This window comes from Hakea prostrata, chromosome 5 (genome assembly GCF_041222555.1).
Source record: "Hakea prostrata isolate BN-2017 chromosome 5, UWA_Hpros_2, whole genome shotgun sequence".
NCBI classification, from domain to species: domain Eukaryota; kingdom Viridiplantae; phylum Streptophyta; class Magnoliopsida; order Proteales; family Proteaceae; genus Hakea; species Hakea prostrata.
The window spans coordinates 39,816,309-39,941,618 of NC_142604.1; the positions used below are offsets into that span (position 1 = coordinate 39,816,309).

General features: G+C 39.6%; 1 protein-coding gene across 5 annotated transcripts; it reads left to right on the forward strand.

The window, feature by feature from the left end:
- Positions 1 to 60,956: 60,956 nt before the first annotated feature.
- LOC149015963 (tRNA(His) guanylyltransferase 1-like) lies at positions 60,957 to 102,979 on the forward strand. 5 transcript variants are annotated; one of them, XR_016173609.1, is made up of 15 exons: positions 60,957 to 61,207; positions 61,460 to 61,711; positions 61,898 to 62,029; positions 62,169 to 62,213; positions 64,622 to 64,791; positions 64,973 to 65,058; positions 69,043 to 69,150; positions 72,906 to 73,171; positions 74,862 to 74,993; positions 75,348 to 75,392; positions 89,664 to 89,833; positions 89,993 to 90,078; positions 101,506 to 101,613; positions 102,062 to 102,240; positions 102,325 to 102,978. XR_016173609.1 is itself a non-coding variant. In XM_089156949.1 (14 exons), exons 2-14 carry the CDS (start codon positions 61,608 to 61,610, stop codon positions 102,188 to 102,190), a joined length of 1,563 nt encoding a protein of 520 aa, XP_089013075.1. In that variant the 5' UTR covers positions 60,957 to 61,207; positions 61,460 to 61,607; the 3' UTR covers positions 102,191 to 102,979. The 5 variants fall into 5 exon arrangements, 4 of the variants coding, with proteins under 4 accessions (XP_089013075.1, XP_089013073.1, XP_089013072.1 ...); XM_089156949.1 differs by having other exon boundaries at positions 102,080 to 102,979; XM_089156947.1 differs by having other exon boundaries at positions 61,428 to 61,711; positions 102,062 to 102,978.
- The last annotated feature ends 22,331 nt before the right edge of the window (positions 102,980 to 125,310 follow it).

The window sequence follows — 125,310 nt, forward strand, 5'->3', positions numbered from 1 at the left end:
CCTATTCCTAGTTGGAAGTGGGAGGATATCTCCATGGACTTTGTGACTAGTTTGCCTCGGACAAGTAAAGGCAATGACACTGTGTGGGTGATTGTTGATAGGTTGACCAAATCAGCCCATTTCATTCCTATGAAGATCACTCATACTGGATAAGCTAGCAAGGCTTTATGTGGATAATGTGGTTCTGTCTGCATGGTGTGCCATTGAGTATTGTTTCGGATCGTGATCCCGGGTTCACCTCAAGGTTTTGGAATAGTTTGCGAAGTCCTTGGGAACCCAATTGAACTTGAGTACAGCTCATCATCCACGGTCGATGGACAATCCGAGCGGACAATTCGGACATTGGAAGACATGCTCGGATCTTGTGTGGTGGATATGGGTGGTAATTGGGATGAACACCTAGCTTTGGTTGAGTTTGCCTATAACAACAGGTTATCAAGCAACAATAGGCATGGCTCCATTCAAGGCTTTGTATGGCAGTACTTGTAGGACACCTTTGTCTTGGACTGAGACAGGTGAAAGAAAAGTCTTAGGTCTGAGATAATTGAAGCTACGAGTGCTATGGTAGATATGATAAGAGAAAGGATTAAGTCTGCCCAGTCCAAGACAGAAATCTTATCTTGATAAGAGAAGGACCGATTTGGAATTTCAAGTTGGAGAGAAAGTCTTTCGAAGGTTTCACCAATGAAGGGTGTGATGAGATTCAATGTTAAGGGAAAGCTTAGCCCTCGTTACATTAGACCTTTCGAGATTTTGGAAAAGGTTGGACCTGTTGCGTATCGATTAGCATTACCTCCGCCTCTTGCTGGTGTGTTCACAATGTGTTTCATATTTCGTTGCTCCGAAAATACATAGAGAATCCGGAACACATTTTGCTGCAAGCACCTGAAGGACTTAGTGCTGATTTGACCTATGATGAAGAACCGGCCGAGATCTTGGATAGGAAGGACAAGCAGCTGCGGAATCGCACCATCCCTTTGGTGAAGATTCGGTGGAAGAACCATACCCCTGAAGAAGCTTCTTGGGAGAAGGAAGAAGACATGAAGGAGAAGTTTCCTTACCTCTTTGGAAGCACGAGTACGCTTTCCAATTTCGAGGACGAAATTTCTTTAAGGGGGGAGAATGTAAAACCCAGCCCTAACCTTGACCCGGAAACCTTGTTATTTGTAGGTCCGATGACCCGAAGTAAAGTAAGAAGTCAGCTTTGGGCCATCCCGGTGGAGGACTTGGTGTCGGCTTTGAATCCATGAAAGTTGATGATGAAGTTCTATTTATGGAAACCGAATCTCGATGAAGATCTGATTAGTTGATGGACTTGGAGTGCTCTCTATCTTGGTTTGAAGGCATTTCTACCTATTAGGTAAGTCACTTGACTTGTGTGCAAAACCCCTTTAGGATTGGATTTGATCTGGGCCTTCAATTCCCTGTTTTGGTCTTCTGTCAGCATTGGTCGACTGATTGGTCGACTGGGCCAGTCGACCAATCCACTCGACCAATGAGTGCTGTCTTTGGCAATTAGGTTGTTCTTGCTCTATTTAAGTCCAATCTCGAGTCCACTTCGTATTTGCTGCCTCCAAACTCTCTGGAACAAACCAAAGACCTCTGCAAGTCATCTCCCTTGCATCCTTGGTGTTTTCTTGACGGATCTTCGTCGAAACTCTTCTTTTTGCATCAAAAGGTATGTCTACTCTCTCTTCTTCTCCTCCATCTTTGTTTTTCTTTCCTTTTTGAGTTGAGACAGTAGAAGAGATGCTGCATTCTCTGTTGCAAACATCTCTGAACATGTTCTCATGATCATCCTAAGGATTTGAGGCTAGAATAATGATCTTAACCATGATCATTGCAAGCTTTTGAAGGAATCATGATCAAACCATGATCTAATCTTGTTAAACATCTGATTTGAATTCTGATCTCTTTGGATCTTCTATGTTGATCATGTTAGTAGTTAGTTACTGTGTTTTCTTTCCATGATCCATAATCTATAAATTTCTAGTTGTTCTCTTCTACCATACTATGTGTTCTTCATGATGCATGGTAGTTACATATATGGTAGGTTTTATTTCCTTATTTAGATTTATGCTTCTAAGCCTTGTTCCTTGAAGATCTAAGTATGTTTTCATGATACCTTTACCTGAAGCAATGATCCATCCTCCTATTGTTCTTGTCTTTGTTTTCTATTTCAAATTCATCAAGATCCATGGTTGATCTAATTATGGTAACTTTTTGTTTCCTAATTTGGATCTTGATATCTTGATTTGATTGGTGTTTTGAGGTCCCCTATATGTTAGAATACTACTGATGTAGTTTACCTCTTGATTAGTACCCTTTTGAACCACCAAATTCGGATTTCATATCTTAAAACTCTGTTTTTTTTAGGCTACTGTCTGCATTGGTCGACTGATTGGTCGACTGGACCAGTCGACCAATCCACTCGACCAATGAGTACAGCAACTCCAGAATTGGTCTGTGTTGGATGTTTTGGTGTCTTTTCTGTTAGGGATCTTTCTTAATATGTTGTATATACTTGTTTAGGACCTTCTTCTCAAGTTTGCCAAGATCTTACTTGATTTCTTAGGATTCCTTTGCGAGTTATAAAAGGTAAGGATGGTTATTTCCTTAATTACATAGATAGCATGAATCTAGTTTCTATATTTGAATATCATTGACATGTTTCCTAAATTAGATTCTTACAATGATATACTACTGTTGCATAACTTTGATTACAGTAGCATTACTTATTCATATTGAATTGATTCATGTATGATTTACTTACCAATGTTATACAAGTGATTGTAATTATTGATTTCTTTCCATATATGAAGTTACCATATATGTGATGATATGAATTGATGCATGTGTATGCTTAAGTATGGTTTGGGAAGGGGAGGTGTCCTTTTGACACTTCTGTCCTTGGACTACTACGGGAATATTATGGGATGTTTCCGGAGATGCCCTCTGGACACCTTCCTAAGCTGTTGGATGACATATCTAGGATTGTCTAGTAGTGTTTGGCTAGGATGTCCTGTTATGTCAGACCCTATTCGGAGGGGTATTGAGACCCGAACGACCCGTGGTAGCAATGGGGATTCATGGGCGCTCAAGACCGGTAACCAACCCGTGAGAGGACAGGAATCACATTGTGGGGGCCATTTATTGGTAGGGTTGCATATGGTTAGACTTGGGCTCACGGGCGCTTAAGACCGGTAACCAACCCGTGAGAGGACGTGAGAGCTTCCCGTTTACCATATGTGGATAACCAATAGGGTTGATGAGTCCGTAGTCAGGGACTATAAGGACTCTAGTGTGAAGGATACCGGAAAGGATCGTCAGGGACGAGGAATGGAAGTATCTGGATCCGACTTGATGTAACTAAGTAGAAGACTTGCATTTGGCTAGGTTTTACCCCGACATGCGCCAAGTACTTATACCAAATGGTTGTGAGAGAGTGTGTTGACTTAACCCCCTGCCATGGTTTGTCCTGAGGGATGAAGGACCCATTACCAATCGGCTGCTCAAGACCGGTGAAATGATCCGTGAGAGAATCCAAGATATCTTAAATGGTTGAGGATGTGAGTGGACTTTCCTAAAGAAGTACGGTGCTATGACTTAAAGCATGTCTGCCAATAGAGACCAGCATACATAGAGTTAGATTCATTCATTCATTGCTTGTCTCATATCATATTGCATTTATGTTTGTTCTGGAATCCTGCCATTTATGTTATTATGGATTTTAACTGCCTTACTCAGTTTCTTTGAAACTCATTCCTTTATTGTACCATGTTTGTTAGACTATCCTGCAGGTACTGAGTACTATGACGGTCCCTATGAAGAAGCGCAAGTCGAAGAGGCATATCTCCAGGAAGGTGATTGCGGTTACCACAATTACACTGAAGATCCCGCGAGTGGTTATGCTCCGTACGATGCTTAGTCCGACCATTGAGTGGAAGCGTCCTTGTGCCATTTATGAGATTTACACTTATAAGGTGGAGAACAATTTAGTTACCCAATGTACTTGCTACTGGGATTAGATTCTGTCTAGTTTATTCTTTTAGAGCTACTTTTCCGCTGGTTGTAAAGTGGGATTTTTGCCTCACTTTACTTATCTGTTTGACACTCTGATTATATCTATTATTCTGATTCATTTATGATTCATTCTTTCTTTATTGGATCTATGGTTTATCTTCCGCACTTTTATTATGATTGTTCATGATTATGTTATTGTTTATGTGGGAGGTTGATCACTCGATACCTGATCTTCGGGCTGTGGATCTCACTCTTGGGTATGCCAGATAGGGTACCGGCTGGGAGGGCGTGAATAGTAGCTTCTTTGGGGAAGCTTCCAACTAACAAATCCAGTTGTACCGATCCTTCGGCTATTGTTGACAACCTGGCAAAGCCATAAAGATGCGTAGATGACGGCTCCATTAGATCTTCCTCGACTTTGAGCTTTTGATAAGCCTCATAAGATAAAAGGTCTGCAACGGACCCTGTGTCAACCAATACTCTTTGCACCTCTCTGTGTGCAATTTCTAACTTGATGACTATGGTGTCATCATGAGGTATACATACACCTCTCTCGTCTTCTTCACCAAAGGTGATCGAATCCTCACCATTCGGTCTTTTCCGCTTCTGCGTTTCTCCAGTTCCAACAAATTTGGTTTGGCCTTCAACTTTCGGAGCGACTCAGGTTCGGGTCCTCCGAATATTGTCAAAATGGGTGATCGGGTAGCATCGATCACTTCTTTGCCCTTATAAGATTGAGGAGCTTCGGTTGGCCACTTCCGACTTACCGAACTCCCTTTTGTCACCGGTTCCTCGTGGTTCAGTCAATCTCCCCTTGACAAAGCCGGATAGGTGACCTTGCGATATCAATCTCTCGATATGGGCCTTTAAATGCCTACAGTCATTGGTATAGTGTCTGTAATCCTTATGACGGCAATACTTCTCCATATTTCACTCCCCAGGCTTTGTTGGAAGCTTCGGTGGCCATTTTAGGATATGTGCCCCTTGATGATATTTAAGATGTCTGCCCAAGGAGTATTCAAGGGTGTATACTCACTTTGATCGGGAGACCTCTGTTGCCACGCCATCCGGGGCCTTCCAACTCAATCCCGAACATGCTGCTTGGGCTTTTGCTTCTTCTCGAGAGCTTTTTGCTCTTTTGCGGGGACCTTCGTGTCTCCCTGACGCGCGTCCAAGATCTCTGTTACTTCTGCCTGTTTTTGACACCTTTGTACCAGTTTAGCATAGGTGGTAAGCATATCCTGAAGTAACAACTCCAAGAGTTTGCGATTGGTGTGTCCAGTGAACAAAGCAGTTTTAGCTACCTATTCATCTGGATTCTCAATCTCCATCGTTACCCTGTTGAATCTTTTCAGGTATTCCTGAATCGATTCACTTTTCCATTGTCTAACAGTAAACAAGGTTCGATCTTCTTGATCTGAATTCCGCTTTGGAATTGACTGATGAACTTATATGCTAGCTCCTCAAAGTCCACAATCCTTCCCGAAGGAAGGTTCGAGAACCACTTCTACGCTGCTCCAGTCAGAGATGAACCGAATACCCTGCAAAGAATTTCATCTGAATTACCAGCCAATGCCATAGTCTTCTGGTAATAACTGATATGAGCGATAAGATCTCCCGAACCGTCGAACGAAGAAAAAGTTGGTAACTGGAAATTGTGAGGAAATTGATATTCGGCTATCGCTTCGGCGAATGGGGTTTTTCTGATGACCGAATATATGTCGTCAATTATTCTTCCTCTAGTCAGTTGTCCGAGCCTCTGATTAATATTGGCTAGTTCTTGGCCAATATGCATTGAACGGTCACCGGTGACGCGAGTGTTGTCCTGAACCGCACGCCTGGGGGTTGGTGAGTCAGTTCGTACTCCCGCTTCCAACCTTGTCGTTGAATGTGTAGTGCTTCCTTGCGGTCGTTCGAATCGCTCATCTCTTCTAGGGAGTTCCCCAGTTCTTCTTGGTTCTCTGCCTTGTCTCTGAGCATCTTCTCGGAAATTTTGACCAACATTATGGTCCTCCAAAAAGCTTCTTTCCCTTCGTGGGGAATGCCCTTGTGGAAGGGAGGTAAATATCTCCTCGCCTTCTCTTACACGCCTTCCCGCTTCGCACTGATTAGGAGCCTGCGGCGCCACCACTTGCCTGACCAACGTCCGAAGCGTTTGATTCATCTCCAAGAATTGGAGCTTGAGTTGATCCAACTGCTGCTAGAGTAGATTAGGAGGATTCAATTGGTCACTGCCCCCTAGTCCACCATCTTCTCGTACTTCACAAGGTCGACTTCCTTCAGGAATATCATCTGGATTGTTCCCTCCTGGAAGTTGAGTGTTAGCCTCTCGCTGAGCTGCCGCAGCCGCTGCTACTGCTGCCGATGATCTGGTAACCATGGCTTTCTGAAGCGTTTCCCACAGACGGCACCAAATGATGCGTCCAAAATCCACTCAGCCCTTTGATCACGGATAAATGACCTTCAAAAACAATCGTTAGATGTGCCCCGACCGCGAGGGTCGGGAGTCCACCTCCGAAGGCTAAGTCAATTGATGAACTAATCATAAAAGGCTCTGCTTGAGCACAGAGCAAAAGTATGAATACGAATATTAGGAATACGATTCAGATACCTCTCTATTGGGAAATGCCATGTCAGCATTTGCCACATCGGCCTCCAATCAGTTTTGATGATGACAAACACTCTACTAATGATTCCATGTAGATGTGTTTTGTTCAGCTTACCACTACAGTGAATCTCGTTGAAAAATAACCAAATCAAAGAATTACCGGAGAGTCTAGCTCAACTCAAATCATTTTAGACAAAGAACCAAAGTCAAGATGAGTATCAAGACCGTTGCTCAAGATCAAGCCGAGATCAAGTCAAAGATCAAGTCGACGGTCAAGACTTAGGCTAAATTAGGGCTTAGGACACTCTCGCATACACATTAATGTAAATGCATCAATCATATGTAATTCATGTTACTAGAGTGACCTAGGACATTTTAGTGAGGTGTACAATGCTTAGGGTTGACCAAAAAGTCCAAAAACCCAAGCCATGTCCCAGCCCCAAAGTTGTTCAAGAGAACAGAGCTCAGACGATCGACCGTCTAATATGTATTTTCTGAGTTTTCTTAGAAACAGAAGGCCAGACGGAATTTCCGTCTGGCAAATGGAATTCCGTCTGGGCTAGTCCAAGCCAGACGGACGACCGTCTGGGCAGACGGCTGATCGTGTGGCCCTGACTTAAGTATAACGGCTAGTTTTAAACGGATATTCTCAACAGCTGTGTTTCAATGGATAGTTTTGAGACGGCTGACCGTTTGGAGAAAAATCTTGCTGAGATTTTATATCCGTTGGGGAAATGGGGAGGGCATTAAATTGAGGTCTATAAAATCCCAACCACCCCCATTTGAGAATGGGATGGAATTGACAAGATAAAATCCCAAGCAAACCACAAGGCTAAAATGTTCCTACAATTCCTTGAGTGAGAAGGTATACAATAGGTGTGGTACTTGCAAGGATGCAAAAGAAGTTTATGATAAATTAATAGTTACATATGAAGGAACAAACCAAATAAAAAAGATAAATTTGGATGTTTATATGCTTCAATATAAAAACTTCAAAATGTTAAATAATGAGGATATAACTTCTTTGTTTACTAGGTTTTCTTACATTATAAATAAGTTGCATAGCCTTGGCAAGGAATTTGCAAATGAAGATGTGACAAGAAGAATCCTACGAGCTCTTCCACCATCTTGGAGACCCAAGAAAACAACAATTCAAGAAGTAGGAAATCTAGAACACATCACACTTGATGAGCTCATGGGATCTCTACTTGCACATGTGGCAGAACTTGAGGAAGACAAGAAATATGAAGAAAGTCATTCAAAAGAACAAAAGAAGAAATCCATCGCTCTTAAAAGCTCCATCAAAGATGATGAAAGTGATGAAGAAGAAAGTGACTCCGACAGTGATATTGCCCTTATCACAAGAAAGTTCAGAAATTTTCTAAAAGGAAGGAAAGGAAGATTTCCATCCAAAGGACAATGGTCAAAAAAATTCAAAGGTAAAAACTCATCAAAAGGTAAAACTCCATCTACTAACAGTTAAGATGTTATTTTCTTTGAGTGTAGAAAACCAGGACACTTCAAGAACGAATGTCCTACCAAAGGAAAAAAGAAGGCATACAAAGCCAAAGTTGTAAAATCCAGCTTTTACCTAACCTTGACCCGACCCGGTCATTGTTGTGTTTGTAGGTCCGAAGACCCGAAATGGTGGTAGGAGGGACTTGTGGGCCCTGCTGGTTGAGGACGTGGTGTCGGAACTCCAGTACATGGACATTAATGATGCTGCTCCTTCCTTGAGCACATTATCGGTGTTAAGTTAGAATCTGCGCACTGATGAAGAGTGAGACAGTTGAGATATCAAACAGACTCCTGTGCATAATCCGAAGGTACTCCCTAAAACTAGACCTCTTGAGTGAACTGTAGGAGAAAACCCCATGCAATTTGACCTTGTATAGCCCTCCAAGTCCACACCTAAAGTTGCTGAACTATTCTGTAAAATTCTGCAGAAACATGTTTTGGTCGATACTATCAACTAAATGTATCGACCAACAGGTTTACTGAACCCAGCTTTAAAGATTCTCTGGAATATTCATTTCTATTTATTTATTCCTCGAGACTGGAGCCCTATTCTAGCGTTTTCAACATCTGGGAACGTGGGAGAGCCTCTCAAAAGCTTTTCCTTGGTAATGGTGAAGCCTCTTCTCCATTAATCATTGCCAACCACTCATTTCCACTTTCTTGTTCCACTCTCAAGGTATGACTCTCTCTCCTAATCACTTTCTCACTCATCTTTTCTCTATTTTACTGTTGGGACCATGTCCAAGGTACTGCAACCTTGCAAACACCTTGCCATGAACCTTCTAAACCCCATACAATGATGTTTTCACCGATATGACTATGATTGATTCACCTCATGATCATTAACTACACATTTCCATGATTTATTGCTCACCAACTTGCTTTATTTACCAAAACTGAGATGAAGCTTATGATTAACCTAATCTATATCTTGCATATGAGTTCAATGTTACTTCTAAATAATTCCCTACCTAATCCCCCATGTTTTCCCCCAATTTGCATTAAGGTGTAGCCAATGCCATGATCTACAACTCTTAACCTTGATATGTCAATTTGGGGATTTCCAAATGGACCATTGGATTATGATAATTTCTTGATAATTAGTGCCCCTATGTTGTGCTTAGACTATCCTCCAAGTTTCGTGTCGATCCGAGACCCGGAAGACCAAATCTGGGCAAGAATCCAAAAAGCCAGCTTGCTCTCCGAAAATTGATTTGGTCGATACTATCGACCAAATGTATCGACCAATAGAGTTGTTGTCAGCAACTTTTGCCTAGTTCTGATTCGTTTGATCTCCAATTGTTCTGATTTCTTCTCTAACCTTTCATATATGCTTGTTTAGGACTTTAAGACTATTTGGGCCACTTGCTTGTGATCTTGGACCATTCTCTTCTCCAATTCAAGGTAAGGATAGTTATCAGTATAATTACCTAGGACATGAAATTTTGACTTGGTATTCCTAACCTGGTGAACATGGTTTCTATTTCATATTCTTATCATGTTAGACTTGCTACATATGTCTTTCAACAGTAGCTTTGTGTTTACATTATGTTATTTCAATGTCTTATCATGTTTATCAATTTCAATATATGATGAGTTATGTCAATGTCATGAATTGAATGTTTATTATGATGTTGTATCTTGTGAACTGATATGATGAACTTGGGCATGTGAATGCTTAAGTATAACTTGGGATTGAGGGGTACCCTACTGGTGCTTCTGTCCTTGGACATCGGAGGGAATAGTATGGGATGTTTTCCGAAGGTGTCCATCGACACTTTCCCGGGTTATTGGATGACATACATAGGACTTGTCTAGATGTATGGCTAGGATATCCCTATCATATCAAACCTGATTCGGAAGGGCATTGAGATCGAACAACCCGTGGTGGTAGTGTGAATTTCTGGGCGCTCAAGACCGGTATCCACTCCGTGAGAGGACATAAATTGTATTACGGTTACCCGAAAGGGGCCATTTAATTGGTAGGGTTGCAAATGGCTAGGCTTGGGCTCACGAGCACTCAAGACCGGTGAAATGATCCGTGAGAGGGACGTGAGAGCTTCCCGTTTATCATTTGTGGATGATCAATAGGGTTGATGAGTCCGGTAAGTAATTTTGAGAATCAAGAACCGAATTCGATGGTTCAAAAGGGTACAAATCAGAGGGGAATTATCATGGTAGTATTCTAGGGTATAGAGGATATCAATTCATAAATCAAATCAAGTTCCCAAGTTGTTACCTAGGAACAAAAAGGTTAACCTACTAGGTTAAACATAGATTATGAGGGAAAAATATTATAATCAAAGATAAAAGAACTAGGATATGAAGATTACAGATATAGTAAGGAAAACACATTGATTGGGTTACCATGATCAAACTAGGGGTTCTTGGTTTGATCCTAGAAAATTAGGGTTTCACCCTTTTTGGTTCCCTCGGAAATTAATTGAGAGCTCTGGATGAAGGGAGATAAATTGTTAGCCAAAAATAACAAGAAGGGTCATTCAATGATGAAGTTTAGGTTAACACAATATTACCCAAGAGAATTTTCCTTCACAAGGGAGGTTACCAAAAGCTCTCCAGAGGATCTCACAGGTTAGGGTTTCAAAGGATTAGGTTAGGGTTTCGAAGATTCCACTGGTTGAGGTTAAGATCATGATGATGATCATGGATCTTAAAGAACATGATGAGATCATGGAATAGATGGTTGCAAGAGTGCATCATCTTCTTCCTGATCTCAACGAAGAACATAATTAAAGAAAGAAAATCAGAGATAGAAGAAAGAGTGAGTGAAATCATACCTTTGCTGTAGGAGGATGAAGAATTCTTCAAGTCTTTGCGAGAGATCACCAAAGAATGCAAGGGAATGGGTTAGATTAGGGTTCTAACTCGTTCCAGAGGCTTAGGAGGCAGAGGAGGCGGAGTATTCCCGAGATTAGACTTAAATAGAAGAAACAGGATTCAAATTTCAAAAACAAAATCAATTGGTCGATTGGTCCAATCGACCAATGAGTCAACCAATCAAGACAGCAACTTCAAAACAGGGAATTGAAGGCTCAGATCAAGTCCAAACATCAAGGGGTTTTGCACACACCTAGAGTGACATACCTAGGAGTTAGAAATGCCTTTAAATCAATACAGAGACCACTCCAAGACCATCGACTAATCCAATCTTCATCCGAGTGCAGTTTCCACCATTGGGACACTGGCATCAACACTCATGGATTCCAATCCAGCCATCAAATCTTCAACAGAAATGGCTCAAAGATGACTTCTTGCATTACTTCGGGTCACTAGACCTACAAATAACAAAGTTTCCGGATTAGGGTCAGGGCTGGGTTTCACATTCTCCCCCCCTTAAAGAAATTTCGTCCTCGAAATTGAAAGCGTACCTGGGCTTCCAAAGAGGTGAGGAAACTTCTCCTTCATATCTTCTTCCTTCTCCCAAGAAGCTTCTTCCGGGGTATGGTCCTTCCAACGAATCTTTACCAAAGGGATGGTGCGATTCCGCAATTGCTTGTCTTTCTTGTCCAAAATTTCAGCTGGCTCTTCATCATAGGTAAGATCAGCACTAAGTCCTTCAGGTGCTTGCTGTAAGACATGTTCCGGATTTTCAACATATTTCCGGAGCATTGAAACGTGGAACACATTATGCACAGCAGCAATAGCCGGAGGTAATGCTAATCGATAAGCAACGGGTCCAACCTTTTCCAAAATCTCAAAATGTCCAATGAAACGAGGGCTAAGCTTTTCTTTAACATTAAATCTCATCACACCCTTCATTGGTGAAACCTTCAAGAAAACTTTCTCTCCAACTTGAAATTCCAAATCAGTCCTTCTCTTGTCAGCATAGGATTTCTATCTTGACTGAGCAGACTTAATCCTTTCTCTTATCATATCCCCCAATGCGCTTGTAGCTTCAATCATTTCAGGACCTAAGACTTTTCTTTCACCCGTCTCAGTCCAATACAATGGTGTTCTACAAGTGCAACCATACAAAGCCTTAAACGGAGCCATGCCTATCGTTGCTTGATAACTGTTATTATAGGCAAACTCAACCAAAGCTAAGTGTTCATCCCAATTTCCACCCATATCCAGCACGCAAGATCTGAGCATGTCTTCCAAAGTTTGAATTGTCTGCTCAGATTGTCCATCTGACTGTGGATGATGAGCTATACTCAAGTTCAATTGGGTTCCCAAGGCCTTCTGTAAACTGTTCCAAAACCTTGAGGTGAACCTAGGATCACGATCGGACACAATACTCATTGGTACACCATGTAGACGAACCACATTATCCACATAAAGTCTAGCTAGCTTATCCAAGGTATGAGTGATCTTCATAGGAATGAAATGGGCTGATTTGGTCAACCTATCAACAATCACCCACACAGTGTCATTGCCATTACTTGTCCGAGGCAAGCTAGTCACGAAGTTCATAGAGATATCTTCCCACTTCAAATTAGGAACTGGAAGGGGCTGAAGCAATCCAGATGGAGGTTAATGAAAGGCTTTCACACGCTGGCAAGTCTCACATTTGGCAACAAAGTCATCAACATCGGCCTTCAAACCAATCCACCAAAAATGTTCCTTCAAGTCCTTGTACATCTTGGTGCTTCCAGGGTGTACTGTAAAGATTGATTGGTGTGCTTCCTTCAATATTTCCTTCTTAAGATTTTCATTTGCTGGCACACACAATCTACCTCTAAACAATAAAGCACCATCCAAAGATATACCAAAGTCGGGATCCGACTCAGGATTCGAAGAAATCTTCTCAACTTTGTCCTTAAGTTCTAGATCAGAACCCTGCAAAGCAACAATCTTATCTCTAAGACCAGACCTTGCCGTCATAGCAGAAAGAACAACATCAGAATTCTAAGGAACAACTTCCAAATCGAAACTCTCAATAGAAGACAACAAGGGTAGACTCAAAGCATTCAAACCCAAAGCCTTCTTCTGAATCTTCCTACTAAGAGCATCAGCAACAACGTTTGCCTTACCAGGTGATACTGAATATCACAATCATAATCAGAGACTAGTTCCAACCACCTTCTTTGCCTCATGTTTAACTCTTTCTGGGTAAAGAAGTATTTCAAACTCTTATGATCCGTGAATATGGCAATTTTCTCTCCATAGAGGTAATGTCTCCAAATCTTCAAAGCAAAAACAACAGCGGCAAGCTCTAAATCATGAGTGGGGTAATTCCGCTCATAATCCTTCAATTGCCGAGAGGCATAGGCTACAACCTTACCATGCTGCATCAGTACACAACCCAAACCAATCTTCGACGCATCAGTATAGACTCGTCATACCGCCATAACTATCGGGTATAGTCAAAACCGGGCACACTTGTCGGTCTATCCTTCAATTCTTGGAAATTCTTCTCACAAGCGTCGACCAAACAAACTTCTCTTCTTTCCGGGTTAACTTAGTCATAGGAGCAGCTAACCGAGAAAAGTTCTCAATAAACCTTCCGTAGTAACCTGCCAGACCAAGGAAACTTCTTATCTCCGTTACAGTCTTCGGTCTTTCCCAGTCAGCAACTGCTTGGACTTTTTCAGGATCAACACGAATACCTTCAGCAGAAACCACATGGCCAAGGAATACTACACTCTTGAGCCAGAATTCACACTTGCTAAACTTAGCATAAAGTTTCTTTTCTCGTAGTCTTTGCAAAGTGAAATCTAGATGCCTTTCATGCTCTTCTTCATTTTTCGAATAAATCAGAATATCATCAATGAAGACAATCACAAACTTATCGAGCACATCATGAAAGACTCGGTTCATGAGGTCCATGAATACAGCAGGAGCATTAGTCAATCCAAAGGGCATGACTCGGAATTCATAATGGCTGTACCTTGTTCGGAAAGCTGTCTTGAAGATATCACTTGACTTCACTTTCAACTGGTGATATCCAGACCTTAAGTCAATCTTTGAGAACACAGCTGCACCCTTCAATTGATCAAAGAGATCGTCAATCCGGGGCAGCGGGTATCTATTCTTGATAGTCAACTTATTCAACTCACGTTTTAATGCACAGACGCATACTACCATCCTTCTTCTTGACGAACAAGACCGGAGCTCCCCAAGGTGACACACTAGGTTGTATGAAACCTCTTTCAATGAGTTCATTTAACTGGTTTTGCAACTCTTTTAACTCAGTAGGAGCCATCCTATACGGAGCCTTAGATATCGGAGCGGCACCAGGGACGAGATCAATAGAAAACTCAACATCCCTATCTGGAGGCACTCCCGATAGATCATCAGGGAAGACATCAACAAAGTCACAGACAACCTTGACTTCGTCAACTCTTTTTAAACCACTTTTCTCTTGCCTTCAGAAGAAGCATCATCTATTATGGTATAGATTTGCATCAGTGCGGACAATATCTTTTTACAAACCCTTCTTTTCTCACCTTGAAATTCAAAAACTGAACCTACGCAAGTATGGAACTGAATCTTTCTCGAGGAGCAAAGAAATATAGCTTTGTGGGCTGTTAACCAGTCAATTCCCAAAATAACATCGAAGTCTTTCATATCAAGAAGTACCAAATTAGCTTCCAAATTCATCTTACCAACCAACACAGGACATTTAACTAATCCTTTATCTAGTTTCACAGTAGGACCAGTAGGTGTACTAATCAATAAACAACTAGACAATTTCTCAGGGATTAGGTCAGTCTTCTTAATTAATGCAGATGATATGAACGAATGAGATGCACCCGTATCAAATAAAACAAATGCGGGAAAAGAAGCGACCGACAATGTACCCGTGATCACATCATGGCTTCCATCTTGCTCGGTACTAGAGATATCGAACACTCTACCAGAGGGAGGAGCAGGAGCACTCTTCACCACTGGAATAGGCTGCTGGACAGGCTTCTTCGGACAATCGCGAGCAAAATGACCAGACTGCTTACAGTAGAAGCAAACATGATTGCTCGGTCCTACCGGAGCAGCTGCAACAAAAGGCTTCTGAACAAAAGGCTTAGGATTCAAATTCACTGGCCTAGCACTTGCATTCACTGGTGGTCAATTCCCGCCATACTGAAACTGACCAGGCTGTCGAAAACCAGGGCTTTGACCTATACTCCTAGGCTGAAAAGTAGGAGTGGGATAGGGTGTAGGTCTCACAAAGCGCCGATCATTACGATCCACCAAACCAGGGTTTCTAGACTGCCAAGGCCTTTGCACTTGAGCATTCTCCTTTTCATTTTCTTCCAACTTCTTCGAGTTCTGTACCACTTGGGCATAGCTCACTATAGGTTGGACAGTGAGATAGCCTTTAATGGCAGGGCGCAATCCCTTAAAGAACTTCTTCGCCTTAGCAATATCAGGCTTCAGAGAATCAGGAGCAAAGAAATGAAGTTCCTCAAACTTCTGTTGGTACTTTAACACAGACAAGGATCCTTGTGCGAGAACCATGAATTCAGCTTCCTTTGCATCCTTCACCGCCTCAGGGAAATAATTCATGCAAAAAGCCTCTTTGAACAAATCCCAAGTTACAACACCTGCATGCAAACCTTCCAAAACAGGCCAAGTGGAAGCCCACCAAGCATCGGCTTCATGCTGCAACTTCTTTCAAGCAAACAAAATCTTTTGAGCTTCGGAGCATTCCAGATGATGAAAAGTCTTCTCCAACTCATGAATCCACTTGTTAGGGAACAAGAGATCCTTGGTAACACCAGTAAAGCTGGGCACTTGCATCTTTAGAAAACTCTCCATCAGACGAGTATGAGGAGTTCCAGCAAGGCCACCCGCATTCGGAACTGCAGCATGAGGATTCACATTAACACCAGCACGAGTCTCATTATGCAGTGTCATGAATCCCGTCAACATCTGATTAAACTGGGCTGCTTGCTGTTGCATCATATTGCCCATGATGTTGGCAATATCATGAAAGCTTCCGACATTCGGGGGACCTGGTATGTCATGGGTACCTTGGTCACCAGTCTGCTGACCACCTTCAAGTATCTCACCACGACCACTTCCATGACCACTGGATTCGCCACGCCCACTTCTCAGAGTAACCATTCTGCAAGAACCGGAAACGTCAAAATACCAAATTTCGAAGTTTCAATATAATCAACATGTTCTAATGATTTGAAAATTTTAAATCATGCTCAAATACATCCATTTAGTCATCCAACAACAATTCATAGGACAAAAATCACATTTTCCAACATTTCAACCAAAATTGGAGTTACTGGGTCCATTGGTCGGTTGATTGGTCGATTGACCCAATGGACCAATGAGTCGACCAATGCTCACAGAATACGAAAATTCGCATTATAAGCCTCATTTTCACATCCAAACTTCATTTTAACATCTTCCACAAGTGAGTGAGCTCTGGGGAAACATCTTCTAAGGTTCTTCCAAGCATCCTTGGGTGATTCAAGTGCTTCAACAACAACACCACAACTCACATTCATCCAACACAAGGTAAAACTAACATTTTCTCTTTTACTTTCATCTTCTCATGCTTGCATTTCAATCAAATCAATGTTTTACTTGTATCCATTGTTAGAAATCATGTTTAGGAATACTTAGAAACATATTCCCTAGGTTTTAAACACAATGCCATGCATAGACAACAAGTTCTAACACCTTCTTGCACTTCTCGCAAGGTTTTCGTACCGAAATCGTTAACTTTAGAAAAATTTCAATTTCTCACAAACCACTTGGAGTTTTCGCATGAAATCAATTGCTACATGCTCAAAATGATACTGTAGATATGTCCATATAGTTTGATTTAACCAATTTCAATTTTTCAAAAATTCAATTTTGACCTAGAATGCAAAATCCCCAAATTCCTTCTTGCTGAATTTTTCGCTTTAGATCAAGTTTTCGATTGAATTTCATCAAATAAATTTCATAGACATGCAATTCCAAGTATTATGCACATGCTAGTATCTTCAGATCGAATTTCCCCCAAATTGAAATTTTCCGAAAAATTACGAAAATACCCTTTTGGCTTAAATCTTGAAATAGTACTTAACCAACAATGTCATTGTCTCTTCCACAGATATTCACTATGCCGAGAGGAGTACACAGACGAGGTAGAGGTCGCATAGTAGGGGCACTCAGAGGTAGAGGTCAGGTTCCTTCAGAGCCTAGACAGTATGTCCGGAGACCAGAGCGCTTCGACACTCCACAGGCCGAGTTCCTGTATGAGGCCTACTTCAGCTACTGCGAGATCGAGGTAGGACGTCTATTACACCTTTTCCAGCTCCGAGTCTTTAGGATACAGCAGAGGTTCGACACCTTGCAGTGGACTCATCTTTTCACAGATAATCTGCCTGTATATCTTAAGCTAGTGAGGTTGTTCTTCAGCAACCTTACTTACATCGAGGAGGCTAGAGGTCCAGGGCATCCACTTAGACTTGTCCTCAGGAGCAGGGTCTTCCAGACTCAGATTCGCTTTTCCACTAGATCACTAGCTGAGATCTTGCGGGTCCCTCACTACCCAGATCAGTGCGTATGGATACCTGCAGGAGCAGATATAGATAGCTACTTGATGCCATACGAGTTGCGCGAGATATGCAACACACTGTGGGATAGCCGCCGGTGTTTCACTCCTAGGAACAGCGGACAGATGACAGATTCTGCACGAGTTATTGTTTGCATCGTCGGTCGAAACATCAAGTCGAAGGCTGGACATCACCATAGGGTCACAGTGATGGAGGCCATAGTCATCTACCGGATCTACATGGGCTTCGAGATCGACCTTTCCTACATCATACAGCAGGTCATGCTGGATCTGGTTCTGCGGCCTAGCATGCCGAATCTTTGCTATGGGAGGTTATTGACTTTGATCTTCAGGCATTTCGGGGTCAGTTTCGAGGATACACCAGTGGACACTGGTCCACGAGGGTATGTCATGGGGACTAGGATGGTACGTCAGATGGGACTGACACAGACATTGAGATATCTTGGTCCAGAGGGTGAGGAGGATGATGAAACAGAGGATGAGCAGGAGTCAGAGGATGGTGGAGAGGATATCGGTCCTGACAGTGATGATGATCAGGCCGGAGATGATACTGAGATGCACGAGACCGTGCCAGAGCATCACGCTTTCCCTTCCTCGCACTTCGAGACAGGTGGTCCTTCTCATGCTGTTCCAGAGACTTCGGATCTCAGTGCACAGATGAGATCGATGACTTCCATGCTGGAGAGGATGGAGATCAGACAGGAGCAGCTATATGAGAGGATGGAGTCACGACAGGATAGGATAGAGTATCAGGTGACTCAGCTTTCAGAGGAGTTCCGAACTTACAGAGATTAGAGGAGATCACCTAGATATATTGTACTAGGATTTTCTTTTATGCTTTTTAGATGTAGTCGTTGTAAAACTTTTCTTAAAGTTAATGAAGTTCTCTTTGTTTCACTTTATTATTGTGTATTATGCACTTTTCTTTTATTGCATTAAGTGACAATTGTTTAAGTATAATTATTGTGCATTATTCAGAAGTATTCAGTTATGCTTCATTAATAGTTTCTAGTCCAAGTGTTCTATTATTCACTTCTAAGAGTAGATGAGTCACTTCTGGGTCTATGACTCAGGAATGTTCTGTTACTATTTTCTGTGGTTAGGATTTCCTTGAACTTTGGGCTCTGATACCAATCTATCACATCCTCCCAGCCGGTACCCTAACTGGCATACCCGAGAGTGTGATCCACAGCCCCGAAGATCAAGTATCGAGGAAATCATCCTCCCACATATACAATAACATAATCATAAACAGGAAATAATCAAGGTTTAATATTATAAACAAAGGTTCAAAACAATAATGGATAATCAATATAATCTGAGTGCGGAAAAGATACCAGATATCCAATGATATCAAAAAGAGTAAAGTGAGGCCGAAACTCACTCCACCAATATAGCGGAACGTAGTATGAAAGTCAAAAGGAATTACAACTGAAACAAATGTACTAAGAAATAAACTAAGATCAAGCATCTTCTAGTTTATAGATAACGTCTTCATAAGTATGGACTTCGTCAATCCATGAATCCGTTCTAACTCTATGCTGTTTTCAAAAGTAGTACGCAGCTTGATCCGCCGGGGGATCATCAAAGTAATCTTGATCGTCGCCAGCACCTTGCGTGTAATACGCTTCATCGGCTTGCGCTTCACTGTACTGCTCGTCATAATAATCTGTACCTGTAGGATAATCTAAACAAAGAATATACAAAAAGGAATGAGTTTCGAAGAAACTCAGTAAGGTAAGTTAATCCATAACATCATAGATAACATGTGGCAAGACATAGCATGATGCAATGCAGTATGAAATAGATAAAGTATGAATGCATCTAACTCTATGTATGCTGGTCTCTATGGCAGACATGCTTTAAGTCATAGCACCGTACTTCTTTGGATAGGTCACGCATACGGCTCCTGTTGGTAGTGGGTTCGGGCATCCCTCTCGGACAAACCATGGTAGGGGGGTTAAGTCAACACACTCTCTCACCACCATTTGGCATAAGTACCGGCGCATGTCAGGGAAAAGCCTAGCCCGATGCAAGTCATCTAGTCAGTTACATCAAGTCAGTTCCAGATACTTCCATTCCTCCCTTCTCGGGATCCTTTCCGGTATCCTTCACACTAGAGTCACGGATATTACTCAGTGGACTCATCAACCCTATTGGTTATCCACATATGGTAAACGGGAAGCTCTCATGTCCTCTTACGGATATAACTCTCCGGTCTCGAGTGCCCATGAGCCCAAGTCTAGCCATATGCAACCCTCCAATAAATGGTCCCCACAATGTGATTCCCGTCCTCTCACGGATATAACTCACCGGTCTTGAGCGCCCGTGAATCCCCATTGCTACCACGGGTCGTTCGGTCTCAATACCCTTCCGAATCGGGTCTGATATAACAGGGATATATCCTAGCCAAACCCTGCTAAACATCCCTAGGTATGACAACCATTGATTCGGGAAAGCGTCGATGGGCATCTTCGGAGAACATCCCATACTATTCCCTCCGATGTCCAAGGATAGAAGCATCAAAAGGATACTCCCCGATCCCAAACCAAACTTAAGCAAACACATTCTCAGAACAGTCATGACATACACAACCAGCAATTCATCATATACAAGAGAATGTAAAAGCAAAAATCAGATTAGGCAATAATCAGTAACTCATATATCATGAATAATAAAAAGACAATATAAACAAGTGCTACTGTTCCCACAGTAGGAGATCAGAATTAAAATACAATAACAGTAGGTAATCTCATAGTTTCATAAAGTAGAAACCAGAGAACAAGCAATCTATGCAGTTAAGGAATGAACTGTCCTTACCTTCTAACTTGGATAGGATCTTAAAGAATCAAGTATGATCTTGACTAAACCTGAGAAGACAGTCCTAAACAAATGCACACAACATGTTAGGAAAGATGCATAAAGGAAAAGATCATAAATCAATCGAAACAGACCAAGAATGAGGTTGATGTACTCATTGGTCGATTGATTGGTCTGCTGGACCAGTCGACCAATGAGTCGACCAATGCAGACAGTGGCCTGCAAGAATCCGAATTTTGAGAATCAAGAACCGAATTCGATGGTTCAAAAGGGTACAAATCAGAGGGGAATTATCATGGTAGTATTCTAGGGTATAGAGGATATCAATTCATAAATCAAATCAAGTTCCCAAGTTGTAACCTAGGAACAAAAAGGTTAACCTACTAGGTTAAACATCGATTATGAGGGAAAAATATTATAATCAAAGATAAAAGAACTAGGATATGAAGATTACAGATATAGTAAGGAAAACACATTGATTGGGTTACCATGATCAAACTAGGGGTTCTTGGTTTGATCCTAGAAAATTAGGGTTTCACCCTTTTTGGTTCCCTCGGAAATTAATTGAGAGCTCTGGATGAAGGGAGATAAATTGTTAGCCAAAAATAACAAGAAGGGTCATTCAATGATGAAGTTTAGGTTAACACAATATTACCCAAGAGAATTTTCCTTCACAAGGGAGGTTACCAAAAGCTCTCTAGACGATCTCACAGGTTAGGGTTTCAAAGGATTAGGGTTAGGGTTTCGAAGATTCCACTGGTTGAGGTTAAGATCATGATGATGATCATGGATCTTAAAGAACATGATGAGATCATGGAATAGATGGTTGCAAGAGTGCATCATCTTCTTCCTGATCTCAACGAAGAACATAATTAAAGAAAGAAAATCAGAGATAGAAGAAAGAGTGAGTGAAATCATACCTTTGCTGTAGGAGGATGAAGAATTCTTCAAGTCTTTGCGAGAGATCACCAAAGAATGCAAGGGAATGGGTTAGATTAGGTTCTAACTCGTTCTAGTGGCTTAGGAGGCAGAGGAGGCGGAGTATTCCCGAGATTAGACTTAAATAGAAGAGACAGGATTCAAATTTCAAAAACAGAATCAATTGGTCGATTGATTGGTCGATTGATTGGTCGATTGGTCCAATCGACCAATGAGTCGACCAATCAAGACAGCAACTTCAAAACAGGGAATTGAAGGCTCAGATCAAGTCCAAACATCAAGGGGTTTTGCACACACCTAGAGTGACATACCTAGGAGTTAGAAATGCCTTTGAATCAATACAGAGACCACTCCAAGACCATCAACTAATCCAATCTTCATCCGGGTGCAGTTTCCACCATTGGGACACTAGCATCAACACTCATGGATTCCAATCCAGCCATCAAATCTTCAACAGAAATGGCTCAAAGATGACTTCTTGCCTTACGTCGGGTCACTGGACCTACAAATAACAAAGTTTCCGGATTAGGGTCAGGGCTGGGTTTCACAGCAGTCATGTTGGGTCTCCATGGTCTTCACCTTTGAAGAGGACATATTTAATTTGGAGGAGACTTATGAGTAGTTACCCACCCCCTTTTTGTGACAATTAAACTTGGAAGAATTGTAATAACTTTGACTTATCTTCATAACTCGAGACTTGTACTTACTTAAATTTTGGCCTCACTTCCGCTTATCTGAAGGAGTGGATTCCGCCCATTGCCTTCTTAAATTATCTGATATGATATTTACCTCCGTACTCTGATTATCCTTGGTATCTCATTTTCTTTGAATTTTATTGTTATCAATTGTTAGTTTAAATATTGATTATTCATAATTGTGTTATCGTCGATGTGGATGATGTGGTCCTTGAACTATGGATCTTCAGGGCTGTGGATCACATCCCGGGTATGCCAGATAGGGTACCGGCTGGGTGGATGTGACAAAAGTAATCTACACTACAAGTGATGATGAAGAAGAAAGTGAAGAGTCCGATGAATAAAATATCAACTTAGCCTTGATGGCTAGATCACATGAAGAACAAGATCATGAGGCAAATTCCATATATGATAGTCTTGATTTTATGCATGATGAAAATGATATAGATAACATTGATGAAGAAGACTTAGCTAGTGGTTTTGAAACTCTATACAATTTCAGCAAGAAAATTGAAAAGAAAAACAAAATCTTAGAAGAAGTACTATCTCTAAATGACATAGTAAGTAACTTACGAGAGTACATTAAGAGAATAGAAAAAGAAAATAATGACCTAAACAAAAACAGTGTGAAATCCACAAGTGAGCAAGAGGACCTAGATGGTCTTCTAGGAGAAGTACATTATCTCAATAACACCGTAATTGAATTACAGGAACATATTGAGAAAATAGAACGAGAAATGTGGACTTAAACAATTCCCTTGTGAAATTCACAAATGGTCAAAAGAACTTAGATAGTCTTTTAGGAACCCCCAAAAAGAATCCACAAGACAAAGAAGGACTAGGATTCAATAGTGAAACTTCAACTCCTAGAAAGGGGAAAGAAGTTCGATTTGAAAAAGGGACATCCAGTAAGAACTCCTTACCAACACCTAAAAATGTTCAAGGAAACATTCAAGGTGGAAACAAGATTCAACCTCAAACAATCAAAGGAAAGATTGAAAAGAGAAATTACTACTCCCAAAGAAAAATGGAAAATGGAAATCGAAAGAATGGACCAAAGAATAACCAAGGAACAAAAGGACAAAATCATCATAATCAAGATTATTCAAGAAGAAATGGTAGAAATCAAAACAACTATGATCATAGGCAGCAAAAGTCCCAAAATTACCAAAATGTCCAAAAACAACAACTTCATCAATTTTGGCCAAACCAAAATCAAATGATGTTCAATTATAATTGGCCATATCCCTATTTTGCACCCTATGAGCATATCCCTCAACCTCCATTTATGCCACATATGCCAAGCCATCAAAAACCTAGAAGAAGTGAAAACTTCTTTAAAAATACAAACAAGATAAATGGGCAAAGAAGTCAAAACTTCAATGGACCAAGGAGACAAAAACCTCAAGTCCAAGAGCCATTTGACATTTGTGATCCAAGATTCCAAAGACCAAAAGGATATTAACCTATTGGTTCAACATGGAACCAATAAGAACTAACCAATTTGGACCCATGTAGACGTGGGGACCAATGCACATCTATCCCTTCTTATGTAGGTTTGCTTGATGAACACCCAAAGAAGTGAATGGTACATTGATAGTGGTTGTTCCAAGTATATGACGTCAAATCCAAAGCTCTTCACAAAGCTTAGATCATATGATGGAGGATGCGTCACATGGAGATAATAGCAAAGGAAAGATGGTTGGCATTGGTCAAGTTAATATTGGAGGTACATATATCTCAAATGTATATCTAGTTGATAAACTATCATATAATTTTCTTAGTGTAAGTCAATTATGTAGCATAGGTTATAAAGTCACATTTGATGTTTCTTCTTGCTATGTGAAAGATGTGAATGAAAAGTTAATCATTAAAGGTATTAGGAGAAACAACATTTATACGTGTGTGTTTAATGAATCGTCTCTTAATATGACTTGTCTCATGTGTCTTGAAGAAACTCTAATTTGGCATAGAAAACTAGGTAACATAAATAAGAAGCAAATTGAAATCATTGCATCAAAGAATCTAGTTAGAAATCTTCCAAAAATGAAGTTTGACAAAAACTATTTTTGTGATGCATGCCAAAAGGGAAAACAAACTAGAGTGTCTCATAAGTCCAAGAACATAGTCTCTACTAGTAAACCACTAGAACTGTTGCATATGGACTTATTTGGACCTATTTCCATAGCTAGCCTTGATGGCAAATACTATACTTTTGTCATTATTGATGATTACTCAAGGTATACGTGGACTTTATTTCTAAAGCAAAAAAAAAATGCCTTTGAGGAATTCATTATTCTTGTTAGAAAAATTCAAAATCATAAAGGATACCTCATAACCACTATCCAAAGTGACCATGGAAGGGAATTTGACAACAACAACTACTTTGGAGAATTTTGTGACAAAGAAGGCATAACTCATAACTTCTCTGCTCCTAGAACTCCCCAATCAAATGGAGTAGTAGAGAGAAAGAATAGATCACTTCAAGAAATGGCTATAACCATGCTTAGTGAATTCTCAATGCCTAAGTATCTTTGGGCAGAGGCCACAAGCACCGCTTGTTATATCTTAAACCATGTGCTAATTAGAAAATTCCTAAACAAGACAACATATAAACTCTATCACAACAAAGTTTCTAGGGTTGATCACTTCCAAATCTTTGGATGTAAGTGCACTATATTGAACACTAGAGATCCTAAAGGAAAATTTGAAGAAAAAGTTGATGAGGGAATTTTCTTAGGATATTCTCAAAACAGAAGAGCATATAGAGTGCTAAATAGAAGAACCCTTGTTGTGGAAGAATCAATGAATGTCACATGTGATGTATCTCCACCTAAGGATAAATATAAACCTCTAATTGATGAGGAAGATGATGGAAGGACTGAACAAGTCATTAGGGAAAAAGTGGATAACCAATCCCTAGAAGAACCTTGAAATGTTCCCGAAGATAGTAGGACCCCCTCTCTAGAATTACCTAAGGAGGTAGTTCCTTGGAAAGACCATCCTCTTGACCAAGTCATAGGTGACTTAGGTCAAGGAATCCAAACTAGATCCAGGGCTCAAAATTTTTGCAATTATGTTGCATTCTTGTCAACTATAGAACCGAAGAATGCCAAAGAGGCCCTAACTGACAGTTATTGGATCATGGCCATGCAAGAAGAGTTAAATCAATTCGAAAGAAATGATGTTTGGGAACTCATCCAAAGACCTCGAGACCATACCATCATAGGTACTAAATGGGTATTTAGAAATAAGCTTGATGAAAATGGCCAAGTTGTTAGAAATAAAGCACGGTTGGTTGCCCAAGGATATAACCAACAAGAAGGCATTGATTTTGATGAGACCTATGCACCCGTAGCCCGATTAGAATCCATAAGAATGTTATTAGCATTTGGATTACACAAAAATTTCAAACTGTATCAAATGGATGTAAAAAGTGCATTCTTGAATGGAGTCATTATGGAGGAAGTTTATGTTGCCCAAGCCCCGGGTTTTGAAGACTCCACCTTCCCCAATCATGTCTTCAAACTCAAAAGGGCACTCTATGGACTTAAACAAGCTCCACGAGCTTGGTATGAAAGACTAAGTAAATTTCTAGTCCAAAAGGAATTCTCAATGGTAAGGTTGATACCACACTGTTTATCAAGTATAAGAAAAATGATATTATTATCGTACAAATATATGTTGATGATATCATATTTGGTGCTACAAATGAACCCTATGTCATGAGTTTAGTACCTGCATGAGAAATGAGTTTGAAATGAGTATGATGGGTGAATTATCTTTTTTTCTTGGTCTACAAATTAAACAAAATGAAAATGGCATCTTCATTAGTCAAACCAAGTACATAAAAGAACTCATCAAGAAATTTGATGTAACATCTCAAAAGGCTAATAGAACACCCATGAGCACATCTTTGAAATTATCAAAAGATGAGGATGAGAAGCTTTTTGATGCCACCAAGTATAGAGGTATGATTGGAAGCCTTCTATACTTAACGGCTAGTAGACTAGACATCATGTTTAGTGTTTGTGCTTGTGCACGATATCAAGCCAATCCTAAACAGTCTCATGCTTGTGCCGTCAAGAGAATATTCAAATATTTAAAAGGCACATCAAACTTAGGACTATGGTACCCTAAAGGTCAAGAATTTGACTTGTTAAGCTTTTCGGATGCCGACTTTGCCGGTTGTCATGTTGACCGGAAGAGCACAAGTGGCACATGTCACTTGCTTGGACCATGTCTAGTGTTATGGTTCAGCAAGAAACAAAACTGTGTTGCTCTTTCGACAACCGAGGCCGAATACATTGCAGCCGGTGAGTGTTGTGCTCAAATTCTTTGGATGAAACAAACCTTACTAGATTACAAGGTTCAACTTGAAAATGTCCCATTAAGTGTGACAGCACTAGTGCCCTCAATCTTAGCAAGAACCTTGTGCTTCACTCTAGAGCTAAGCACATTGACATTAGACATCATTTTCTTAGGGATTGTATTCAGAAGAATGAAGTTGTACTTGAATTCATTGATACAAACCATCAATTGGCGGATATTTTCACAAAACCCCTAAGTGAAGACCGTTTTGTTGAACTAAGAAGAGAATTGGGGTTGATTGATCTCTTAGAATAGAGAAAATCATCAAAAAGGCACTCAAAATCCCACTTCCCACAGTACTGAGTAGTTGTGTTTTTGAACACAGTGGGCCAGACGGAATTCCGTCTGGCCCACTGTGTTCAAAAACACAAAAGAATGTAACCAGACGGTCGACCGTTTGGTTCAAACAATCGTCCGTCTGGCTCTCTTCAAAAACACATGAGTGCATTTTTGAAACCATTCATATCCTCTTCCACTCCCTATGATCTCCAATCGTTTCAAATCCCTAAATTCACTCCTCCACTCTCCCCATATCTCTCTCTCTTTCTCCTTAAAACCTCAACCGATTGCACACGGTGCAAATTGCAGCAGCCCTCACTTCTCCTCCCTGCATGTCTGAAGAATCACCTGCAGCAGCTCAAGCTCTCTCTCTCTCTCTCTCTCTCTCTCTCTCTCTCTCTCTCTCTCTCTCTCTCTCTCTCTCTCTCTCTCTCTCTCTCTCTCTCTTGGTCTCTCTCTCTCTCTCTCTCTCTTGGTCTCTCTCTCTCTCTCTCTCTCATGCGTGCCTCTTGGTAAGTCCTCAAAACCATTTTGTCTCCTTAATGATACCATCTTGGCATAATCCTCAGATTGTCTTAGAGAGTCCTCTAAGTTGCTATAAGCCAACCGTACCAAAATTTTTGGGCTTCATACCCTATGTTACTGCATTATTTTACTAGCAGATTTATTCCTTGAAGTACATGAGTCATTGTGTTGCTGCCTTTCTTTAACACCAACAGATTTCTTCTCCTAAATAGGCTACAATCAAAAATTGGATTTAATCATATGAGTTGCTGTTCCAGTTCATGTTGTCTATAGAATTCCTTGGGTCATTATATTGTTGTCATACTTGATCCCAGTAGTATGACTGCAGCCTGTCCTTTGACCCTCTTATCATGGAGACTTGGTTTCCCCTGTTTTTGAAACCATACTCTGAGTCACTTGTTAAGACCATATTCTATTGAATACTGTTGGTTAAAACAAGACTCTAGATGAGTAACAACAAATAATCTTCTTCAAGCCATGAAGATTACATGCCCTTAGGGCACCTAAATTTTTTTCTGGGCTTATCTCAGTTTCTGAAATCTTCTCTAGTTTTCTTTTATATCATAATCAGCCATTGAATTTTGCACTCTGCCCTACACATATGAGTCCCTCATGCATCTCTTATAGAAATTTTCAAAATTTCTGTGAAGTGTGTTTTTCTTTTACTTGATATTATCTTGAGTGGCAGTTCATCATGCCTCGCCTCAAGCATCCGTCAGTTCGCGGTGGAGCCTCCGCCTCAAGAAACCCCCCTTTTCCTCACACTACCCAAACCCCGCCACCTGAAAATCCACCTAGACTAGACAAATGGTTTAGAGATGCCAAGGCTCAACGGATGTTCCCTAAGGTTTCTGCCCGAAGCATCGAGCAAGGTTCCACTGTCGACCTTGATGCCTTCTCCAAATTTCCCATCCAGGAAATGTTCGAAGCTATGGGCTGGGAATCCATGCTTCATGCGGAGGAAGTCACCTACACCCGCTTGGTGAATCATTTCTATGCAAATCTACGCCATGAGGGAACCAAGGAAAATCTAACAGTCATTTCCTATGTGAAAGGAGTCGACATCATTCTCACCATTCCCTCTTTTTATCCTATCTGTAACATCTCCACTATGGGTGATCTTCGTTTTTGGACCTACAAAGATACCCCACTTGAGGATGTTCCTCTAGATGATGTCTATCAAAGTGTCCTCCCACCTGGTACCCCTCTTCGCTACCACGTGGACATTAAAGAAACAATGTTCCCTGAACAGGCCAAGGTTGTCAACAAAATTACTCAGCGGAACCTCATTCCTAAAAAGGGGCATCGGTCTGATCTTACCTCTTTTCAAACCTATGTCACTTAATGCATTATTCATCATCAACCTCTTTGTCTCCCGTATGCCATTCTCAACTACATGATTCAGTCTGTTGTGACTGGAAACAAATGTCTACCATATGGCAGTCTCCTCACCAAGGTCTTCAAGCACTTTAAAGTCAATCTGAAGAATGAAGACTCTACTCAACCCCCACCAAGAATAGACGCCAAAGGCCTTGTTCTCTCCCGAAAGCGAATAGCAGCACAAGCCCGTCAAAGAGGTGCCCCTCAACCCATGGATGCAGAAGGCACCTCAGCTGGGCCACCACAGCCATCTGCGTACTCATCCTCTACTGCCTCGAAATTTCAAGCTCTTGATTCTCATTTCACCAACATGCAACAGCATTTTGATGCCCGTATTGATTCAATGGGACATCGAGTGGATACTGTTGAAGGGATGATCGCTCATCAAACCATCATGATGCAACATATGATGACTCGTCTCAAGATTCCTCCTCTACTGGCACCGGGAGTCGCCGAAGCGGAAGGCGATGAAGAAGACGATGAGGAAAGAGATGAGGACGGAGATGAGGAAGAAGACATTGAGGCTAGTGGCAGTGACAGTGGGGATGACGATGGAAGTGGCGATGATGAAGAGGTCAGTGCCAAGGAAGACAAGTTCAGTTGTTTTCTTTTATTGAACTATGATCATTTTTTTGTTTTGTTGAACAGTTTCTTTTATGGCTATGATATTCTGTTGTTGCATTTCTTTTTATTCCCATCTGTATTTACATCTGTTTTATTTAAACTCTAATTGATGTAAATGCCATATGATGAAATGCAAGTTTCTGTTTCTATCTCATCTACTGGTTCTCTTGTTTCGATACAAGGGGAAGCTCATATTTAGGGGGAGCTTTATATGTAGGGGGAGCCTGCCATGCTTTTTCTCCTTTTTGTTTATGACAAAGGGGGAGAAAATAAGGAGTCAGTTACAATTCTCCTTAAACTATAAATCTAAATAGCATAAAGGTTGGAAATATATATATGATGGTTTATATGATGATTACTAGGGGTAATAAGCACACTTCATAGCTATATGATCATCCAAGTGTGTAAATGGTAATGTTTACAGTTTTCTATCATTTTATCACTTGCATGTTTGTCATCATCAAAAAGGGGGAGATTGTTGGGAAATGTCATGTCAGCATTTGCCACATCGGCCTCCAATCAGTTTTGATGATGACAAACACTCTACTAATGATTCCATGTAGATGTGTTTTGTCCAGCTCACCACTACAGTGAATCTCGTTGAAAAATAACCGGATCAAAGAATTACCTGAGAGTCCAGCTCAACTCAAATCATTTTAGACAAAGAACCAAAGTCAAGATGAGTATCAAGACCGTTGCTCAAGATCAAGCCGAAGATCAAGCCGAAGATCAAGTCAAAGATCAAGTCGACGATCAAGACTTAGGCTGAATTAGGGCTTAGGACACTCTCGCATACACATTAATGTAAATGCATCAATCATATGTAATTCATGTTACTAGAGTGACCTAGGACATGTTAGTGAGGTGTACAATGCTTAGGGTTGACCAAAAAGTCCAAAAACCCAAGCCATGTCCCAGCCCCGAAGTTGTTCAGTAGAATAGAGCTCAGACGGTCGACTGTCTGATATGATTTTCTGAGTTTTCTCAGAAACAGAAGGCCAGACAGAATTTCCGTCTGGGCTAGTCCAAGCCAGACGGACGACTGTCTGGGACTCTGGCCAGACGGCTGACCGTCTGGCCCTGACTTAAGTATAACGGCTAGTTTTAAATGGATATTCTCAACAGCTGTGTTTCAATGAATAGTTTTGAGACAGCTGACCGTCTGGAGAAAAATCTCACTGAGATTTTATATCCGTTGGGGAAATGGGGAGGGCATTGAATTAAGGTCTATAAAAGCCCAACCACCCCCATTTGAGAATCATTCCTCCCCCCCACCCCCACCCCCATCAAGCATATACTCACTCACAAGTGAAAGAGCCAACTCTTGGTGTTTTAGCACCATTACTGTCTTCACAACTCCATTTAACTTCGAGGGATATTCCAAAGTTAATAAGCAAGTTCACTGAAGCAAAGCTTGGAGTTATTGAAGGCCATTGGAGTCTTTATTGATGTATTGTTGTTCTTGATTCATTCATTCATTGCATCACTCACACACAAGGGGTAAAGTGTCACTCTCCTTATTAGGTAATATCTAACATTTCTTGTATTTAAATTGGTTATTTAATTCTAGTCTAGGTTGATTAGAGTTTGTTACTTGGGTGCTCTTGTCCGTGAACGAAGATTACTTGGGTACTCTTGCTCGTGAACAAAGATTGTAAAGGGTACTCTTGCCCCGTAACAAAGATTGTAAGGGTTTGACTCTCTACCCATTATAGAGAAAGAGATTTATTAGTGGAATACTCTCTTGAGGCTAATAGAGGAGTGGACGTAGACTCGTAGAGTCGAACCACTATAAGTTTTGTGTTGTGATTACTTGTCTTATTAGTTTTCATTCAAATTGTCAATTTATCTTGAAATTGCAATCAAATCGAGAATTTAGTATAATCCACGAGGTACAACCTAATCACCCCCCCTCTAGGTTGCACCAACACTCTCTTGTACGTAGGTCATGTCTTATATAGTGTTTACCTTCGAATCTCCTTCGTTGGATTTACTTGAACCTTCTTTGGGTGGCCCTCCGATCTTAACGATTAGATCCGTTGATAATAGATCCGTTCGTTGGTGGGATAATGAATAATTGCACGATCGTTACAGTTAAGGTTGCAGATGGGTCGACTGATAATCAATTGAGTTCATTATTTTCTGTTACACATTTAAAGTGGACTGACAACTTGGCAAGTAAGTTATCTGAATGTCACAGACACCAAATAATGGCTCCAAGCAAGCCACTGTGCACTACTATCTTTCTCAAATTCTTTACTTTTTCCTTTCTCCACAATAGGACCAGAGAGAGAGAAAGGAGGAGAACAACTTTGGTCAAGCCAAGTTTGTGATGAGGAACGTGACATCATTGAATAGTCAAAGAAACAAAAAATGAGCGAAGCACATATCAGCAATATGACCCAATGACAATCATCAATCTCTCTCTTCCAACAAATGAGTAACCAAGACAGTAAGAAGTTCTCACTTTTTTGTATCCCCCGGAGACCAGACTTACCCAACACAAAGTATTGTACGTGTACGAATGGGTCATAAATAATTTTCTCATGGGAATATAAAAGCTTCTATTAAAGTAAGTTGAGAGAGAAACGAAGAGAACATCAGAATTCTGAAGCTTAAAGAACAAGCAATTAGAGTAAAATTTTTAACAAGTCATGTAATAGTGTCCTCTGAAACTGATAGATCATCCAAAGATGTCAAAATTTGAAGAATCTCTTTCTCATTGATAGGTCACTTAATTACATTAATATTATATCAAATCCTTTGTATTTTAAAGAAACTAATTGGTTGTTTTATTTGAATATGGACAGATTATAGCATTTGGATATCAAATCCATAAAAAGAATGGTTACAACCATATTGCCACATTTAAATCAAATCAAAGAATCTACCCAAATTAAGATGGATGATTTAATTATGTCCAAAGCTAGAGATTTGATTTTTTCCAAATCGAAGGATTTTCGGTGAAATGTCTTAATTCAACAAACAAATATTTCATCTCTCTTGCGATCAGACATCTAAGGAAAAAGCTGAATTGGAAAGTGACTAAATTAGAAACCATTGCATTGGCAAAGAGGAGGATGAAAAGAATCAAATGGGCAAGGAGAAAGAAAGAAAACAACTGAATTGGGAAGAATTGCATTGCTAAAGCAAACAATGGAAATGACAAAATTGGAAAGGATGCAGAATTGGCAGAAATCTCCTATAAGAAGGAACGCATTTTCAGAGATTGAGGCACACAAGCTATAGCAAGAGGAAGCCACAGGTTCGAGGAACAACAACACAATGTTTTCTATTTTCATTTATTTATTTTTCTTTTCCATGTCTAGCTAATTTCATCTTTCGATCAAGATTAATGGAAGTTTGATTTTTGCCAATTGTGAGACTTCGGATTATTAGTTTTATTTAATTCTCAGATATTTATGCATTTTCCATGTTTATTATGTTATTGTATTAATCCTTAGACAAGAGATATATTGTTTGATGGTTAATACAATACCTAGTCAATTAAAATAATTTTTATTATTTTCATATAAGTGACAAATAGCATGCTCGAATGGGTAATCAATGCCCTAGAGAGTTTGCTATGAGAATGCATGTCCTAATTTAAATAAACAAGACTTTTCCGGGTTTACTAACTAGGGATTGAGTCTTTCATTTTTTATGCGATTAATGACATAAGTCAAAGGACAGATCCGAAAGTTATGTTTATTAATTAGGGAATAACTCAAAGGACATATCCGAAGGTTGTTGATAAAGTAGGGAAAGATTGGTTATTAGAAGACTGATCCTCAATGACTATAACCAATCTACCTAAAATTAAAGTTTTTGTTTTTAAGTCAATGATCAATTGAGAGAATCAATACTGAAATTAAATCTTGATTGAAAGCTTTTATTATTCTGATTTTCTTGTTAATTACTGCATCCATTTATTTTCATTTAGTTTGTTGATTCAAAACCCCCCATTTTTATCAAGGAATAAATCTTCACCAATCTTGTGGATTCGACCTTACTCACTGTTATTACAAATTCAGTTGAGAAAAGGATTATCTTTGGTAGATTTGACACCTATCACTCATTGCCCATTGTTAGTACGAGTAGTAATTTGCTACAATCCCGTCTCATTTTGAACCTAGTCACAAAATCAAACAAGGCTATCAATATAAGATATCGTCAACCCTAGGACTCCAACCCAAACAATCCACAAGCAATGCTGCCAATCTACAGTTCAAAACACCCATACGATCTTCCACTCCTCTTGACTCAACCTACTTCTAACCTTGATAAGATAATCAAAGAACTCCAAAAAGCAAATTTATACAATAAAATCGAAATTACAAATACAGAGCCAATGCCCCGTATCTTCTACCATTGGAAGAAAAGTACCACCATTCTTTTTATATAACAAATTTTGGAAACTTTCCACAACATAATGCAGAATTTAAAGTGTAGATTACTATGATGATTTAAGCGAAAAAGTGCGATGAGATGTTGTTGTAATTTTCATAGCTTTATTTGAAAATTCAAAAAATCTATTTTTCTAAAGGTTGAGTTTTTTCCTAAAAGACACCTAAATGGCCAATACGTGTCTCTTTTGGAAGGCTACTTTGGTGGCTAACAAACATGCCTTAAGGGAAAAGATATATCCTTTGGAGACAACCTTCGGTGGTGTCTCTTGCTCTCCTATATAAAGGTGGGAGGGGGTTTGTTATTCTTGCACGAATGTTTTTGAAAATCATTGGTTTACTTTAAATTGTGTCATAGAAAACAAATGGTGAATGTAGCTTTACAGATCTTTTAGTCCATCAATTACGGAGTGCACCGTCTGAGATGGAGGGGTTGACTAATCTTGGAGGTGAAAACGCATTCTTAACCCGTGTGCACAATACGGGGGCGTTTAAATACCGTAAAGAAAGTGTCGTTACCAGCACGTTTCAACTCCGTCAATTTTCGTTTATCAAGATGGATGTACACAACAAAGCTTTCGAAAAGGGTTTTGTTCATGCCATTTGAATCAAGATAAGTTTTCTAATTCTGCTTTATTTGTCTTATATGATTGCCCTGTGGTAATATGTTTCCAACAAGTTTAAGGTATTTAAACGGATCGTATAAGACTTGGGTTTCCAATGAAATAATTGGTACGTGTTCTTAAATCATATTAACAGGCGGTGCAATCTTTAGTAAGGCAAATACGATTATGATCGGGCCTTTCTTTTACAAAATTACTTTTAAGAGTAGCAGGATTAAAAGTTTTCCTGTTTAGTTTCAATGGCTTCAAGGTGACGATTATTTCCTTTGGTTTCATAATCTAGTTGTTAAAACGATTGCATAAGACTTCGGACTAATTCTGCCTAATACAGAATATTGTCATTTAATTTTGCAAGGCAGAATATAAGAAGGGATTACAATCAATTTCTTTTATAATTTGTTTCTTGCATGAATCAATGACAATAGTATTTGGATAAGCACTCTAAGGGCAAACTTGTTTTATCTTTATTCTGGCATGTTTTTAGAGAGCAATAGATAACAATCTGCCTATAAAGTTCATTATTATAATTTCTGGCAGAAGTGCTTCTCTTTAAATTGAATATTTTTCTGTCAGTGGCCCTTTAATGAAAGTTTTGCATATTTTCCCTATAATATTATCTTACGGATATTTCTGCAAGTGGATGGATGAGTCACTGCAAATTTTCATTTATATGTCTTTATTATCTTATGAGGCATTGGTTATGGTTCCGTGCCTAGATATTTAGAGGGTTGTGTGCCTGTGTGTTCCTTGATATGTTATAGGTTATAACCATTTAACAGATATTTTGTTTGAGTTCTTACTGTTCTCCTACCAATCATTGTTCTAGAACTAAGTTGTGGTCAAAGATACTGGATTGGTATGAATATTCCAGTTTTATACTCCTTGTTAGTACGTTCCGTGTTTTCTTTTGTCTAATATCAGTTTACATCAATCTTAGAGCCTTTGTCTAACTGGGCATCTCTGTGAGTTGTTTCAATTGTTGTTGTCTTCTCTAGTCTTTCTCACTGACACAACTTATGATATTGTTGCTCTTTTTGGTGAGGAGTTCTAGAGAATTTGCACTATTCAGATTCTGTTACCATGTTTGTGACGGATTCCAAACGGTTCATAAGGTTACCTGGAGAAGATAGAAAATCCAGTAGATATCGCGGCTGAACATCAGTTCACAACGACTCGTTGCAACCTTCCATTATTTGCATTTTTCTCAGTTAGTAAATGGTATTCTTTGGGGTGTTTATCAGTTCAGCCTGACTTGTACGTATTAAGATGGGGGCGTCCAGAACTGGCCAGAAAGGCCGTTAATATGATAGAGCAGAAGCTCTGAGTGGACCAATGGCCAAAAATAATGACAACCCAGAAGAAAAAAGAAGACCTCTGTGCCACAGGGCACTGTTTGGATACTTTTCCATACATTAGTGAAGAATCTATAAGGATGAAGGAGGAAACTTGGGCTATAACGAGTGCAGCAGCATGGATGATAAAAAGGAAAATCAGTTTTCTAGTTTCAAACTATGTTGGTTTACAATCATCCATTATATTGATTTATTTGGAAATTGTAAAATTCGATGTTTTCTGAAAGAACCATTGGGCTAAGTGAACCATTACATGTTGGTTCTACCAGACTTGTATACCAGGTGCCTTGAACCCATTTGCTTAATTAGGTTCATCTTGTCGGGGTTTACTTTCTTATTGATTCAATTAAAGGATCAGCTTCTTGATGAACTACCTATTAAGACTGATGAAGCGTATCTGATTTGTTAGTAACCATGGTTGGAGGGAAGATACATGGTGAGGGATGTGTACCTCCAGCAATATTCATATTGAATAACATTTTATTGCATGTCTTTCCTTAACTATCCAATGAATCTAAGTGAATTTGGATTCTACCAACAGCATGTAGTTATTCAAGCTTGTGAGATAAAGGTGGGAAATTTTTAATCAATGAACATGGACTACAAAATCAAACCCCCAGAAGTGCACTATGTGTGCATGATTGAGCTACTAGGCCGAGAAGGTTTCTTATGATGAAGCCTTTGCAGTGATTAAAGTTGCTCCCTCAAACTTACTGTGAAGATGTGGGCTGCCTTGCTGACAGCTTGTAAGTTTCACAGGATTCTAGAATTTGAGATATTTTCAGCCATATGCATGGGATGGAAACCAAGGAAGAATGTGAGGGAAGCTACTGCAGTCCTACATACGTTGAAAGAATTCTCTTGAGAATGATTCCTACATATACTCAGATTATGAAGGAAAAGCCTCACTTTTCCTTTCAGGTGATGGATTCCATATCCAAACCAAAGAAATTTACCATAAAGTAAATGGCATAGTATTGGAGATTTCAAAACCTGGCGATATCCCAGTTTAGAAATCTTTGCTTCCTGATGTGGATGAACGGGTATTGTTTTATAAATTCATCAATACATCAAGAGAAGATGATTTTTACTCCTTTATAATCATCGAACCAGACAGGACTCTCTCGAGAGTAAAACGAAAAATCCTAATAAGAAAAGAAGCAGTGATGATGGATCTGAGTCTTGTCTTATTGAAGGTTTTACCTGGTCTGATCTGAAAACTTGTTAAGAGGAAAGAAATTAGATTATGAAGCCTTCAATAAGTTTTCAGATCAGGTATAACCATTGAGGTTGTCTGCCCCTAGTAATCATCTAGAGAGACCACTATTAAAAGACCACTATTGGTTTCTTTAAATTAAAACAGTGAGCAGTAGCAGCCAAACATTGAATGTACCTATAAGGTTTAGATCAATTTGTGGCCTTTACGTTGTGAAAGGTTGTATACTTTTGTGGTAGTTTGAAAACAATGAGAATAATGATCTACATAAAACATATGAGAACTTGGAACAAACGTGTCAAACGTTTATGTCTTGTGACCTTTCAAGTGAAACTAATTTGTTTGGGTTATGCTAAATCCAAAGTTGGTTAGGCCTAGGTGGCTATTAATGTCAGAGTACAACATATGTAGTTCGATATGTATCATGTGGTTATGATTTACCCTCAAACGACATAAAAATGGTGTTGGTGCAACCTAGAGGGGAAGTGATTAGGTTGCAACTAGTGGATTGTCCCAATTTTTCGGTTTGTGCGGAAATACAAGGTAAATTGAGAATTCAAATGAATTTAAACAATGACAAGCAATCACAACACAAGATTTATAGTGGTTCAACTTTATAAGTCTACGTCCACTCCTCTCTTGACCTTAAGAGAGCATTCCACTAGTGATTCTCTTTCAATACAATGGGTAGAGATCAAACCCTTTACAATCTTTGTTACGGGGCAAGAGCACCCTTTACAATCTTTGTTTATCTTAGGGCAAGAGCACCCTCTTCAATCTTTGTTCACGGGCAAGAGCACCCAACCAATCTTTGTTCACGGGCAAGAGTACCCAAAACCAATTCTAATCTACCTAGACTAGAATTGAAAACAGTTACAAGAGAAGGATGTTACCTTAACAAGAGGTGTGACACTTTACCTCTTGTGTGTGTGTGATGCAATAAGAGTTGTATGCTCAAGATATGAAATGCATGCACCACCAAAGCCTTCAATCACCTCAAGCTTGACTTCCACAAGCTTACTTTAACACCTTGGTATGTTCTTCAAGGTTGGGGAGAAGGTGAAAGGCAAAGCACAAGGCTTTCTTGCAATTTGAGAGCTTTAGGATCACTTGGGGAGTGGGTGATCAAGTGTGAGTGTTGTTACTCTCAAATGAGGTGAATTGGGTTTATATAGAGCACTTTTGAGTGCCAAAACCCAATCCCCAACGGATAGAAAACGGACACATTTTTGTCCTGTTTTTCAGCCCAGATGGACGTCCTTCTGGTCAGACGGTCATCCGTCTCAAAAGTATCTGTTGCAAACAGCTGTAGAGGATATTCTCTTTAAACTAGCCGTTATAGTCAAATCTGGGCCAGACGGACATCCGTCTAGCTCCAGGACGGCTCGGACGGACATCCGTCCCGCCCTGACGGTCATCCGTCCGGCCTAGACCGGGCTCAGACGGACATCCTTCGCCACGGAAATTCCAGTCGCCGCGACAGAAATTCCGTCCGGCCTTCCGTTGTTTTCTCGAGAAACGAGTTATCGATGGCAGACGGACATCCGTCTGCTCAGATGGCTATCCGTCTGAACTCTATTTTGCTGACTTAAGTTGGGGCTGGGACATGGCTTGGGTTTTTGGACTTTTTGGTCAACCCTAAGCATTGTTCACCTCACTAACATGTCCTAGGTCATGCATTTACATGAATGTGTATGCGAGAGTGTCCTAAGCCCTAATTCAACCTAAGTCTTGATCTTCGACTTGATCTTCGACTTGATTTTGTGCAACGGTCTTCATGTCCGTCTTGGCATGGTCATCTTGACTTAGACTTCATGTCTATCTTGGCATGATCTTGGCTTTGACTTGCATATGGCTTTGACTTGGAGTTGGTCCACTTGTTCTCATCTTGAACTAAAACATCATAACTCAATATAGCCATTAGTAATTCATGCTTATTATCATCAAAACCAATAGAGGCTGATGTGGCAAATGCTGACATGGCATTTCCCAACAAATGGTTTATGACCATTGAATTTTATATGTGATAAACCTAAATTGTGGGGGTTTATGTTTATTATGAAAATACATGTATATTTACATGTTGTGTCTCTTCTCAAGAGACAAGTTCAATATAGTGAATGATTTTACTTGAAAAAGGAAAAATGACATATAATTCATATGCATTTGGGAACCATCTTGAATTGAAGATGAAAAATGGCATAAGCTTCATATGCATTTGGGATTCATCTTGAATTAAAAATGATATGTATAGACTTGTGGTGGAGAATGATTTTTGAATTAAAAAATATAAGTTCTACCAAATATCACCAACTATATATGCCTTTGTAAGAAGGTTGGAAATCCCAAGAGCTAACGTGTAAAATCATGTGTTGGTAGGTGACTGTTATATATAAGTACCTACATGTGTGGCTTTTTAAATTTGTCGAATCCTAAGCCACAAGGCTAAGGTAACAATGAAAGATACATGTTGGCGATCATTGGAATAAGCATTTACATTGAGGGTAAATGTCGTGATCAATAGATAAAGTAAGACATTGTGTCTTAGAAGCATTTATCTATAAATGAGAGGGACATTATGTCTTATATACATATGTCCAATGAGGCTAATATAATAGCGCTATGTATAGTCAATGAAATAGTTTGACTGAAAGTTGTGTAAAGCCTCAAAATCACTAATGTGATGTTGTTGAGAGGAATGAGCTATAAAAGTCTACCCAATATCATGTGATAGACACCCAACCTATGTGAAGAGGTTTCAATCCTGAATTAGGTTCACAGGGTAAACAACGAAGTCACTGGATGACCTGAGAAGTACTACTAAGTTCATTTCAATATTAAGATAAAGTAATACCACCACAAGGAAAGAGGTTGAGCAATAGGTTCTTAATTAGCTGAAACCTACAAAATGTGGGGGTGTGTTAATTGTAGTGCACACTGGCTGACCTAAGTGGATGTAGGAAGTAAGGTCGCTTTCCGATGAGAATTATCTTGGCGAATTCTCAAGACATCCATGAGACTGAGATCTGGGACATGACCTGTTCTCTTTCATTAGAGAAAAAAGTCCAAAATAATAAATTTTATAAAAGGGCTTATCAAGTAAAGTCGACTGATAGGATATGGCTAATGAGCTGGTCAGCTACGCACTAAGGAAAGGTTCAAGAAGTCTGACTTCACTCGTACTCTGTAGCGAGGTTCATTAGACCTAGTATAGGTTCAAGTCCGAAAGACACCTATAACGACGTGTCCTATTGTGTCTAATATGTTCACCAATTCGGAGTTTTGTTTTCTCGAAAATTTTGAATTTTGTGGGGGATTGTTGTAATTTTCATAGCTTTATTTGAAAATTCATAAAATCTATTTTTCTAAAGGTTGAGTTTTTTCCTAAAAGACACCTAAATGGCCAATACGTGTCTCTTTTGGAAGGCTACTTTGGTGGCTAACAAACATGCCTTAAGGGAAAAGATATATCATTTGGAGACAACCTTCGGTGGTGTCTCTTGCTCTCCTATATAAAGGTGGGAGGGGGTTTGTTATTCTTGCACGAATGTTTTTGAAAATCATTGGTTTACTTTAAATTGTGTCATAGAAAACAAATGGTGAATGTAGCTTTACGAATCTCTTAGTCCATCAATTACGGAGTACACCGTCTGAGATGGAGGGGTTGACTAATCTTGGAGGTGAAAACACATTCTTAACCCGTGTGCACAATTCGGGGGCGTTTAAATATCTTAAAGAAAGTGTCGTTACCGGCACGTTTCAACTCCGTCAATTTTCGTTTATCAAGATGGACATACACAACAAAGCTTTCGAAAAGGGTTTTGTTCATGCCATTTGAATCAAGATAAGTTTTCTAATTCTGCTTTATTTGTCTTATATGATTGCCCTGTGGTAATATGTTTTCAACAGATGCCGCCGGTTGAAAGCAGCAGCTACATTCCTCATGGGCTAAAACCTCTTCAATAGAATAATGATTTCATCAAATACAAATCAGAGGTAAATATACCGCATACATTTCTATCTTGACGACGAGACAGAGCCAATTTCATCAGGTGTTCGACGAAATGCTTAAGAGAAACGGTGAGACGCCTAGAGTGAGAGACGTGACGCTTTGTGAAATTGCCACGTTGCGTCAACTTGGCGCCTCGTGTAGACACCAAATGGAACGAGGAAGGCTCGGTCGCTCACTATTGTCACTTGACGCTTTTCTTTCTCTCAGCGCGGTTGACAGAAAGGGCAATTCTATTGAGTAATTGCATTCAGTCACATTATCCAGATTGAGTCCGGATCACCAAACCTGGCAGGTTTTGATCACATATTAAATAGAGGTGGGGCCTACTGAATAAATATTAAAAATTAAAAAAAAAATTATTTACTAGGCCTCACCCATATTTCTGTGGTCAAAATTGGTCAGGGATGTTGATCCAAGCTCGTCCAGATTCAAGTATTCAACGGATCTTCATCGACAACAGTTCGGTAGTAGCCATGAGCCGCTCAGATCATGACATGTTTTCAATCATGATAGAATTGTTTTGATTAAAGTTGATATTCACACAAATTTTCTTAATCTCTTTTAATGCATAGTAGAAAACTTCTATGTGCATATGTGCGTGTATCCATGTAAAAGGATGCAAAAAAATTATCAAACTAAGGAGTTGAGTAACATATCTCAAATGTATCACTTGGTAATTAATTAGTTTTCAGATTTTTGTACAAAACTGCTGATAAATCTCATAATACTTTGTCTATTATTCAAGCAAAGTTCAAACATTTGGTAAAACTTGTTAAAATTAGTTTAAGCCAGCTGAAAACTAGATAAACTCATCCAAATCATACTCATAGGTAACCATTAGTTATAAGATTATATTAAAGATAAATAATATTTCGAACTATAACGTGAAGTTGTGAATAAAAGTGAAATAACGTAAACACAAAGAAATGTTTAAAATTGCGATGTTTATTAAAAATGATAATCACATGAAGGGGTTTTAAGAGTACTTCTTTTCATTTTTTTCCTCTAGTGAATTAGAACTACTTTGTTCATTAGCACATTATGCATGACTCTTTTTTAAACTGATACCACATTATGCATGATTGGGAACAATAAAAATTTATACAAAATCCATATAGATTATGGAGAATGTTTGTGGCTATTGAAATTTTCTCTTGTTTCTCAAGCTATCCTTTTTTTTTTTTTTTTTTTTTTTTTTAAATAAGTTTGATATACTGGAGGCAATTGAAGCACTACTAACATATAAGAGTAAAATTTTCGGTAAATTATTTTATTCTTTTCATGATAAATTTAAGGGGAAGCAGTAGTTTTGAGGGAGGCAATGCAGTGGGCAAATGAGGAAGCCTTACCAGTCATCATCTTTGAATGCAATTCTGAAGGTTTGGTGCGACGAATCGAAAATCCTACTCTCCCTGTGAGACGGAAGCTGTGTTTTCTTCTATTATCATAACCAAATTGAGAAGTTAAATATATATAAATATCTAGATGGGCCAACACTGTGGTGTGGACAATCTAGATAGGAAGACCCAATCCATGACAAGTAGGACTCTATGGGCTAATTCTACTCCTTGGCTTCTTGAAGATTGTAATAAAGATGTCTTGGGCGTTTTTTGTCCTGCTTTCTATTAAATCTTCTTTTACCAAAAAATATATATAATTATCTAGATCCTTCAATTTAAATATTTTATATTTTTTAGTATACATATTAGGTGAATTTTTCCATTTTTGTTAATTATGAAAAATAATTTTGTAGTATTATTATATTAGAATTATTTGTAAACTAAAAGTTATAATGTTGCAATTATGGTAGTATAAAGTTAGTAAAATTGTAAACCAACGGGGGTTGGTCCAAGTGGTAAGCAGCTTGGTTCGCTTAAGCAAGGTTTCGGTATCGAATTCTTGTGGATGCAAAAATCCCTCGCTGGAGCTCACCCACCATGCCGGGTGCCGGTCCCACGGGTTTAAAAAACCGCGGTAGGCAAACCAAAACAAAAAAACAGTTAGTATCAAAATTATTGTGGTATTAGGTTAATCTAACAAAAGGAATTCAATAAATTTAGATGACTCCACCATTTATTTTGTTATCTTTGTTCGTTCCCTCAAACTTTATTAACGTTTGAGCTTTACAATCACTTATAATCACATTTTCTAAATTTGCATACATGGAAAATGGATCTTGTTTGATTCCAGTTGATACAACCACGACCCCACCTGAGGTAAAGCAGAAACCATTGCCATCACATACCAAAATAGGACTCTACTTGACAATGAATTATCTATGGTGGACTTCAACATTCGAGAATTATTCTATCATTTAGGCATTTTTTTCAACGGGCAAAGGAAGCACTAATGTTTGTCTAGACGTGTTGAGGACCATATTGTATCCGATCCAAATAGAGATTTTTTTTGGAAGAGACTTTACCTTATAACCTCTCGTTAGTGCAGCTTGATTATATGGGGTTTTATGACTACAAGATATATACATTGTTCCAAGTGAATAATAGTTTTCTCACTAATGATATAATCCTTGAGAACATCATAAGGGAAGACGCGAGGACATTCTTCTCCAATGCAATTCTTCCTTTATTTGATTGTATCATTTGAAGTCAGTTTGTAATTGAAGAATATGGACACTTGTATCAATTGAGCATTTTTTACTTTTTTTTTCTTTTTTTTTTCTTTTTTTTTTCTTTTTTCCTTTTTCCTTTTTCCCTTCATTCCTTTAATATACACCTCTCTTTGTGTGTGTGATGACTAAGCATAGGTGACAATTCCTTTAAATATGAGAATGCCTGGCACTAGTATAAACCAATAAATATTTTCAATGAGGTGCATATGAAGCCATATGTTTTCCGCTTGGGTGGCCACAATTCCTCCTGGGCAGAGAGCTCTTGCTAGAGATTTGAAGAAAAGGCTTCTCAAAAGCTCTTATGCAAGCACTGATTGACGTTAAAAATGACGACAATGTGATGATAACAAGAAAGATGACTTCGTATACGTTTGACAACGTTTCTATGTTGGAAATACTATTTTTTGGAATTTTTGTGTTTAAAAAATATTCTTATAATATCTAGTGAAATTCCACGTCCATATGCACATAGGTTTGGATTTTTAGTTTAAATGCTTATGACATGCATGATTATAAATAGATTCTAAGGTTTAGGTTACACAGATATAGCAATTCAAAATCATATTCTTTTTTTACCAAAAAAAAGAAATCATAATCTTTATTCTTTCAAGTTGCAACAAGTTGGAGCAATTTACAATATCAATCTCCTAATAAAATAAACACACCGATGAGATCCACCCAAAATGCTTATCCATGAACAGCAAAGTACATCCACGACTCTTGTGAGACCTCAACCAATCATCATTAGAACTACTGCTCAATCCAATCAGGCCTCTAACTCCTCAGTCCATATTGAGGAATTAGCTCCTATTGAGGAAGATTACAATGAAGTGTTTGAAATGAATACAAGAAAAAGGGCTTGCTCACCCAAGCAAGTAACTGTGTTATTTAAGAGGATGAGGTTAGAAGAGTATGAGGCATCAAATATTATCAGACCCAATGTTGGTAATAGAATTCATAGAATGGCATGTAGAGCTATGGGGGGTCCGGCTGGTAGGTTTAGAGCAATTATGAGGTACCGAGGTAAATCCTTAAATTCTTCTGAAAGGGTGAGGCAAGCTACCCTAAATCAACCCCCAAGATCTCCATGAAGCTCCTAATGTGGAATTGTCAAGGAATTGGCCCAACCTTGACACAACAATACCTACAAAAACTTTGCAGGAAGAGTGGGCCAGGTTTGGTATTACTTGTTGAAACAAAGAATGATGGAGCTACACTGTCTAGAATAGCTAGGAAGATAAATTTTGATAATCATTTTAGTATGGATGTCATAGGTAACTTAGGTGGTATTTGTTTAATTTAGAATAATTCTATTTCCATTACGTTTCTCTCGTCATCTGCAAATATTGTTGATATTCTAATACTTGTAAATTCCTCTGGTGCAGAATTCAGGTTAACGTTGGTCTATGGGCATCCACAAACTGAGCTGCGAGATAGGATTTGGGATGAACTCTCTCAGCTAGGAACCTCTATAAGTACTGATTGGCTTGTTCTTGGTGATTTCAATGAAATTTTGAATAATGATGAAAAATTTGGAGGGAGACCTAAATCCCAGGCCCAGATGGACAGATTTAGGACTGCCATTGACAATTGTAATCCTTTTTAGGTCAAGTGTACTGGGCCAAAATTCTCTTGGTCAAATAAAAGGCAAGGAGCGGTTTTAATAAAGGAGTGTCTTGATAGAGCTTTTATTAATATGGATTTTCTGGACCTTTTTGGAAGTGTCCAAAGTCATAGGCATGCTATGGTGGGATCTGACCATACTCCTCTTGAGGTTACCTTATACCCATCCAAGCGTCGCCCAATGAGGTTTCACTATGAACCAAATGGGAAAGCCACCAAGATCTATCTCACCAAATATACCTAGGATGGGTAGCCCCAAACATTGGATCACCTTCCTACCAGCTACACCAGAAAATCAAAAATTGCATAGGATCACTTCGGCTTTGGAGTAAAAATACTTTCAAGAATGCATCTAAAGAAATTGCAAAAATCTCCCAGCTTCTTGAAGAGTGTCAAAAAAAACCTCCTTCTGATTCCGATACCCTTGAGGAAATTGACCTTAAGCAGCAATTAGAACAACATCTCCTGGCGGAGGAAAATTTTTGGTGCCAAAGATCTAGGGTTTTGTGGCTGACCGAGGGAGACCGTAACACCCAATTATTTCATGCCTCGACTGCCCAAAGAAGACAAAAGAACACTATCCATTGATTAAAGGACAACTTTGGTCAATGGATTAAAGAAGAAGCCCAGATCAAAACTGAAATATGCACCCACTTCTCTTCCCTTTTCACCTCCTCTTCCCCAAGTGATCCTCAAAATTTTCTTCTGAGTACATCTCCATGCATTTCAGCTTCAGAAAACCAAGTTCTATGTGCTCCTTTCTCCCCAGAAGAAATTAAGAGCACTCTTTTCCAAATGAAAGGAAACAAAGCCCCAGGGATTGATGGCCTTCCTGCCAGATTCTATCAAAAGCATTGGGATACTATTGGGGATGACCTTATAAAAGGGGTGCAACATTTCTTTAGGAGGGGTCATATGCTCAGAAGTCTCAACAAAACAGTTATCACATTGATCCCAAAGAAAAGCAACCCTCAGAATGTATCTCAATTTAGACCCATCAATCTATGCACCACTCCTTACAAAGTCTAGCAAAATGTCTAGCTAATAGACTTAAACCCTTATTGGGGTCCATTATTAGCCAAACTCAAAGTGCCTTCGTTCCAGGTAGAGCCATCTCAGATAACATCTATCTTGCCCATGACTATCTACATTTCCTTAAGAAATCCCAATCAACATCTAGGTACATGGCTTTGAAACTTGACATGTGTAAGGCTTATGACAAATTAGAGTGGTCATTTATTGAGGATACTTTGAGATATCTGGGTTTTGTTGATCAATGGGTTCAATGGATAATGCAATGCATTTCAACTGTTACCTTTCAAATTAAGATCAATGGTTCCCTTTCTAGATGTATTTCCTCAGAGGGGTATCAGGCAAGGTTGCCCATTGAGCCCATACATCTTTATCTTGTGTCAAGAGACCTTCACCCACAGACTTCAATCCAATAGAGGGATTCCTAGGTTGCTTGGTATAAGACTAGCACATCGGGGTCCAGAAATTAACCACTTTTTTTTTGCTGATGATTGTATGTTTTTTTCCCCCTGCCTCGGTTCAAAATGCTTCCACAATATCTGCTTTGCTTTTGGAGTATGAACAGGTGTCAGGTCTCCATATTAATCTGGAGAAGTTAGTTGTTTTGTTTAGCAAAAGAACACTTGCAAATACTAGGGCTGATGTGGTGACTTCTTTTGGCCTAAAAAAAGTGCAATCTTATGGAACTTACTTGGGTCTTCCCTCATCTATAGGAAAATCTAAAGTGCAAACTTTCTCCTTCATCTTAGATAGACTTAATTCAAAGTTGGCAGGTTGGAGGGGCAAACTTTTGTCTCAAGGAGGTAAGGAAATTTTGATTAAGCTGTGGCTTTTGCATTACCAGTGTATGCTATGTCTTGCTTTATGATTCCCAATGAGATTTGCAACTTAATGACTCAAAAGATTAGGAACTTTTGGTGGAAAAATGATCAAAGACAGGGACTTTATTGGGTAAAGTGGAATACATTATGTAAGAGCAAAAAAGAGGGAGGGCTTGGTTTTAGAGATGTCCTATGCTTTAATAAAGCCTTATTAGACAAATAAAGTTGGAGACTCTTGACTAATCCAACCTCCCTATGGGATAAGTAATGTCTGCCAAATATCTTAAAGGCAAATCCATTTTGGAGGTTGAACCACCATCATATTGCTCTTGGGGTTGGAGAAGTGTTTTAATGGGGAGGGATGTGCTAAGACATGGATTGATTAGACAGGTTGGAAATGGTTTACATACTCACATATACCATGATCAATGGATTCCTTCTCTTCCTTTCAAATATATATCCAGTCCCCCACAAGCCAATGGGCCTTCACTTGTACATGATTTGATTGATTGGTCAAATCTTCACTGGAAAAGAGATTTGTTGGCTTGTTTGTTTTCTCATTTGGAGGTTGCTACTATTTTAACAATTCCCATCCTTTCCATCAATACCATGGATACATGGGTGTGGAATGATGATTTTGGAGCCCAATATGAATGGAGCAGTTGACTTATAATTGCTACCCTTATCTTGGGAAATCTCAGGCTTGGCGCCAAAGGTCTCCCGGTAAAAGTGAGTACACTCCATTGAATGTTCCTCGGGCTGATATTTTAAATATCATCAAAAGAAAAAATATCTTGAAGTGGCCGCCTAAAATTCTTTTGAAACCCGGAGAGCAACAGGATCGAGAAAAGTATTGCCAATTCCACAAGGACTATGGTCATTATACGAATGACTGTCGTCATCTAAAAGCAGATATTAAGAGATTAATATCTCAGGGACACTTGTCCAGTTTTGTTAGCAGAAGGAGGGAAGAGCCACGTGAGCCACGGGCGGCTGCTCCTAAAAGGGATCGTTCGGTTAGTTCAAAACGATCAAGGGAGGCTCCAAAGTCTAAGAAGGGCAAGGAGGTGATTGAAGCTACTCGGTCACCGATCATTACCATCTTCGGGGAACCAGAGCCCGAATCACTCCGGAGTTTGAAAACAAAATCCAAATTTGTCGGAACCGGAGAGACGCAGAAGCGAAAAAAGTTGAATGGTGAAGATTCTATCACCTTTAGCGAGGAGGACGAAAGAGGCGTTTGTTTACCTCATGATGACGCCATAGTCATCAAGGTAGAGATTGCACGTCGGGAAGTGCATAGAATTTTGGTTGATACAGGGTCTGCAGCTGACCTAATTTCTTATGAAGTGTATCAAAAATTGAAGGTGGATCAGGACTTGATGGAACCTTCATCCACACATCTATATGGTTTTGCAGGGTCATCTGCGGTGGCAGAAGGATCGGTCCAGTTGGACTTATCTATTGGAAGTTTTCCTAAGGAAACAACCGTCCGAATCAATTTTTTGGTGGTTTGGGAACTGCCAGCTTACAATATTATCCTCGGGCGACCATCTTTATCCAAGATAGGTGCTATTGTTTCGACAAAACACACCGAAGATAAAATTCCTGACTGATATGGGAATTGGTCAAGTCTCCTCTGACCAGAGGATCTCTCGGCAATGTTACGTTGCCTATTTAAAAGACAAGGAGGGCCCGAGGAAGGTAACTGACCTACCTATAGAAGTTCGAGACGATCGGGAAGAAGCAGAGATGCAAAGACCCGAACCAGTGGAGAAGCTGGAACAAATCCAGCTGTGTACCGAGGATGAGAAAAAGATTACTTATATCGGGTCTGAACAGTTGGAGGAATTTAAAGATGAGTTGAAGTTATTTCTTCTACAGAATAAAGATGTATTTGCATGGTCTGCTGAAGACATGCCAGGAATCGATCGGGCTGTCGCAGAGCATAAACTCTGGATAGATCCTAAGGTGAAACCAGTGATACAGAAAAGGAGAAATTTCTCCATTTAAAAGTATGAAATCGTTCGTAGTGAAGTTGAAAAACTCAAGAATTCTGGTTTCATAGAACCAATTGAATGCCCAACTTGGTTGGCCAACGTGGTAATGGTAAAAAAGGCGAATGGGAAGTGGAGGATGTGTACAAACTACACAGATCTTAACAAGGCTTGCCCTAAAGATTGTTATCCATTGCCTCGGATTGACCTCTTGATAGATGCGACTGCAGGATATGAAACTCTAAGTTTCATGGATGCCTACTCAGGGTATAATCAGATCCTTATGAATAAGGAGGATGAGAAGTTTACAGCTTTCATGACTGATCGTGAAAGCTATTATTATAAGGTCATGCCTTTTGGCCTGAAGAACGCAGGAGCAACATATCAGAGGGCCGCCAACAAGATTTTTAAAGATCTGGTAGGAAAGAATGTTGAAGCTTATGTTGACGACATGCTAGTGAAGAGCTTTACAAAAGCAAATCATATTGCAGATTTGACTGAGGTATTCTCAGTACTGCGAAAGTATCAAATGAAGCTGAACCCAGAAAAGTGCGCCTTTGGAGTCTCCTCGGGCAAATTTTTGGGCTTCATGGTATCACAGAGAGGAATTGAGGCTAATCCTGCCAAAATACAAGCTCTGGTTGATATGGAGGCTCCCAAAACTGTTCGTGATGTGCAGTGTTTAACAGGGAGAGTTGCTGCTTTGAATCGATTCATCTCCAAGTCTGGAGAAAAATGTTTGCATTTCTTCAAGGCACTCAAAGACTTGAAGGGCAGCAAGGAAGCAAAATGGACCGAAGAGTGCCAGAAAGTTTTCGAGGAGTTAAAAGAAGCACTTGGACAACCACCGATCTTGTCCAGACCAGAGAAGGGGGAAATATTACAGCTATATCTAGCGACGTCCCTTTTAGCGGTCAGTGCAGTACTTGTTCGTGAAAAAGATAAAAAACAGTGGCCGATTTACTATGTTAGCCACGTGTTGCTAGATGCGGAGACAAGATATTCGCAGATTAAGAAGCAGGCTCTGGCTCTCATGATGGCCGCCAGGAAGCTAAGGCCATATTTTCAGGCTCATCCAATTGAGGTATTTACAACTTTTCCTCTTAGTAAAGTTCTTAATAAACCTGATTTATCTGGAAGGATGGTGTCCTAGTCGGTTGAACTTAGTGAGTTCCAAGTGAGCTTTAAGCCCAGAACTGCAATCAAGGCTCACGCATTAGCCGATTTTGTAGTAGAAACTACTGCACCGGTGGAATCCACCATCGAGGATCCCATTATACCAACCACTTGGGAGGTATATGTGGATGGTTCGAGTAATAAAGATGGAGCAGGAGCTGGAATTCTATTAAAAAGTCCAGCAGAATTTATTATTCGATATGCTTTGAGATCCGCATTTGAAGCAAGTAATAACGAAGCAGAATATGAGGCTTTGATAGCTGGACTTCGGTTGTCAAAAGCATTGTCTATTGCAGATGTTACTATTTATAGTGACTCTCAACTTATAGTCAACCAAGTCCAGGGGGAGTATGATATTAAAGAACCACGCTTGCAGAAATATCAAGAGATAGTGCAGGCATTTCAAAACCAATTTCGGAATTTGAAGATATCTCAGATTTCGAGGAATGAAAATTCAGTGGCAGATGAGCTATCCCGACTAGCCAATGCCAAAGAAAAGAATCTAGACCCTTCAGTCTATATTGAAGAAATAACTTTTCCAAGTTATCATGAGAAAGAAATTTCTTATATTGAAGCAGAGCGTTGCTGGATGGATCCGATAATCGAGTATCTGAGAGATGACAAATTACCTGAGGATCCGAAAGAGGCAAAGTTGATCAAAATACGATCAGCTAGATTTGTCATTCAGAATGGGAGACTATACAAAAAATCTTATTTTGGACCCCTTATGAGATGTATAGGCCCCGAAGGTGCAAAATCAGCTTTGGCTGAGGTTCATGAAGGAATTTGTGGAGCTCACATGGGTGGACGAGCCCTGGCCCACAAAATTCTAAGACTTGGGTTATATTGGCCTAAGGTCCAAGAGGCTGCTATGGAATATGTTCGTCGATGTGGTAACTGTCAAATTCATTCTACAGTATCGAAGCGCCCGGCTGAAACCATGACTTCAATTCTAGATCCCATTCCCTTTGCGATGTGGGGAATTGATACCATGGGCAAATTCATCAAGGCGTCAGGCGGACGGGAATATCTAATAGTAGCAATTGATTATTTCACGAAATGGGTTGAAGCCAGTGCACTGGCAGCAATTACTGAGAAAAAAGTGGAGAAATTCGTGCTTGAGTCAATCATATATCGCTTTGGGATTCCAAAGATTATCGTCACTGACCATGGTACTCGGTTCAGTTCGACTGTCCGCAATTTGAGCAATTTTGCGGAACACATATGATCGAGCATCGTATGTCCTCAGTGGCATACCCCCAGAGCAATGGACAGGTAGAGGTTACTAACCGAACGGTACTGGAAGAAATAAAGAGAAGACTCAAAGCTGACAAAGCTTCTTGGGTCGAAGAACTTCATAATGTACTGTGGGCCTATAGAACTACGGTTCGAACACCCACAGGAGAAACTCCATTCAGGTTGGCATATGGATACGAAGCATTGGCACCAGTGGAGATAATGGCGGGGACATTACGGGATCGAGAGTTCGAGGAAAAAGCAAATGAGCAAGGACTGCTTGATAGTCTTGATCTGTTGGACGAAGTTCGGGCAAAGGCAATAGCACGAACTCAACATTATCAAAGAAGGATAGCGTCTCATTTTAATACTCGAGTGAAGAATCGTCGGTACTTAGCCGGAGATTTGGTGTTGAGAAACACCTTAGCTTCCGACCCGCGTCACCAAAGAAAATTGGACCCTTCCTGGGAAGGACCTTATATGGTTGTAAAACCAGTTGGTTCAGGAGCTTACAGGCTGAAGAACATCAACACCCAGAAAGAGTTGGATCGGTCGTGGAATGCCAGGCATCTCAAAAAGTTTTATCCTTGATGATGATTTCAATTTTGGTTGCGATGTAAACATTTTCAACTCAATCAATGCAATTTTTGGCTTTCAACAAATTATCTTTTGATTGGGGGGCATCATACACCACATTCAAGAACAAGATCCAACTATAAGGCATCGGATGAAAATCCGTGTGGGTCCTTCAACACTTATGGAATTTTTTCGGATCTTCTTAAGTCGAGGCATCGGATGAAAATCCGAGTGAGTTCCTTTTGCAAGGCGTCGGTTTGAAACCCGAGTAAGTTCCTTCAAGACTTATTGAATTTTCGAATTATCCTTAAGTAAAGGCATCGGTTTAAAACCCGAGTGAGTTCCTTCTCAGACTTATTGTATTTCTCCGGAAATCCTTAAGTAAAGGCATCGATTTAAAACCCGAGTGAGTTCCTTCTCAGACTTATTGTATTTCTCCGGAAATCCTTAAGTAAAGGCATCGGTTTAAAACCCGAGTGAGTTCCTTCTCAGACTTATTGTAATTCTCTGGAAATCCTTAAGTAAAGGCATCGGTTTAAAACCCGAGTGAGTTCCTTCTCAGACTTATTGTATTTCTCCGGAAATCCTTAAGTAAAGGCATCGGTTTAAAACCCGAGTGAGTTCCTTCTCAGATTTATTGTATTTCTCCGGAAATCCTTAAGTAAAGGCATTGTTTCAAACAACTAAGACCTAATTCAATAGTGATTCAAGGGGCTAGCAAAGTTCAAGATGAAGTTAATTTCTTATTTCTTCAAAAGATCGAAAGAGGCCAGTATCAAAACAATTACAAGAGCTGGATACAATCTTCGGTCAAAAAAGAAAGTCATCATCGGTGATTATTAAGAAGTTATAGAAGATCAACACAACTTTGCTAGAACAAACATATGAGTCAACCATTGGTGTGGATTCAAGGAAAAGAAGAGGAGAAATGAGGATTACAAAAAATATCTCGGTATGCATAAGATCCTCCGCAATTTCATACTCTTTGTCTAGCTTGTCCAGGAGAAGTATGGTCCTCGACCAAACTTGCATTCAAGACGAGCTCGTCATAATTGACTCCTTCCAGGGGAGAATAAACAGGAGAATCTTCCAGATAATGCATAATATCCGGATCGGAAGGTGGAGGATCAATCTTATCTTTGGTCCAAGTCGGGAGGAGGAATACCCGAGTCGGTAAATACTTCAGGATGGCAAACAACACTGTAGGGAGTCGTATAAAAATGAGGATCCTTCCTTAATATTGATTCCCATACTTCGTTCTCACCATCCCGGTACGCCTGCAAGTTATAAGCATTCAGCATATCAACAAAGGGCTTACTGTGTAAATACTTGAAGACGCAGGCTCGCAAACATCAGTTGGAAGGGATTCGGGCAAAGGAACGACAGCTTGCCTTTGGGGTAACGTTTCAGATCCTTTGGCTCCTAACTTTCCAACTGCTCGCTCCAGTTGCCGGATCTTCTCCCTGGCATCATCCAAGTCCGACTGAAGACGACCGATCATCAAATTCTTTTTTCCTACAACCTCCCAAGCTAGTTTTCGAAGGCGAGCAATCTCAGCATCTTTAGCTTCAGAGATTTCCCAAAGCCTGGAAACTTCATTGCTCAACCTATTGAGCTTAGAGGCTGCTTCCACTTGATGGTGGAAGTTACCAGTAAGACTCCTGCAAATAACTTCCGAGTTAAAAAGGAGCAGAAGAGTAATTTTTCAGAATCAAAAGATAATGAAGAAAGACTTACATCACCAGTGACTTCATAAAGACTTCATCTGGGAGTTTGGAAAGCACTGCGCTCTCAGAAGTCATTCGAGCAGCAGTGCACCATTCCAACGCTCTGTCAAACTCATTTGACACTAATTCGGGCGAAGGATGAGAAGGATGAGCTACATCAAGAGAAGGATGAGCTGCATCACCTGTCATCCAACGGCGCTTCCTGGTGGCAAAATCCTCCAACTCCAAAGGAGAGGAGGAGGATGCCAAACAAGCACTAGAATTGGAAATAGGAGCAGCACCTGCTGGGACCACACCTTCATCAGACGCCAACATAGTTGCCTCAGATGCCCGAAGAGTCTCCTTCGGGGGTGCACCAACGGTCTCTGCAGCAAGGGCGTCAGCAGCGCCATCAACAACGGAGTGATCAAGATCTTCCTAGGAAAGACGAGCGATCACTTCGGGCAAAAGAGGCGTAGGGGTGACATCAATAGAAACTGTGGGAATCTGACTTGAAGATTCACCAACAGCAGTTGCCTTATGCTTGGAGGGTTCACTAGCTGAAACCACCTCCCTGGCCCCAACCACCGCCGACGGAACGGTTTTCTTGCTGGACTTCGCTCTGATAAAGTTCGGGTTGATCTTGGGAGCCACTATATAAATAGAAAAGCCGTATCAGTACAGATATCCAACGACGACAGCAAAGAGGGAAAACCCTAGTTCTATATCACTTATGAAAAACCCGATTAACTAAACCCCAAGTACTACTACTGTGCAGTTTACTCAGGGGGAAAGAGGGAAAGAGATGAGCAATCAAAAAACTCACTTGTTCAGAAGTTGATAGAGCTATTGTTGGAGTACGAGGAATACGGAAGCAGGCAAAAGGACGGAATGTCGCTTTAGCACTTTAGCAAATCTAACTTGCAGATAGCAGGATAGATGGAGAGTACCCACGAAGGCTTTAAATAGCCTCAGGTATTAAGACGACGATTGAAAGCTAAGGACAACCAATGGCCCAGATAGAAATGACGCTTCGAAATCCGCAGAAAGCAAGATCAACGGTCAGAGGGATGCCACATGGAAACATGTGGAGGCGAGCACCCGATGCAGAGATACCTCCAATCGTCGCACCGCCATTGTAATAATGGGTGTATTTCCGATTCATTGGAAACAATGAATGGTATACCAAAGCAAGAAAACGTTTGGACTTCGCAGATACGAGAAGGGAAACGTGTGGACTTTGCAGTAAATGAAGTAGTGGGGAAGATTAATGCATCTTTCCAAAACGCATCTTCACAATATCTCTACAAGATTATTATTCGTCGAAGAATGTGAAGTTAAGTGATAAGTTTTATCATTTATACTTTGATATTCAAGACAAGATTTCAGCAGGAGACAGGGAAATGGAAAGGCCAACATGAAAAAGAAATGTCTATTCATTAGCAAGGAGGTCAATCTTTACAAAAAAAAAAAAAAAAAAGAACTCCCTAAGCCTCTTCTTCATTGTTGCCCGAGGGACCCTGATCAGGAGGACTTTTCTCAGGATCTTGAGTAGAGTCTTCCTCAAGAATGACATTGTCAGAGTCCTCTTTAGCAGCAGCTTGAGACTCGGTTTGTGACTTCTCCTCTGGAAGCGCCGGCTCGTCAGCCAGGTATGCCTCATATTGAGGGTCAGCTGGAAAATGATCATTTTCTTCCCGAGCCCAGTCTGGGAGATCCATGCCCAATTTCCCAAAGACCTCTTTATGGCACACCTCACGAAAGGGAGCAGTATTGAAGGAAGGGATTGATGCGAGAATTCGCTCCCAAACGTCATTCTGCCCCAAGCGATAAGCTTGAATGTTGTAGGCACCTAGCAGCTCGGAGAAAGGTACGCTGTTCAGGTATTTCCAAACACACTCCTTCCGAAGCTCTGGCTTGATATGCTTGGGCTTGCTAGGGACCGCCCACTTCAGATATTCTTTGTTCTCCATACATTTAATTTCAAGCCTGTCACCGAACAATGTGGCAGCTTCTTTTTGCTTCCTGGCCTCGCGCTCGGCAGCAGCGGCATGAGCCTTTGAAGAATCAAGGGCCTCTTTGAGGGAGATCACTTCTTCCTCATGCTTTCTTTATAGCTCCTCAGCAGCTGCAGTCAGCCGGTCTATCTCAGAATTGGCCTTGACCAAATTCTCTTCACATGTTTGCAGCAAAGAGTTGTTGCGGCCAACCCGGCTCAATGCTTCCATGTGTTGATAGAAGCTCAACACAGCATTCCTGGGAAGGCGGAAAATATCAGAAGGAACAAGACTGAGGGAGCTCCACTCTGCAGCTTTCTCAGGGTCCCGAGTCACCATGTCGGTCAACTTCAGGGTCCACTGGGGGGGTGAAGACCTCCTCACAATCCATTGAAGTTTTGGATTTTTTATGGGAGGAAGCATCAATTGTATCATGCCTCCTTTTGGTTCGGGCGGAGGAGGAGACATTAGACCTCTCCACCATTGGCTTCTTCCCTTTACCCGAAGCATCAGCCACGGGCCTGATATTCTTGATACCCCTATAAGAGGGGTCGGGAGAGGGAACAGAAGCCTCTTGATCTACGGTCAAGGCTCTGGGTGATCGTTGCTCGGCTGTCGCAACGGCCCTAGCGGCCTTCACTCGCAGGTTCTCGGGGTTCATTCTTGGAGGCACTGCAAAGAAGAACAAGAGTCAGAATTAAAGACATATCACTTCAGTAAAATTAAAGGATGATGGTTAGAAGCTCACAATGAGCCAAGCCCCAATACTGAAGAATGGAGTTATACTCCACCTCAAGTCCATGTATCTCTTGATACCATGGAATGGATTTGATCTTCCTGACGGCCGCCTCGTCTTTTTTGGAAAAGGGGAGGCCTCGGTTATTCTCGGAAGAAGAAGTACACCGCCTCCAGGCGGTTGGGAAGTTAAGATCCGATGGAGGCGCTCAACAGAAAAAGTATCGTTCGCGCCATCTTTTGTGGTTGGAAGGGCAAGTTCCTTTGGCAAGGATGCTGCCCCTCCAATCAAGTTCAGCCTTATTGCGTTTGGAGAAAAACCCATCCGGGAGGATGGGAGATAGAAAGAACATGAAAATGTACAAAGAGAGAAAGAGATGGCGTAAGGCCAAGTTCAAAACACAAACCCAAGAAGCCGACGATGAGACGCCAGCTATTGGGAAGGAGCACTCCGGGACAAATATCCCAATGATTTAGAACTGTGGAGAACAAAGGATTAAAAAAGGGAAAGCGAACCCCGCTTTCCAGTGCATCTATGTACAGAGAAAATTCACCCGAAAGGGTTGAATCAACCCTCTCATCAGAATGGGGAGCCCTAACCTGATAAGAGGAAGGAAAATCAAAATCTTGGATGGCTGAAAGAAGGTTTTCATCATTGTAAATGGAGGGAACAGAGCTAGGTCCACCATCGGACCTGGAAGTTTGAGGCTGCCTAGAAGACTCGGCAATCTTGGAAGATCCAGACTTGAGGAGGGCAGAAGGAGTTTCGGTTTTTCTCTCTAAACCTTTTTGAGAAACTTCAGCAAACTCACGCCGAGGGACGCTTAGGGTTTTGTTATCACTATCCGACTGTTCGGAAGGAGGAGAAGCAAAAGCTTCATTACCACTACTATTACCAACACTGGGTACCAGAGAAGCCCTATTATCCGCCATTACTTGTTTCAGTAAACTACAAAAAGAAAAAGACCAATAAACTTACTGATTCAGTGAGGCAAAAGCTTGAGAGCAAGAAGGCGCGAAGCAGACAACAAAGGTTCAAATTCCGGACAGGAAGAATGAAACCTACGAAGACAACGAACCACTTTTAAAACACCCGCACGAGTGTTCGGGAATCTGAACGATCGAGATTGATTCAAATCGACGATTGAGATTGAAAGACGTTTTGAAAGTTTGAACTCACGAATCCGAAACAGGCGTTCGGAAACCGTCGCTTGGATTACGTGAGCCACGACAAATCGACTACAAGGAGACACGTGGCCTTACCCTCACAACGCTCGAGGAGAAGTGACCACCGCATTAAATGTGATATGACATTTAATGGAGCACGCAGAGACTATCGCCTGACGAAGAACCCAGTTAAAAACCAAGCCCTCGGGATCGACCGAACGCTTGGTCTAGGGGGCTCGTGATATGGAGAAATTATGATCAGACCGGGTTCATACTTGGTTCGACCCTCGACCCCGGTCGAGACAGAGGGAACCGACTCGCTCCCGAGCTAACCGAATCCAAAAGATGGCTTGCTGAGGAAGAAAACTTATTCAGCTACAAGCACGCCCTAATCCTACTTATGGATTAGGTTAATTACCCTAATGATGGCAGACTCGAATTGACGGCTGCGGCTAATCATTATTGAAGGGATAATCATCACATAACCTAAAGGTTATCTCAGGAGTCCTCTACTAGTCCAAACTAGTAGAAGTCTATTGCTCAACGGATCTAACTGTTAAGATCCAACGACTACCCGAAGAAGGCTCAAGTGCATCCAACGAAGGAGATTCGAAGGTACACTCTATATAAACCTCACTACCATACGAGGTGAGGGGATCGAAAACACACAATCTAAGACTCGAGACTCAGATTCAGATACATACTGATAGACGTAAACTATCAGCGGCTTACAATCTAGATCACCTTTTCCAGTTCTTTATTCCTTAGCTCTGTGCTTCTAGCAGAGCCGTTTGTGATTAAGTTCATCAACTGACTTAGCCTTCGGAGGTGGACTCCCGACCCCCGCGGTCGGGCCACATCTGACGCTTTCGTTTTGCAGGTCATCACTAGGAGATCTAAGGGCTGAGCAGATTTTGGACACATCGAGTACAAATCAAATCAAGGAACTTTCAATGTAAAATCAGCCTACTACCAGTGTTTGGCAATGTCTGACTCCCAAGGTAATATATCTTCATCATCATCACCATCTTTTTGTTGGAACAGAATTTGGAATATTCCTACCTTACCAAAGATTAAGCACTTCTTGTGGAGAACATCTTATGAGGCGCTTGCTATAGGAAAATCTCTTTTTCATAGAAATAGTGCTCAAACCCCATTATGTCTTATATGTGGTAAGAATATTGAAAATTTTGGTCATGCTTTACTATTTTGTTCTCATGCAAAAGAATGTTGGAGAATGTCTCCTCTTAGGCTCGATGTTTCAGATTTCCATGGTGAATCCCTTCATGATTGGATATATTTTATATCTGATAAATTTAAAGAATATGGGAATTTGAATTATTTAGATCAAGTGTGGAGCTCTTTTATTTGGTGTATTTGGAAATCTAGAAATTTCATTCTTTTTAATGGAAATGATCTTTCCATAAGACATACACTCACATCTTTTCATACTTTATGTGCAGAAATTCAATCTTTTTGTACTAATACTTCTCATGAAGACACTAGGGCAGCAACCCTTTGCATAGAGTGGAAAGCATGGATGATGATTCATAATTATTTTATCTTTTTATCGATAGATCATGGGACTCTAGATCTTTTTTTTGGCGGTAGAGGATGCATTTTGTGGGATGCTCAACAGGTTTTCGTGGCAGCACAATGCATTGGAAATGAAGGTTCATCAGCAGCTTTGATGGAATTGGAGGCAATTATAGATATTGGTCTCCTCTTCGCATAAGGTTTGGGAATTTCGAAGGTGCATATTAGCTCGGATTTTAAACCGACCATTCAAGCTCTTCAAGGTCTTAGTACCTCTCTTGATTGGTGATGTTTAAGCCTTGTTTCTGAAATTAGGACAATTGCATTGGATTTCACATTTATTAGATTTGCTTACATATCTAGGTCTAGAAATAGTTTTGCTGACTATCTAGCTCGGGGAACTAATATTTTTAAACTCTCTAGACATTGGTGGGGTTTTCCACCTTTCTTTGTTGTTTCCCCAAACTTGTTCCTCTCCAAGCCTTTGTCTTTGGATGCTTTTAATTAATGAAATTTTCATGTTGTTGACAAAAAAAAAAAAAAAAAAAAAAAAAAAAACTTATAGCTCATAACCTACATTATTGAAGGAACCGTTACATGTTTGACCAAATATCATCGTGTCATTGACTATACGCACAATCTACACTATTGCAATGAAGGTGTATGTGAGTCCGTGAGGAGATAGATAGCTTAAATGCATATGGGCAAAAATTCTTAGCATCAAATAGTACATCATGGCACTTGCCCCAAAGAAAAAAAAAATTAGAGAATTAAAAAACAATACAACATGATTGTCTAACCTGACAGAAACATGCATTTGTCATTTTACCCATAGAAAAAGAAGGAAAGAACATCCATCATCCATGCAATTGATCAATAGCTCTGGTTCCATTACAATTACAATATTCTACTATTGATAACCAATATTGTATCTTTCACATCCTCCTAGCCGGTATTTATTTAGCTAAATACCCGAGCGAGTGATCCACAATCACAAGATCAGGTTTCAAGTCACATTATACACCGTTCTACATAATAACACAATCATGAACAATAATAAATCAATGTTTGATATTAAAGAATAAATATTTAAGGTATTCAAGGATCTCAGGAGGATCTTAAATAACAAGCAGAAGCAAAGTTAAATCTAATAAAACTAATCCTTAAGGAAAGATAACTGGAAAGGGATGAGTAAAATATCGTAAGGAATTACATTAAATAAGTGTATTTAACTAAATGGCAAATATGAAACTCAAAATTTCCAATCTCTCGGATTGTCTCCGTCTTCTAGAGTATGGGACAAATCATGGTATGCAATGTCATAATATGCACACATGTCACCACGCATGTCGTCATCCCTGTAATCCGGTGTGCCATACAGATCGATTGTCAACGTCTTGTATTCCTGAATCATTGTGGCATTTGGATCTGTAATAAAGTCTAAACTACATTACTAGGAGGGTGAGTTCCAAAAAACTCAGCGAGTAATTTATATAAACATGCACATCTTCATTCAAACATAAAGTATTAACAATAATATGCTAATATGATATGAAGTGACATGATTATGCAATGAACTACAGTCTAGATCGAAACTTGTGGTCGAGATGAAATTTGACCACTCATTTCATAGTTAAACTTTACCCCAAAAAAATCAATTGTGCAAAATAATTGGTTGAGATTTCGTCTTGACCACAAGTAGTTGCTGCAGCAGTACTAAAACAATTTTGTAAGCAGTGAATGTAATTTGTACTCTTGCTGCCCTTTTATGGGGTATAGATTTTTGCTGCCTTTATATTAAATTTACCAAGAAGAGAGGGTGGGAACCATTCCATATACCATGAGGGAGATCAGACCCTGGCCTCCCCACGGAGGCGTTGGTCATTGCCTTTATGAGCAATTGTTCTTTGATAAGTCTCATCTGCCCCAGATTGTAATTTCCCGCGTGACTTTAAGTTTAAATAAACTTAATTTTCCTTTAAAATGAATCTCAAATTTGGGAAATTAAGGAAAAACACGAATAAAATTCTCCTTGCGAAGAAAAAGCAGCACACGACTGCGACTCAGAGCTGTTCCCGTTGCATTCGGCAACTTCGTCGAGGTAAATCTCTCTCGTCTGTCGTCCTTCGATGTTGCTCTTGGCTCCCTCTCATGTCTCTTTTATCTGTTTCTCTCTCTCCCGCTCTCTGCACCCTCTTCTCTCTCTATCTCTCGCTTGCTTCAAATCTTCCTAGAGTCATCCTGAAGGCCGCCGTGGCAACGGTGTTCCTTTGCAAAGTACAATGGCTTCTCAAAGTCACACTTGCCTTTTTTGTTTGCAGTCTAAAAGTATTTCATGTGTTATTGTCGTCAGTTACCGGATACGGATTTATCTTGTAGAACTGCATCCTGGTAGCAGAAACACCCAGACGTGGTGTTAAGTGCAAAAGCAACTCCAGCGAAGCCGCACTGTTGCCTAACGTGGCCTAGTCTCCCTCCTCTAGTTGAATTGGAGCTTGTTAATGGCCAATAGCAAATATGAGTATGTGAAGTCATTCGAATTTGAGGATCAGTTGATGCCGTGCACTTGGGTAATTGTCAGAATTGATGGCCATGATTTTCGAAGGTAATAACTTTTTAATTTTCAAATTGGGCTTTCTTTTATTTATTTATATTTATTTTGTTTGTTTCGGGAATTCCATCTACAATTTTTTTATTAATATTTTGGATTTTTCTTCTTGGTTAGCATTCTATGGCGTATAATCTTGAGATTTTGTTCATCTCTCCTTTTTTGTTTTTGTTTTTTTTGTAGATTTTCTCGAGTTCATGAATTTGTTAAGCCAAATGATGAGCAAGCTTTGAACCTGATGAACGCTTGTGCAATGGCTATGTTGGACGAATATCCAGATATAGTATACGCATATGGGTTCAGTGATGAGTTCAGGTACTATAGTTTTTCTTTAGGTTTGTTACAACATATCAATCTCAATTTATATAGAATTCTGGAACTATACTAGTATCATATTCTGTTTTTCATTGATGATTTTAATTGGTTATTTTTCTTGTAATGCTGTAATTGGCAGTTTCATTTTAAAGAAGACATCAAATTTCTACCAGAGACGTGCCAGGTTCGTCATTTGATATACTTGCACATATTTTAGATCCCACAATTCTATGGTATCTATGCTCACCGAGTCACAATGTGAAGATGGGATAAAGCTCATATGGATCAATCAATTGAAATAATTGTTTGACATTATGATGAGACATTTTAATCAGAATATTGGTTTAAGATCAAAAGATGTTGAGATTTTTCTCGTTAAATTTTTCAAGAATATAAGTTTGAGAGCTAAAAATAAGCACTGAGAAGCTTAGACTCTAGGTTTCTCATATGATACTTGGATTTTCCATTACATAGGAAAAATACTGGCTAAATCCTTTAACCACTCCACTTGTTTAATTACATAGTTTATTCATTATCGTCCCAATTTCTTCTTAATAATATATCTTGATAAGAAGAGTGAATTGGGCTACCAGAATTTTTGGATTCAAACAGCATATATGTAATAGTGTCAAACCATATTCTGGGTCCTTAAGGCAATTTTTCTTCCTCCATTGTTCCAAAAATGATAAATGTACAAAATGGGGGAAGGGAGATACAAAACCCTGTTATGAAGTTCTTGCTTTTAAATAAGAAAGAGGGAAGTTCTAATAGAAGATAAGGAAGCAATTGCATCAATCATTCAATCCACAGTGTATTAGTTTAAAATGTCTATTTTCCACTAAAAAAAATCTCCGTACCTGTATTCATGTTGCCATAATGCTATAATCCCCTCAAAATAATTCAATGGGCACCTTACAGTTTAATTCTTGATTCTTCTATTGTTGCTAACTAGCCTTATTTATTTATTTTTTTATCGAAGGAGCTAAATGCTGCACAATTTCATGTGAGAGGCTTGTGCTTATATAGTCATAAACATAAGTTCCATCATCAATTGGTTTGTTAGGTTTTGTCAAGGATGGGCTAAGCAAACTATGTCCAAGGTATTTTATTTGTTGGGCCTCCTTGTGTTGCAACAAGAAGAAGAAGAAGAAGCCTTGTCCCAACTAAATTGGGTTGGCTACATAGATTCTTGCCTTCCAATCAGCTCTGATTGAGGCCATGCTAGATACAAGGCCTAAACTATGCATATTTGTTAAAACTAACACCTCGAAATAGCAAATCGAAAAAGAAACAAAACGAACACACAAAGATTTAATGTGATTCACACACCAATGCGGTGTACTACGTCCATGGGCAAAGAGGAAGAACTTTTTCACTATGTGGAAGAAGTACAGAAGGAGATCTAACAATCAATCGCCAAGAAACGGCGTTACAAGAACTCTCACCCAAAATCCTAACTGTAAATCCCAAATCTCTCAATAATGTGGTAGGTGAACATAAGATACATATATATAGACTCTAATTAGGTAAATAGGTTGACCAATTGGGTCGAGTTGTACCATAGCGTGGGGGCTACGCCCTCGCCCCCCTCGCACCCCCTTGATAGACCAAGATCAATGGTGGGCTTTGGGCTTGGGCTAAGCCCTCTGCTTTCACCATAGATATCCAAAAAAGGGTCATTCGGGTCACCCACCAAAATATGATGGTACGGGTCCATCTTCAAAATCAAGTACAAGAATTCGGGTCATAGCATAACAATATCATTTCTCATTATTTTTTTAAGATTATCTTAGATTTACTCCTAGCTCTTCTAGTTCCTCTGAATTATATCACTTCTCCATACATGGGTATTTATAGGCCTTCGTTTGAGGTGGCACATTCGTTGAATGTGGTCGTGCCACCTCAAACGACTTTCTCGTAGCTTATCACTTATTGGAGCTACTCCCAGGTCAACTCTAACATGATTAGTCCTTATCTTATCCTTCCTAGTCTTGCCACTCTTCCATCTTAGCATCCTCATTTCTACTATGCTAAGTTTATCTATATGATTCCTTTTACCAACCCAACACTTTGCACCATACATCATAGCTAGTCGAACGATGGTGTTTTCTTTTAAGCTTTAAAGGAATTTGTCGATCACACAAGAAACCGGACACACCTCTCCACTTCATCCTCCCTATTTAATTCTTTGGGAAACATCACCCTTTATATCTAGCCAAACCCTTTTCATGTTTGATCTCCTTGTGTTGCACTGGCTCTCTATTAATTTTGGGCTCCCTCTTTTGTGGGTGTGTGGGTTTTGGGCAAGGGTTATCTGTTAGTGACCAAAAGAAGCATTCTAGTAGATAATCTGGAGTTCTTCAGCAATTTAGGGCAGTCTACTTCTAAGAAGACCGGTACAATAAAAATATTTGAACATTATCTGGTAGGTCTGACCACTTCTGATTATGTGCCTTTGTAGATGTGCATATCATGTATGGTACTGGTTAAATAGGATAACTTTTCCCAGTTCTTCTGTTCGTTCCTGAACATTACTTTTAAGTCACTTATTAATTACATAATCTTATACTTCTTAATTGATCCTTTTTGCAGCAAAATAGTTTCTATTACTATATCTTTCTTCTCATCACTGTATGTCATGAAATGGAAAGAATTCTTTCCTCAGAAAGAGATGAGGTATCCTCCATCTTTTCATGGACAGATTTTTTGTTGTCCTTCAACCGAGGTTCTTAAAGATTATCTGATGTGGAGGAAAGAAGAATGTGAGTTGTGCATCACTAAAGCTACAAAGGCTAATCATATTCTTATCTAGCTGCACTCCTTGCATGCATACTTGATACTTGTCTCTTCAGAATTTTAGATTTGGTCCTTATTCAAAGTAGGTAATTCATTATGTAAATACTGGTCACATCACTTAAACTTTAAAATCTTTTGGTGTTTCAGGTCACATTAACAATCAATTTGATACTTGTTACTGGTTACTGGTTGAGTCTGGGAGGACTGAAACTGAAGCACACAATATTTTGAAGGTCTAAACCTATCTTTTATGCTTTTATGACACCAATTGTGTACATTTACTATCTTTTATCTAGATATTTTGAAATCTTTCTTTAATATATTTAGCTGGAAAATGATATTATCAATAAATGCAATACACAAATATGTGATTTCCCAGTTTAAAAACAAGGAGTCTAGGTTCTTGTAGTTGCAGATCCAGCACAAACTGGGCTATTTTTCCTTCAAATCAACCTATGGTTGATAGATAAGGGTGTTGGGCCTTCACCCCATATGTTTTTGTGGTCAGGGGCCTATTTGATGGTCTAAAAAAGTTTGAGTGTCTAGGTTAAGTGTAATAATAGGCGATTAATTGGTCTAACATTGTTTTAGAGGCTACATTACCACTTACAAGTTACATGATTAAATTAGAATTGGTTGGTTCAATATAAATTAGGATACTTAGGTTTATGTGATCTTTTCGGTAGGTTCTCCCCCCCCCCCCCTTTTTTTCTTGTTTGGGGGTTCTAGGAGAATGCCTTTCCTGTGATGTTCTTCTATTAACACAAACGCTTAATGAAAGAGAGGGAAAAAGATCTTTTCATTCTATGTTAGATATTCCAGTCCTAATTCTGTTTTAATTTTGAGGTCAAGTCGTATTAATCCTAGGACTTCTTTTGTAAGATGATTTGCCACCTATTTATACCCTATATGATGGGAAGAAGACACAAACTGTAGTTCATATGCTTGGCAAACCACTACTATTTCCTCTTTTTAAGAGTTTATGATTTATGATCTTGTGTTTGAAGTCTAGACTGGGTTTTCTTGGTTGTTAAAGTTCAAATGCCTAGATCCTGGTGTTTCGAGTACAAGGTGGTTTTGGATCATGATGTTTAAAGCCCAAGAATTCTCCCTTCTTCTGCATCTATTCCTTGTCTTGGGTATTGCTTCATCATATAAGACCACCTTAGTTAGTCCTTGCCATCTCTTTTTTTTTTTTCTTGGGGGGGGGGGTTCCCTTCTTGGGGATTCTCCTGTGTCAATGGCTGCAAGTTTTTACCATGAAGACCTAGTTTATATCAATAAGAAACTATTTTTTGTCCATATATATATATATATATATATATTCTACCTGTGTAAGGAGAATTCCTGCTACAGACTTATCATAAAGTTTTTGCCTGCAAGGATTCATCTTCCTCACTCTCTTTCATCTACTGACAGTAACCTGTTTAATGAGTTTCTTTGACAGATTCAAAATACGCTCATCATCAAGACATCAATTTTATCTGAGACTATTTAGGGCATTGCTAGTCCTTCTGCATGCTGGTAATGTCTATTGATTGAAGCTGGTATCCATCTTTATTTTATTGAGGTATCTCAAGGTGATACCTTGTCTTTTGAGATGTTTTTGCAGTACTGAGTTCTGCAATTAATTAGAATCTGGCATCAGATTCCAATGATTTGTTTCAAGGGTTTGTTTCCCATCGTGGAAAGGTCCTTTGACCTTACCTAGATGTCAGTCTGACTTATTGATCTCCTACAACAGGTAATTATTATCCAAATTCTAGGTTCTTAGCTTCAGATTTGAATGTTCACATTGCTAGTTTCTGGATCTTCATAAGATGTCTGTAGTATTATGGGGTTTCTACTTCCTGTTGGTCAGCCATGTTTTCTAATTTTTGGAGATCTATCAATCAGTGTTGAAGGACTAGCTGACATTACACCAAAAGACACCAAGGAATATGGGAAGCAGTCCTTGAACAGAGTTATGCAAAAGAGAAGGCCATTCGGTTCCTGGTTGGATCACAAGTTGGTCTTTGCTGTGCCTACATTTTTTTCCGCATAGTTAGGTGCAGATTGGTTGCAGAACTGGCATGATTGTTCAGTAAGCATATGAAGACCAAGCTTCTAATTTTCCTTCACCTCAAGGACTAGGTGAATTTCGAGGCACTGGTAGTGTTAGGGCCTTTAGGATCATGCCACGTGGAGAAGAGTGAGGCAACCAACTACTGGTTGGTGGACAGTAAAGGGGGAGGGGATGTTAGGAAAGCATGGAATGTTTATTTGGGTGTTTGGGGCAGCCTTTGGTTGAGGGACAGCAATATGCTGTAGGGGGTGAGTCGCACCATCATAACCAGATTATCCTTTTTATTTTACTTGTCCTGATATTAATTTTTGTATTGGATGCTCAGGCTTTTATTAGAATCCCATACTGAAACCATCAGGTCCTGCAGCAAGATTTGGCGTGTAAGAGTTGATGGCAGAGAGGATCTTAGCATTGGAGGGAATGACACGGAGCGTATCAAGAGGGAGGGGGACCAATTGGTTTTTCTTTCTTTCTTTTCTTCTTCTTTTTCTCTTTTTTTTTTTTTGGGGGGGTTGTAATGGGGGGATGAATTTGTTGATGAGTTATTGTAGTTGCCATGCCATGTTGGTTCTATATCTGGGTAATATTGGCAGTAATAGGAAGTATGGAATTGAGTTCCTCCTAATCCCTTTGAGGCCAGCAAAATATTGAGTCAAAGGATGACCCTTCCGATAAACCCTATAAAACTCATTACAACTCATAAATACGACAAAGATTTTTCTGTCATAAATACAAGATATATAAAATTATAGATAGTTCCATAGTTCTGATAACTGTATCAATATGCCATATCACAATACTTCTACTGTCCTAAAATATGGGCAATGAACAGTCTCCCATGTAGTGTCATTGGCAACAGATTGCCAAGTGATCTTGCTACTGCCTTCCAATGATTATCAACCTTGCAATTTTCTTCCGGTTGTGGAAGTTGGCAGCTCCTTCAAGTTTTTGTTCAGTTCGATGATGAGAGGCGAGGATACCACTTCTAATAGAGTAGTTTTAGTTTCGTCTTTTGGTTCAGCCAGTACAAGATATAATATTTTTCAAACAACTTCTCTAGAAAACTTAAGAAATTGATCCAAAGAACCTATAGCAGCAGTTCCAATATCTACATACATTGCTCCAAAAAATCACACGGCTTCTGGTCCTTCAGGAAAATCTCTAAAACAGTGGAAACAAGATTCTGAGTGCTCAAAATCAGAAAAGTAACTTGCAGTATAAGGAGAAATATCTCTCGATTTACACCAATCTTAGATTCCAAAAATCTTCCTAGGAAAAGAAGACTACAAACCTTCACTTGAGAGGAATAAAAAAATTGTGGATTAAAGTCTTCAACGAAAATGGGAATTTTAATCTAAGTTACCTAACCCATCAACTAATCAAAACAAAAATGCAGCGTAAGGTGCTGCCTTCCCTTGACCAAAAATAGAAGAAAACCTCAAAATAGCTTTGAGAAGTCTTCGACTGAATGTAGGTTGATATCTGACTGTTAACATGAAGAAGATGAAGAATTTGTAGGAGCTTTTATAACCAAAGCTCTGATACTATGTAAATAAAAGGAAAAGCAGAGCAAGGAAGAAGAGCAGAATTGCTAACAGCCAAGGATTTCTCACGTTAGCTTGTGAGGTCGTCAAAACACAATATTTTTTTTAATAGAAAAGTAATTATGTGAATTAGAAACAAAAAAGGCATCAAATATTCCCCAAACAAAGCTCCCATGGACTCTCAGGATTAGAGCTTGTGAGGCCCTTGTTCTTGCCTCTTTTGCCCTTCAAACTTATATTCTGACACTTTTTGTGTCTGATGTCAGGTGATCTTTTCTCTCTTATTCTTATTTCTAATATATTTTCTGATTTCTTCTAATTATTGTATAATTTCTCCTGCAATTCTTCTATTCTGCTTCTATAGTAGTTCAATTGGTTCTACTGCCATGCTGGGCTGTTAGTATTATTTTGGCTCCAGAATCTTTGTTGAACCCTGAACTGCACTATCTTGTTTCCTTTCATAATTTTTAATTTTATTTTTATTTGCTCTAATAACATTGTATGCTGTTGTTACCTATCAAGGATTCAAGTCTTGCATAATATCAGTATGCTGCAGTGTGGCAATTCCATATGGTCAACCCACTTAATTTGTACCCTTTATTTTGTAGGATTCTCAAAAACAAGACAGGAATGAAATGCTTTTCCAACAATTTGGTGTTAACTATGATAAGCTTCCAATTGTGTTCCGTCGAGGATCATGCATTCTCAAGGAAAAGGTTAGTATTAGTTTCTTCAAATGAAAGATAGATACTTCTTTAGTTAATAATCCTAAACATGTATACTCAAACTACTGCTCTGTTTTTACATTTTGAAGATGATCTATCAGAACTTGGATCTTACATTTTTTCATGAACGTCATCTGGCTATGAAGCTGTAATATGCTGTATCACTTGGAGCACTTTAAACATGGCCTCCTTTTCCCTTTTATTTTTATTTTTTAAGAATGGATTTCTGGAATTACAAGCAAGGTTTGAAGTATCAGTATCAGATATCAATATCAATCGGGTAACTTTAAGAGGCTTTTCGTATCTTATAGGAGATATGTATTGACAATGTGGAATTTCATGGAATGGTTAAAATTCAACTAAAAACAATAGGAACAGTCAATATATGGGTCGTTTTATCATACATAAAACGCTTAAAATAAAGCCAGGAGCATTAAATTGATATTGTTTAAGTCATAAAAGATGAAGTTTCTTACATGATGGATACTGCCTATGACCTGATGAAGCATTGACACCACCTGAACTCATGTGACTCCATTCCAAGATACTGACCTGTACATGCCTCCCCCCCCCCCCCCCCCATTAGAAGCTTGTCGAGAGGTTTGCTTATTAGATTAAACTGTATAGGTAGGAGATAGCGTTGATATTGATTTTACGAGTTTGTTTAACATTACCTGATGTCAAGTCTGAAGGATAGTAGTGGATATGGTGGGTTTAGGTAATATGGTGTTGATGTAGCTGTGACACTGAATTGGCCTCTTCTCCTTTAAGATCAACCTAGGGATGATTGATGTTGATGGTTAGGTTTGTTTAATTTGTGGTCATGGGCCTATGTTATTGATTCAAAAGTTAAGCTTTAGGTGAAATACGAAAATAGGTTAGTTTATTAGTTTAATTGGTCTAATCATGTAAGTTCTGCCCAATGTGAGTTATAAGGGCAGAATAGTCTTTTTCTTATGTTTTATATCAGTTTTTGGAGTCAAAGTTAGTTTCGGTTTTCCTAGTTAAGTTAATTTCTAAGTCCTAATTTCACTTGGACTTCTTGTAAGGCTATAATAGGGATTTTTATTGTCTGTAATTCCTTGGAATTCCCTTAGTTTTTTTTTTCCATGGCTGGTTGGATGACCAATAGCTCTTATTAAATTTCAGATTAAAACCAATTTCCCTCTCCTCTAAATTCTCTCTCCTCTCTCTCACAAGTCTGTTATCTTGCTGTTTCTTCATTTTCTACTGTCACGGTCAACTCACGCCTAAACAGAAATTAAATCTCTCACTCTCTCTCTCTCTCTAGCTGCAGCAACACCGTGACAATTCCCTCTTCTCTCTATACCGGAATCAACTCGATTGCATTGTGATATATTAAGTCACCACCATATGCAAAAAAACATAATTGCAGTGGAGAGAGAAAATATTCTTGCTTTTAGGGATCAATGGGACTATCGTTAAGTATTGCCGGAGCATAATCAATTTGATTCTAGTAGTGATTAGAGAGAGAGAGACCCTCGTCTCTCAATACCAGAATCAAATGAATTGCATTATGATTTATGAAATCACCCCTTCAATACCAGAATCAAATCGATTGCATTGTGATATATGAATTCACCCCATGAAAAAAAACATAATTACAGTGGAGGGAGAAAATATTCTCGTTTTTAGGGATCATTGAGACTTATTGTTAAATATTGCTGGAGCATAGTCAGTGCGATTATAGTAGTGAGAGCTGTAGTGTTGTTGATTTGATTTTGGCAGTGAGAGAGGAGCAAGACTCGTCATGGTGTTGCTATAGAGAGATTTAAACTCAGCTGTGTATTACCTGTGGAGGAGAGGAAGAAATAGCAAGATAAATACATGAAGGAAAGAAGAGAGGGAATTTAGGGGAGAGGAAAGTCCGTTTTAATTTAAGTGTCAATAAGAGCCATTGAATATTTGTATAGCCACGTCTCAAAGTCTTAGGAAGGAATTTCAAATAATTATGGGAAAAGTAATTATAAAAGATAAAAATCCCTAGTAATAGCCCCCCATGGATTAGAATAAACTACAGTTGATTAATAAATTATTTTCCCTCCTCGAGCGCTTTTGTGTGTCCATTGTTGCTGCAAGTATTGGTTTATGTCAACTTTGGTGAGAGAAGGTCAAGAGTTCAGTATTTCGTTGGTTCTTGGTGAAGTCGAGCCAAATTCTTGCTATGGCTAACGGACAACCTTCAAGAAGCCATTCTGCTCAACCCAAACATCTATAAGGCTCCCCATTCAGGTATTTGGCAGCCTGTACTTTTTTTTATTTTTTATTTTTTGAATTTTCTTGAATTTCGGAATCTTCAAGAGGCCCAAAATTCAATGTTAGATCTATATCAATCTAGCCGTTAGATCTGTCTCACACTTTAGCTACATCCCTCTGACCCTAGTGACCTTGCATCCTAGTTTGACCCATTTTGACCATTCAATTTCAAGATATGAATATTTTTTCTTTAATTTTTGTACTTCCTAAGCATCGAACACTTGCTGAAATTGAAGAAAGAAACTCTAAATCCACCGTGGCCCTCCCAAGAAGACCACCACCTTGTTTGCCTCCAAGCCAAAATTTTGTTAATCAATTTCAACTTGCCCAATAATGGAGGAGGGGTGGGCTTTTATAGCCTTACAACTTAAGTAATTTAACGAAGACTCAAACTGGGAACCTTATCTCCATAAAGGATTCAAAAAAAGAAAAGAAAAAGTAACTGCACTATTCAACTAATTAATAAAAAAAGGATTCTTAAAGAAACCCTAATTGGACTCTTACATAAGACATCTTGAAGGAATCAAATTAGTAACTCTCAGGAGTCCTTGAAAGTTGGACTCTTAACTCAGAGTTTTACATAGATTGGGACTCTGTCATAACTAAAAAAAAAGCTAATTCAGATAAAAAAGAATAAAGATAGATCCATGACCCTTGGATCGAGTGGGTTCCAACCGGACCCTTCTTGAGTCCAAAAGGTTTGGAAAATGACCAAAATACCCCTGGGGTATTCGGTTAGCTTTGGGTATTTTGGGTCTTGATTTTAGGCCTAATTAGATGGTGGCTCAACCCTGCTTGCATCATTCTTTCCATAACTACTGATGTGTAGTAGAACTGAAAGCTAATTTACCAGTTGTAATGATAGAATCATCCTTATTGAACCTATACCTTTCCGATGTTGCTTCCTCAATGTCAATTTGTCTTTCTCCTATTTTGGGACTGGAGGAGCAACACATCCCTCATATAGCCAGTGTTCTGAGACATTTAGAAAACAAATCATTGTGGCTGTTTAGACCAGCCCAGCAAATGCACAAAAGTTGCTTACACATGTTTCTGTATCAGCTGATTTTTTGTAGGTAAATCATCTACAAGGCATCTTTACACAGTGAATGATCCGCTTGGAATATTTGGAATATTACCAAGAACCAAGTTGCTTCCTGTTGAAATTGATCAATTTTTCCTGAACCGATTCCCAAGCTGATTCAGTGGAATAGTCTATTAGAATTTTCAATGCAAACCACCGAAAAGGTCCATATGTGCAAACCACTGAATCAAGATCTGAAGAGTCTCCCCAAATCCTATATCAATTGCCTATTTTTTCTTAGCATATTTATGGAAGTTCATCTGTGAGCCTTTTAATTTTAATGTATTGCTTCAGTGAGTGCCTAATGATATGGTGCTGGATCCTGTGCCTTTTTCTCTTTAATTGCTTTTGCTTGTTTTGGTAACAATCTTCCCTGATGCCAAAGGTGGAAGAAATTGTGAAGTACAATCAGCTCGGAGATCCTGTTAGAAGATCACGAAAAAAGCTGATGGTGGACCATTTTGATCCAGACTGGCCAAGCTTTTGGGCTAAGCATCCAAATCTGATTGAAGAGCTACATATAACAGTGGAGGATTTCTGCAAAGTTTGGTCAACCAACAAATTTGATTATGTGAAATCTTTTGAAGTTGACTACAAGTTGATGCCCTCCACGTGGATTGTTGTTCGAATTGATGGATGCCATTTTCATAGGTAAATTATTTAATTTTTTGGTGGAAAGAATTTCTTGAAATTTTTATGGTTTTAAAATTCAATAATTTTTTATACAAGTCGTATGAAACTAATGAGACAGAAAACTATGACAAGAATAGGATTGCATGATGTGTTCTTATGGCATAAATTAGATGTTAGACTCTAGAACTGATAAGTTCCACTTAGGTTCTATGAGGATGGCCAGTTGGCCATCTGATCTTTATAAATTTCTTGGGGTCTCAGGAAAGTTACTGGGTTATAATCCTGAAAGCTTTCTGATTGAAAAAGTTTGGGTCATCTGATGGTTACATAATTATTCCTAAATTGATCGTGCGGTTGTAGGTGAAACATAATTAATGGCACAAAACAACTGGACACAGAAAGTTGAATCAAGGCTAAAGAAGGGATCAAGTTTGTAATTTGAATAATAACCCTATACAGACCTTTGTGGATGTAATAATGGAAAAGAAGAGACAGAAGGTAATTTTCTGGAGAATTACAAGCAAACAAAACACCGAGGTACCAAATCATGAAATAGAAATCCACTGAACCAGTTGCAACCTTGGGACCATGTAATAGAAATCCACCCTTAAAAGGACGATTTATAGCCATAAGTGAAAGGTTTCAATTAATTAAACAGATTCAAAAGGGAAGATTTTTACACCCAATGTGTAAACATATTTTGCTAGAAGCCTAGAACTATATTAAAGCCCGTGTTTGTTCACTAATCATGGGTGAATTGACCTGGGAAATCCAAGATGAGGTCCCTTGGTGTATGCTTTTTGCAGATGAAACAAAAGGGATTAATGCGAAGCTGGAATTCTGTAGATCAAGCTTGGAATCAAGGTTTTCAAGTTTAGCAGAACAAAGACAAATTCTATGAGGTGTAACTTCAGTCAAACCATGAGAAATATGTAGCGGTAAAACTTGAGTGAAAGCTACCACAAAGTGACTGCTTTGGATACCTTGGGTCAGACTTCAAAGAAAATTTTATGGGATGATAATTAGTTTTGCTATGACATATGGGGCAGAGTTCTGTGCAGTTAAGAAGAGCCAATGTAGATAAGATGAGTGAGGTGGAGGAAGATATATGGAAAGACCAATAGAGACAGACTAAGGAATGGTATTAGAACTGATTCGGGGGAAATACAACATAAGCTGAACTACATATAAACTAGTGACTGAGTCAGCCTTATTCCACAAACAAACACTAACAGGGTGATAATGCACATAGATGACGCCTTCAAAAACTATCCTACCTAGGTTCAAGGACTCTTAGAGAAGGGAGAAAAGGAAGGGGAGAGGGGTGCTTGCTTTAAAGAAATGTGGCTTTTAGTTGACCAGCAATTGACTTTATATTTAGCCCTTGTAAGAATAAAAGCCATGATTGAGGAAACCTAACCTTTATAGTTCTCTTGGGGTTGCTCATCATTAAGTAATAGGTAAACTATGATCTAGGATAAGAACATAGAAACAAGTAATATGTGCCAACCACTTCCATTTCAATTATGAGATAGTTCTGAATATCATCCCTAAATTAAGTATAGGAATTAAATACATGGAATTTTATAATAAGAAAACGTGGATATTCGACCGCTATTTAGCTACTCACAAGTAGTAATGCACTGAAATCTATGATGTATAGGTTGTTGTACTTAAACTCAAGTTTCCATTTGCTGTTTGATGGTAGATTTTCTGAAATCCATGGATTTGTAAAGCCAAATGACGAGCAAGCTCTGAATCTGATGAACTCATGTGCAGTGGCCATGTTAGAGGAGTTTCCAGATGTTGTTTTCTCATACGGGGTCAGTGATGAGTACAGGTATTTACCAAAACCTCTCAATGGTCCAAATTTTGCTTTATTTACCACCTTGCAAATTCTGTCTTGGCATAAAGTTGACTTGCGAATAAGGGACTTCGGGATATTTTACAATGCGGCTCTAGCAAAACTTGGTGTTCCATGTAAAATTTATTGATCTGAATGTCCAAAAGGACCAATTCAAATCTAAATCAATAGAAAACTTCATAAAGTTGTAGAACGCTTTCTGGTTTGCAAGTTGTTGGTTTTCCTGCTGCCCTGTCAAGTGAACATGAAATTTATTTTCCCATTAATTACGTGGATTTTTTTTTTTGCTGCATTTTTCATTCCTAACATTATTTATATCTTAACTTTCAGCTTTGTTTTGAAGGAGGGATCTCAATTCTGCCAAAGGCGAGCCAGGTTGCTCTTTAAATCTTTTACTTTTGCAAATTGGAGTTAATGCATTAGGTTATAAAGATAAATGATACAATCCAAAAGCAAGATGGAAGGGCTGGATGAACCATCCTTTCTCCCTATTATGTACTTCCATCTTTGTTTTGAAGGAGAGATCTCAATTCTGCCAAAGGCGAGGCAGGTTGCTCTTTAAATCTTTTATCTTTTGCAAATTGGAGTTATGCATTAGATTATAAAGATTGACGATACAATCCAAAAGCAAGATGGAAGGAGTGTATGAACCATCCTTGCTCTCTATTATGTACATCCTGTGCAAATAGTAAGATAGGAATTTATATTCAATGGTTCCTCATATAGGTGAGTATTTGCCGCTAGTTTACTGTGAGGTTAGTTTCGGGAGCAGTTTGGTAGGTGGTAGTTCTCCTTTTCTCATCTGTCTCTTTTTACCATAAGATTAGTTTCAGGACAAGTTTGATAGTGGTACTTCTTTTCGTCTTCTCTTCTCTCTCATTTTACCTTTTGGTGGGGTTTTCGCTCCCCTCAATATGTACCTTTCTTGTATACTTTTTGAGTTTATGAAATTATTGTTACTGTAAATTGCATAAACACGATTTTTGGAGATATTTGCAATTGAAATAGTTTTATTGATCAGATCCTACAGACACCTTTCTCAAGGGTTGTATGAATGTTATGTGAGAGATCTTGTTTATTACAAAGGAAATCAAGGTTTTTCCTCAATGATCCCCTCATTGACCTCAGTGTCTTCGACACCTCTACCATTTTTGTCTCCATCGACAGGTTCTCGTGGTCCTTACACCATTCTAACCTTCCTCCCTGAGCTCGTTGGAGACAACGGGGTTGAAGATGTCTTGGAACTTCGATGGGTCAATGTCTGGGTACTCTTGAAGGAGCCTCTTCCAGACCATGTTTTGCCCTATGCTGAAAGATGGAAGAGCTTCCTCCATGACAATGCTCTTAATGATCTTGGCCTTAACATCCTTCTCAAAGTTTGCTTAGGCCTCCTCGACCTTCTTGAGTTCATTTTGAAGGTGATCTCGTTCCTTGATCACTTTGGTGAGGTGCTCCTCAGCCTTCCAGCAAGCTTCCCATGCAGTGCCGGCATCCTTTAAGGCGAGGTTGGCCTTCAAAGTCACCTAGACGAACTTGTCTCACACATCGTCCCTTTCTTTCCGAAGCTAAGTCCCAGTTGCCTTTTACTTGCCTTCAGCTTGTCCAGCTCCGTTTTCAACTCTTGACCTTTTTCTCTAGGCTAGTGTTTGTGAGCTCGGCCTCGGATTGCCTAGCTAAATGGAGTACCGGTTGATGTGAAGCCTGGCTGCTGCTAAAAATGTGAAGAAATTTGAAGCCACGCTGCACAGGAAAGTAAAAGACGAGGTCGAAACATAAAGGAAATTCAAAATAAGAAGTCAAAGATGTCGATACTTATAGAAAAGCTGAAGTTCAAAATTTGCTTGACCTCAAACTTCTCAAGGTCTTTCAATCCCATGGAGGAACACCCTCCAGGATCCATTCTCCATCTTGATTAGATCCGCCACTGGAGTACTCTAGCCTCGATTCTTTTAGTTCCGGGGGAGGTTGCTCTGCCAAAGACCTCTTCATTGTCCTCTCAATAAAGGGAATGATGTCTTCGTCATCCTCCCAACTTGCTGAGAGAACCTACTAGTGGCGTTTTTCTTTCCTCTTCCCCTTGGAGGTTGGCTGCTGCTGTAGACGCTGTGGAGCTGCCTTCGGGCTCCTTGATCATCACCCCTTTTGTACTAAGGTGGGGTTCCAGCCTAAACTGGTCTTCCAACCTCGAGGCAGCTCGCGGGGCCTTGACCTTATCCTATGGCGGTGGCTTTGGGGCATATCCCTTATTCCGTTGCCCTAAAAAGCACTAATTTGGCTGTTCCTTTGCAAAGCAGCGAGGAATTAGGGTTCGGTCAGTATTTAAGGAACTGCGAGATACAAGAGCTCAAATAGTAAGTTATCAGGCGTTGAAGTTCACCTCCAGCTAGCCCTTATAGCCGTAGGTATTAACATATTCCATGACAAAGCCATGGATGGGACGACTTTGATCATCCATAATCTTGTTGGCCATGTGCTCCTCATTAGTGATCATCTTTTGGCACTTATTTTGGTTGCTCTAATGCCTTCTTCAACTTCTCCCTCTAAGTGGTTGGGAAAGTGGGCGGCAGATGATGAATCGTTCATGTCATCCTTTATCATTGGTCAGAAGGGTGTTCAAGATGATAATCGCCCTTCCAACCGTTGAAGCCTATGGGTGTCTTGGTAAAATAGTGCCACCTGGGCTCTGAACACTTCTTTAGCATGTAGAAGAAAAGGAAGAGTTGGGAAGGTCTCGAGATCATCGAAGAAGCTGAAGAATCCATAAGGATCCTCCAACTATTAGGAACCATCATTCCGGGATTGAGACTTGATGGTGAAGGCATAAGAAAGATGTTTTGGTCGAAACCTAACCGAGATTTTGGTCGACGTGGTCAAAATTTTGTTGAAACTAGAGACACATTCCTGTAAGTTTGGAAGGGTTTTAGGGGTATTTTGGAGTGGGATTCTGCGTATAAGCTAATTAAGGCATAAAGTACACATTGACATGTCATTAAAATAGTTTACATAGAGTGGTTTCCGACAAAAATAGTATAAACTATAAACATAACTTTCATGATATAACTTCAAATACAAAGTAACTAACAAAAAAAGGGTAGTACAAAACCCATTACTCATTCAATGCCAAAATGAGTGCCTCGGTGGATCCATCTTGTGAGCCGTGTAGTACTGGTTCTATCTGAATCTCTCCTCCGTCCTTTGGACATACACATCCTATGACATATTCCTTCTTTGGTAATTGGGGTAGTCGACCACAACTACGTAGGTTTGGTCATCCTCATAAGCTAGATATCTTGTTGGAGGGAACATACAGTATGGATGTGAAGTAGAAGATGGCATTGGGAGTGGTGGGAATCCGAAGATGGACTCCTCAAATGTCTCTGACCCTCAGCCATCCCCATATGTAGCACTGGTGTATTGATATACTACACCCTTAGGGCTTGGAAAATATGTCTGAGTTTGATAACCATAATGAGTACCATAACCATAAGACCCAAAATAGATCTAGTGCTCTTCGTACCACTATTTTGGGACTCGGAATTAATGGGTCTCCAGTATCTAGATCCTCTAGCCGTGGAATTTCTAGTTTTATCTAAGCTCATGGATCCCATCGAGCATTCCAAGTTGGCCACATCCATAGGACAATAAGATCTATAGGATGAGGTTAACCTTGATCACCAGGCCCATAATCGTCATCATTATCCCCACTGTCATCCCCACTACTAGGTCTATCATCATCATCTTGTGTCTGAGTGGGTGCTTGAATGGCATCATCATCGGTGTCTGACCACACAATATTATCTTCACTGTTGGAGGATGCACTGGGGTGTGGCATGAAGGGATGGTTTTGTTCTTCCATGTGTGGCCAATAACTCTTCCACATTAACTTCCATCTCCTATGCTATATGGTTGCTAGGTTGACCTCGTGCCTCATCCAGTAGAGCTTCGACTTAAAGGAAAAGATGGAAACCCATGTTTCAATCGAAACTTTCCCTTGCATTTCGACACTTCTTAGGTGATTTTAGGTGTTTTTAAGCCTTTTCTTGCACTGCGTTCTTGATTCCTAGTGTTTTCTGGTGGGCATTTCAACCTATTCCAAGCTTTTGAGCATGGTAATGGATTTAACCCCATTATTTTTTATTTTTTCTTTGTTCCATGCTCAAATCATGTTAAATTATTTTGAATTTAATATATGTTGACTCTAGTAGCTAGATCTTCGAATCTATGTTGTTGGATTTAATTTTTGAAATGTGCTACTATTTTTTTATTTATTTTAAAAATTGCTTAGAATTTTTTCCTTTAAAAAAATAACCTTCATATGCATGCTATATTGGCTTTGTTTTGATGTGTATGAGACACCATCACTTGATTTACGTTGTGACTGTGTTGAAATTAATTTTAGTTTGTTTGATTTTAATTCTATGTATTTAATAATTAGTAATAATTAAAATTTTATTTATTTATCCAAAACTTTTTGAAGTTTGGGAATACTTTCGGTTATAGTAATGTGTGTTTATGCTAAAAATTAGAGGTATGGTTTTGTGTTTAAATGATGCTTAATATGTATGTATCAGGCACCCGATTTTGACTCCTTGTTACTATGTTAGATGTTGCTTGGCAGCATGGTAGGCCTCTGGGGGAGGACAGGAAGAAGTCTAAGGGTAACTAATGCAATAAATAGATTGGAGGAGGTGGGGCCATCAATTGAAGTGCCATTTAGCGAGAGGGGACTGCAATGTGACTGGATGCCTCAATGTGCTTTATGAGGTAAAAATGGCACAATATCTGAAAGTCGAGAAAGAAAATAGGAAGGAGAAAAGGGATGAGTTCCATGCTGTGTGTTTAGATGACCTCATGGAGGGGGGAGAGCAGCTCATGGATTCAGATGAGCCAAACCTCAATGCATCATCCTCAGAGACAAATAATGGGAGAGCAATGAGGATGAGTAAAGAGTCTCATAGACTCGATCACATCAGGAGGATGTAGAGGGCCGGCCATAGGTGCAGCCGTGCAGGGTCCTCCTGAGAGCCAGATTTTGAGAGGGGAGGGGGAGGCAGCTTCACTTTGAGGAGGAGCTATAGTGTCAAAGAGTTGGATCCCTTGCCACGCGCCAACGTTCCCGAACTACATCTGGTGACTCAGACGCAGTTTGACTGATCTAGATACCCAAATACTACACACTGATTCGGACTTGTTTAAGAGGCCATAGATCGAACAGAAAAATATGAAGCATTTGTGGGTGATGTAAAGGAGGAGGTGGGATGGCCTTCTTGAAGTGGGCATTCTATCACAACATTCCTGCAAATGCTGCACATGGGCCATAGGTGGCAGTTTGAATTGCATCACCTCAAAATCGAGGTGGCACATGTATAGTAAACGTAAGGGACCCTGCCACTTCCAAGAGATGCCTATTTTTGCGTTCTGCAACCTAATTTTGAGGAATTGTATCAACACAACTGGTTTGATGGATAATCCCTTGATCAGAATAGTAGGAGGGAAAGCTGCCACCCGAATATTCAATCCCATTATCTATCGTTAGGGTTTTTAGTATAGTCCCAAACTGGGTCTTAACCATATTGTGGAAATTGTGGAAACAGGAGAGCACATCACTTTTTTTATGCAAGAGATAAACCCAAGTAGTGTGGGTGCAACAATCAATGAATGTAACAAACCAACGATGGCCATATATAGACATAGTCCGAGAAGGACCTCATACATCGAGTGAATAACCAGAAAAAAGAACTTTACTTCTATTATTTGAAATGGGATAAATATGTCTTGTTTGTTTGGCCAAATACAAACATCACAACGAAAATGATTCAAATGAAACTTTTTAACAAAATCAGGAAAGAGTCTAGATAAGACTAATAAAGGAATGTGACCAAGACGATTATGCCACTATAATAAAGACATTAATGTAGGAGAGGATGATGCAGAAACTATAGAAAGAGCTGATGGAGAACCAGAACCATCCAATAGGTAGAACCCCTCCTTTTGTTTACCATTGCCAATCGTATGGCTAGTCTCCATGTGGTGAAAAACACATTGAGATGGAAAGAATGTTATTTCGCAATTCATATCACAGATTAGGCTACTAATGGATAATAAATTAGCTGAAAATTAGGAACATGCAAAACAGTGGAAATGGTGAGGTTAGGTGAACAGATGATGGAGCCCTTTCCAGAAATAAGGGACAGAGATCCATCAGCTGTTCAAAACGTTCTGATTAGGTGGAATAGAAGAATACGTGTGGAATAAAGAAGATGAGCTTGTCATGTGGTCGGTTGCCCCAAAGTCAATTATCCAGGAGGGATCAATAGAATTGACATTGTGACCATCGAAAATACCTGTAGGAGGTTGGGAACTAAAGGTAAAGGCGACGACAGATGCAACACTTGCACTGGGAGTCAAACCAGATGAGGATCCGTCATGTCTGATCATCAATTAACGAAAAAGATTTTGGATACCGTCTACGGAAGTAGGTGTTGTAGTACTTTGTATGTTTGGAATAGCCTGATTTGTAGATACTTGATTGTTGCTCCTATTGCTACTCTTTCCTCCATGAGAACTAGTTGGACATCCATGTAGTTTCCAACATTTATCCTTTGTATGGCGTTCCTTCCCACAATACTCACACTTCACATGAGGTTGAGAGCTACCATCTAGGCTTAGGATTACCAGAACCAGCAGTTAACGCAAACCTATCAGGAGTCTGTGTATGTACCATAGTTGTCACATCCACCCAGCCGGTACCCTATCTGGCATACCCGAGTGTGTGATCCACAGCCCCGAAGATCAGTATCGAGGAAATCAACCTCTCACATTTACAATAATATAATCAAGAACAAGACTAAATTAAGGTTAACAATATTAATTGAGAGATCAGAACAATATAACGAAATAACATCAGAGTGTGGAAATGATACCAATATAATAAATCAAAATGTAGAGAGAGACGGAATATCACTCCACGATACAACTGGAAATGTAGATCAAATGTCAAAAGGAAGATTACAACCGATTCCAAAAGAAAGAAAGAAATAATCTAACTAAACTAGAGTTTCTTCTACTTTATAAAGAATGTCTTCATAAACATAAACTTTAGAAACTAAGCACAGCCGCTTCTACTCCAAGATAGGGCTAATCCTGGTACGCAACATGATCACACAAGGGATCTTCACCTTGAGTGAAGTATGCTTCATCGGTTTGCGCTTCATCATACTGGTTGTCATAGTTGTCAATACCTGTAGAATAATCTAATAAAAGATGTTTGCACGAAAGGAGTGAGTTCAAGAGAACTCAGTAAGGCAAGTTATTCCATAGCAACATAAATAACATGATAGCAGAACATAGCATGATGCAATATGATGTGAGACAAACAATGCATGTATGAGTCTAACTCTATGTATGCTGGTCTCTATTGGCAGACATGCTTTAAGTCACAACACTGTACTCCTCTGGGTAAGGTCCAAATCACTCACTTTCGGTTGGTAATGAGTCCTGCATCCCTCGGGACATTCCTTGGCTAGGGTTTAGGTCACCATTCTCTCACGCCACCGTTTGGTCTGAGTACTGGCGCATGTCAGGGTTAAGCCTAGTCTAATGCAAGTCTTCTACTTAGTTATATCAACTTAGATCCAGATACGTCCATTCTTCGCCCGGGGGTTCCTTTCCGGTATCCTTCACACTAGAGTCAGCGTATCCTATGGCTACAACCAACTCGGACTACGGACTCACTAACCCTATTGGTCATCCACAAATAGTAAATGGGAAGCTCTCATGTCCTCTCACGGGTTGGTTACCAATGCCCATGAGCCCAAGTTTACTAAATGCGACCCTACCGGCCCCCACAATGTGATTTATGTCCTCTCACGGGTTGGTTACCGGTCTTGAGCGCCCATAAATTCCCATTGCTACCATGGGTTACTCGGTCTCAATACCCTTCCGAATCGGGTCTGATATAACAGGAAATCCTAGCCAAACACTGCTAGACAATACCTAGGTATAACAACCAATAATCCGGGAAAGTGTCAAAGGGCACCATAGGGAGATGTCCGATACCATTCCCACTGATGTCCAAGGACAGAAATGCCAAAAGGACATTCCCCAATCCCAAATCATATCTAATCAGTCAAATTCCAATTCAGTCATAACATACACAACTGATTTCTCATCATATAGAATAATACATAAAGACATGATAAATTGAATAAGTATCATACATGAGTAAGTATCCATACATGATCAAGTAAATAAAAGAAATATAAGAATAAGGTCCTACTGTACTTACAGTAGTCATATCATAATTAGAAACTATGATAACAGTAACAAATCTATGAGTTTCCCAAATTGGAAACTAAGATCATGCAATCTAGGTTAATATGGAAATAACTGTTCTTACCTTAATTAGCTTCGAAGATATTCCGGGTGAACAAGAGAATGGATCCAAAGTTAGCAAACAAACCCTAAACAAGCATTATACAATCATTAGGAGACAATCCTAAAAGAATAGACATCAAACGGATCAAGATGAGCGAAGATATCCCATGCAATCATCCTGGGAAGATTGGCTGAGTTGATTGGTCCAGTCGACCCAGGCAGTCGACCTAATGAACTGTACGCAGCAGAAATTTGATTTTTGATTCGAAACTCATTCTACAAGATTCGAAACACTACGAAACTTGGAGGGAATCTCTAAAACAATAATCTAAGACTAACTAGCATAGATTAGACACCAAACGATGATCAAAACTAATACTTACTAATTTGGAAACATGACTTTGTAATTTGGTAAAAATCATAGTTTTCAATGAAAACAAGCTATGAACTCAAGAAAAGAACTAGAGATGATAAGATCTCATTCTAGTAGATTAAAACAGTAGGTCAGGGATAAGAATAATCATGAAGATGTATCTATCATGCTAGAGAAATCAAATCAAAAGTATGATCATAGCTTCATGAAGAAATCATAAAAATCATGGCTAAGATCAAGTATGAAGATCATAGCACCATAAGAATGAATGGAGATTGTAGAAAAGATAATTGCAAGGATGCAATACCTTCTTCATAATCTCAGTACAGAGAATAGATCATAGCAAGAGTAAATCAATATCAAGTAAGAGAGATTACTAACCTTTGATAGTGAACAAGAGATGAAGAACTTGAGAATTTGCAAGAGTTCTTCACCAACACCAAGGAGAGGCTTTGAGAGGAGTTCTCCACGTTCTCTAGGGGTTTTAGAAACAAAGGAGGCTAAGAAACACGAAGTTCTATTATATAGAGCATCATAAACCTAAACAGAGGATCTTAGACAGATTCAGTCACTGTGGGTCGATTGGCCCAGTCCGACCCAGGCTGTCAGCAAGCCCAAGTCAGGGAAATGAAGGTCCAACTCTTATCAAAATCAAATGGGCTTCTCACAACTCAACCTACAACTCACCTAGCATAGAGGAATGCCTTCAAACCATGTCTAATCAAACTTTAAGTTCATCAATCATGCTTCTCTTCATCAAGGTGTAGTCTCTTTTCCAATTCCATCAAAGTCTCCAAGTATGGGACACCATCATCAATCTCCATGGGTTCTGGGTTAAACACCATGTCTTCCACTGATATGGCCCATAGTTGTGGCCCATAGTTGACTTTCACTTTTACTTTGGGTCTTTGGACCTACAGACAACAGAGTTTTCGGGCTAAGGTTAGGGCTGGGTTTCACAATAGCTATCCGTCGACTGTCCTCTATATCTACTATGGCTTGAGCCAGAAAAGGGAAAGGCTCTCTAGAAAGGATTTGTGCGCGAATTTGATCAAATTTATATATATTCAATCTTGCTAAAAAATCATAAATTCTCTGTTTGTCTTCCCGCTGTTGATAGGCAATAACATCTTTAGCATTCTTTGGTGTAAACTTCCTATGGAAATCTAAGGTCTGGTAACATCTCCGAAGAGTGTTATAGTACTGAGAAAGAGTAAGGTCCTTCTACTGCAACTAATTTATTTTCCGTCTAATTTCAAAGCACTGTGCATCATTGCCTACTTTGGAGAATGTATCCTTAGCAACTTTCCAAGTAGTTGCCGCATCGGGAAGGAATAGATAACTGTCTGCTATGCTTGATTCAATGGAGTTGATGAGAAAACCCATGACCCAACATTCATTTGTCTACCACTTGGAAAGTTGTGGACCAAGTGTGGAAGGTTTGGTAGAAGTCCCATCAAGATGGCTAGTAAGAGCACGAGCTCCAACAACAAGGAAAACTGAACGAGATCATCTAAGATAATTTGTCTTATTGAGTTTCACATTGGTCATCTAAAGTGGAGAAAACTGAGTCACGATCTTACACTAAAACGTGAATGGAAGACATGGGAGATCCCCATATTATCAAAGCATTAAAGATTTGAACCAGAATTCAATACATATTTTTAGGATAAATCTGGGAATTTCGGCCAAAAATTCAAACTAACCAAACAGAATTTTTTGAAATCACTCAAAAATTACAAGTCAGCTCCTGAAACCATTCAAATTTACAAACTCAGATCCCAAAAAGATAATTTGTCTCATGAGTTCCATTGGTCATCAGGGAGAAAACTCACGATCCCTATGAATGGAAGACATGGGAGACTATTCAAATGTACCAAACAGCTCCCTAAAACATCACTAATCAAGAATTTACAAAACGAGCCCAAAATTTTCGATTCAAAACAGCCCTATAGCGAATTAACCCCCCTAAAACTATTCGAATTTAAAAAACAGCCCCTGGAAATATTAGAGTTTACAAACAGTTCCCTAAAACTATTTGAATTTGAAAACAGATCCTTGGAACTATTTGAATTTATAGAATACGTCCCTGCAATCTCAAAACACGCTACCTGAACTTGCGATGTACCCATAACCACTCTTAAGCATCTTTGAAGGCTTTAGAGACATTTGGAGGTTTGCCAAACATTGTGGCAAGGCTGAATCTACAAATAGAGGATTTTTTTTTTTTTTGGGTGTGGAGTTTAGATCATCCTAGGATTTTTTGGAGTGGATAGGGACATGAATGGCCCTAGAAGAGTCACAAAGATGTAGCGACTCTTCTAGGCTCTATCGTTGGGCTGAAAAGAGGCTTCGATCAAGTTTGGATGTGGATTGGGATGGTGGCTGGGTTTAGAATGATGGAGGCGATGGTAACTGGGATGGTGGCTGGGGTTTAGAATAATGGAGGCAATGGGGATTGGGAATTTAACCTTGCTCTAATACCATGTTGAAATCTTCAGAGAATCTGACTTCTGTCCTGTGTGGTATAGCAAGACTTTATTTATAATAATAGTTATGAATAAGCAAAGTATAGTGTTCCCCGATGTTGGACTAAAAAACATAAACAATAAAGACTATCTAATAGACCAAACTCCCAACTGGACTCAAACTCTTAACTGAACTCAACTTATGACTTATATATGACTTACAACACTCTATATATACTATGACTTTGAATGACATATCTACATTATTTTTTTTTAAAAGAAAAATGCACCAGCCAATGTGTTTTTTATGCTTTAATTAGCTTATATGCAGAGTCCCACTCCAAAATGCCCCCTAAAACCCTTTGAAACTTGTAGGAAAAAGTCCTCGTTTTCGACAAAATTTCGATCATTTTGACCAAAATTTCAGTTTTTCCTAAACATTTTCTATGATTTTAAGTGACTTGAGCCTGCTAGGTGAACCGGTTCACCTAGGTTTTGACTTTTTTCGATCGAAACCTGGGTTTTGACCAGTTTCTACTGAAATTTCGACCATTTCAGTCGAAACTGGTAATTTCATATTCGGTTTCCTCCAGAACTAAAATTTTGACAGAAAGCTCGACCATTTCTATCGAATTTTGAACTATGGGTGAAGGACAAGAAAAGAAAGGGTGTCGAGGAAATCGGAGGTCCCCGAGCAGGTCATCATTGTACAGATCCTCAGGTATCTCAAATGTTCTTCTCATCTCCCCAAGCTTACTCTCATGCATATGGGATTGGTAGAATTCTGAACCAGCGGTTTTAAAGTCATAATCTAGGTGGTTCGAGGTCAACAACTCCTCATCTATATGTGTTTGACTAAAGGCATCAAGCATATATATTGGGAGATTTATTCTTGGCTGGGGTTAGCTTGGCCCACGGATTCACCGTCTGACCCAGAGAGGATTGGTGAGGGAGTTGGTTTGTTGGATTTAGATGACATAGTGGTGAACTCTCTAGGGACAAAATTATCACCCTGACCTGTCCACTATCACTATCACTCATCACTCAATCACACTTCCTAGATTTTGAAGTACCCTTGCGACCCATGGACTTGAAAAGTGAGAAGAATGAAAGAAAGAAGAATGCTTGGAGAAGAGAAGTTACAATTGAGAGGGCTGGAAGCTGATGAAGGTTGAAAGCTCAGGAATAGGTCGGGTACTTGGACAAGTAAAGGGAAACAAGGGGGCTCTGATCACACGCGCAAAGATTGTAAAGTAGATTTCAGGAGGGTTGGTCAGCTATTTATATTGAAAAAGCGTAGGATTCTCAATGTGGTTGGACGATCGAGATTTACTTGTACGAACGGTCTTGATTGGCTAGATGATTTGATTAACCGAGGCACCATGTTGCGCACAGGCAACGTGGCAAGTGCCCATTGGCTCATAAATGGTGTGTGCAGCTCAAAATGCCAATGGTCACTTGGCTTTAATGACGACTATTGGGATTCTTGATGTTAACGCTCATTTTCCACATTAGTGACGATTGTCTTCCACCAACCCGACCAGCGGCTGGCAGGTTTGTAGACTGGGGGGGATGTGTTGTGCCAATTAGCCCCAACTATCTCAGCTTGGTCCCAAACTGACAATCCAACCGTCACCAGGAGATCTAACTAGACAAACCTAGAGTGAACTGGGAGGCTTGACCTTGAATACGTGGTCAAGGTTGGGTGATGTTCAGGCTGTGCAGACGAGGCTGGTGCCCAAGGGATACAGGCCTTAGACCACGACATATTAACTAAACCGGGAAGGAGACCGGTGCTTGGGAACCCATGATTGGACCTCCCAAGCAGCTCTCCTGATGTCACAAACTTCCCACATCTCTCTTCCAGGCACTAGCAAACGTGGAAGAAGCTCGGGGAGAAGCTGATTAGAATGCAATAATCTAGGACCGTTAATAGATCTGTAGATCTAGCACTAGATCTACTATGGGCAAGATATCCATCGTGATTATCACACCCGTAGAGTATTGCAATGTGAACCTAGAAGCCTTTATGCTTGGTCCGAAACTTAGGTAGGAAGGAACTGACTTGTCAAGAAAATCCTTGCCTGCTGGACCGTCTGATGGCTCACAAAGTTCAGGTTACTCTGTATAAACCCCTCACCTACTTCATTCAAGTGTATTTCTCATTTACCAACTTCAAGCTCTTGGCTACTCAGCTTGGAGCTCTTAGAACCCCAACTTTGGGGTAGTGATGTTTCTGGTCTGACTAGCTCGTTGTGTTGGGGGATACCCGACCACCCATGTTGGCCTGCACTCACTGTTTGCCTCTGTGAACAGGTTTTCCCTTGATTCATCAAAGGTTTGAATGTGGTTCATTCAAGAAGTCAGATTTGGATGTCAAGGTTTTTCCTGGACCTTCCATCCTGATGCTAATTTCCTCCATAAATGGGTTGCAAATTGGAGCCATGGTGGGAGATCTTGCTCTCGAGCGAGATCTCGCCACTCCAAAATAGAGAGATCTCGACCGAGATGGCGAGATCTCGGTCGAGATCTACCAAAATTTTGGCGTAATCTCGGTGACCCATCTCGGTGGGTTTTAGGGCTCTGGTTGGGCTGAAATTTGGTATTTAGTCTATTTAAGGCCTTTTGAACACATTGGTGGCTTTAGAATTGTGAGAAAATAACCCTAACTACATCTTCTAAGTCAACCCTATGTGTAAAACCGAAATGTAGAGATATCAAGCAATTCATGTTATCAACTATAAGGTATTAAATACATCACACATCAAACTATCAAAGAACTTAATGGCTTCAAAATTTTACAACCATAAGAAGTTTTAGACTTTTATTAAGTCATAAATCATAATCTATAAGTTCACAATCACAATCACAAGAGTATGTGAGTAATAAGATTACAAGACAAGCAAGAGTATCACTCAGCATTCTGCATCAACTGATTCTGAACTGTGGCCACATATGACTCCCAAGTCAACTCATCACTATAGTATGTCACATATAGGTTTAATTGTCACATTAAATTGGTTTCCATGAAAGTTAGATCAAAGCTTGTGGATCAACATATATTTACACTAAACTCACACACCCATTGTAGAATATTCTATTTGAAAAAAAATTCAAATTTGGGGGAAAATCTTACCTTTGTTGTAGATCTAGTTGAAATAGGCTTGAATGATGATAATTTGATGTTGTAGATGTCTTAAAGATGTTTAGAAGTTGAATCCCCAACAAATTCCGCAAAAAAAATCAAGTTTCTGGCAAATTTTGATGGTTGCAGCGAGATCTTAGCGAGATGTGGCGAGATCTCCCATCTCGCAGATCTCGCCTCTCATCTCATCTCGCTATGTGAAAATAGCTAGATATCTCCCACCATGTTGGAGCTGTAGTTTTAGCTAGATGTTTGACTTACTCTAAAATCAATTTTTTTTTCAGCAAAATAATTTCAGAGACTGTATCATTCTTCTCTTCCTTGTATGTGATGAAATGGAAGGCATATTTCCCTAGAAAAGAGTTGAAGTATCCACCTTCTTTTGATGGCCGGACGGTATGCTATCCTTCAGTTCAGATCCTTCGTGATTATCTGTCATGGAGACAAATTGACTGTGAGTATTTGCTTTTCTTTAACAATGAAGCTGAAGCAAATGTTGGCTAAACATAACCAACTTTTTTTTGTCTGCATGTCAAGATTCATAGTCCATTCTGTAGCATGGGTAGGTATGTTCAATAGACATAATCTGTTGTTTATCATTTCTACTGCGCAGGCCATATCAACAATCAGTACAACACCTGTTTCTGGATGCTGGTCAAATCAGGAAAGACGAAAAGTGAGGCACAAAATCTTTTAAAGGTGAAAGAGAGAAAAGAGAAAAGAATGTCACCGATATTTTCACTGGTCACTTGTTTAGAAAAATTATTTTCCTTTATGTAAAATGTCTTCGTTTCCTATACTTATATTTTGAGCTTTACAAAATCTTTACTTAATTGTGTTCTATCTATCCCTTCAAATAAAACTTACTCTTACCAGTTTTGTCCCACTGCATCTTCATTACCAAAATTGTGCTTGGTGTTGGATGATGGAACAAACAAATAGAAATAAGAATAGGTCATGCATGAATGTGAAGGTGGTTGAATAGTTGGTGAATCAAACTATGATTCTTTGATGGAGCCTTAATTAAATGAGCCTTAATCAAACTCTTACCAGTTTTGTCCCACGCTCTTCATTCCAAGTTGTGCTTGGTGTTGGTGATGGACAACAAATAGAAATAAGAATAGGTCATACATGAATTTGAAGGTGGTTGAATAGTTGGTGAATCAAACTATGATTCTTTGATGGAGCCTTAATTAAATGAGTGCCAGTTCTTCCAATATTTTTTCAAAACCAACCATGCATGAAGTTGAAATTAGGGCCTGATGTTTCTAGGATTTGGCTAGTCAAAATATGCTGATCTTCCCAGTTTGTTCAGGTTTAAATAGCTAAAATGGGAGGTATGGTATGTCTACGTCTTAGGGTTTTGGGAAGTCCAAAGATTCAAAAAAATAAAAGAAATGGTGACAAGGAAGAGAGATGGGATATGCTGGCTGTTACTTAAATGAATGTAAGAGTCGTGTCTTGAACTATGGAGGAGATGGGATGACTTGAGCAAAGAGTGAATCTACAGTCATAGAGTAATCCCTGTTTGGCTTCACAAGAGACGCTAATCTCGTGTATTTGGAGGTCCCTTACCAATGCTGAGGACAATATTTTGATGGAACAGAAAAACAAACACAAGCCTGAGCTTACAAGCTGAATTTATTAATCTGAGTCTGGTTTAATGAAATCCTAATCAAATTAGATGTCCTAATTGGATCCGAAGTTTGTTGACCGAGGAACTATCTTTAACTTATACTAACAAAAGCTGACTTGGGTTTTATAGTTCCACCCGTACAAGGACTTCCAATCGACTATAAGTCTATAACTCTATAAGGACTAATTAAATAATGTGCATCAACTTTAATGAGGAATTAAAAAAAAAAAAAAAGGGAATTTTTGCACTCAATTGATGTACCCATGTTTTAGGTCCATTATGTTGGCCAAGTAAAAAAGAAACCCATCCAATGAAGGCCAAGGCCCAATACTTGTATGGCCCAACCCTAGGCCTACTCCTAGGAAAAATAATCTGGGGCTGAATTTGGATCACTCTGTCTTTCTTTATGATCTTACTCCAGTTAGAAACTCTTAGAGTCTAAAATAAATGAGAACAAATGCTTGGAGGTTGAGAGCAACCGAGGGAGGCTAGAGAAGAGAAAGTTAGAAGAGTGCAAATTATGGGCAAGAGTGGCTAGTACTCTTGCCTATATTCATTACTTCAAATATATTGGAAATTACATCTACTTCTGATAGAGAGCCCTGGGATCACAAATATTATGCTATATTGGGAGATGAATGATTTGCTGAATATATGGCGAACAATAGTTGGGGAAAGAAATCAGATCTGGTCCTAAGAAGGAGGTTACTGGATAAAGAATGATTTGTAGAATATTGTAGAATATTTACTATTGAATAAGAGGGATTTGGGGATAGGCAGAATATTATGAATGATTTGCCGAATATTGCAGAAGATATACTACTGAATAAGAGAGAATTTGGGGACAGGCATAATATTGCAGAATATTTACTACTGAATGACAGAGATTTGGGGAGATTAAGGTTGATTAGGGGTTAGAAATAGGGGTAAGATGTGAGTAGTAGTCAAGGATTATTTTATTTGAGTGTTTGGGCAGCCGTAAGCTGAGGGGCAGCAATGTGCTGTGGGGGTGACTAGCACCATTGTAACCAGTTTATCATTGTTCTCCGTTATTCTATCAATTAAATAATATCAGTTTTGCATTCGATTCGTGGGTTCTTATCAAATTGGTATCAGAGCACGTTTTGATCCTTGAAATTTTGTTATTTTGTTGGGAACACCAGATCGATGATGAACATAGATTGGGAGTGGCACTGCAACATTTAGAAGGAGAGGCGTTAGCATGGCTTTACCAGAAGAACTGGTCGAACTTCAATTGGTCAACCTTCAAGGAAGCCCTGAAATTGGATTTCAGTGTTGAGCAAGCGACTGAAGGAGCGGGAGAACCATAAAATACCAGGTTTGAGCAAGTTAATGGCATCACAGTGTATGAACTATCAATAAAGGAACAAATAAAAGCAGCAAAGGCTGAAATCACAGAGAATGCTCTGAAAAATTTTGGAGCCATCCAGACAAGGGGTGACAGTAATGCAAATAGTAACCATGGTCCATGGCGATGAAGCATTGGTAGAGATTTTAAAAGAGGGTGAAAAAGTGGCCAAAGGGGAAATTGCTGCAAATGACGGTATGACAACCAGTGCTGCTAATCCGCTGCAAGTCCTTAATTCATATATTGACACGAAACTCAAGGGAGCAGGAGTTGTGCTTTATATGGGTCCATATGTTATTGCTGTTCAGATGAAGTCAGCTCCAATGGCTATTCCTAGTGTACTCTTTAATTCAGCTGAAATTTCCAAGGTTTTTCTTCATTTGGGTTGCTTGGAGTTATATGGTTATTGGTTCTCAAGGAGGTATGTTGTGTAGAATGTCAAACTAGCATGGTTATGTGGCAAACATGTAAAGACCAAGCTTCCAATTTTCCATCACCTTGAGGACAAGGTGATTTTCGAGGGGCCGGTAGTGATAGAGCCCTAGGATCACAGTATTATGCTATATTGGGAGAGGAATGATTTGCTGAATATCTGGCGAACACCAATTGGGGAAAGAAATCAGATCTGGTCCTAAGAAGGAGGTTACTGAATAAAGAATGATTTGCAGAATATTGTAGAATATTTACTACTGAATAAGAGGGATTTGGGGATAGGCAGAATATTGTGAATGATTTGCAGAATATTTACTATTGAATGACATAGATTTGGGGAGATTAAGGTTGATTAGGGGTTATAAATAGGGGTAAGATGTGAGTAGTAGTCAAGGATTATTTTATGTGAGTGTTTGGGCAGCCGTAGGCTGAGGGGCAGCAATGTGCTGTGGGGGTGACTGGCACCATTGTAACTAGTTTATCATTGTTCTCTGTTATTCTATCAATTAAATAATATCAGTTTTGCATTCAATTTGTGGGTTCTTATCAACCGCCCTCATGAGATTAGAGAGAAGAACTACAACAAAGAAATTACAACTTAAATTGACGTGTACAGAACAATATATCAGCCATACGATGCCCATTGGTGAATATATCAGCCAGCTGATCACTTGTCAGCAGTCTCGAACCTTGATGTCGCACTTTGACATTAGCGAAGGTTATGCACCTCAAAGAGTACTCCTATATACAAGGCTTAAAGTATAGGCTGAGATGAGATGATACATGCCGATGTGTGTCAGGATCGCAAGCCATTGAAACCATATATGCCAATATGTCTCTAGAATTTTAAAATTCTGTTGTGTATCTTATGTATCCCATTGTATTGGCTGATATGGTGTGATACATTGTGGTACAAGTATTTTGAAAGTAAAATTATGGAAAAATTTAAACTACTACATATCACAAACAAATGTTGGTCAATGTAGGTCGATATCTACTGAGTTACGTCAAAAAATTTTGAAAATTCTATAACATGATAATATGTACCAACTCGTCTCAACTTGTATCAGCATGTATCACTATGGATTGGCATGTATCAAGTATAACTTAGGGGCCCAGCTTCCCTTTGTGCCAAAAATTCAGTTTTCAAGTCTTTTGTTGCTTACTTGGACTAGATTGCATTTTTTATTCACCTTGTTCACTTTGGGTTACAATTTTACAAATGAGGTAGATAAGACTATATTTGTATCGGATCCTCTTATCACATTGATCCATCCTTGCCGATCACTTAGTAAGTGATGAAGCACTAACTGTACTTGTCTATGAGGTGGAAAACTTATCTAACTTGTAAACCATTTAATCAGTGGGTAACATTATACGTTTCTAGGTTCCCACTCAATGTGTTGTCCGATAACAGAAACTAAAGGTGGCATTACATGCTAAGCATGCAACCATAGGAGCATATTTTTCTTTCTATTTATTACGACAATGATGAGAACCAAATATAATGTTAATCATGCTCTTAGTTGGAATACTGTTTAGGCGGTTTTTGTTTCATAAATCGGATCAAGAAAGCAAACAAAACATTAAAACATAACTAAGAGTGCACATATGGCTTTGATCCTCCCCAACACTTTTTATGGTATTTGAAAAGTGATACATGTAAGAAACCTCATTTTTTATAACTAACTATAACTTCAGTTCAATGCACTCCTCTTAAATGTATTGTATTATTCATTTAGGTGTCTATGTATGTTAGATGTACTATTTATTGGCTGTATTTGTTATTTTTTGTTTAAGTTAACCATTTCCATGGAATTTTGTACCCGTTGACATGCATCTGCTATATGAGATGATACAAATGGAGAGTGATTTGAATCAGACCCAGGACCACCCAAAGATGGCCTAGGGGGTTTACCAATATCCTGTGGCCCTACCAGCAACCTAGGAAATTTTGGCCAGCCTAGGTTTTTTTTTTGGGTAATTTTACTATCTTTTGGTTGAGGCCAATTAGGGTTTAGTTGGGTCCAGTAGATTTGTGGGACCCTAGATATACTTTTGAATTTGAGTCTATATTGGTTAAGTTATTAGAGAGTCCTTAGGGTAGGATTCTTTAGTTGTGAAGGAATCCTCTAGTTTTGTCCTACATCTTGCAAGGATTTGTTATCTACTCATCGACTTCAATTTGGATTTCCTAGAGTGAGATATGAAGGTTCCTTGTGTGTCTAAGAGTCTTTAGTCAAGTAGGAGTTTCAGTTTGAGCTGTCTTGAAAGTTGGAGTCCTAGTTCTAAGTTGATTCCTATTGTGAGTTCCTTCTTGAAGGCTGCATGTAAGCCTCTCTAGTCTGTAAAAGGCAGAATATGTTTATTGAATAAAATTGAGAATTGAAGGAGCTAAGAGCTTGGAGTCATGGGTTCCCGTAGAGGGAACTTGCACATGCTGCTTGTGTAGATTTCTGCAGAATTATGAAGAAGACTTTGAATCCTTGCACTCTTCAAGTATGTAAGACACCTCACCCCCAATCCCAGCCTCTTCCCTCTTCTTCCTCCCATTCGAGTCCTCCCCGCAATCCCTCAAAACCTAGTTTTTGCAGTTGCAGCCCTTTCCCCATCGCAAGCTACCAACCCCCCTCTCCCAAACCCTGCGGCAGCCCCTTATCCCCTCCATGATGTAACCATGATCCTAAGGTTAGGGTTTTGTGATTGTTTCTCTAGAATTATGTTAACAGAATCCTTTCCTTCGTGAACTAGTAAAGTAATTATCAAATCTGGGAATGGGAGATTTTAACAGACCTAGATGGGATGGTTAATATTAGGAGATTAGGGTTTTGGTAAAGATTGAGATTAACAAAAATATAATGGGCAATAGAATTTGGTAAACTTAAATGTGGGATGGGTTTAAGGTTTTGTTGGGAAAATATGGGATGATTTAGGGTCCTAGGAAGATCCTAGAGACAAGTTAGGTATTGACAAATTTGATATGGGTTGGTTTTGAGATAGTTAGGCACCGTTTGTTTGTTAAATCTGAAGTGTGGTGGAAAGTTTGAAAAAGTAAACATTTTCATGAAATCCCAAAGTGTGGCTTGTTTGGATCACTGTGGTGCAAAAGTTGGCAAATATGCTTCCTTAATTTAAAAAAGCTTGTCTTCTGATGTGGCATGTTAACTTTCCCATTAATAAAGGAAGTTTGTTGTCTGACGTGGCATGCTAACTTTCCCACTCCATCCTTTTTTAAAGTCCCACTAAATAGGTGGAATTTTTTGAAACAGTGTGGAAAACAACAAAAGTGGGACCCACATTTAAAACTTTTCTACAAAATCATTGCCCTTCCTTTTTTGTTCCCCCACTCCACTACATATGGGTCCCACATGTTTATTTTTTCCACCCCACCTTTGCAAACAAATGGTGCCATAGGGTTTTAACAAATCCCTTCATGGTCTTGAGATACCCAAAATCATCCTAAGATTGAAAGAAGAGTGGCAGATAGGTTTGGAAGGGGTTGGAATTTTATGGTTGAAACATTAGGGGAGGGAATGGTTCTTCGGGCTCTAGGAGAATTCTTAGGCACTCTCTTGATCTCTTTCTTTCTTTTCTCTTTTGATTCTTTCTCTTCTCTTTCTTCTTCTCTTTTCTGAATTCCAGATGTGCCACAAGAATAGAAGAGGGAGGGAGGGGGCCGAATGGGAGAAAAGGGAGGGGAGGGTGCCACAGGGTATGGGGAGGGTAGGGGTGCTTCCTAGGGTTGCCGCAAGGGTGGGAGAGGGGTGTAGGGGCAGTCACAGGGGTGGGAGGGGCTGTTGGAACTGTTGCAGGAATGGGAGAGGGTGCTTGCGCAAGAAAGGGGAAGGGTGGTGGAGGGTATTGGATGAGGAATGAAGGAATGGGGACTGGACTTACTGGCTGATGGCTCTGGAGCTGCTGTTTGCTGTTGAACTGCTGCAAGAACTTGAAGAAACTTTGAAGATGATGATTTATAAACCTGCCGTGGCCCTCCCAAGAAGACCACAACTCAATTACCTCAAAATCGAATATTCATGTATTCAATTCATCTTACCTTTGCAAGAGGGGAAGACTTTAACTAGGAAATAAAATTTGAATAATCTAGGGAATCCTTTATAGACTAGGTTCCCGCTCACAACCAATTAAATAACAACCACAAATTAAAGAAACTAACTTGCACAAGAATAGCTAATTATCCAAAGGGAATCTTAAAATAAATAAAAAATTCCTATGGTATTCCAAGTCTAACTAGGACTTACTTAACTAACTCAAACATAAGATAGCAAAATAGATGCGGACTCAAAAAAAATAAAACAAAAATTACTAGACTGAAATAATTAGCAAATTAAGTGGGAAAATGACCATTATGCCTCTAGTAGGGGTTGGCCAGCCCCCTAGGTGCGCTGCTTGGGTTGTGCTTTGGGGCCTATTTCAGGGTTTCAGTCGGGGAATGATTCTTGCTTACATCACACTCTCAGCCCCAAAGCTCTCCCCCTTCCCCCTTCCCCCCCATTCCCCATTCCCCAGCCCTTTCCCCTTTCTTTTTCTTTGTTCTTCTTCTTCCCCTAGCTTGCGGCAATTCTTGAATTTCCAGAATTCATAAACTCGGAACTGGAGCCACCTTTTTAAACCTTAGTTTGCCCTAACCCTTTGATCTAGATCCACCTCCTTTAGGAGTTAGACCCCCCTGCCCAGCGCTGATCTTTGACCCTGGGATTCAGCCCTTCGCTTCCCCCTTAAACCCTAGAAATTCCAACAATTCATCTTCTCCATTAGAAAATCCTAAACCCTAGAATTTCAAAAACCTAAAAGCTACTTACCAGTTAGCCAAATCGTGAACCCTTTTAAGGTTAGCATCTCAATCCCCCTTCGAATACTCAACCTACCCTAGGCTCCATCCAAACCCTGGAAATCCTAATTCCTTTCAAAATCTAAACTTGAGCATTCTGAAATTAGAAGGCCAGCAGGGTTTCAATCTTGGTTCAGTAAAACCCCATTCCCAAGCCAAATCTAACCTTAATCTTTTCTAAACACTAGAACCACTAAACCAGTCAAAATTGCAATCGTAGGGCACTACAACCCTAGAAGACTGCTGATTCTTAGGAAGAGGATCCTGGAGTGGACAATGACCTCAATCTGCTAAACCCTAGATCCTGGTTTGCATCAGAAAGTCTCTTAAAACCACTTAACCTAATATGCTAACACTAGACGACACTTTAAACAGCCTATATGTTATCTTACATAGTATATCCTCCAATAGAACCCTTTTGTCTCCTAGGGTGCCAAAGAGGTGAAAAAGAAAGAACTTAGGTGACTCTCAAACCAAGCTCTGGTACCATGTTAGAAATTGTTGGGATCATGCGATCAACAATGGACATAGAACAAAGGCTGACAAGTTGAGAGATACTGAGAGGAAGAGGAGAAGAGAGAAGGAAGAGAGAAACCATGAAGAGTCCCTACATTCATTGCTTGAAATATATTTGAAATTAAAGCTACCTGCTTAGGGAGGTTAAAGGGAAGAACTACAACACCAAAAACACTTTGTAGACAGCACATATGACTAGCTGACTAAGTACCCCTATTACATTCTAACAACCTTCGTGAATGTTTTCCTGCAAACCTTTGACCAGCAAGATGCAAAGGCTTCACAGGGTCACAAAACGATATTTCTCTAAATTCTTGCATTGAGGGCATCACACTATGGGAATGAAATTCAAATGGGGCTGTTTGTAGTCCTGTAAGATGATAGAAAAAGAAGGAAATTTGTTACAAAGAATATCTGGATGGTGCATTTCTTTGCTTGTCTTTTGTGTCCTTCAGTTGGATGGAAAAAATTGGAAAAGGGGTTGTTGAGGATGTCAAAACTCGAAAATCCAAGAAACAAGGTGTGGTCTGTAGAAATTTTGTTGTTTTTACTCTGCAACTGCAGGCACAGGGGAAGGTAGAGGAAGACAGAATGAAGGAAATTCTTAATAAATGGGTTATTTGAATGATATGCAAGTATCTGCCACTCGCTCATAAAAAATGGGCCAACCAACCCCATGGCGTATTGGTACTGATCGGATATAGAATATATTTGCTCCTCTTTGTTCCTACATGTTCCATTATAACCAACGGAATGGGATAAATATCCACCCTTTCTCCAAAATAATTCAGTGAAAGGGCAGGTTCATAGCATAGTCTTTTCCAATGTGATCAATGTGCGATCCAAGCATCTGGCAGTGGCAGAGTAGGAAGTAGTGGTTGGATTGGGGTAAACTGTGGAATCAAGAGGAGGGAGGAGATGCGGAGAGCCGAGTAATCTTGGTAAGGAGGGAAGATGAACAGGTCAGAGGGACAGTGTAGGAGTTTAAATATCAGAGGAGAAAGAGAGGTGGAAGTTCACGTTTTTGTTTGGGTGAACAGAAAAATTATAAACAGGGAAGTTTGAGTAATTGTATGGAGATTATAGTGGGGTAATATCAATCTTCTGTTCAATCTTGTGCTGTTTTAAGCTTTGTACTATTGTAGTACAGAATTCTGAGAACTTCATCCTATGTTGCTTGTGGAACATGTTCCATTAATTTTTCAGGAAAACTAACATTATCACTCTGGGTGAACAAAGAGAAGCCATTTTGCCTTTTTAGGGACACATTTGAGTGCCTTTTAGACTACAATTTGAGAGTCTCATTTATCTTCCAGTTCAAGAATTGGCTGGCCCATACTAAACCCAACTGTTTGGTATACTGTTTTCAATATCTTTTATTTAACATGTAGATTACATAGAATATATTGGGAGGCGATGTCATCCTATGGGATGGGATTATAAGGAAATCCTAGATATGGTGTTCCCCTGTGTGTGCATTAGGATTAATGGAGTTCTTTTATTTGTTTAAATAAAATGGCATAATCCGTATGATTCTTTTTTTGTCTTGGGGGGGGGGGGGTTGGGGGGTTATAATGTGTCAAAGGAGGGCTTCGCCATGATGATAGCACTTCTAAATTAGTGGCAATTACTTAAGCAAACTGTAGAACAATTTTCTTTGTATAACTTTCTTGGTAGCTTCTAATATGTCCAATCATTCATGAGCCGGGTCAGTATGTGATCTCGTGTATGTATTTTGGTGATCATTGAAGCACATCTAAAAAGAGAAACTATTAGATTGGAGAACTATTTGGATTTATCCCAGGGAGATCTATGATAGAACCGATATATCTTTTGAAGAGGTTTATGGAAATGTGTAGAGCCCGAAAGAGAAACCTTCATATGATCTTCATCGACCTAGAAAAAACATATGACAAATTAACTAGAGAACATATTTGGGATGTCATAGAGGAGAGTTCAATTAACTATGCAGACATAAGTAAGGTCATGCATGAGGTTATGATGACAAGTGTCAGAACTATTGATGGACAAGGTAGTAGTGACTTCTCAATTAAAATTGGTTACATCAGGGCTCAGCTCTATGCCCTTATTCGGTTGCACTAATTATGGGATGATGTAAACAGACAAATCCAAAATGAGGTACCTCGTTGTATGGTATTCACTAATGATATTGTTCTGATAGATGGAACAGTTGAAGGCAAAACACAAAGTTGGAATTATGGAGATCAAGTTTGGAATCAAGGGTTTCAAGGTTCGCAGCACAGAGATAGAATATATGCAGTGTAACTTTAGTCAAACCATTAGAGAAGATGATGAGTTAAAGTTGGGAGAGCAAGAGTTAACACAAAGTGAATGTTTCGAATACCTCGAGTCAATCTTTAGCAAAGAGGATGGTATAGAAGATGTTACCACTGAATTAAAGTAGTACTGGTGGAGTGGAGAGGTGCAATGGGAGTGTTATATCACAAATGCATGTCATCAAGCTCAAGGGGAATTTTATAGGAGAGTAATGACTAATGAGACCAGCTACGGCATATACGGAGTGAAATGTTGGGATGTTAAGGAAGCAATATAAATAAGAGTAACAAAGATGAGGATGCTGACAAAATGTGCTGCCAGACTAGGAGAGATAGAGTTTAAGGAGTTACTCTATTAGAAATGGATTCAAGAGTTGCACCAATTTTAGGACAAACTCAGAGAGAGCCGCTTGAGATTGTAAGGGCATTGCCCAATGGAGACTTACGGATGCGCTAGTAAGGTAGACTGACCTGATTCAGTGTGACGAAACTAAAAGAGGTAGAGACAGGCCTAAGTTGAGTATTGGAGTAGTAAGAAAAGATATACGCATGATGGGGCTGCATCCTAGTATGGCTACAAATACAGTTGGTATGTTTCCCTGCAAACCACCATTTCTTCTTCTCTTTTTTTTCCCTCCCCACCCCTCAAAAGCATCCTCCAAATCCATGTAGCTGATCTCATTTAGCTGGGATAAGCTTATGGTTATTGTTGTAGTGCCCATTATTGACGACTGAGCTGACTCACGATTTAAGAAAATTTTGTTGAAAACCTATTAACTGAGTTTTGTTTGATTAATTTCTGATTTTGTTAACATTCTTTAGGTTTCCTGAAGTGCAACTTAGATGTTTTAAAAGATAATCCCCATAGTTCAATCTATTCAATCTATGGATATGCTTTGTCTTTACATTCAATTTCCTTATGTCTTCACAGTGTTAACACGATAAATGATATATGAAAATACAAAACTTTCTAATAACAACTTCTGCTGTTTTCCCCCTTTTAACTTCCTATATCATGATTGTGCAGGGTACTCAAACGCCAGAGAAAAACAAACTACTTCTACACCAGTTTGGTATTGACTACGAGGCACTACCCATAATGTTCCGTAGAGGATCCTGTGTTTACAGAAATAAGGTTGCCATCTATTCCACCAAGTGAATGATTTGAGCATTCTGTTTTTACATTAATACAATAGATCAAGGGTAATACTGGCACATGGACATTTGTGACAGTAAATACGTTTGCAATGAACTCTGCAGTCTGCACACTTTTTTAAACAAGAAATGACCGGGTTGGATAACTACTTATGCTGAATGCACATGTGAGTACCTTGAGGCACATTAATCAGTTTTGGCTAGGGAGAAGAAATCAGAAGGATGTGCTGAAGAGTTGGTTGCATCACCCATTTAGTCTGTTCACTTTCCTTAAGCCTAAACTGGTGTACATCAGTTTAAGAACCTGAATTTAGGTGTCTCCACTGTAATTTTCCTGCACCTGTTTGTGTATGGTTCTTCTTATTATTAAATATCTTTGCTAGTCAGAGCTGAGAGTTTTTATTCTATTCTTTCTATTTGTTTCTCAGCTGGGAGTGTGCATACAGGGCACTGAACATGGAGATTCTGCTCAAAGATCTCAGACGATGATTGTAGATCATTGCAACATTATTGAACCTGGCTTTTGGACTACACACTCAAGCATCCTTGCAGAATAGCCTTTCCAAATTTGAGACCCTTGAAACATGAATCCGAAACGGAATTTGGGGTGAATACTGTTCATGTGTTACTGTTTACAGGATCAGTGGTATTATTCACATGAACATTGATGTGTGCATTTGCCTTGTATCAGGATGCTTCTAGGGTATCTTGTGGCCCCATTAGATAATCACCTCTCCACATTTGGTTGGCACATCCAAACATCCCCAGTGGTTTTTTCACATTTGAAACTCACAGCTTACTGATGAAATCTGACTGTGTACCCAGTCCATTTTGGTAATTTACAGAACTGTGACTGGTAGGGGCTTGTTGATGTAGATGGAAGCATGAAGAAAATAGCCAAAACAGAATTTGGGAAGCGTACTGTTGATGCTTTCACATGAAAGGTGGTGTGGGCTCGGATTTCGTTTGTATGGAATGCATTTTAAATGATGTTCTAGAAGTTTCTATGGATCCCATTGGAGATTTCTACTGGAGAAACATTTTCTATCCTACTGATGTCATAGTTTAGCTTCTATTCTTAATTAGTTCTGTTTACTTACGATTACTCAATATTTATCAGCAAGTTTCTACTTTCACTCTTTTCATTTTATGTAATTGCATTTTTGGTTTCTATAAGATAGATCTTAGAGCAGTATTTTCTATCTTAGAAAGTGTCCAATCTCCAATCTTGTAATAGATGCTTTACTATGTAAGAGAATATCTGTACGGAAGCCACAATTTGAACTTTAAGAATAAAGAAGCTCCTTTGCTTACTGTGTGAATCAGCTATGTTGAAAGGCCAAATGGTGGAGACAGTGGTCATATGTGAGAGGCCTTGGGTCACATGCCCCACTCCATTTTCTTGCTCTCCTTCAATTCATTTTGAACTTCTATTGTGTAATATAAAACATGAATGACCTGAGCTTGACCGAAGGTTTGAGGCACCTTCTCTATCCTCTCTACTTCTTGCAGCAATTTTCAGGGTGGTTCTTTCATATCCAACCATTAGATTGAAAAACTGTTATGTATGTTACTGTCCTGAGTATGAGCTACCTTCGGCTGCTCCTGAAATTCCTATAATAACTCATCATGGTTAATGGCTGGAAAATTGAAGTATTCGGCCATTCAAGGAGTTTCAACTTTCAATTTGAAGGATGTTCCAGGAATAAATTTGTCACAAACTGCATTCGGAACCTGGAAAATAGTCTGGGTTCTAAAACCTTCTTAGTTCAGCCAACACTAAGTATTGTTACAATTTCCCCCCCCCCCCCCTTTGTGGTTGATTACCCATATCCAACTATGCATTAGACTTTTTTGTTTTTTGATCAAAGAAAACAATAATCTATCATTACTGATTAAAACAGGTTACATGTTCCTCATTCTTTGAGGGTTAGGTTCAAACCATTACTACTAATGTTCCTTGTAGCAAGTCTTTCAAAATAGTTGAGTAGTGCCGGGGATTTATAGTTACAAAAAATTGCATGGGCTAATTTGGATTTGATGTCTACCAAATCATTTATTAGATGGATAGGCCAGTTGCTTTTGGGAGGGTTATAAAAGCTAGGGTTGATTGTCTCGTCATTGATCTAGACTTCCTGAATTTGATTGGAGTATTTCAGCCCCTCCTTCATCGCCTTCACTATCGCTTCCATTGAGTCGCATTTTGCCATGCGTCCTGCATTTGTCCATATGATTTTCCCTTGTTCCATAATCTCCGCGCTCCAGTCGCCGATGTCTAGTGGTTTGTTATTGATATGGAGAGTTTATGATCTGACCGGGTTCATACCTGGTCCGACCCTCGACCCGGTCGAGACGGAGAAAACCGAATCGCTCCCGAGCGAACCGGAGCCGGAAGATGGCTTGCTGAAGAAGAAAGATTATTCTGCTGCAAGCGTGCCCTAATCTTACTTATGGATTAGGGTAATCACCCTGATGACATCAAGACTCAAACGACGGCTGCGGATAGTCATCATCAAAGGGATAACTATCGCATAACCTAACGGTTATCTCAGGAGTCCTCTACTAGTCCAAACTAGTAGAAGTCTATCGCTCAACGGATCTTATTGATAAGATCCAACGACTACCCGAAGAAGGCTCGAGTGCATCCAACGAAGGAGATTCGAAGGTACACTCTATATAAACCTCACTACCATACAAGGTGAGGGACGGATCAATCGATCAAAAAGAATACTATCCGAGACTCGGGTTCGGATACATCGATAGATCCAAACTATCAACGTCCCGCTATCTAGATCACCTTTCCCGTTTCTTCATTCATTAGCTCTGTGCTTCTAGCGAGCCGTTTGTGATTAAGTTCATCAACTGACTTAGCCTTCGGAGGTGGACTCCGCCCCGCGGTCGGGCCACATCTGACGCTTTCGTTTTGCGACATCACGTGGAGATCCAAGGGCTGAGGATTTTGGACGCATCATTTGGCGCCGTCTGTGGGAAAGACTTGAAAAAGCCATGGTGACTAGATCGGCCGTTGCACGCACGCATTCCGGTGTTCGGATACAGGGGTGAATAATCCGGATATTCCCCGGAAAGCCAAAATCCTATCGAGGTAGATGATGGCCGGGGAGGCGTATCTTCCTCCGATACAATCCAAGATCAATTGGATCGGTAAAGATTCAACTCTTGGAGGTGAGCCAAGCACTCGCGTGTTCACCGGCGAGTGGTTTTACCACAAGAACCGATCAACACGATTCGGGAGAGTGCATTACCACGTGACCAAAGAATGGTGAAGACCGGAATGTTGATCGGAATTTCCGTGAAGAAGACCGAGGACTTCGGAGGATTGATGATCAACCAAGGCGAGGCGATCGGTTCGGCGGCCGCAAGAGAGTACAACTGATTCAAATACAAGGTTGGATACAGGGGTAAGAACTCACTCACCCACTGTCGGAGAACCGTTCGTGATGATCGAGCGGTTCGTGACGAGAAACGTTCGTGAATGACGGGCTGTTCTTGATGATCGAGTAGCACGTGATGATCGTGTTAATCGAGGTCGTGATCGTATTGCTGAAGATCACCCGACCCAGTTGGTCAAGAATTGGCCAACATCAATGAGAAGTTAGGGCAATTGGCTAAGGGAAGAATAGTCGAGGATATTTACTCGGTCATTTGGAAGACTCCTTTGCTGAGCCAATTGCGGGATATCGGTTTCCCCATAACTTCGTTTGCCTACCTTCTCAACATTCGATGGCTCCGGAGATCCAACGGCTCACATCGGCTATTACCAACGGACCATGGCGGTTTCGTAATTCGATGAAATTTTATGCGGGGTTTTCGGTTCATCTCTAGTGGGAGCGGCACAAAGTGGTTTTCTAACCTCCCCTCGGGAAGGATCGTGACTTTGACGAATTGGCGCGCCAATTCATAGGGCGATTCCAGTGGGATACGGGGTCAAGAAACGGAAGAAACCTTGTTTACTGTCAAACAAGGAAAGAACGAATCGATCGAGAGTTTGAAAAGATTCAACAAAGTGACGATGGAGATAGAAAACTTGGATGAGCAGTAGCCGAACCGCTCTATTCACGGGACTCACAAATCGGAAACTCCTGGAGTTATTACTACGGGATATACCCACGACTTATGCTTGAGTTGGTCGAGAGATGCCGGGCGGGCTGAAGTCATGGAGATTCTAGATGCGTGCAAGGAGATAATAAAGTCTCCAATAAGGAACAAAAGGCTCTGACGAGCGAGAGCCAAAGAAGAATATTCGCGATCGGGTTGGAAGATCCCAACCTTGGCGCCAAAGATCCCCGGTAGAAGTGAGTACACTCCATTGAATGCTCCTCGGGCTGATATTTTGAATATCCTCAAAAGAAAAAATATTTTGAAGTGGCCGCCTAAAATTCTTTTGAAACCGGAGAGCGCGGATCGGGAAAAGTATTGCCGATTCCACAAGGACTATGGTCATTACACTAATGATCGTCGTCATCCGAAGGCGATATTGAGAGATTGATATCTCATGGACATCTGTCCGGTTTTGTTAGCGGGAGAAGGGAGGAGCCACGTGGGCCCGTGCGGCTGCCCCTAAAGGAATCGTTCGGTTAGTTCGGAACGATAAGGAGGCCCCAAGTCTAAAAAGGCAAGGAGGTGATTGAAGCTGCTACTGGTCACCGATTCTTACCATCTTCGGGGGTCCGAGCCGAATCATTCGGAGTTTAAAACCAAATCCAAATTTGTTGGAGCGAGAGGCGCGGCGGAAGAAGCTGAATGGTGAGGATTCTATCACCTTTAGCGAAGAAGCGAAGAGATGTTTGTTTATCTCATGATGATGCTATAGTCATCAAGGTAGAGATTGCACGCGGGAAGTGCATAGAGTATTGATTGATACGGTGTGCAGTGACCTAATTTCTTACGAAGTGTATCAAAAATTGAAGGTGGATCGGACTTGATGAAACCTTCATCTACACACCTATATGGCTTTGCGGGGTCATCTGCGGTAGCGGAAGGATCGGTTCGGTTGGATCTTTCCATTGGAAGTTTTCCTAAAGAAACAACTGTCCGAATCAATTTTTGGTGGTTCGAGAACTACCAGCCTATAATATGATTCTCGGGCGACCATCTTTATCCAAGATAGGTGCTTTTGTTTCGACAAAGCACCTGAAGATAAAATTCCCGACTGATATGAGAAGCGGTCAAGTCTCCTCGACCCGGAAGATCTCTCGCGGTGTTATGTTGCCTATTTAAAAGACAAGGAGGGTCCAGGAAGGTTACTGCCCTCCCCATAGAAGTTCGAGATGATCGGAAGAGACAGAGATGCAAAGGCCCGAACCGGTGGAGAAACTGGAGCAAATCCAGCTGTGTACCGAGGATGAGAAAGATTACTTATGTCGGGTCCGAGCAGTTGGAAGAGTTTAAAGATGAGTTGAAGTTATTTCTTCAACGAATAAGGATGTATTCACATGGTCTGCGAGGACATGCCGGGGATCGATCGGGCCATTGCGAGCACAAACTCTAGATAGACCCTAAGGCGAAACCGTGATACGAGAAGAATTTCTCTATTGAAAAGTATGAAGCCGTTCGGAATGAAGTTGAAAAACTTAAGAATTCGGGTTCATAGAACCAATCGAGTGCCAACTTGGTTGGCCAACGTGGTGATGGTGAAAAGGCGAATGGGAAGTGGAGGATGTGTACGGACTACACGGATCTAAACAAAGCTTGCCCAAAAGATTGCTACCCGTTGCCTCGGATTGACCTCTTGATAGATGCTCTGCGGATATGAAACTTTAAGTTTCATGGATGCCTACTCGGGTATAATCGATCCTTATGAATAAGGAGGATGAGAAGTATACGGCTTTCATGACTGATCGTGAAAGCTATTATTACAAGGTCATGCCTTTTGGCCTGAAGAATGCGGGAGCAACATATTAGAGGGCCGTCAACAAGATTTTCAAAGAGCTGATAGGAAAGAATGTTGAGGCATATGTTGACGACATCTGGTGAAAAGCTTTACAAAAGCAAATCACATTCAGATTTGGTCGAGGTTTTCTCGATCGAGAAACATCAAATGAAGTTGAACCTCAAAAATGTGCCTTTGGAGTCTCCTCGGGCAAATTCTTGGGTTTCATGGTATCACGAGGGGAATTGAGGCAAATCCCGCCAAAATACAAGCTCGATTGATATGGAGGCTCCCAAAACCGCTCGGGATGTACAATGTTTGCGGAGAGTTCTGCCTTAAATCGATTTATCTCCAAGTCCGGAGAAAAATGTTTGCCTTTCTTCAAGGCACTTAAAGACCTGAAGGGCGGTAAGGAAGCAAAGTGGATGAAGAGTGCCGAAAGCTTTCGAGGAATTAAAAGAAGCACTTGGACAACCACCGATCCTGTCCGGACGAGAAGAGGAAATATTACAGCTATATCTAGCGACATCCCTTTAGGCGGTCGGTGCGTACTTGTTCGGGAGAAAGATAAAAACTGGCCGATTTACTATTAAGCCACGTGTTGCTAGATGCGGAGACGAGATATTCGCAGATTGAGAGCGAGCTCTGCTCTCTCTGATGGCCGCTAGGAAGCTAAGGCCATATTTTCAGGCTCATCCAATTGAGGTATTTACAACTTTTCCTCTTAGTAAAGTTCTTAACAAACCTGATTTGTCCGGAAGGATGGTATCCTGGTCGGTTGAGCTAAGTGAGTTCCAAGTGAGTTTTAAGCCCGAACCGCAATCAAGGCTTAGGCATTAGCCACTTTGTAGTAGAAACTACTTGCACCTGGAACCCACCATTGAGGATCCCATTATACCAACCACTTGGGAGGTATATGTGGATGGTTCGAGTAATAAAGATGGAGCAGCGCTGAATTCTATTAAAAAGTCCAGCAGGATTTATTATTCGATATGCTTTGAGATTCGCATTTGATGCAAGTAATAACAAGCAATATGAGGCCCGATAGCGGACTTCGGTTGTCAAAGGCATTAGCTATTGCAGATGTTACTATTTATAGTGACTCTCAGCTTATAGTCAACCAAGTCCAAGGGGAGTATGGCATTAAAGAACCACGCTTGCAAAAATATCGGGAGATAGTGCGGGCATTTCAAACCAATTTCGAATTTGAAGATATCTCGATTTCGAGGAATGAAAATTCTGGCGGATGAGCTATCCCACTAGCCAATGCCAAGAAAAGAATCTAGACCCTTCGGTCTACATTGAAGAGGTAACTTTTCCAAGTTATCATGAGAAAGAAATTTCTTATATTGAAGCGAACGTTCTTGGATGGATCCAATAATCGAATATCTAAGAGATGACAAGTTACCCAAGGATCCGTAGAGGCAAGGTTGATCAAGATTCATCAGCTAGATTTGTCATTCGAATGGGAGACTATACAAAAGATCTTATGCTGGACCCCTTATGAGATGTATAGGCCCCAAGGAGCAAAATCAGCTTTGGCCAGGTTCATGAAGAATTTGTGGCGCTCACATGGGTGCGAGCCCTGCCCACAAAATTTTAAGACTTGGGTTATATTGGCCTAAGATCCAAGAGGCTGCTATGGACTACTTCGTCGATGTAGTAACTGTCAAATTCATGCTACAATGTCAAGCCCCGCGAATTATGACTTCAATTCTAAATCCCATTCCCTTTGCAATGTGGGGAATTGATATCATGGGCAAATTCACCAAGGCATCAAGCGACGGAATATCCGATAGTAGCAATTGATTACTTCACAAAATGGGTAGAAGCCTCACTGCGACAATTCTTGAGAAAAGTGGAGAAATTTGTGCTTGAATCAATCATATATCGCTTTGGGATTCCAAAGATAATTGTCACTTGACCATGGTACTCTTCATTGTCCACAATTTGAGCAATTCTGTGGAACATATATGATCGAGCATCGTATGTCCTCGTCATACCCCAAAGCAATGGCCGGTAGAGGTTACTAACCGACGCTACTGGAAGGAATAAAGAGAGACTCAGTCACAAAGCTTCTTGGGTCAAGAACTACATAATGTATTGTGGGCTTATAGAACTACGGTTCAACACCTACGGAGAAACTCCATTCGTTGGCATATGGATCCGGCATTGGCCTGTGGAGATAATGGCGGGACGTTACGATCGTGAGTTCGGGAAAAAGCAAATGAACAAGGACTCTTGCGTCTTGATTTGTTGGACGAGTTCGCAAGGCAATAGCACGAACTCAACATTATCAAAGAAGGATAGCGTCTCATTATAATACTCAGTGAAGAATCGTCTCTTGCCGAGATTTGGTGTTGAGAAACACCCTAGCTTCCACCCGTCACCAAAGAAAGTTGGACCCTTCTGGGAAGGACCCTATATGGTTGTGAACCTCGTTCGGAGCTTACAGCTAAGAACATAGATTCCCCGAGAGTTGGTCGTTCGTGAATGCTAGGCATCTCAAAAGTTTTATCCTTGAGGATGATTTCTTTTGTTCTGATGTAATCATTTTCAACTCAATCAATGCAATTTTTGGCTTTCAACAAACTATCTTTTGATTGGGGGGCATCATACGCCACATTCAAGAACAAGATCCAACTATAAGGCATCGGATGAAAATTCGTGTGGTCCTTCAACACTTCAACGCTTATGGAAAATTTTTCGAACTTTCTTAAGTCGGGGCATCGGATAAAATCCAGTGAGTTCCTTTTGCAGGCGTTGGTTTGATACCCAGTGAGTTCCTTCAGACTTATTGATTTTTGAATTATCCTTAGTATAAGGCATCGTTTAAAACCCAGTGAGTTCCTTCTCGACTTATTGTATTTCTCCAAATCCTTAGTATAAGGCATCGTTTAAACCCGTGAGTTCCTTCTCCTTATTGTATTTCTCCGAATCCTTGTAAAGGCATTGTTTGACAACTAAGACCTAATGGAAGCCGGCATTCAAGTGGCTAGCAAGTTCAAAGATAAAGTAATTTCTTATTTCTTCAAGTCCAAAAGGCCTATCAAAATAATTACAAAGTGATACAATCTTTGATCAAAAAAAGTCATTCTGATTGTTAACAAGTTATACAGATCCCACTTTGCTAGAACAAACATATGAGTCAACCATTGGTGGGGAGTCGAAAGAAGAGAGAAATAGATTACAAAAATATTTCATATTCGAAATCCTCCCAATTTCATACTCTTTGTCCTTTGTCCGAGAATGGTCCTCACCAAACTCCTTCGTACAAGCTCTCATAATTGACTTCTTCCCGAGATAACAAATCTTCCTTTCATATTCTATCATGAGGATCATCTTATCCTTGTCCTCGGAGAATACCCTCTATCTTCATGGCAACCCTGTGAGTCTATCTAGGATCTTTCCTTTATTGATTCCCATACTCTTCTCCCATCCCGTCCCGTTATGCATTCCATATCAACAGCTTCTGTGTAAATCTTAGACGCTCTCCATCTTGGGATTCGGCCCCTTCCTTTCGGTTGTTTCTCCTTTAGCTCCGACTTTCCCTCCGCTCCTCCCATCTTCTCCCTGGCATCATCCGTCCCCAGCCCATCTCTTCTTTTCTCCGCCACCTCCCGCTAGTTCCCAATCTCCTCTTTCTTCGTTTCCCGGCCTAACTTCATTGCTCAACCTTCAGTCTGTCTCTTCCCTTGGTTGTGGAGTTACAGACTCCTCAACAACTTTCGAGTTCGCGTAATTTTTCTCGATAATGAGAGACTTACATCCCTCTTCGTACTTCATCGAGTTTGAACTCCTCTCGTCATTCCCGTCCCATTCCAACGCTTTGTCCTCGTTTGACACTAATTCCGGATGGGGATGAACTACCCAGCAAGGCTACTTCATCACTTGTCCCCCCCTTCTGTGGCAAATCCTCCACTCGAGAGGAGGAGGATGCCAACAGCCGAGTTATGGAGCCCCTCTCCCCCTTCTCCCCCATTTCCTCTGCCCAGATCTTCTTCTCCCCCTCCCCGGTGCCGCCCCATCCCGGTGATCAGATCTTCCTGGGAAAGACGCTCCTTCACACCGTTCCTTCTCCTTTTCCCCCCTCCCTTCCTTTTCCTCTCCCCCCCCCCCAACCACCACCCCCCCTTTTCTTCTTTTGCTCTAGTTCTTGATCTTGGGCCACTTGCAACACATCCCTTCTCTATACCCCTGGGGAAACCCTAGTTTTCTAGCTTCCCCACACTCCCCGTTCTCTTCTTTCTTAGGGAGAGTGGTCCTCCTTTTCTGGATGCTTCTTGTCTCCCGTTCTTTGCCTTTCTCTATCTTCTCTGTGGGTCCCACGGCTTTTCCTTTCCTTGCTACCCCCCCTCCCCTTCTCCCCATCACGGTCGAAGGGATGCCACATGGAAACATGTGGAAGCGAGCACCTGATGCGAGAAACCTCCAATCGTCGCACTGCCATTAAAATAATGGATGTATTTCCCATTCATTGGAAACAATGAATGGTACACAAAGCGGAAAACGTTTGAACTTCGCGGAAGGGAACGTGCGGACTTTGCAATAAATGAAGTAGTGGGGAAGATTAACGCATCTTCCCGAAACGCATCTTCACAATATTTCTATAAGATCATTATTCGGTGAGGAATGAAAAGTTAAGTGATAAGTTTTATCATTAATACTTTGATATTCAAGGCAATACTTCGGCGGAGACGGGGAAATTTTGAGGCCAACATGAATAAAGAAATGTCTATTCATTAAATTGAGGGTACATCTTTACAAAAGAACAACTCCCTAAGCCTTTTCTTCATTGTTGCCCGGGACCCTAGTCGGGATGACTTTTCTCGGGACCATGAGAAGAGCCTTCCTCAAGAGTGGCATCGGCTGAATCCTCTACGCAACAACTTGAGACTCGGCTTGTGATTTCTCCTCTGGAAGTGCCGGCTCGTCATTCGGATATGCCTCATATTGAGGGTCAGCTGGAAAAGGATCATCTTCTCCCCGAGCCCGGTCTGGAAGATCCATACCAACTTTCCCGAAGACCTCCGGGTGGCATACCTCACGAAAGGAGCGATGTCGAGTCGGGGATCGTTCCAAGGATCTGCTCCCAAACGTCGTTCCGCCCCATGCAATAAGCCTGAATGTTGTAGAAACCTAGCAATTCGGAGAAAGGTCCTGTTCGGGTATTTCCGTGCACTCCTTCCGGTCCGGCTTTTATGCTCGGGCTTGCTAGGGATTGCCAACTTCGGATGTTCTTCGAGCTCCCTACTTTTGATTTCAGGCTGTCACCAAACAACGTGGCGCTGCCTTTTGCTTCGGCCTTGCGCTCGGCCGAGACACTTTCGAGCTTCAGGCTTCCTGAGGGAGATCACTTCTTCCTCATGCTTTTCTGCAGCTCCACGGTGCTGCGTCAGCTGGTCTATTTCGATTGGCCTTGGCCAATTTCTCTTCCAAGTTTGCGGCAGGAGGTGGTCCCAACCCGGCTCATGCTTCCATGTGTTGATAAAGCTCAACACGGCATTCTCGGGAAGACGGAAGATATCGGAAGTCATAGAATTATGAAAACATAAGTAAGCAAGAAGACCGTACCTTGTAGGTTGACTAACAAGGGAGGTGTCATCCGGCTTCAAACTCGGCGATCGAAGGAGCAAGATTGAGGGAGCTCCACTCGCGCTTTCTCGATCCCGGTGACCCGTCGGTCATCTTCGTCCAATGGGGGATGAAGACTTCCTCACCATCCGTCGAAGCTTTGGATTTTTGTTGGAGGGAGCATCATTGTGTCTGCCTCCTCTTGGTTCGCGAGGAGGAGCTTGCCCTCTCCACCATTGGTTTCTTCCCTTTACCCGAAGCATCGCTATGGGCCCGATATTCCCGATACCCCGAGGGGTCGGGAGAGGAGAGAAGCCTCTTGATCGCGATCAAGACCCGGCTCGTTGCTCCTGTCCCGCCCTAGCGCCTTCATCCCCTTTGGTTCTTGGAGGCCGCAGAAGAGGACAAGAATCATTCAGACATATCACTTCTCAAATCAAGGTGATGGTTGAGCTCACAATGAGCCAAGCCCCGATCGAGGTGGAGTTATACTCCATTTCATATCCATGTATCTCTTGATACCACGATGGTTTGATCTTCCGATGGCCGCCTCGTCTTCTTTGGATAAGGGAAGGCCCCGGTTACTTTCGGCGAGGTAAACCTCCTCCGGTGGTCGGGAAGTTAAGATCGTGGGGCGCTCGCGGAAAGTATCGTTCCCCATCTTTTGTGATTAGAAGGGCAAGTTCCTTTGACAAGGATGCGCCCCTCCAATCAAGTTCGCCTTATTGCGTTTGGAGAAAGCCCATCCGGGAGGATGGGAGATAGAAAAAACATGAAAATGTACAAAAGAGAAAGAGATGGCTAATGCCAAGCTCAAAACACAAACCCAAGAGCCGCGATGGCGCCCTTTGGGGAGGAGCATTCCGGGACAAATGTTCCAGTGATTCAAAGCTCGGAGAATAAAGGTTAAAGGGGCGCCCCGCTTTCCTGCATCTATGTCGAAATTCACCCGAAGGGATGATCAACCCTCTCATCGGGGTGGGGAGCCCTAACCTGATATGAGAAGGAAGGTCAAAATCTTGGACAGCTGAAAGAAGGGTTTCTCCATTATAAATGGAAGGAGCGAGCCGGCCCACCATTGGACCCGGAGGTTTGAGGCTGCCTAGAGACTCGCATCTTGGAAGATCCGACTCGAGAATGACGAGAGTTTCGGTTTTCTTTCACCTTTTGAGAAACTTCCGCTCTCCCAGGCGTTGGTTTTGTTATCCTTCCCGTTCGGGAGCGGGAGAAGCAAGCATCCTGCTATCACCAACTGGGGTACTAAAGAAGCCCTATCGTCCGCCATTACTCGTTCGTAACTCAAAAAGAAAAGACCGGTACTTCGTTCGTGAGCGGGCTTGAGGCGGGGCTCGCCAAGGTTCAAATTCCACGAAGAATGAAACCTACTAAGACAATGACCGCTTTTAAACTCCCCGGTGTTCGGGAATTTGCGATCGAGTTGATTCAAATCCGTCAAGATTGAAAGCGTTTGGTTTGAACTCCGATCCTGCGTTGGAACCGTCGCTTGGATGGCGTGAGCCCCGTCAGCCCGAGTCGTGGCCTTCCTCCCGCTCGAGGGTGACCATCGCTTAAATGTGATATGACATTTAATGAAGCACGCAGAGATCATCCGCGCGCCCGTTAAAACCAAGCCCTCGGGATCGCCGCGCTTGTCGGGGCTCGTGTATGGGGTTTATGTCCCGGGTTCTCCTGGTCCGCCCTCCCCGGTCGGCGGGAACCGTCGCTCCCGGCCCCGAGTGGCTTCTGAGAGAAAGATTTCTGCCGCGTGCCCTAATCTTACTTTGGTTAGGGTAATCACCCCGATGACAGGACTCAACGCGCTGCGGATAGTCATCATCGGGATAACTTCGCTAACCTCGGTTATCTCGAGTCCTCTACTAGTCCAAACTGTAGAGTCTATCGCTCAGATCTTATTGATAAGATCCACGCTCCGGAGGCTCGGTGCTCCCGAGGAGTTCGGTCCTCTATATACCTCACTCCATCAGGTGAGGCGATCAATCGTCAAGAATACTATCGAGCTCGTTCGGTCTCATAGTCCACTATCGCCCTTCTAGTCCTCCTCCCTTCCCCGTCTTCTGCCGGCCGTTTGTGATTAGTTCTCCGCTTGCCTTCGGGTGGCTCCCCCCCGGTCGGGCCCTCGCGCTTCGTTTGCGGCATCCGGAGATCCGGGTGCTTTTGGCGCTCGGTTTGAACCCTTGCACAAAGCAAAATAGTATCATTAGTACTTATACTACAATCTATTGGGTGGTTCTAAATACTGCTATTTGTATCATCTGTCTTGGAAGGTGAGCACTTCATATCTAGAAGCCATCTTGTTATGTTGTGCAATATTTTGTAGGGGTTGGGTTTTTTTTTCTTTCCGAAGATTGCATTATTTCGTTCTTCCCATATGAAGTAACATGTGGTCACAAAAACTGAGAAGAACCAATGTGTTCTTTGCATGTCTGGTTGGAGGCCAACTAGTAGATGATTGCACAGATGTAGGATTGGTTGTTGGGCTAGCTATTTTGTTCGCAAGCCAAGAGGCCCTTCTGCCCAAATTCTCTTCGTCCATTCACATGAGATAAAGACGTGCCAAGTTGTTTCGCTTATCATCTTCCATTGAGATACCACCGCTTTTACCGGTAACCCTTCATTTAGTAGACACCAAAAGAAAGATTTGAGTTTGGGCGTTAGACTTTGAAAGTCGCTGTGGCGCTCAGGGGCATTATTTCTGACCTGCAGTTAGGGCATTTTCAGTTTTTCCTTCTTGTTGTTGCTGCTTTGATGTTCAAGGCCTGTCAGATAATATGATCCCATTGTGTGGCCCTGTAGGGTAGGACTTCCTTGACCAGCCTAAACAATTTGGTTAGTTTTGAGTTTTTGTATGAAGTAGATAGTTTTGTAAAACCTAAAATGGATGATCATAAAATTGATATGAAACGGTGAAACCGATACGATTTCATTTTCAATGTAAATTTGATTATTTTATTAGATTAGTTGTTCTTCTTTATGGAAGGACAAATGAGGTACATGGAATCAAGCAATATTAGTTAGGGTTATAAATTGATAATCAAGCAATCGCATGCACTATTCATTTAGGAGTATTTAAGCTTGTCAATTTACTAATAGGATGCTGATATGGTAATATTCTTTCTTAATCCATTATCCAATTAAATTACTTTGTAGGATTTCATTTTTTATTTTTAACTTATAATGTGTGGATATTTTTCTAGATTTTCTATTAAAATAAACACAAAAGGAAATCAATAATGAAATAATATACAAAAATTAAAGACTTAAAAAAATGCTGGAAAAAAAATTACAAAATTCTTAAATTTCAAACATATTCCTCATAAATAAAATAGTAAAATTGAAACAGTTTTTAGATGCATGGAAAATGGAACATAGACACATTCTTGTTTGAATGAGAGATTGATTGTAATTTTCAACCAAGAAGTACTTGTATTGCTGGTGTGCTAAATGCCCCCAATATTTTTTTCATCTTGTTTGACCCATTTTTGCTTATCATCATCCCTTACCCAAAATTTTTTTTCTTGCAAATCAATTCTCTAATTCAGGAGGAAAAGCTTTGTTTAAGTCATGATTTTTCTAGTTGGTGGAAGTTTCTTTTGGAAGCTAAGGCTCCATCCTAATTATTATTATTATTATTATTATTATTATTATTATTATTATTATTATTATTATTATTATTATTATTATTATTATTATATTATTATTATTATTATTATTATTATTATTATTATTATTATTATTATTATTATTATTATTATTATTATTATTATTATTATTATTATTATTATTATTATTATTATTATTATTATTATTATTATTATTATTATTATTATTATTATTATTATTATTATTTTATTATTATTATTATTATTATTATTATTATTATTATTATTATTATTATTATTATTATTATTATTATTATTATTATTATTATTATTATTATTATTATTATTATTATTATTATTATTATTATTATTATATTATTATTATTATTATTATTATTATTATATTATTATTATTATTATTATTATTATTATTATTATTATTATTATTTATTATTATTTTATTATTATTATTATTTTATTATTATTATTATTATTATTATTATTATTATTATTATTATTTATTATTATTATTATTATTATTATTATTATTATTATTATTATTATTATTATTATTTATTATTATTATTATTATATTATTTTATTATTATTATTATTATATTATTATTATTATTATTATTATTATTATTATTATTATTATTATTATTATTATTATTATTATTATTATTATTATTATTATTATTATTATTATTATTATTATTATTATTATTATTTTTTATTATTATTATTATTATTATTATTATTATTATTATTTTATTTATTTTATTATTATTATTATTATTATTATTATTATTATTATTATTATTTTATTATTATTATTATTATTTTATTATTATTATTATTATTATTATTATTATTATTATTATTTTATTATTATTATTATTATTATTATTATTTATTTATTTATTTATTTTTTATATTTATTAAATTGAAGGATTTTAATTGATGTCATATCATCTCAACGGACTCCAATTCAACCTAATTGTGTTTTTTGTGGTGATTGTGTAAAGTCTATTTGTCTTTTTTTTAAATGGACTAAACGTATTTGAGTATCGGGACCTTGGGGACTAACAACTGAGTTTCACTCTCAGAGTTCACTACTTTACCTTTTCAAATCTCTCATTTTTTACATTTATCTAGGCTAACATTTTTTCTAGTGGATGCTCTCCCTTTTTTCTTTTTTTTTTTGGTCAAAAAAAGAGGGGATGCAATAGTGGCGACCTAGCGCCCCCCGCTACGCAATGTTCGAACTTTTTATCGAATGCGACCTATGCAAGCATTAGCCATGTGCACTACCAACGTATTAATACTTGCTCCCCGTTATTATTACTACTTGCTACTTTGTGTGGTGGATGAACAGTAAGGTGGTTTTTAATAAAAAGACTCATAACCCACTATAGTCATGAAAAATATATCTATTTGGATTACTAGCAGGGTATTCAACCTCTTAGTCTTCAAGAGACAAACCACTAAAATTAAAATTTATATTTTTAGTACGTTTGACCAATGTATTTTCCCTTCATTATACGATCTAATATTGGTTAATAATACTATTCTAATGTGTGTATGGGTTCATAATTCACAGTTGAACTAGATAACGGGGATATTTGGGCCTTTTTGGATGGATTCTTTGAAGTCATTATCATGGGATACCGTGCATCAAATGCTCTTTTTTCCAATCTTTGGTTAAAACAGATATGGTACAATGAGCAAGCACTTCTTGATCTTTCATCTAGATCTCGCACTAAAGCTCTAACGAAAAGTTTGATAGAAATCGTTGTTTTATCAACAAAGTCTTGTTTTGGGCATTTAAAATTTTAAGAATGATATTTTGCTAAAATGGTTTACTAACCTAGCCTTCAAGCTATGTATAGTTCAAGGTATTGTAGAAACATTACTAGTATATGGAGCACGAGATAACAATGTGAAAGCTGAAAATTTCTAAGTGCATTACTATTGTCGCTGTCCTTAAGACATAATTCGCCTCCACGGAAGGTGCTATAAGGTACCAGCGAACAGTTTCTTAGGATACAAAGAAGCCCAACTCAAAGTTGTTTTCCCCCAAGTTTTGCAAAGTACAAACAAAACTCAAAAACAGAGAAAATTTCGGATTCTTCTTCTACTTACTGAATAGTTCATGACTTTGTTCGTATAGGTGCACCTCTCTGTAGGGGTACAAATGCCTACGTTCAGATCTGAGCCGCCGGATCGTTCAGCCACACGATCTAATAGTCAAAATTGAACTATAGTATAGATATGTATGGATCTACTTCCACCGCCCTAGATCTTCCACCATAGGTGCTAGGTGCTAAGTGAGTTAATAGGTAGCACCTATTAATCAACTTGGATTCCGATTTCTCGGTTTCTAATGTGGGACTAAATAAAAAACACTTTCCCAAAATAAGTAAAGGAAAGTTTTTGCACTTATAAATCCAATAAAATGAAACATTTATTATTTTATTATATTAAAAATAATACAATAGTTATTGGTTTGAAAGGTTGTGTAGCATTTAATCTTTGTACATGTTTTCAGGTAATGATTTTGCTAAAAAACCCATTTGAGGAGGGAGGAGAGAGAAGGAGCTCTAGAGAAAGTGTTGTATATGTAACAGGGGTATTTTAGTCATTTACTTGTACTTAGGATAGGGGTATGTCTTATGTGTTTGTTAGAAGGGCAGGTTTGTCTTTTCAGCCCTATTGAGTTTTACTATGTAATTTGGGGTTTTTGGGGTTATCGTTTCATAACACTCGAGACACACTCTCTCTCTTCTTTCATTCTCCTTCTCTGGTTCTTGCTCTCTGTTTGCGAGTAAGGGTTTTGGTTGGTATGCTCTGGTGTTGATCTTGCTTATGCGATTTGGCTCTCATGGTGGTTTGAATAGCTCTTGCTATTGAGGCGTGAAGATACATGTTGTAGTATTCTTGGATCTGCACTAAAGAGAGGTTGAAGCTACGGTTCTTCTACAGTTTCAGGTGTAGTTGTTCCTAGTCTTGTTGTTTACCTTTCTTGTCCATGTATAGAGTTCTTATCTCAAGATCTTAGGGATGTAACCTTACTTTGGTATTGGATTGTTGCATAGCTTGATGAGTTCACAACTCATCCTTGGATGTAGGTCTTAAGGACCGAACCAAGTAAACATCTGGTGTATTGTTTCTTCTCTTTCTTTCTTGATACAAATCTGCTGCGTTTAGGTTATTATCTTAACAGTTTTGGCATCAGAGCCTTGATTTGGTTCTTGGTTGGACTTTTTAATTTCTGATTAACCTAGTATACTCTGTTAGTATGAGTTTCTGTTAGTGTTAACATACTATATGTTGTTCAATTGCTAATTACTAAACATCTCTTGCTTCGGTTACAATTTCTGGTAAACCCTAGTTTTTGACCGAAACCCTAACCTAGGGTTTTACTCAAAATTGGTTTAGGGCTTTGAAGTAATTGACTAATTGAAGTAGTTTGCATATAAATTCCCCTGGTTATTGACTGAAATTGAAATCCAATTTGGCTATATGACTTGTATAGTGGTTCGGCCTAAGGTTTTCTTGAATATAATTTGGGGGTTTTTATGCTAGGCATATTGTTTATATGAAATTAATGTTTAATTCATGTTTATAATATGAAATTAATCATGTTTTAATTTTCTAATTATAAGTTGCATGTAGTTTGAAATCTGATTTTTTATTGTATTGCTTACAGTTAACAACTCTTGGTTATTATAGTAATCTATTACTTGTTCTCTTGATCCAATTATGATATTATCCTACTATTTATTTCAGAAATTGTTTGTTTAAATTCTGAAATTGGTTAAGTAGATAATATCTTGTGTTACTAATTTAATTAGATAGATATAATTTGACTAAATATACTTTATTCTTTTGTCATGGCCCCAACCCGGTATGAATTGGAGAAATTTGATGGTAAGGGAGGCTTTATGGTATGGAAGAACAGAATGCATGCAATTCTAGTTCATAATAGATGCCATAAGGCTTTAAAGACTGATAAATAAGTCTCTTTGTCTATGACTAAAGAAGAGAGGGAAGATATGTAAGATCTGTGCTATAGCACTATAATTTTGCACTTGAGTAACATTGTTATGAGAAGGGTAAGAGAGTGTAAGATTGCAGCCCAGGTTTGACTTAAACTTGAACAACTTTATATGGCTGCATCAGTTCCTAATGTTACTTTATTGAAAGAACAACTGTTTAGTTTTAAAATGGATGCTTCTAAGACTCTAACTGATAATATAGAGGAATTCTATAAATTGTCATGTGATTTGGTTGATTTAGATAATGAATTATATGATAATACCCTTGATGTCCTATTATTGAATTCTTTGCCTGGTTCTCATGTTGGTGTTAAGAATGCTATTGAATATGGTAGAAAGTCTATAACCCTTGATGATGTGATGGAAGCATTGAAAGTTAGGGATATAGAGTTGAAAACTGAGAGGAAGGGAAATCATGTGAGTGAGGGTTTGTATGTTAATTCTGAAAATAGAAGTGTGCATGAAACTAAGAAGAAGTTCAATAATAATAAGAAAAAGAAAAAGATTGTTGCTAAGAATGGTAATGCAAGTACAAATCAGAATTTTAATGGAAAGTTCAATAATAATAAAAGAATATGTTATTATTGTAAGAAGGAAGGACATATTAGGAAGTATTGTAGAGAGAGGTTACAAAAGAAACAAAATGAGGATGGAAATGAGAGAATGGAAGCTACACATGTAGCTGATGTGACTAGTGATGCTCTTGTTATTTCCCCTTGTAGTGATCATGATGCTTGGATCTTAGATTCAAACAGTACTTCCATAGGACTCCTAGAAGGGAGTGGTTTATCACTTTTGAGTCCATTAGAGGTGGTAAGGTGCTAATGGGAAATGATCATGCATGTGATGTTGTGGGGATTGGATCTATTAGACTAAGATTGAATGATGGGACTGTTAGAGATTTAGAAAAGGTGAGACATGTGCCTAGACTTAGGAGTAACTTGTTGTCCTTGAGTCAGCTTGATTCTAGGGGTTTTCATTACACATCTAGGGATGGTTCTCTTAGGGTTATAAGGGGTAGTAGTGTTGTAATTAATTGCTGAGTTGAAGAATGGTTTATACTTCTTAAATGGAAGTGTGGTTTTAGGAGCTGCATCAGTCTCTAGTGGGGTTCTTAGTGAGGTGGAGCTTTGGCATAGAAGATTGGGTCACATAAGTAGTAAGGGGTTTGGACACTTGTATAAAAGTGGCTAGATAAGCCTTAAGAAATTCAGGCCTTTGACTTTGTGTGATGTGTGTGCTATGGGTAGGCTTTATAAGACTAAATTCCCTCATTCTTCATATAAGACCACTCATGTCCTTGAATATATACATTCTGATTTGTGGGGAAGTCCAAATGTACCTTTGTCTCTTTTAGGTGCCCAATATTTCTTGTCTATTATTGATGATTACTTTAGAAAGACTTGGCTGTATTTTCTTAGAGATAAATCAGTTGTCTTTGATAAATTTCTAGAGTGGAAAGTTTTGGTTGAAAATCAAACTGAGAAGAAAATTAAGAAACTTAGAACTGATAATGGTCTTGAATTTGTGAATGAGAAGTTTCTGATTTTTTGTAAGGAATATGGAATTACTGGACATAGAACATGCACATATACTCCTCAGCAGAATGGAGTGGTTGAGAGAATGAATAGGACAATCATGGTTAGAGTTAGGTGCATGTTGATTGAATCTGGCCTAAGTAAGAAATTTTGGGCTGAAGCTGCTAGTACAACTTGTTATGTCATTAATAAATCTCCTTGTTACTCAATTGACTTCGATATACTTGATTTTAGGTGGAGTAATGTACATGCTGATTACAATGTGTTAAAACCTTTTGGTTGTGTTTGTTTTGTTCACCAAAACAAGGGTAAGCTTGAGCCTAGGGGTAAGAAGTGTGTCTTCCTAGGGTATCCTTTAGGTGTTAAAGGATATAGCTTTGGTGTTTACAAGAAAAGAAGATTGTAATTAGTAGAGATGTAAAGTTCAATGAACTTGAATTTCTGAAAGTTGATTCATCTAGTGTTAGATCTAACTCCCATGACCAAGATAAGACCATATTTGAGGTGGAGTTAGGGGATAAATCTGAAACTGAGATTGATGAATCTGATCCTAAGGTTGAGGATGATGATCTAGAAGCTGGTAGTGGTTCTTTAGAGGTTAAAGAAGAGCTTGAAGATGAGGATCCATTAGATAATTATTTATTGGCTAGAGATAGGTCTAAAAGAGAGATTAAGAGGCCTTCTAGATATGCTAATATGAGTGAATCTAATTCATGTCCAAATATGATTTCTTATGCTCTTAATGTGGCTGACTAGCTTGAGGGATGTAAGCCTAGGACCTACAAAGAGTCTTTTGATTATGTGGATAGCAAGCATTGGCTTGTTGCCATGGAAGATGAAATAGAATCTTTGATGAAAAATCAGACTTGGACTCTTGTTGATAGACCCAAAGGAAAGAAGTTAATTGGTTGTAAATGGGTTTATAAATTTAAGGCTGGTATTCCTGGTGTAGAACAACCAAAGTATAAGGCAAGATTAGTAGCTAAGGGTTATTCTCAAGTTGAGGGAATAGATTATAATGAAGTATTTTCACCTGTTGTGAAACATACTTCTATTAGGGTTCTTCTTGCCCTTGCTGTTCTCTTTGATCTTGAACTTGAACAATTGGATGTTAAAATTGCATTCTTGAATGGTAAGTTGGATGAGCATATATATATGGTTCAGCTTGAGGGCTTTGTTGTTAAGGGGAGTGAGACTAAGGTCTGTTTGTTGTTAAGGTCATTGGATGACTTAAAACAATCACCTAGGCAATGGTAATAAAAGATTTGATGAATTCATGCTAAAGAATAGGTACAAGAGAAGCTATTATGATAATTGTGTTTATTATTGTGAGTTTAGTCCTAATTCTTTCATTTATCTCTTGCTTTATGTTGATGACATGCTAGTTGCATCAAAGGATAAATTTCAGATTTGTAAACTTAAGTCTATGTTGAAATTTGAATTTGAAATGAAAGATTTAGGGGCTGCTAAAAGAATTCTTGGCATTGATATTCATAGGGATAGGCCTAGTGGTGTTTTGACCTTGTCTCAGGTTGGTTATATTTATAAACTTGTTAACAAGTTTGGGCATGATAATATTAGAACTGTTAATACTCCTCTTGGTGCTCATTTCAAGCTTAGAATGGATTCTAATGCTGCTGTAACTGATAGACCATATCAAGAATGTGTTGGTAGTCTCATGTATTCTATGGTTTGTAGTAGGCCTAATATTGCTTTTTCAGTTGGTCTTGTTTGTAGATACATGAGTAGGCCATGTGATTTACATTGGGATGCAGTTATGTAGTTGTTGAAATATCTGAAAAATTCTGCATTTTATAAGATTGTTCATGATAATTCTTGTGTTAATAAGCTTAGCATTATTGGGTATTATGACTTAGATTTTGCCGCTGATTTGGATAAAAGAAGATCCATAACTGGGTACTTGTTTACTATTGGTGGGAATCTAGTGAGTTGGAAGTCCACACTTCAACATGTGGTGGCACTTTTAACCACTGAGGCTGAGTATATTGCATTGTCTGAGGCTGTTAAGGAATGCATGTGGCTTAAGGGGCTTCTAGGGGAGCTTGGTTTTCATGACTTGCATTCTCTTGTTTATTGTGATTCCCAGAGTGCTTTGTGTCTTGCTAGGAACAATGTGTTTCATGAAAGAACAAAGCATGTTGTAAAATTGCATTTTATTAGAGATATAATTGCTAAGGGTCTAATTGATGTATCTAAAATAGATACTTCTATTAACCCTGCAGATATTATGACCAAAGTAGTACCTGTTGATAAGTTTAAGTCTTCTTTGGGCATGTTAAAATTATTATCTCTATAGTTTGCTTTACATTTCTTTTTATATTTATTTGATGGGTTTGTGTTGACTCTCAAGTTTATGCAACGTCAAAATAGTAGAGTCAAGGTGGAGAATGTTGTATATGTAACAAGGGTATTTTAGTCATTTACTTGTACTTAGGACAGGGGTATGTCTTATGTGTTTTTTAGAAGGGCAGGTTTGTCTTTTCAGCCCTATTGAGTGTTACTATGTAATTTGGGGGTTTTGGGGTTATCGTTTCATAACACTTGAGACACTCTCTCTCTCTCTCTCTCTCTCTCTCTCTCTCTCATTTCATTCTCCTTCTCTGGCTCTTGCCTCTCTGTTTGCGAGTAAGGGTTTCGGTTGGTATGCTCTGGTGTTGATCTTGCTTATGCGATTTGGCTCTCATGGTGGTTTGAATAGCTCTTGCTATTGAGGCGTGAAGATACCTGTTGTGGTATTCTTGGATCTGCGCTAAAGAGAGGTTGAAGCTACGGTTCTTCTACAATTTCAGGTGTAGTTGTTCCTAGTCTTGTTGTTTACCTTTCTTGTCCATGTATAGAGTTCTTATCTCAAGATCTTAGGGTTGTAACCTTACTTTTCTATTGGATTGTTGCATAGCTTGATGAGTTCACAACTCATCCTTGGATGTAGGTCTTAAGGACCGAACCAAGTAAACATCTGGTGTATTGTTTCTT

Bases quoted from the DNA above. Each gene is read 5' to 3' on its own strand.
- LOC149015963 (XM_089156947.1), top strand. From the start codon at position 61,608: ATGGCCAATAGCAAATATGAGTATGTGAAGTCATTCGAATTTGAGGAT. The intron at 61,712-61,897 runs GTAATAACTTTT...TTTTTTTTGTAG, and splicing joins GATGGCCATGATTTTCGAAG to ATTTTCTCGAGTTCATGAAT. The intron at 62,030-62,168 runs GTACTATAGTTT...TGTAATTGGCAG, and splicing joins GGGTTCAGTGATGAGTTCAG to TTTCATTTTAAAGAAGACAT.